Consider the following 144179-nt stretch of genomic DNA (forward strand, 5'->3'; position numbering starts at 1 on the left):
TGATGAAGTGGTCTGACTTGGAATGGTGTGAGTTGTTGCGATATATACATATCAGATGTTGTCATTAATACCTGCCATCGATAGAATTTTAAAATTTTACAAACCTTAAAAAATATACTTCTTAAATAGAGATTTTAAAAGCTGTCCTAAAATTTTGAAAATTTTTTTCAAGTATGAAATGGCAGAAGCATATTTGGGATTCGTTTTACATGTAGGAAATCTACTTTATGCACTTAATATTCCTTTGCAATCAGAATACTCTTTATTAAAAAAGATTCACAAAATACAGCTATGTTCATCTCTATAGTTAAAAATTGATAATAAATTTTATGGCGCTATTGCTAAAAATATAAAATGTTCAAACAATAATCTAATTAATACATTTTTAAATGAAGCAGATATTTTTATTAAGACAATTTTAGAATATTTACAATCAAAATTTGATTTTAATAACTCTATTTACAAATGTATAAATATTATGACCTTGGAAGAGAAACCATTAATTGATGGTTTTTATAATTTAATAAATATATTAAAAATACCATAAGACATTGATATCTTGTTTGAGGAGATTGTAATTCTCTCTATTTTTTATGATTCGCCAAAATACTTAAAGTTAGATGGTCTAAAAGCAGAGGAAAAATGGGTAGAATTTTTTCGTAATAACGATAAATCTCCATGATTGGAAAAAAATATGCGAGTATATCTTCTCCTTACCTCATTCTAATGCCTCATCCGAGCGCATTTTTGGCCTGATGAGGACCACCTGGGAAAAAGAGAGAAATGATTACTTTAACAACATTAGAGGCCGAGCTAATGGTTAAACAAATATATAATATATCATGCCAGAAATTTTATAAATATCTCAATAACAACGGTAAACATTTAGTTCTATTATATAAATATATAATATAATTAAGTTTTAGGAAGTTATAAAATTTATTGTCAATTATTAATTGTAAAGATGAACACATCTTCAGCATAATTTTGTGAATCTTTATTAAGATTCTTCTGATTGCAACTACACATTAACAGCATGTAGTAGATTTCCTACATGTGAAATCATTTCTAAATATACCTCTGCCATTCATTATTGAAAAAAAATTTCAAAATTTTATAATCTTTATTTAAGAAATATTTTTTAAAGGTTTATAAAATTTTAAAATTCTATCGATGGCGGGTATTAGGAACATATCGCAACCAACATTGTGCTGACTCAATTCTGTAAATACACTCTGTTTTTACCAAATTCAATGAGGCATTATCAGATCAGAAAGCTGACATGCAATTTATTGATAATCTCGAATCTGCTATATTTACCATTATATGGTTAGTGATTTCTTGATTTTTCACTATTTGAGGGGGAAAAATTTAATAGTTTTTATTAAAATTAATTTTGTTGAATTAGCAGAGGATCTAGGGAGATATTTTAGTATTTCCCTTATTAGATGCATCTGTTAGAATTGCATATGTATGCCCATCTTTCAAATCGTCAAGATTTGACCTCCTGCATTTAAGTCATAAAACATTGATGATAGCCTTGCTCATTTTTGTTTTACAAGTATAGTTTTCATTTATATTAGAGTCGTTAAATATTATGGGGAAAAGATTCTACTAATATTGTGATGATAAGTATCTCTGTGAATGTTGTACTACAAGATAAGTGATTACAATTGCCACAATTGTAGTTGCATCTGTATTATTTCTTATTTTTGGAGTACCTTATTATGTATTTAAACGTGATACGTGATAATTAAGCGCCTATCCCTATAATGTTATACACACACACGGTAGATTTATAATTGCGTTAGTTTTGCGGGACATTCGCATAAAATTTTTTAATTGTAAAATTAAAATCGTTTTTTTAATATAAAAATTTATCTTGTTTACATTCTTTTATATTTAAAAAAGATCGTTGGTTTTTTTTAATTAACATATTTTAATTAATCAAGATGTTATTTTATTTTGAAAAATAGTTACCGACTTTGTATTTATAAACTAATTATAAAAATAATAGGCGGATAACTAAATCAATTCAAAATCACGGGCAAAGGCCGAATATTTTTTTTTAGCAATTTTTATATTTCTACCGCAATTTTCATTTTTCTCCCGCATCCAAATTCCTCTCGCAATTTGGATATTTTGACCTGGCAATCCTGTATCTATACTTAAGTCCCTCTTAGATAATTGTTATTAAAATTTTTAATGGAAGATGGTTGATTATAAAATTAAAATCATTTTGGATATATATATTTTTTTTGGAGGCCGATCCGATATTCCCGATATTAAATTTATATCGGTCGATTACCTATCCGATATCATATCTAATTTTGTATTCTGTAAAGATAGCAATGGTTTTAATTTTTAATATACTTTTTATTAGTATAACATCTATAATTTAACTATACCATAACTTATGCCATTTAAATATATTATAATGATCAGTTATAGTTTATATTCAATTCAATTGCAATTCTAAAAGTATATAAAATATTTTTATTCTTAAATCACTTTTATATAATAAGTAATAACATTAATCTATCTACATAATAAGTAATAAACAATTATATTATGAAATTTGAAAAAAATATTTAAAATAATATTTAACATGAATATATGGAAGATTTTTTATAAATACCAATATTTCCGATTTATCAGAGGTCAGCTTGCGGCGATAGTAACTGCCAATATCACCAGCTTCACTAAAAACAGATTCTGTAGTGATTATCGCACACTTCAGAATGCGCAAAAAAATAACAATATGGCAGAATGTTTATTAATTAATTATTATTTTCAGGGTTGTGCATTTGACCGATCAAATACGTATTGTTAAATATGGTCAAATTCAAATATATGTTTTTTTAAGTCAATATTAACTTTATTTTAAATATAATATAAAATGAATCTATAATATTAATCTTTAAATTCATTGTCATTCAATAACTAACGTTTAGCTCTCTGTAGCAGAGTCTTGCTCTGACTCATATTCAATATTATCATTTTCTATAATATTTTTTAATCAATTTTTGATGTCGAGATCTTTCGATTTCTATTTTCAAAAGAATTTTAACCCAAATCGAGCTATTTCTTTAAAAGAACTAGGAATTGTTAGTCTCTTAATGGGCATGATGGCAAAGTTTAATCTATTAACTTGAGGTCGGAATTGATTATTTCTTATGGAAATTACTGTTTTCCACATAATTTGCTATTAAACATGCTGATTTTGCTTCTGAAATTAATTATATCACTTAAAATATTTTGGTCATCGCAACCTTGTAAAATGCCTAATTCTTGAATTATATCATATACTTCATTGAATTCTCTACTAGTGAGATGCTCCTCTTTATATTGGGGACCCAAAAAATAAGCAACATTGTGATAACATGTATTTATATCGTTTCCTGTTTTAAACAGATTTTTAATTTTTTTTTCTTTTGATTTTTTAGAGCATTTGACCGTATTTGACCAGGTCAAATACTCCTCCAGTCAATTGACTGAATTTAACCGGTCAATTGACCGACTTGCCAACCCTGATTATTATTAAAAATACACATAAAAATAGATTTCGATTTTATTTATAAAAATTAGTGCTGTAAACGTTACTACAAAAAAGAAACGCGTTATCGTTACATCTGAAAAAAGGAACGCATTACCATTACTGACTTTTCAAAAAAGTAAAGGGCTACTCGTTACTTAAAAAAATTAAATATATACAAAAATAATATTTACCGACAATATATAATAAAATAAAACTATACAAAAAGAATATATAAGATCGTTTTATAAAAAAAAATATTAATATATTTAATTATAATATAAATAAAATTATACAAAAATAATATATTATAAGATAATATCTTTATGTAACAATTTTTTATTTATTTTTAACAATTAATTTCAAAATTTTGATCAGACAAACAAGAGCGCTTAGTGCTCAACACAGTTAAATAATGGGATGTTATATATAGTATTTTAATAATTAATAAAATCTATAATGAAATTCTCTGTAAATTGGATAAATCCTGACTACCCCACTATTTCATATATATATTATTTAAACAAAGTTTTTTAAAATCCCTATAATTTATTCCTTAAATTTATTAACAATTATAGTCAAACCAATAGCAATACTAAAACAAGAAATAGAAGATTTAAAAAACTCAATATTTGAACCAATACCAATATTTTGTTAATCTTGGGTTTTTAATGTTGGTTCCTAGCCCAATGCTGTAGTATAATTTAGTTGCTTATATTTAGGGCTGTGCCGATCCACTTATTTTTCACCGATTCCATCCGATATTGCTTCAAAACAGATCCGATATTGATACCGATTTGATATTTATATTGATTTTTCACACCCCCCATTTGAACAAAATGTAATAAAGAAATCAATATTTTTTATGCAAAAAATCAAATTATGCATTTAATTTATTTTTTTTATTTCTACAATTAAGACTATAATTAAAAAAACATATATTTGATAATATATCCATTTTATGTTGATATGAATTATAAAATTGTATTTAATATATTAAATTATAATATTAGATTTTTTTTGATAAATACGAGAGCCTCTAGATTTTCTGGCAATAAGCTTCTACGATATGGAGTATCTATATCCCCTGCCATACTGAAGGTAAACTCAGATGATTTCGCAGATAACGCATTTTGCAAAATTATTTTTGTCTTTTGTTAAATATTTCCATAATTCAAATACCATATTTAAAAAAATTCTTTTATTTAAAGTAAAATTAATAAAATTGGCGTTATTATTTAAAAAGATTTAAAATAATTAAAACTTTAGGTGTTCCTTTCTATTTTAATATAAATTTTTTTTTAAATACTATAAATCTATTTTAAAAAAGAATAAAATTTAGAGGGTGTTGTACATTTGCATTGTTTTAAAAAAAATTATTTAGAAAATATTATAATAATGTAAAATAAATATACATAACATAAAATAACAAAAAAAAGAAAATTAAAGAAACCGGATCGGTTTTTTACAGGTATGGGCCCGATCCGATATTTTTGGAAAAGCTAAATATCGCAGCCGATTTGATCCGATATTTAATATGTGCACGCTCTATTTATATTTTAATTCCATGATTAAGCTTTTCAAAATATTATGAATTCTATTATTAAAATAAAATTCATCTTTTTACCTTGAAATGCTTTTTTTAGTTTGAACTGCTGGACATTGAGGTTGAAATATTTGTGTTGGGATATAATTTACATTTACAAAGTGTAGGCTTGGTACCTTTAATTTTCTTTTTTGGTTTAAAATATATTTCAAATTGGGACTAGAGAAGGGTTAAATCATCTTCATCTGAAGAAGTACTATGGATATAGTACTCTCAAAATAAATTATAAGAATAATAATATCTTTATTACCATTTACTTTGAATTTTGATTGAATATTAATTTCGACAGAAAATTTAACAACTAGAATTTAAAATAAAAATGAAAGAAGTTGTTGATATGAATTAAAACTCGGCTTAAATTATTTATATTAAGAATTAAAAAATAAATAAAAATAATTTTATAATACAATAAAATAAGTTTTTCTTTTTTAAAATATTTTTTAAGAAAAAACATAAAGTAACGAGTAACGTTTTGCGTTACCGTTACTAAAAAAAAGAACACGTTGCCGTTACTCGTTACCACTAGAAGAAAGAAGCAAATGACGTTCCTTACAGCACTAAAAAATAAATGATTTTAGATATAACTTTTTTTAAAAATTTTACAACATTTTATTTTTGTTAAAAGCTATTTTGTATCGGATCAAATTTTATAATATTGGCCGATAACTGATATTTTAAAATGGGTGAAATCGGCCCGATCCGATAAAAAATATCAGTACATCACTAATATATTTTATATACAATTATTTTAGCAAGTTCTTATTAGAGGAAATATTTAAGTTACAATTGATATATAACATTAGATAATTTTAAAAGGCACTTAATAAAATAATTATATTATGGATAATTTTATTAGTTACCTTTATTTCTTTATGATATAAGTAAAATTACTTTACAGTATTTATTTACAAAATTTAATCAATTTAAAATGCATTAAAGAAAATTGTTATGTATTTAATAATTTTCATATTTTTTATATATGATTAATGATTTTGTAAGAAATATATAAAAAAAATTTGAAAAGCAACAGAGATTTAAATGATATTTATATATATGATATTACAAACGCAAGAATTAATAAGTCATATTAGAAAAAAACTAATTTAAAAAATACATAAATATCACAAACAAGTAATGATAAATACTTATTAAAGATAATGAATAAAATAAAACTAGTATATATTTTATTAGAGATGCCATATAGCCATATACTCCGAATATAAGCTATATTTAAAACAACATAGAAAATAACCTGCAAATTCTAATAAATCAATTGATTTGATTTAATTTTTTTTTCTTATTTGCAAATTTTCAACTCCCATTAAATATACTACTCTCCCTTCCCTGTTTAAGCTATTATGGGGCAAAAACGAATATTAAAATCCCTGGTTGTTATAATTAATTCATTAATAAATATTTTATTAATTATTGCAAATAGTCATTCTTATGTGTATGCTATGTTCTTCACAAATAAATAATAAAAACTGTATTTTATAAACTATTCTAATTTAATTGGTAATGATAATTTAAAAGTATCTTGTATTTAAGATACTCTAATTTAGTAAAAGATACAAGTATCTTTTATCTTGTATCTTTTTGATATTTTGAAAAAGATACTAGTATCTGTATCTAAGATTCATTTTTTTATTCTTTTTCTGGAGTACCTTCCCAACTCTGCTTATAATACACTACATTAAGTAAATTTTATTCATTATTAAATTGTAAAATATTAGAAATTATCTAATCTTTCTTTTTATGAGCTTTTAAACATGTTTTAGGAAAGATTTTGTTAGAAACGGATAAATTTCGCTTGAAATATATTGTGCCATTTTTAAATTTAAGTCAGTAAAAAAACTCTCTAATATCGACGCTTAGAGATTATAATATACAAAAATATTTTGATCCTTTCGAGAGCCAATATTTTAAAAGATTGCTTGCCATTTACTAGATAAGGCTTAGGTATCAATATTGGTTTGTCTGAAACTAGGATTTTAACTTTACTTTATAAATAATGCCCTCTTTTGAATACATGTATTAGGATGGGTCTTCATTCTCTCATTCCTATTCCCCTTAATTTTATATAATTATCACAATTTTATCTTTTTTAATACCCACATTAATACGTAATCTATATTATAAACAAAAATATATCCAATTTAAAATAAATTAAATTGAAATTTAATATATAGAACTTTAGCAAAAACATCTGAATTGTATTTTATTGCACGGTTCTTCCTTTAAAATGGTAAAATTTTATTTTATATTTTATTATATATAATATAAGGTAAACGTTCCTAAAGCTCGTAGGACATACTGCAAAAAATGCAAATGCCATTCTGTTCAAAAAATAACACAATATAAAAAAGGAAAGGAATGTGTACATTCTCAAGGTAAAATAATTAAATTAACATTTTGCTTTATATTAATATTAGGGTAAAAAAATATTTTGAATTACAATTACACTTATTGTTAAAATATAAAATTTTGATATTACCTCTATATAATCAAATTATATTAATTTTTAAGGGCGTAGACGTTATGATCGTAAACAAAAAGGGTATGGTGGACAATCTAAACCTATTTTTAGAAAAAAAGTTAGTATATTTCTAAATTTTTGAATTGCATATGTTCTTAGGCTAAAACTACAAAAAAAATTGTGTTAAGGATGGAATGCACTAAATGTAAGCATAAACATCAACTTACCATTAAACGCTGCAAACATTTTGAAATAGGGGGAGATAAAAAGAAAAAGGTTATAATATTATGACTTAATATTTAATGAATTGATTTTATAGGGACAAATGATTCAATTTTAGAGTGAAAGAAGAGTATTTAAAATAATTGAAAATTAAATTTATTATATACAATTATTACCATATTTTATAATATGCTAAATAATATAATTGTAGACAATATTTGATTTAAATATATTTTTTTCACTATAGTAAATATTAACAAATTATTTTGAATTAATGAATGTTTTTTATAATGTATATAAATTATAGGGTATTAAACTTCAAAAAATTCTAAGCTTATTTATTAATTTATAAATATTTTATATGTCAGTTTCATTGGTGATATTAATATGATCCAAAGATAGACATAGTTACAGTAAAATAATATAGCCACCTACAAACTTTAAAAAAATGAAACTAGCTACAATACACAGCCCTCTAAGCCAATGTTACTAATGCCAATTCAGTTATGTTTGCTGACTCCCCCCCCCCCTATCCAGTTAATGATCCAATGAATTTATACCTATATTAGAGTGGGACTTGATAACTAATTATTGCAATCATCTATATATCTTTACCTTTGAAAATTAAGGTGGTTATGCTGGTCCACATTTTTTTACTAATCTAATTAGACCATGCATTGAACCTGCCAGTTCAGACTTTTGTGAACTGGTCCAAATTTTATTTTTGAATAGGGTGGTGAAGCTGAATTTTATTAAATACAATTCTTTTAATATAATTAACTCCCTCAAATATGTGTAATCTTTCTTTATGGAAAGTCCTTTTAAAAATCGTAGTGCACAATATAATAAATTAGTTGTTAGATATCTGAAGCTTAATATGTTATACATTTCAATGTTAAAGGAAGAAACTTATGCATTAAAAGCTGAGACCTGGCCAACAAACCTTCCCACGTATTTAAAAAATTTTTACCCATTGGTTTTGGAATTTTTTACTCACCTGTCCATTATTTAAAATTTTCAACCTGCCTGTCCACCCATGATTTTGAATTTTTTTTTACCCTACTCTCCATTTTTTATTTTTAGCTCACGCTTGCCCTTTTATAAATTTTTCAAACATTAAAAAAATGATTTGGATATAAATATTTTATAATTTGAGAAAATACAATGATCCCTTGTTTTTTCTGGCAATTTGTTATTTTTCAACAAATCTTTTGAGTCCGTTTTTATTACCAGAAATATATTTAAGCATGATTAGAATACCTATCTTACGAATTGTAAATAATTTTGCTGTTAGCCTTTAAGCTACTTATAATTTATATAAAAAATCTATGGAATGATTATAAATTATACCCCAATCCCACCCTAGCAGCTATTCTATTAAAGCATTCATAATTCAATAATATATTAATAATTTTAGCTTTTATACACTAATTTGTGCTTATGGATATTTAAAGAAGAAATTAAGGTTATAACCCAATTTTGCGAAATTTTACCAATACATCAGTAACAGAAGAGTCTAGGGAAATTTGAAGATTGCTAAAGATTTGTTTTTTTATATCTAAAAACCATATTTTTATTTGCGATAAAAAAGTATCTAAAAATGGATATTTTATAATATTCTTTAGTTGAGTCAACATTTATATTTCATCTCAATAATTGCTTAGGTGCTAGACAAGGTTTAATTAGTGTTATATCATAAGATATAGTTTTCGATTTAACGTCTAGATAAATATGAAAATATTCATCTACATAAATTCTTATTGTATTTACCTGCTCATATACATTTTCCACCAAATTAATAATCTGAACCAGATTTAAATTTGGTTTTTGTAAATTCCTACAAAGTAGTTAGCTTTAGGAAACTAATTTATTAATGCAATTATCAGCAAAGCTAAGCTCTTATTGATATCAAAATTGCCGGTGAGGGGGGTACAATTTTTATTACCATAAAATGATATCCCCCCCTCCCCTATTACGCGCGGATGGGTAGGTATTCTAAACATGATAGAATACATTTCCGGTAAGGTGAAACCCAATTTTTAAATTTAGAAAACCGCGTTCAAAAAATGATTCAAATTTGAAAAAATAACACATTGCCGGACTCGCTCACATTATATTTATATATTAAACCTTATTATGTTATTTTTTAAAGGATAATAAAAATGACAATTGTCATATATGTTATTTTTCAACTTTTGAATAATTGGCGCAAACTTACAAACATATATTGTAAAGATGTTAAATTATAAATTCAAATGAAGATGTTTTTTTTAGGAAAAATGACAGTTGTAATTGTCACAACGACAAGATTGTCATTGTGCATCAAAACCTAAATATAAAAATAGAAAACAAATATATATATATAAAAAGGAAATTAATAATAATTAGGAATCACGAAATCATAAAATCAACTTTAATTCTTTATTCAAAATTATAATAGTAAAAATCATAAAAAATAAAATAAAATATAATTAAAAGTAAATTTTAGTTAAAATAATAATCCCCTTTTTCGCATCATAATTTCTCCATTATATATCCTTTTTCTTTAATCAACATTTACATAGTCTCACTAGCGAAGAATAAAAAGTTCTACATCCCACTTGTTAAAACTGTTAAAGTATGAAAAAATCTACAAATCTTACGCGTTTTTTTCTCATTTACATAGACGGGGATATTTTAATAAAACATTATTTTTGTTTACGATTTGCATAATGCATTTTTTTGTAAAGTAAAACTGCAACAGTAATAATAGGTATTTTTAAACATATTTGAATTTTTTTTAACGCGAACGGTTACAAACATATATTGCAAAGATGTTAAATTATAAATTCATAGATATTCGTTGAGAAAATGACAGTTGTCATAATCGGTATCTTTAAACATGTAAATTTTTTTGACGCAAATTTCAAAGAAGATGCACCAGAGAATAGGAAACTTCATGATTCGCAAATACGTTCAATTTTTATCTATGACGTTTTTTTTAGAAAATGTTCTAGTAAAAAATATATTTGTTACTTTTGAACGTTAGAAGATTGGTAAAATAATTTATTGTTAACATGTTAGATGTAGAAAACTAGCAATTGCATTCATTATTTTTTAAGATAATTTGGTAAAAATATATTGAGAACTTTATTTTAAAATTTAATTGCAGATGAAAATTTGTTTTTTTGTATTTTTTTTTAACAAAAAGCATTTACATTTTTTTTTTGATTTCAGTGATAAATATAATTAATACGTAAAGGTTATTCTAAAAGCCAGTAATTTTAATAAATTATTCAATGCACGGCCTGGCGCGGCCCGGTTTTAAATTTTTTTAGGCCCGGCCCGGATTTAAAAATATAAGGCCCGGCCCGGATATTTTTTTTAAAAAAAAATTTCAGGCCTGGCTCGGAATTTTTTAAAATTATGTAGTGGAAAAATTCCGCTCACAGCTTGCACTTGAAGCAGGAATTGCCAATACCCGTTTTGCCAATTTCGCTAAAATTGGAAATTCACTTTGATGAGCCGCCCACCACTCTAACAAATTATCCACCTTAAATGTTTCATCTATTTTTTTATTTATGTAAAAGAAGTGATATTCCTTTGATTGTTTTCGTAATTTAGATATGAATTTTAAAATTCCTTTATTTTCAATTTTCAAATAATAAATAATATAAAGTATTAAAAAAAACAAAAAAAGAACGGAGATGGTGTGAAGCAGGGAAACAAAAATGAAAAAGGGACGTAAGTGTTGTCTAGGATAGCTCTTTGGCTAGAAGACTACCATTGAAACTGATATAATAGAATCGCTATGGATAATCGTTGACGAAGAAAAAAACCCTCTCGAGGTTCTTCTGAGAGTTTGCTGATTTGTGATCCTAAGTTTTTGAAAAATGCTAAGGCGAGTTTGCCGAAGGTGCCAAGAGTGGTTGATATGATTGGGATGAAGCAATGATCGTTCATTATTTCTGTGTATTTAGAAGTTTTAAGTTGTTCCTTCTGGTCAAGGATGTTGATGGCGTGGTTGAATGGGGCCAAGGGGTCAATACAGGAATAGTCCCAAACCAAAAGTTGGCTTCTCCTCCATGGGATTTGAGAGATCCCGTCAGGACGTTTACCGTCATAGACCCTGTGGTTCTAGAGTGGAAGGAATTTGGGCGGATTCAGTGCATGTTGGATGATTGTATTACATTGCTTGTGTCTGATGAATCGTCCATTGCAGGAGCGACAATGTAAACTATGTCTACCCTTCGAGTGAACTGGCGAGTTGCACCCTGAGCAGATGTGAGGGTGAGTGATGGAACAATTTAGACAAATGCCTATGGCGTGGGTAAATTCATTGTTGGATAGTTGAAGCTGAAGATTGGTAGATGGGATGGCCTCAAGAAACTCATGTCCCGTACCATTGAGCAGGGAAGAGAATAGGGTGCGGTCGGTAGATTGCATGCTAGATAAGAGAGTTTCAACGCAGCGAGCAACTACTGGTGCATCCCAGTCTTTCTGTCTATGGGTTGTGGGGGGATGAGAATCAGCATTGATCCTTGTTTTCCAAATATCCATAGCCACGATTAAGGAAAGGTCTTCTTTTGAATTATGGGCGGTGGTTATTGGCTTTGTCAAGAGACGATATGAAAATGGTTATTGCTAAGTCAAGTGGAGATCTGATGCCGAGACCACCAAATTTGGTTGGAAGAGTTGCTTGGGCCCAAGCGGTTTCGTTGAATCTGATATTTACTATTTTTTCGGTTAAGTCCTTTATTCCTTTTTCGTTAGTTTGGAGAGGAATAGGATATTTAAAAATTGGTGTTGACCGAAGTGCGTAAAGAATCCTTGGTATAAAAAAGAAATTTTTTAGCAAAAAAACTCGTGTCCTCCTACAGGCGATCCAAGATGTGTTAATTCAACGCTTGATGTGAATTTGAAATCGTGAGTGTTCGGAGCATTAGAATTTAAATGTGAGAATTCAGATTTGCTCTGGTTAAGCGAAAGTCCAATGGCTGTGCCCATTTCTTTAATTATGTTAATTTCACTACAGGGACCACTCAAGATTCTATCATCAATATACCAAGAGTGGAGCGATAGAATACATGATGAGTTTATTGATTTTATCATGTCATTGATTCCGAGACTAAAGAGAAGGGATCCGAGAGGGTCACCCTGTTGGATATACCCTCGACAGAAAGTATCTTTTCTTTGTTGAATTGTAAGATTGTTGGTGATTGGTAGCAAGAGAAAAGAAATTTGGTGTAAGCGGGGAAATGGAAGCAAGTTGAATGTAGGAACGTGTTGCGCGAAAGAGTGTTGTAGGCGTTAGAGAAGTCAATTTTTAATAGGGATTCGTTTTTTGGGTTATTTTTAAGGTGAATTCTTGTTAAGTGCACAGCAGCTTCACACCCACCAGGTATTCCTACACCAAGTTGGTAGGGGCTTAGAATGTGTGCGGCATCGTGTTTGATTCTAGATGCGATTAATTTAGCGACCAATCTACGGTAAGTTGAACCAATGGCGATGGGCCGAATGTCCTTGTTTGGTTTTTGGAGTGCGATGAGTCTGGCACCGAAGAGTAAGCGGGTAATAAAGCTGGGTACGTCTCCATTTAGGATTTTGTTGACTAAGTTTGTGATTTTAGTGAGAATTGAAACCTGTGTAAAGATCACAGGAGAGGTAATGTCCTGTAAAAAAATAATCCCATTTAGACCATGAGCCGAATCCCGATGAAAAGATAGGATTGCTTTCCTTACTTCTTCCTGTGTGAAGTCTGCTGCACAATGGGAGTAGGGTTGAGGCAATATTGGCACAAAAGTTGTTGTGGGATGCTTTGATCGAAGCTTAATTAAGGTTTCTAAATTGGATTCCGCCAGAGTGTCATTGGTTGAAATGAGTTTGAGGGCCCCTTTGATATTAAGACTGTCAATTTTCTTCGAAATCAATGAGGCTTTTTGTTGAAGTGGGGTTATTTTTTTTTTGTTTTTGGGATGTCTGGAGATTTGGGACTCATGAAGATGAGTGTTGATGTTTAAACAGGCATCTTTTATTTGTTGAGTTAGTTAGCCATCACCCAATATTATATTAATCATAACTATAATATAATATAATTTTATAACCATTAACTCATAATGTAAAAATTTTTATAAAAATTATTAAGGCCCGGCCCGGGTTTAACAATCTTAGGCCCGGGCCGGGTTTAGGGCCGGGCCTGCAGGTCTCTGGTATATATCCTATCCTACAAATTTATGTGTGCGTAAAATTTATACGACAATTCCGATGTTAAGAAACCTCAATATCACTAGATTTCTCAGCATATTAATATTTATAAAAGAAATATGAAACTTACGATCGCTAGGAGTAACAGAACCGAAGTGAAGGATCTCATTCTTGCGTGTATTATGATTAATGTAGGAAAAAAAATAATATTTAAGTGTAAATTTTAACAAAAAAGAAATTTTAATGAAAAAGTTAATTTTTTGAAGTTCCTTTATAGCTTATTTTTTTTTCTTTTTTTAACGCAAATTTAAAAATATGAATAATGTTATATATTTTTTAAATAAAATAATAGGTAAATTCCATTAAACTTTATCATGAATTTTTTTTTTCATCATGATTTTTGGATATTCGAATATCAAATCGTTTTTGAATTTCTTTTTTAAAGTTAATTTCATGCAATTTATTTTAATGCCTTCATTTTTGAATAATATATTAACACATTTTATTCTCCACTCTTTTATAATAGTTAAAATGTTTGTTGACTTTTAAGAATTTTTTTTTAAAGATAAGGAAGGACAAGGAGTTTCAAAATAGTATTAAAAAAAACTAATCTCTATAACCTATGCTGGCTTTTAATTGAAGTCGTAATAATATTTTTTTTTTAAAAAGTATAACTAAATACCAAAAAAGTTCTAAAATTATTAATAATTATTACAAATTTTAGTTTAAAATTTATTTCCTGATGGAAATAAAAAATTTATTGGAACTTTTTTAGATTTTTCTATAAATCTGATTTAAATCGATAGTCTCACCTTTACATTACAGCACCATTTTAAACTCATGTTTCTAAATCCTTTAAAAAAAGGATAAATGAAGCTATTATTTTGATTGATATCTAGTAGACATGATGTTTTTGGAAACAATTTGATAGTAAAATTTGATCCCGCAATTTATTATTTAAACAAATCCATATATTTCTCTTTACTTTTCTCAGGCCAACTTATATTTTATCAATGCACCCCTTTTTTTTATCTTTATTAAATGCCATTATAAGCTTCTTTTTTTTAAAAAATGGTGAAATATTTAAGGGGCGAGGGATGGGGGTCGAATGTCTCTTTGACCCCTCTCTAAATACGCCAATTGCCATATGTCCAGATAGCCGCAAAAATGCTATTCGCGCCTAAGACGAATTTAAAACCGAAATTTTTAAAATTTTAGATTTAATTTATCAAAATGTTCGTGAGGTAAATTTTATGTGTACATTTTAAATATAACTGTTTTTTCGTTGTGTCGCTCAAGGGCTAAAACAAACAAATTGAAGTTTTTTTTTTAACTATTATATTATTGATTTGATTATATTTTTCTTGAAGTTTAAAGAAAAATCATATACGCATGCATACGAAATTTATCATTTTAATTCTAATCATAATTAGTATAGGTAAGTTATTTATAATTTTATATAACTTATCTTAAAATGTTAGAAATGGGATATAAACTTTTGCAATTAGAGAAGAAGAAAGGTGAGGAGATAAGGGAAGAACAATGAACGAATGAATTAGTGAGGTGAAGGATATCATATTTTTCAGAATTCGATTAAAATTGATTTTATTTTATTTTTTTTAAAACAAATGGATATACTATAATCATAACCTAACCACCCTGTAATGTCAGATCCTGTCCGGATCCCAGAAAAAATTTTAAAATTTCCTGTCCTAACAGATTTTCGAGTATTTTTCCTCTTCAAAGACCCCCTTCCCATGAAATCAATTTTTTTTTTATTGGAACTTTTGAAAAAGCACGACATTTTAAGGTAAGCGGAATAATTATCTGAATGGAACATAAAAGATTTTGGTGTTATGAGACTGTGTTTAATATCCGTAAATATGATTTGCAAACTTTATAAAAAAAGAAATATACCCCTTTTTTTAAAAAAAATATAAAAATAAAAAACAACGTGTCCTAAATATAATTCTAGAAAATTTCAAAAATGTATCATTTCAATTAAAATTTTTAAAACTTATTGAATTTAAAAAAAAAAGAAGGATATTTTGGACATAGCCCGCGAATATAAAAATAACATTAGGAAGAACATGAATAATTTAAAAGTTTGTCTGTACAGCCAGATCCGAAATTATAATGTTAAAAAACAATAACCGATCCGACCGACTCGAATTTAGTCGGATTTGTCTGCGGGTTTCTCTTATTATTCTACCTATAGTTCAAATTTCCTAACTAACTAACACTTAAGATAATAATATGTAAAAACAAATTTCGGGATTAATGATAAATTTTACCGGGGCCAAATTTAGAAATTAGTGTTGCTTTCTGAGCACCAAGCAGCTTGATCAATTTTTTGAATGTATTTTTCTTTGAAAAAAATAAATAAAATAATTAACAGATGAACACTTAGCTCAAATTTCTAACGGTTCCCCTGAATCCGACTTCTGCTCCTTCGCCAAAAATGCCCGGTATTGTAGAGAAATCTTCGACAATTTTTTGCAGTTCCAAGCCGAGAAATACAATTTACCTTACTTTTTAAAAGATTATTGCAAGTTTATAATAAAATAAAACTAAAACTTAAATATAAAGTTAAATATGAGATTAATTAAATAAAAAAAATGATATATATATATATATCTATAATTAAGTCAAAAATGAACATAGTCGGTAAATAGACAAACTTATATTTTGGTTTAGAAGTTTAGCAAATTCCGGGAATAGATTTTTATAACTCCAAATCTTTTATAGTGCGTTTTTTAAAAAAAAAAAAAATTAAAACTTAATTTTATCGGGGACCGTATTACAGCATGTTTAATAAAAGTGGACCTAATCTGCCCTCTACCCACAATTTCGCCAGAAATTCCTGTGCATTTGTTTAATTTATATATTTAAAAAAAAAAATTAATACAAATTAAGAAAAGTAACTTCAGAAGTTTTTTTACGATAAAAATTCATTTCGCAAATCTAATTCATATAGTGTTATAAAATAATATGATATTTCTTTTTTAAAAAAAGGGCGTGGGCCAATTTAGGATATTGCGTTATGAAGGCCAATGAAATATGCGGACTTTCTGAAGGAGACTCTGAAAGCAGAATAAGGGCAACTTTTTTAAACACTGCGCCCTCCGAATTCGCCTTCTGCAGATTTTACATAGAAACCTTGAAGTATACCTCTTTAAAATTACATCGCCAAATGGAGCTGGGGGATCAAAAGATACATATTTCAAGAAACATATGCGTAGTGATGCAGAATCTTTCCATTTAAGCCCATTTTTTTAAAAACGGCTAACTTAATATTTTAGATCTAAGCCTCGAGAATTCCCCACTAGATGTCCAATTATTTGTGCTATCTATGAGCAAAATATTCAGGCTTGCGTAGTATTTTTCTGGATAAAATACTGAGTTAGCCGTTTTTAAAAATCGGCTCGAATGGAGCGATTTTTCATACTAGAGCATAAATAAAAATGTTTTTTTTAAGGAGCTGAATCGTAACTCTTATAGGTTCGGTACAGGTCCCGATTCTAATATAAATAACGTGTTATTCAGTTCGGTTTGTAAAAATAGTAATATCGGTTAGGTTTGAACTTAAAAAAGGGTTTGATCTCCTTTATTTTACATGTCAACTTATCAGAATTATGTAAAGAGAAGCATTCCCTAAAATGTATAAAATTAAATATTTTCAAAGTTATTTCTTGTCAAATGTCTCTAAAAGAAAAAGAATATATTCCATGGTTGAGAACACTTTGCACTAACTTAACTTGGGATGATACCGGCGAATATAAATATACAAAAATATCTTAAAAATAATATGATACCTCTTAATCAACAAAATTAATTTAATAATTTTTTTTTAAAAATAGTTAAGTTCAAACCATTCCACCTACCTTTAAATGTTCTGTTCGAATCACAAATGTTTTAATGATTGAGGATTAAATTTAGGATATTATAATAATTCCCCCTTTAAAGGGTTCGGTTCTGGTATCCCTTTGTCTAATTATAATTTACAAATTTATCTTTTTTTTTGCTTTCGAAATTTAAAAATAAATTATTTTGTGTTAGTTATGTTTGTGTCTCGTTTCATATTTCTTTTATTTTTATAGTTTAGATTTAGTATAAGTAGGGGAAATGTGCCATAAATGGCCTTGTGTGAAGACTAACCACCACCGTTTAACTTTTTTTCTATTGGACCAATTTCTCTCAAAATTGGCCAAAATGTGTATATTTATGATATGTATACTTTACCTAAGTTCATTGCACATTTTTTTGTTTGGTGAAAAAATTACTAATTTAGATTACTGATATTTTATATAAATATTATCCTTAGGCATTTAGCATTATTCACACAAAATATTAGACTTTAAAAACTTTATTTAATAGACATATAAAGGCGCTTAATAATAATAGAGAGATGAGTATTGACTGGCCATGTATTGATTGGCCGCAATTAGCACATTCACACATTCATATTAAAATGAAAAGCTCTTGCAAAACAACATTTGATGAAATAAAATGATGAACAAGCTTAAGAATGTTTAGTAAAATGATAATTAAGATATTAATTTATATTATTATCATTAAATAGATGTGGTAATAAATTGAGATTTTAATACTAATTAAATTAGTGCATAATTAATTTTTTATATAACTAAAATATGTAGAACCATTAACATAGGTCTTTTACAAGTATTTCATATTGTAATATTTCATATTTATAATAAAATTCCTAAATAATATATTATGATCAGTTAACACATAGTATATGGCCAGTCAATACATAGTATGTATTGACTGGCCAGAAAAACAACTTTCACATAATCTCATTTAGCTCATAAAGTATTATACATAGAGCTTTGATTCAAATTTTATTTTAAAGATGAATATTTAGGCTCCACATTGATAAAAAATTTGTTTGGTTAAACATAAATTTTAATACCTTTTTTTCAAAAAAGCAAAAACATTGCCATTCATGGCACATTTCCCCTACTCTCTACTAGAGTCTTGCATGGCCGGTCCGTCAGCCCGGCCCTATAAAATATAAATGTTATATTTCCTATAATTAAATCATCAATGAATAGCTCAATTTTTAGATAAAACAATTAGCTCAATACCCAAGCCTAGGGTTTTTTGCAAAGACGGCAGAAGGGGTTTGGACATTTATTAACAAAATCATTGCGTACTATTATTTTGGTTTAATTTAAAATTGGCCAAAATCGAGCCGATTAAACAACGCTACGAATCAAAGTTATAGTTATTCCTTGAATATCTAAATTTAACACAATATAATAACATTTAAAGAAGAGAATAGATTAAATATTTAGGGTCTGAGATTTTTCTTTCCTATGTGGAAAGACGGGTCACGTGCCTGGCGGAGATTTAATATAAAACAATTCCTATCCACGGAACAAAAAAAAATTGATTTTTGCTGCTCCATTATTTTTTACGATTCTTAATTCAATTTTTGTTTACTCTGCCTATCACCTATAATTCTTAGTTAAGGCCAACTTTTTTTGAAAAAAAAAATGTATTTGAGATATTAATAAAATAAAAATAAACTATTTTTAAATTTAGATCAAACTATTTTTAAAATAAACTTTAAAAATAAAATATTATATAATGAGTGATATGTAGTAACATAGATTTGGAATTCACTTCAAATAATGATAAGCGGAAATACATTTCAACATGTATAAAGTAATTACCCAAACTTAATATAACAATTTTGACATATTAGAACTACTTTTTAAATTTATATATTTTTTATATGATATTTTTCATGGTTAGTTTAGCGAAAGTTGTCTGAAAATTAAGGTACTCTACACGCAACTGAAATTACATTTTAGGTAGGAATCAAAATCTCCAAGGCTTGCATAATGGGTTCGTTGTTTTTTTCTAAAAAATCGAGCTATTGATAATTTAATTATCTATTTTAATTCTATATATTACAAAGAAACATTTCCCAACTCCTGATTTTTCTTATAAATTGAGATCAGAAGAAAAACTAAATGTAACATTTATATTCAGGGTCGGGTTGGCGAACCGGCCTTGCAAGACTCTAATAGAGAGTACAATATTTAACTAAACTATAAAATATAGAAATATAATTAACACCCAAAACATAATTTATTTTTAAATTTCCAATTTGTAAATTAAAATTAGACAAAGGGATACCTGCGGCGAACCCTTTAAACAGGTATTAATTATTATCATAAATCCTTAATCGTTAAAAAAATTTTGTGACCCGAACCCAACATTTAAAAGTGGTTAAAATGGTTTAAAACTAACTATTTAAAAAAATTTAAATATTATTTTTAAGATACCTTTGTATATTGATATTCGCCCTGGGTTTTGCTATCCAAGTGTTAAGTTTAAAAGTCGTCGATTAAATTAATTTAAATATCGAGAGATCAATATCCTATAGATTCCATATCTCAGGATCAAAATAATTATAGATATAATCATATTTTCTTCTTAAATAGTATTGGGGAATCAAATATTAGTGCAAAAATTTTCTGCCCTCTTGTCTGGAGGTTAATCATGCCGCATTCATATTTTCGATATAATAAACAGCATTAAAATATAAAAAAATGATAGATACTTTTTAATTGATTAGAGTTTTTTTTTTGTAACTTTTATAGTATAATAGAGAAAATTTAGTTATGCGAATTTTAATGAGAGTTTGATTCGTTTAAAAAAATAAATAAATGACTTATATTAGCTCGGAATTAAAAATAGAAACGCTCATCAGCAATTTTTTTTATTCCTTGATTGGTAGAGACACGTTGGGTGTGCCCTGATTCGACTTATTACTAATCAGCCGGTTATATGGCTTCGACTAAACCACCCTAAAAAAATAAGAGAATATTCAAGAAGAACAATGCCACCAAACACTTAAAAACCCAAAATAGGATTTCCTAGAAATAAGTTTACTGAATTTCACAGATATTTTTTTTAAAATCTAAGACCATTTTCTGAGTAGTTCCATTCTATAATTTGAGCGTTTCAGTTTTATATCCCCCCCCCCCCCCCCTCCCCTCCGAGCAAATGCTATTTTTTTATTCTGAGCATTTAAGTTTTTATTTATCTGATCAATTAAGAAATAAATTTGATCATTCAGCAATTTTTTTTCTGAACCTTAAAAATATTTATTCAGAACATTAAGAAATTATTTTGAGTATTCAGGCTGTGTCCTCTAAAGAGTTTTTGAACCAGGACACCCTATTTTGGTTTGTTTCAAAATATTTGGTGGCATTATTATGTTTCGTATTTTATTCTCGTTTTTTTGAAAAAAAAATCTTCTTTTGCTTTCTTGGCTATTTAGCCAATACTTAAAAGACGGCTATTAAGATAGTTTTAAGCCGACCGACACGACCTTAGTATTTTTTTCTGAGAATTATTATTATTATTTTTTTTTCTTTCTTTCTTTCTTTCTTTTTTCCTTTCTTTCTTTTTTCCTTTCTTTCTTTTTTACTTTTTTAAATATTTATTCAGAGCTTTTGTGGATACTTTTTTTCCTGAACATTTCGGTTTCAATTTTGACCGATTAGATAGGAGGCAAAAAAAATATTAGAATTTTATTTCAAATTTTTTTATAATATATTTAGTGTCGTTGACAAAAAGTGTTCCAAGCAAGCCATAAATTGTTACTTGGTGTTCCAAGATACTGGCTCGAATAAATGCAGGTTTCAATTTTTAAGAGCTAAGTTAGCGGCTGATTTACTTTTCGTAAGCTATAATGTAGTAAGATATAACCTGTCAATCATTAAAAAAATTCTTATGGCCCAATTAAAGTAAATTGCCGTTATAACAGATTATTCATTAAAAAATTTTATTCGTTTATTTATTATCACATGACCTGCCACATTTGACAGGTTATTAATAATAAAAAAATCATTTTATTAAAAAACCGATCTAAACCCTAACCCCATATCTCTCAAAACCTTTGATCCTACTCCTTACTTCAGATACTTTTTTAATTTTAAATATATTTTTTTATCCAATTAAAAAATTTCCTTCAGTTGAGCGTTCCTGAGTTGAGTGAGCGATTATCAAAAGATAAAATTAATATAATTATTCGTTAAAATTTCAATTGCCTTCCATCTTTTTCTAAATTATTATTTATTTAACACCCAATTATCGTAAAAGTAAATGGGGAAACTTTGTGGAATGCGTTGACACACTACCCGAACATTGTTCAATAATCAGAATCAAAAAGGCACCTCTATTAAAGCGACTCGTGAATTCGGCTAATTTAATGGTAAAAAGAAAAAAATCGATTTGTTCATCAGAGAGTGTTTTTTAAACGCTTATTTATTTGAAATTTTATTCTCACAATACCAGTCTTTAGATTTTAAATAAGAGTATTTTGGAAAGCTTAATTTAATTAATTTTTTTTTAAAAAAATAATCTAATTTATATAATTATCAAATTAAAGATCATTATCTCGACCTTGAAAACAATTTTAAAATCTTTATGCATTTGAGGTGACCGGGTATATAGAGCCATAGGTGTTGAATGTTTATATAAAATTTTTAATCTAGATCAATTTGTGTCAAAATTGAGCTAAATATGTATTCCAAAAATCGGAACCACGAATACGTTCTTATAGAAAAGTGCAGGGTCCTAGTCCCGATTTTGGGTTCAGGAATTTTAAACTCTATTTTGCGGAAATTTGTTAACAGAGGAACTTAATAGAAAATTTTCTAAAAGAGGTCGAACCCGCCCCCGGACGTCTTTCAACAAAATCTTTATTTTATTTTTGTGAAATACGTGCATATTATTTAAATTAATAATATTTTATTCAGATATAATCAAAAAAAAAAATTGAAACAAAACTCCATTTATAAAATGCGTATTTGAATATAATAGAATGGAAATAAATTGGCCAAAGGACGATTAACCGATTTGCCTAATTATGATCGTAAAGTCACTTGATCGTAAATTCGTCCACTTTTCTGATTGGTCCATTTAATAGTTGTAAATTAAGATTATATCTTAAATATTGTTATAAATGGACATAAAAATTCGTATTAATAATGATGTCGCCCATTTTGACCGAGATGGACGAAAATACGATCAAAGGAGACCCTTCCGATTAGCCATATCAATATATATTTAAAAAAATGAGAATTCACATAAAATTAAAATTTTTTTAGGCTTTGCTTAAAATCTAAAGATTATGTTCATTAATCAATTTTATATTACGCTTTTGGTTAATTATGAATAAAGGTTATAAAGTTTTAAAATTTTTTCATTCATACAATTTTTACATGCATGTTAAGAAAAAAAAATTAAGGTAAACAAGGAGGAAAGCGCATCAAAATGATATAGGAGTGTATCGTTCCTTGCTATAATTTGAGGTGTATATTACGTCAACCCTCTTAATGACATTAATACTAGCATAGAAGTGTCTATTCATTAAAGAGAGTAGATACTTTTATCCATTTCTTGATGACCGGAATGCAATATAGTTAAAATCTTAGCCCGCCGCGATTTCTGCGCATAGCCGCATCTACTATAGACGATTCCTTTCCTATTTTTTTTAATAATTATTATTGCCGTTTCTACAGGAGTTTATGCTCGTCAGGCACAATGTTAACTGCCTTAACTCCTTAAATTTATTTTAAGATCTCCCCAGGTGAGAGGACCACCAACAAATGAGATCGAGTATGAGTTGACGCCTCCTTCCAACATTGGCTATAGTAGATGCGAATGGCCTACATTATAATAAACGAGTCGTCAGTCTTTAGTATTAATGTCATTGTTTTGAGGGATGGCCATTCAACACCCGGTATCCAAAAATAAATTAACCTCCATATGATTTAAATCTAAAGATTAGTATTCATTTTTATTTATCAACAATGAAAACGAGCATAGTTATGTTTTAATAACTCTAATTTACACTAATTACAATTATATAATAGAAATATATTTACTACTATATTTTATTTACATTATTTAAAACATTTGATAGGCCAAAATATTCTGCAGACGGAAGAAGTGAAATGGGGAAAATTCTTTTAAATCTTCAATAATTCAATTCACAATTCCAGATGGTACTAGAAGGATGCTTTTAAAATCTAGATATTTTATCATAATATATATTTTTTAATAAAAAGAAATTTATACTTGAAAATATTAATAAAAAATTATATATTTTTAAAATAAACTTCCGATTAAAATGGAGAATGTGTTTAGACTTTTGATCTCTTAATATTCTAATGAAAGTTCACAGGATCAGTTCCATCGAACAAATCAAATTTTTAATGATAATCTTATGAGTAGAAATATCCATATATGGATTTGAATAAGTCCAAATTACAATCAGAATTTTTTTTAAAAAGAGAATATCAGCCATTTTATATATATATACCGGAAGTGACATTTAAAAACTGCATAAGTTATTTAAAGAATTTAGTAAAAAAAAATTTTGATATTGAGACAACTAAAAAAAGGTGTCTAGACTAGATATCGACACAATTCCCCAACACAACAAACATTAGATAAGGGTAGCTCGAAAACTTTAACAATTTTACTTTATTGGCAGAATTAGTTAGATTAATTTAAAATATTTCTTCTTTAAGTGTAAATTAGTTGATAAACTTAACAATACTCTCAATACTGTGACAAAGAAGGGCATTAGTTAAAGATGACACTCTAATTTCTTGACTTTTAAGATTCTATAAATAAACGATAAAATTTGTGAAAATGTTGAAATATTTTGTTAAAATGAAATAACATAACTCACATTTTAAAAGAACACATTAGACAATAATGTCACGTTTCTAATGATTAATATAGTGGCAAATAAAATGGCCAATAAAATTCTTGAAGTATTGTGTTATAATAGTTACGAGGAGCGTCTATAAACATAATATAGCGATTTACTAAACAACAACCAAATTTTATTTTAAATGCAATAACGAACACACATATTTAATATATTAACTAGTGTTGTTAAACGACTCGATGAACCGATTTTTAAAAACGGCTAACTCAATATTTTAGCCAGGAAAAGATCATGATGAAGATTTCGCTCAATGATGTCACAGTGGTTTGGACATCTATTAAGAAAGTCTCGAGGCTTAGGGAAATATTTTTCTGGCTAAAATTGAGTTGGCCGTTTTTAAAAATTGACTCAAATCAAGACGTTTAAACCATCGGCGTCAGAAGAAAATTGATTTTCAGAAGCTAAGGGCAAAAATATTTTGAGTAACAGGTTTAAAACTATGGTTGCCTATATTTAATATTAATCAGAGACCTGCAGAGGTAACATTTTTACGGCCTGGCCCGGATTTTATAATTTTTCGGATTTTTTTAAAAATCTAAAATATTCGATTAAAAAAAATTAGCCCAGCACTGTTATATTCAAAAAAGCTAAAATACAGACCGACCCGGGTATGGGTTTAGATTCGGCAAATAATAGCAGTTGATACTGGTCGATGTTCGGTTCGTAATAACTCTTATTAATGGATCTCAAATTAAATATTATTTTATGACGAAAAATAAATAGCAGTTTAAAATTTGGATTCGTATTCACCCCATGAATGATATCGCGTTTTAATTTTATTATAAAGAATTACAAGGGTAAGACTTTTAACTTTATTTTGATCAAATTCATTAGTCATTTTCCTGTAAACCTCAATTTTGTAAGCATTTATTTAAATCAATGCAATGAATTCGTAAGGGTTCGTGGTCGCTTAATCTAGCGATACATCAACACGATATTTTACCTCAAGATTGTATATAGGTTGATCACAAATTTCATAAATAGATTTCAAGTTTTCAGACGTCAAATTTACACTATTGCTGGTATATCATTTTCTCCCAAACTCATCAGCAAGCACTATTGCTGTGATTACAGAATACTAGAAGTAATTCCTCTTATCAATATAAAAATTCATATATTTTTTTCTATAAGCGAAACCACGTTATTTAAGTCGATACTATCGCTTTTATATAATCTTGTTTACAAGATTCCCCTCTGCCAGTACATAGTAACAAATAACAAGAGTATCCCAAAAAGAGGGAAACCTTATAATCTTTCGAAGAAACTTCCAATGCTACACTTTAAATCTTTTATTCTGAAAGAAAGATTACTAGAGCCTTATAATTAAAAATATTACTAAGCAGATATCGGATAACTTTTGCACTTTCTAATTTCCATTTCCATCGAGCTTTTTTTTTAACCTAACAGACTCACAATGTAAAATGATTGGAACAATTTTTTTTAATTTGCCATTTGTTGGGAAGCAGGAAATATAATTAATATATACCAGAGACCTGAAGAGGTACCATTTGCACGGCCCGGCCAGTTTTAAATTTTTTAGGCCCGGCCCGGATTTAAAAATTTAAGGCCCGGCCCGGATATTTTTAAAAAAAAAAATTCAGGCCCGGCTCGGAATTTTTTAATTATATTCGACCTGGTATATACAAAAATTCACCTATGACGTATTTTACCATATTTTTCAGCGAGTATTATCGCTTATTATTTAAAAAATACATGTAAAAAGCTAATATTTTGAGAATATTATATTGAATTTATAAAAATTATAAAACTGTTATTTATAAAAATGGATATTTTGAGCAAATACTATATTTTATATTGCATTTATAAAAATAAAACTAATATTCATAAAAATGGTAATAATATTTGTCATATACTATATTTTATATTACATTTAAAAAAAATAAAACTAATATTTAATTTATAAAAATGGAAAATATTTTGAGAATATAATATATTGTATTTAATTTATAAAATAAAAATAAATCGCTATTTAAAAAAATGCATGTATAATAAATAGTATTTTGAAAATATTCTAATTGCACAATATTAATATAATTTATTTTATAATAAAAATTTTTAACTATAATATTGTAAAAAAAAATAATGAAAAATGTTGGATTAAAAACTTTCATGAGTCAAGGTAAAATATAATAATTGCAATAAATATTTGACAGTTTGCAAAGTAAAAAACCAGCATGATTGACGAAAACCTATACTCAAGAAAGATATTAAAAATTCACAAATTATCATGAAGATAGAGAAGCATATCTACCTTTTCAGGTTGAAGATTACTTCTTCTTTCTTCGAGAATTCTCCCAGCAGTGGAAAAATTCCGCTCACAGCTTGCACTTAAAGCAGGAATTGCCAATTTTGCTAAAATTGGAAATTCGCTTCGATGAGCCGCCCACCACTCTAACAAATTATCCACCTTAAATGTTTTATCTATTATTTATGTAATTATAATATTCATCATCGGGTATTGACATATTACCAGAATTACCATCGCCCCATTTGTCATAAAACGATTCAGTTTGTTTAACAACAGTCGTAATTTGAATGGTCGATGGTATTTCATTTACTTCCTGAGCCTCTTGTAATTTAATATAATCTTTTATATAGTTTTCCGGTATTTTGCGATCTGTCCCTGACTACATACGTAATTGCTTGAATTTGGGACAGAGAAAAAGAGAAATAAAATGATACTTGTGTAAAACAAATTTTTCAATTAAAAAATGCTTTATATTAAGTAAAATCAATTTTATTTCTCCTTTTCGCTTTGAAAGGTATTACAAACTTTAAGAAGTGATATTCCTTTATTTGATTGTTTTGGTAAAATATATTCTAAAAATTTAGATATGAATTATAAAAAAATATATTAATAATACTTGAATATTGGGGCTTATTTAAGATATTCCTTTATTTGATTGTTTTGGTAAAATATGTTGTAAAAATTTAGATATGAATTATAAAAAATATATTAATACTTTGAATAAATTTGCAGGAAATTAATAATTAGATCGATCTGTGGGTTGTTAGGTAGTGTTAACCATCACCCAATATTATATTAATCATAACTATAATATAATATAATCTTATAACCATTAACTCATAATGTAAAAATTTTTATAAAAAATATTAAGGCCCGGCCCGGGTTTAACAATCTTAGGCCCGGCCCGGATATATTTAAAAAAAAATTTTTTAGGCCCAGCCCGGCCCGGATATGTTTAAAAAATTTTTTTTAGGCCCGGCCCGGGTATATTTAAAAAATTTAAAATACGGGCAGGGCCTGCAGGTCTCTGATATATACTATGCAAACCCAAAAAAATGAATTTGCAACACCCGATGAATGTGCCATGTCACCAAACAAGTTGGGGTTATGACAACCGCAAGACCAAAACATGTTCTGAACGCCTTTTATTAGTAACCTCACACAAGAAAAAATATTAAGTAATTATATAGTATTCCTACCATCTACCTCTCCCGGCTTCCGTTTTATTTGACTTGTCTTTGCGAATGTTTAACGGATTATAATATAATTTAGGTATTTATATGAACGTTTTTGAACCGAGAAATAAAGAATTAGGATGTTTTTCAAATCGAAGTGTTTATAAATTTATTACATTTAAATTTAAAGAAACAATCTTATAAAGAAAACCTCCCGCTATTAATTACCAACGAGAGTTTAGTGTAATATAATAATATAAAGGGTTGGAAATGAGGTTATTTAAAAAAAATATTTGTTTAAAAGAGACTCAGGGCGGTCATCTTGACTGCCATCCCCTATGCACGGCTCTGTTATAAAACAACCCTAGATGGACAGTCAGTGACATGACTGATATTAACCTTTACGAGTATCATTGTAACCTTCAATTCTTACTTTAAAATATTTGAGGAAGTTAATTTGAGAATAGAAAACTGTCCCGATCTCGTTTCGAACCAGCACGGTGTCACGTCTTGTTTAAGGTCCCTAATATTTGATCACACCTGCCACTCCAAAAAAAAATTCATTTTTGTAATAATAATTTACGATTATCGTATTTTTAATTTAAAAAAAAACACATAAAAACGATTAACATCCGACTTATAAAACTATCTAAAATAAGAATAATTTTTATTTTTTAAAATATTAAGATGAGTTTGGTCGATATCAAAAAAAAATGTGACATTAATAACACAAAGATTTATTATGAATACCTGGTTTACATTAATTATTATATTATATTTACCCATAATAAAATTTGACATAACATATTTTTTTAAATAAAAACATATATAAATAATTGGACTAAATGGGATCATACAAATTAATCAAGTTTAAAAAAATATAAAACATTCTTCATTTGCAGAATAACTTTTGAAGAACATAATTCACAGTGTAAGATGCAGCAATGTCCAGGAACAAGATTCTAAGAACCACGTACTTGAACTGAATTATATAAAAAAAAATATCAGGTTAAAATGTTAAGATGTATAATCAGGCTTAAGAATAAATTATTCGTTAATTTTATGGGGAAAAAAATATTCTCCGTGTTATTTGGCAGAAAAAAATTCGATATTATTTATTAGTAAATAGGAATTTCGTTTTTTTTGCAATTGAGAATATTATACATAAAAATCAAGAAATAATTTAAGCTAAGATTATACATAAAAGAAACCCTACATAACATGGCTAATTCAACTATGAAATTTATTTCCTAATATCTTTATCCAAGCAGGGTAAAGACACCAGGGAGCATAGTGGGATGGGGTCAAAATATTGATAAAAATCATATATTGTATATTAGAGATCTGCAAAACCGCGGGTTAAAACTTTACGGACAAACGCGCAAAATATTTTTAAGGGCTAGGCCAGCCTAGAATTTTGTAACTTACGGTATGGTCGTTCCATGCTCTCTTATAGAGTTTGTATAATGTAAATAGTAGAGATACCGCCTCCTTGGTGATTATAACTGCTTTAAACCCGACATTAAATAAACTATAAAAAATAATAATATTTTTACTTCAGATGGCAATTCCACAATTTCTAAATACGCTGTAAATGCCGGAAATATGTTTAAGGTTAAGCAAAGCGTGCATAAGAGGGGAATGATGAGTGAGTACAACAAGGCTTTATTTTCGTACATGCTTTCCATGAATGGCTTACCCTGATGAAGGCGAAAAATTTTTTATATGAAATAATGCAATGTCCAAAGCTGATTGATTCATTATGTAAGCAATAAACGATAACTTAATAGATTGGAAAAAAAATATATAAAATTAAACAGAGTAATTGCTAGTCGCGTTTGAGTTTGGACGTATTCATACTATTTAGATACAAAGCACGTTACTTTAGAAAATAGTAACCGAGAGAGTTAACGTTATATGGCTACTTATTAAAAAAAAAATTAGTGTAAAATTTTAATTTTACCCGATAATTAATGACGAACGTGGAGACCTGCAAAGTTAGAGAAATTATGTAGACCGTTGTATTAATGAGATTAGGTTTGAAATCAGCTTCCAAATCGACGAATATCGCTTCTCTGAGTGTTAATATAATAAAATTTAAATATTTTAATTTTTGATCAGTAGGAAAGAAAAGATGTACAGGAGAGACCGGGATTATATGGCTAGATGGTTTCCTCTTTTAAGATAAAATAATAATTTTTCTGGATAGCCTCATCTTCAGACAACAAAATAAATTATCGTTTATAGTGTGGGCACCATTCAGGAATAATTACTTACTAGGGAAGAAAAAAAAACACCAAAAAATTATATAAAAAACCAGGGACCCGAACCGTTATTTATAACGGTTCAGTTTGGTTAAGGTTCAGTATGTAAGAAATTATAATGGTTACGTTTTGGTTACGGTTCTTAAGAATTTTTTTTATAAAGGTTCGGTTCAGCTAATTATAAAGGTTCATTACGGTTAGAAATTTTTCTTTTATTGAAGCAGCACCATCTTCTAATTTATTTTTATTATAAGCATCTATGAATTATATATATAAAAAAAATATATAAGATTCAAAATAACTCATTTTTAAATATATTATTTGAACGTATAAGTAATATATTTTCTATTATAAATGGATTCCTTTTTGTTCGTCGTGACGATAACACAAATTTTAGCCCCGAAAAGGCCCTTTCTACAGAAACTTGCGTTGCGGGAACCGCCAGTACTTTAAGAGCAAGTATATAATTCTGGATATTCAAATTATTTTCATTTCTAAAATATAAAATTGAACCAGTTTAACCCTTTTTTTATAAAGGTTCTTTTTACCTACAAAAAATAATTATGTCGGTTCGGTTACGGTTATGGTTTACTCCGGGTCCCTGTAAAAAAATGGTGGGAAAATAAAACAATGCCACCAATATTGAGGGAACAATGAAATATTTTTTAAAATCTAGCCATTTTTTATATTAAAAAAAACACTATTAAAATTTTATTTTTTCTAAAACATGCAAAAATATTATAAAATATTTCGCCAAGAGTTGAGCGAAAATGTTCCACAAACCATGGAGTTTATTTTCAAAAATAAGAAATAAATTTTATAACTAAAATTTTTATCAATTTTTTTGTTTTATTTAAAAAAAATTAACGATATATTAGATAAATTAAAAAAACGGGGTTTTTCATCCATTACCATTTACAAATTACCTCGAGAAAGATATCAAAATCGGGGTGAAATGGTAATATATTAAATTTAAACCACAGAAATACAAAATTTTCATTCTAAATGATATAATTAATTATAGATTTTGATATGCAACCAAAACCTATTTTTTTTTAAAAAAAAAATTTCCAGGAACCGGTTCTAATAAAGTGCAAGTATTGATATATGCCGCGAGTCATAATTATGGCAATTTGCTAAAGAACGATAATTTTTTTTTATTAAAATAATATAAAACCCATGTTTAAAATATATTACTTACCCTAAATCAGGTGCTCGATTCAGATAGGCTATATACTATACCATGTAGAAATATCTAGTTTCGCTATTCAAAATAAAACGATTCTTTAATATCATATAAAGATAATAATTAGACGTTATCTAGAATTTTTAAAATAAACACATAGAAAACTAAAAAGATTCGATGCTATACATTCATCACTCTCATTTTAGAGGATTCATTTGTTGTTCGCATTTCTTGAAAATTTTTTAAACATTACTTTTAACAGACTTTGGAATAGGAAAATTGAACTGTGTAAAATTTAGGAACCGAAAGCCATTTTTTTTTAAATTCTGCGAAATCAAGTAGAATTAGATCAGATTTGAAACTATGTAATTAATATGAGTTATAAATATTTTTAAAATAAGTATTCATAATGATTGTACGCATATGATCATTCCTGACATAATTAGAATGCGGGAAATTGAAGACAATAAGCACGTTGCATCTAATCTTCGCGCTTTTTATTGAATAACTTTGCATAATTGTACACTACGCAAATCTTAATACGTTTTATTCTATTGTAATTCATTATATAGAGATGCCATAATAAATTTCTGACAATTTTGTTTTTACCATTTAAGTGAATTGAAATATAAAGGGTCGTTGGTAAACAGTAAAAAAAAACGACTTTAACTTAAGTCTAAATAGCACCCATCGTACTAGTGTAAGAATCCCGCTTTTAAAAATTTACATACTAGTATAACGATGAGGCTATCCAATGCTATAATATTAGTTCAATCCCTTAAAATAAAATTTCAACGAAAAAAAGCAAGATTGCCTGCCATATAACCCGGTCTCCCCCTATTTTCAACAATTTCAAAACCTTAGCGTTGTTTTAGGTAAGTTTATATTCATTTAATTAAAAAAAAATTAAATAAAAATTAAAACAAAATTATGACTTGTGCCTCTATCAGCATCGAGTATGATACTATTAAAAAAAATCCATAGAATCTTCTTCCGGTATGTGAGATTAATTTAAATTAAAATTAATATTTAGAACAGAAATCAGCATGCCCCAAGTTTGTTAAAAAAAATTTTTTTTAGGCCCAGCCCGTAATATTTGCTGTCCAGCCATAATAGTTATCCTAGTCCACGAATTTAAAGTTTAAAAATATCTTGCACAAATTGCCTGGCCCGACTCGAAAAAATATTTTTCTTAAGTTGCCCGACTCTTTAGCCGATATCCGATCTAGAAGTAGTCTAAAATTTAAAAAAAAACAGATACTGTCCTCTGCATAAAAGCATAGGAAATAATAATTTAAGTTTAAAATACGTTATAGGAAGAGAAGTGCCATTTTAACAAAAAACAGTATAAGCATTCTAACGATTAAGTTAAACCATTATTGGCCCGCACGGAAAGGAATGAATCAGAGAAAAAATCAGTAGATTTTTCGATTTCGTGTGGATCTGACAACAGATTTCTACTTTTGATATTTACCTCTTACCCCAAATATTTCTCTTGAATTTTACTATTTTTAAATTATATAACTTTGAAAATTGAACTAAAATTTTGCCAGCCGATTTTCGGATATGGTCCATCTACCATATTATAATTTAACAACGGGTTAAAAACGTATATAATAATTTTTCCCTAGATAAAAAGAACTACTATATAAATGGTATTGTTAAAATCATCTTAACTTTGGCCAACTCCAAAACGTATAGCCAGTTGTTAATTATTTTTGTCTCTATCTTCAAGTTGAGTCAAACTTAGAGATGCAACTCAGTTTTTTATACAAAAATTTGACTATGCTATATTGAGCGGACCAAAGCTAGAACACTACCAAAGATTTTTTAAAAAAAATTAAGGTTAACAGTAACACTTACACCAATAAGGGTGATTGCAAAAAATGCAAGTTTAAATTTTTTTTTTCTATTTCTAAATTTAAAAAAAAATAGACTTCAATTCTAAAAGCGGGGCAATACAATATAACGAAAGTGATAAAATAATCGATATCAACGAATGCTGGAACAGCTGATGCATAATGCCAGATCGGTAAAATTAAGTATTAAAGTATGATACTTGGGAGGCGAGAGTTTAACGGCCGAATCGAATAGGAATATCAAGCAATAGAAATGCACGAAGAATTGAGAGAATATGGTAGAGAGAGTGCAGATATTGAATATGTTAGGTAAAGGCTTTTCGATTGATAAACGCTTTAAGGGCTGATGATATTAATTTAAAATATTTTAGTTATTATTAAATATTTCAAATTTACAAACGAACGCTTTAATGAACGAAGTTGATATTTTTTGAAAAAAAAAATATTTTGACGAACGCATTCGTTTTAAGTTCGTTCAATTTTAGAAAATCTTTTTATCTTTATTCATTTATAAATAATTAATTTAATATTAATCCGGGTTCAGCTGTTTCCTTTATCACATTTGATTTTTTTTAACCAGCCACTATTTCTGTCCTATAGTATAAGTTTATTAATTTGAATATTATCATTTATGTTATAGATTAGGGTAAGCATGGATGTTGTGTTATGTTTCATCATCATCAATCTGATTCTGTAAATTCAGAATTAAAATGAATTAAAATTACCATAACCCAAATATATTAATAAATACTTTACATCCTAAATTAAATAAACTAATTCTATCCTTACCAAATTGTGTCCAAAAAGTATAATAAAAGTTTCAAAATTTTCAAGTTCAAATTTAAAAGAGATATTTGATTGTAATATTTATAATTTTATATAATATAACTATAAGTATCCTGTTAAAAATTTATTTCAGATTGTTGTATTTCATAGGCTTATAAAATTATTATGATTTTTTTTGAAATGTTTAAGCACTAATTAATTCTCGTTTTTATTTAATAATTTACATTTTTTTTTCCTGGACCATGTCAAATTTGAGACCATTTTACAAATTTCAAGGAACCAGAATCCATTTTAAAATTTCCAGTAAACAAATTCCAACTAGTTTATATATAAGTTACAGCTAATATACAAATTAGCTAATTAATTTTAAAAAAATTTGAGTATATTTTATCATTTTTTTTGAAAGAATTTGTTCATTTTACTCATCTTGGTGTTTGTTTGTTTCCTTCTTTTACTTTCTTTAAGAAAAGATCCCTTAAATCTTTCAAATTTGTTTTTAAAAACTTTACTTTATCTACATAAACAATTTATAATTGTAAGTAAGTTTCTTAAATTATTAAAAACAATAACTTTAGATCTGGATATGGAAAGAAAGCAAATGGCTAGTAGAAGACCCTGTATGGTGGCTTGAGTATCGCTAAATTTAACGCCCTGTAGGTATAGCACGCTCTGGGAATACGCTAAGATCAAAGAGTTAAGAGCTAAAATGGTGTACATTTGCAGGGTAGTAACTAATGTGCATCGTCCTTGCTTTATTATGTGACAAACTAATTTTTTTTAAAAAAATAATGAAATTATATAGCCATTTTGATCTAAAAAAATCCCGTTAACCCCCCCCCCCCTTTTATGAAGCTGCTGGATATGTCACTAAACTAAATCATCGTCATCGAGGGGTTTAAAATAGACCAATATACCCCTCACCATAAAGCCCCTAGGTTCAAGTAGTTTATTAATTTTCATTTTTATAAATGGGGTAATTTCTCTCGTTCCATAATGTATTATATATACCGCATTGGATGGAAGAATTTTTGGAGGTGAACGGTGCGGCGATGCTCGCGTCGCCGAGCTTAACGATATCCGGATCCATGCCTTCTTTCTCAATGTCTTGCAAAAGTTTTGCAAGTTTTTTCTTAAAAAATTAAATTAAATACCTCATTAAAAAAGGGATCTATGGCCACTTAGTTAGAGAGAATTAAATCTCTCACAAGACAAATATATTTTCATTAGTGAGAAATAGGTGCATTACTAGGAAGTAACGGCTTAAAATAGCTAATACAAAATGGCTAAAATAAGATCGTTATTTCTTTTAGTTTTTAAGAATTTTTTTAACACAAATATTTATATACTCTCTAAAGACAGCGCTACGGTCTAATTTATTCCAATTGAAGATGAAATTCAAACTTAACGATTATTTATAATTTCCTTGGTTTCCAACACTCACTTAACCCTTAATCAAACTTTTTGACTTTCTCCTTTTAGGAAGTATTATAAATCAAATTGGTTTACTTTAGCCTCCAATTTCTTGTTCAGAAGAGTATTAGCAGATGTGATAGAAGTATCGATGCTAGAATTATTGATTGGCGATGAACTGAATTTAGCATTTTTTATCCTTTTCTCGAGTAAATTTTTTTTCGACATGGTAGTGTTGCTATTACAATTTGGTGTAACTTTGGGATTTTTGTGAAGATTTTTATCAAGTTCGATCTCGTCTAATGAACCACCGTGAGATAATATGGAGACACCTGAGTTATATTTATGCGAAAATGTATTGTGATTTATTTATTCCTTTCTTTATTATTATTTTCATTCATTTCTTTCGCTTCCTTTATTTTAATTTTTTTTGTCATATAAAATTGTTTTTATTTTACATAAAAATATTACCCTCTTACCTATATGGGCGTGCTTAAGTGCTCCTACATCGTTGGTTCCATCTCCGCACATAAGAGTAACTTTGCCTGATCTGTTGTATGATGAGATCACTGCTTCCTATATATTATTATTACCCAATAAATTGTCGTAAATATGTAAAAATCTAAAACTGATAAAAGAGGAAAATTAAGTTATTTTTAAAGTGGAAAAATAAATCAGGCCAAAAACTTTCCTTCTCTTTATAATTCCGAATTAATATTTGCTAAAAAATATGTTTACCTTTTGGGTGGGCGTAAACCTGGAAAAAATCTTGGTCTTAAGCAAGATAAAATCCATCAGCTTATTACTCAGGTCTTTGTTTTTGTCAATCGAAGAAACATAAGAAAGGAGCCATTCAAAGGATTGTCCCGTTAGGCATAAATCTATTCTGTTATCCTTTATTTCATTGAGTGAATCATATTGCGCTCGGCGATTTGATTCAGAACTGGGGTGAATTTGGTGCAAGGATTGGAATGTTAATTTTCTAGGGCATAAACGAAGTATGTGGTTAGGATTGGAATTATGCAGTGGTTTCCATGTTAATAAATCATACCCTTTCATTAAAAAAAATTAAAATTAAATTTTTCACTAGAAATAATTGTAATATATTTCGCAAATTCTATTCTTTATGATAATTTTTTTTTAGGTGGATCTTAACGTCAACTACAAAAATTTTATATAATTTTTTTCGCTACCGTCCATTGCAGTATCGAAAGCGGGTATTTGTAACATGTAAATTTGTTTTGACGATACAATCCCTAATTCGTGACCAACATGGCAGGCCGTCAAATGGTTATCACCTGTTATCATTACGATCTATTTTTTTTTTACAAAATACTGTCCATTATTCTTCATTTTTGAATCAATTTTACTTTATGATTAGAATGTATCAATTCGTTAATGGCTTTTCCTGTGCTGGCTTTAAGAGGGCAAGACACAATCAAAAAACCCCTGAAAATCAATTCCTTTTCGAAGGTATCCTGGTTTAGTTCGAATTTAGTCGCGTTACTAGATTTTCCGGTATCGAAAAGCTCCGCAGGCAATATGCGGCTGCCCAAGGCAAGAACTCTTCCGCCTTTGTTAGCGAATTTTAGGTATGTTTGGTCGTAATCCTCAGGTGCGTTGATAAACTTGATTTTAATTTATTTTTTTTGGCCATTTAATTTTAATCGAATGGTTGGTTATAAAATGAGTAAGCACCTTTACTAACTGTAAAAAAAAATCTGAAATGCCAGTCACGCAAAAGTGAATCGATTTAAAGAAGACACTTAACTTTATTTAGTTCATACACGCATTCATATGTATAATATATTGATGATATATGAAAACAAATGGCTAAAAAGAAAATATTTTCTTTCATTACTATTTATCGGGCTGTTGAAAGCATAGCGGTACAATTTCCGGTTTTTAGTTTTAAATTGTAAAACCGGTTAGTTCAATACCGGTTATAACTCGGTCCCTTTCGATTTATAAATTCGTATCGGTTTATTTCCGATTTCCATCTGCCTAAAAAAATCATGGAATTTACCTTACTGATGACTACTATTCCGAATGAAAGAGCAAAATAACAACCAACCAAATAGAAACTATGAAAATTAAGAACTTTGAGAATTGGATTAATCGGCTCTTCCATTATGGTAAAAGAAAATCGTGATCGACTCAAAAACTTATTATTTTTTAACCAAGTTAAAAGCTTAAAATAAACGAATCGACCTATCCACGTACATTGATATCAGCCAAAAATTATTGCGCATGGAAAAAGAAAAAAATTAATAAAAAAACCAAATCATGACACCCAATGACATATAATAATAGCTAGACTGACTATTTCTTTAAAAGTGTACATCAAATAGTTGGGAACGCCATTTTGATTACCCATAACATATCATTATTAAAAAATTTAAACGAGGCCAATTTATTCCTATGTCTGATGCAAACTTTATTAAAGAATTGCCTGATCGTCGTGATAATAAGGAAGCAAGCTGATTTAATAGTAGATTTTAACATGAGAATAATTACTACATGGGTTACCAAAATGGCCGGCCCAGCTGACTTGCATTCAAAGACGCTTTCAAATGCATTATTATGAAAGCATCGACAGATAGGTATTATTATATGTCATTGGAAACCGTCACTCTAAGAAAATTATTCCCACCCCAATGACACGTATTATTCAATTTATAATCGTTGAAATTTGGGATAGACGTTTTTTTTAAAAAAAAATATTACAAAAATTAGATTAATAAAACTATGCTACCCATTTTTCTTAAATCTACAATGTTTATGTTGGAGGCAATGTTGTTATTTTTTTAACTTTAAAAATCAGGTTCTACAATAAATGTATTCCATTATGTTTGGAGTACCCACCCTATTTTCAAACGATTTTGTAACGAAACTATGAATTTTATATAATTTATATTAGTGTTTTCCCACCGATTTTCCATATAAATTATAAATTGAATCAAAGGTTATGGCAAAATTTGTCTACAATTCGTGAGATAGGTATTCCAAACATGCTACAATCCATTTCCGGTATAAACAGATTTTTAAATCTTAAAAAAAAGCTGTCAAAAATTGATTTAAAAGTTGGAATTGCTGAAAAAAACACATGTTGACGTACAGGGAGTAGTATAAAAAATTACTTAATGCATCTAGTTACGATACTTTCTCCCATTATATATAGATTTTTATATTAAAATATTTGGCAAACTACTTATTAAAATTATGATTAATAATAAAATGCCTTTAATTCAAATCCTTATTCTGTCGATATTATGTTTTTTTTAAAAAAAGGTATATATTATTCCATTCCCCCCCTCTTCATCAGAAATATAAGAATTTTTCGATATGAATTTGAAAAAAAACCATAGGTTTAAGCACTTCCGGAGCTCCTTTAATGACCACCTGGTAAATGAACTTGTTCACATTGAACATGTCCTTGTAACTGATAATGACCGACATTCGTTTCAGAGCACTAAGGAAGTGAAATCTGTGCAATATTTTGAGAGGTGACCATGTTAATTCATGAACGGTCTTGTTTACTCCAATCACTACATCGTCTAAAAAAAATGGGTGCAAATGTTTAAAATTTTTTCATCTTCTTTTTTTCTTCATTTCATTTCTTTAAAGAAAAGTTACATTTTAAACATGGTCTTTGGGGCAGCTGAATTTGTTATTTCATGTGCCGAAATGTGCATGTGGAACTTATTTTATCAGGGCTGTGTCGGTTAACAGATTTCATTCGATATTATTAAAAACCGATCCGATAATCGATACTTAAATTGATTTTATTTGCCATTCATTTTAAATTCAATGTCATAAAAAAAAAATTAATATTTTCTATTCAAAAAAAAGCTAGCTTCCACACTACTCAATTCTCAAAAAGTTAATTATCTCATTTAAAATATTGGCAATGTTTATGGCTTGAATGTTCGATTTAGATAATATTTAAAAATGGCCATTAACATATTTATGCAAGCCTCGAAATATTGATGTTAGATGTCTAAACCTTTCTGCCAACTGTGGGCAAATCCCAAGCTTGGATAATTTACTTATCGGATAAAACATTGAGTTATCCGTTTTTCAAAAAATATCGGCTATATCCAATCCGTATAACAACACCAGCTTAATGTGACTTGTTAGATATTTTAAAACCTTTTCTTGTTTACCAGATATAACAAAACAATTCCATTTTTTTTATTTATATTAAACATTACAAATAAATTCAAATTTCAGTTAATTTTTACGAATTTATTATTCATATGAAATTATATATAAAATAAAGATACATTAAAAAAATATAAAATATCAGATTAAATCGAATCGGCTTTTTTAAAAATATCGGCAAGGTCCGATTTATTTTAAAAATGCTAGATATCGGTCCCGATTAGATATTTAATATGGAGACGAGCCAAAAAAAACACCATGCAAATTTATAATAATTTTATAAATTTTTTTTTAACAAAATGGCGCGCTATATAAAATTTTTTAATAAAATGGGCGGTCAGTTTATGCTCTTATTGCAAACCTCTGTTACATGTTTTGAATTTAGCTAAGGTAATAAAAAAAAATAGGAATTTTAAAACTGTGAAATTTAATAATATGGTTTATTTGTTTTATTTTACTCGGAATACATCTTTGGATTAGAATTAAGTTTATATATAATTTAAATATGGCGTCTATTAATTTAAATTTATCATTTTAATATAAGAATTAGTGGCTTAACATTACTTTCCCCTATTTTACTTATTCTTAAGAATATTATAGACAGCATCTTACCTCGTAAAGTATAATTATTTTACATATTTAAAAACAATGAGATTAATTTTTAATCCAAGCCGGCGATTCATTCATAAAAAGTGCACATATATTGAAGTCAGCTGTAGTCAATGTCATTGGCTGTAGTAGAGACCATTGAAGGTTTCGTCTAAATATCTTTTCAATGGCGGATTTTAATATATGTAACTCTTTAATGAATGAATCGCAGTTCAGGTTAGTATTAAATGCAGGTAAAATTCTTTGAATTCTCCAAACTTTTAGTCAAATTCCACCCCAATTCCTGCAAAATTGCCTTTTCCAAAGGATCCCCTATGATATTGATATCCCAGGTCAATCCATGAGTGCGTGGTAATCTAGGTCCCGATTCTAGCTGATCATCTTGTTCCCCTCTAGGCAAATTAATTAAAGAATGACAAGTACCTAGAACCATCTTAGTTATTCTGCTGCATTCCTCAAGAGGAACAAGACTGTTATCGCCAAATTTTTGGGTCATTATGGCACCACCTTGAGTTCCATCATCTGATTCGTTTAAAAAATAGTTTTAAATAAATTTTCATTTCCTTTAATTAGATTATATTTTTAAGTGAAAAATACAAAAAATTAAAAAAAACACATTACTTTCTTTATCAGAAATATATTCTACAACGCCATCTATAACAAAATCATCGGTTGTCAAGGTTCCAGTCTTGTCAAAACAACAGACATCAAGTTTACCGGCAAAAGGAATTCTAAATGGCTCGGTACAAAATATGCCTATACATGATTAAAAATTTTATTTATTTATTTATTTCTTTCTTTTATTCTATCTATCTATCTATCTATCTATCTATCTATCTATCTATCTATCTATCTATCTATCTATCTATCTATCTATCTATCTATCTATCCATCTATCTATCTATTCTATCTATCTATATCTATCTATCTATATCTATCTATCTATCTATCTATCTATCTATCTATCTATCTATCTATCTATCTATCTATCTATCTATCTATCTATCTATCTATCTATCCATCTATCTATCTATTCTATCTATCTATATCTATCTATCTATATCTATCTATCTATCAATCAATCTATCTAGCATTCCTTTCATCGAGAAATGATGATTGTAATAGAGTTCTTAATTATATATTTTTTTAAAAATTGTATATATATAAGAACAATTAACTAAACTCAATTTTGACAAGGCCAGAAGGGAGGAGTTAATGGCTAAGGAAAGTTCGATAGGTAATTCAGGTGGTACAACCGAAGTAATTATCAAAACGCATTCCAAAAGAAGCTTGTATCTATTTCGAGCTGGGTCTAAGGTACCTGGAATATAATTTACTTTTTAATTGGCCTGAATTATTTTCTTCTAATTTTCGTCATATTTCCTTATCTTATTGATTCCAAGTTCTTATATTTGACTCGGTTCCAAGAAATCTCGTTCTAATCTATGCAAATATATCTTTCCTATTTACCTTGAATCCACACGTATATTGAAGCGGCTATAGCGAAAACGAGCAAAAGTCCAATGAAACAACAAGTCTCCCAATTTTCCGATCCCCCGACAAACCCGCCCCTAAGCTTGACCCCTCCTAAAATAGTACTCAATAGCTTACCTTGGCTAGTTGAGAATCCGGTTCTTAAAACGTGTACCAAGCAACCGTTATCGGGACCTGCAAGATTGAATAAAAAATAATAATAAAAGAATAAACAAAATAAAATGAAGAAAATAGGGGCAAGGGGGAGGAGGGTGTAAAGAAAGCCTTCCTTTATTTATTTATTTCTTTGTTAGGGTTAAAGTTAAATTAGCTTAATTAGAAAATTTAGAAAATATCGGTAGAGCACTTCAATTCTCAAGCGAAGATATAAAGCAAAAGACTAAAATAACACTAATAATCTTAAAATGCTACTTAACATGATATAATAGTATATTATCATAAGTACTTATATGTGAAAAAAAATAAACTTTTCCATCCACTTTTATTTTTATTGGGGGGCGTAAGGGTTTGTATCACGTGAGTCCCACCATACAGTACCCTCAGTTTGGAGTCCTCGCTGGATAGATCCAAAATCTGATCGCCATTCTCATTTTCTATAGATTCCTTTGCATGACATATTTTTTATTAAAATTTTAATTATATTTATGTTTTTAAAAAAAAACCAAATAAAAAGCTAGTCAATGAGTATATATCACGGACCGGGCCGGGCTTGAAGACATTTTTTAAAAAATATCCGGGCCGGGCCTGAAAATTAAAACGTCGAACCGAGGCGAAAAATTTTTTAAAAAAAATCCGGGTAGAGCTGTGCAAATGGTACCTCTGCAGGTATCTGGTTTATATCGCTTAAAGTTCAAGAGAAATCTTATCTATCACTACTTATAAGTGTTAGGCTGAATTTATATATATATATTATTTTTAAATATTTAGGGCTCAGCCTTGGTTTGAAATTTTACATATTTTTTAGCCCGGCAATATTTTTATGTATTCATGAAGTGAGCCAGCAGGATTCTGTTTTTTATATAAAAATTAATTTTTAAAAAATTTCGACTAAACAGCCTAAAAAGCAGGGGTTCGAGCCAAATCTGAAGTTAAAAACCCGGGTTTTTAAAAAAAATTTGCGGAATGAACCGAACCTTTTTTTAAATTTCTAAAAACCCTAACCAAACCCGAAAATTTTTTGATCTCGGGTTCAGTGAATTTCATATTTAAAATCATATGTTAAGATATTTGTACAATTGTAAATAGAAAAATTAATAATTTAAATGAGATTTTTTAATATTTTTAATTTATTAAAATATAAAAGGTATTGATATTATTCAAAGATAATTATAAGATTTGTGCAAATAGGCATCTTGCTAATTTATAGAGTGCGATTAAAACCATACCCACTCTCATTTCATCTGATGATAATAATTCAGATGAAGTTATTGTATAAGATGATTTAGAGAAATTGATACAACTTAAAGAAAGGGAGGAGCAAATACTTAAAAAAAAGGCCAACGATTGCAGAGAAATGTAACGATAATTAATAGATTTAGCGATTTTTGGATTAGGAGGAAAATATTTTGCATTTTTTGGAGTCTGGTACGCTGCAGCCCCCTGATTTATATATTTTATTCAAAACCTTATTAGCTGCTCCTGCAACCCATCCTTTTCACATTTGAAATTCAATCTTTCAACGTAAAGATTGAGGATAAGCGAATAACTCTTGAAAGATATCATGCTAGTTACGTCTAAATAAGCATTTCAAAATTTATACTTGACTATACTTTACATTTTAAAATATATTTATAAATAAAATAAATTATCTGGAAAGAAAATTGGTTATATGAGGGTCATTCCACGTTAAATCAATCATGATTCGGCCGACCCCTTTTAAAATTGTTAAAAATTTCTGGAATTATTTATATAGGTAAAAAAAAATGAGAAAGCCGTTTATTTAACTCGCTAGCACACCTAGTTCTCGAGATATAGGGGCTCAAAGGTGCAAAAAAGTTCCACTTTGGAATCTGTAAAATTTTCAAAATGCTTATATCTTCAAAACTATTTATGGTAAAAAAATATATTAATATATCAAATTGTAGGTAAAAATAATCTCTAAAGAGCTATCAAAAAACAATAAAAATTGGCGCCAATTTGAGCTGTTAACTTCCGGTTTATCTATTTTGCATTACCTGTGTTTTCAAGCAAAAAAGGGAGTTTGTTTTCGAAATTTATTTATTGCTTTTTATTTAGACACCTTTGCTAATTATATATACGATGTCAAAACCTTGGCGACGCTATCGACTCCAAAAATCAAAGAAAAAGATAGAGGGCGCTTTATGAAATTACGGATTATGGTTAAAATGTTGCAGCTAACTTATCAATAACCGGATATTTTCACTTTTTATACTAAAAAATTTTGAATTTCTATTAAATATACTAATTAAACTGAGGGGCAAAGTGGGAAAATGCCCATTAAACACTTAATAATGAAACAAATTTCCAATAATAAATATCTTTCATGTAATTTTTTTAATATTTATTTTTATTAATATATAGAAATATAGATATAATCATATTCATTCCATAATTTCACATATATTTGAAACAAAATTTAGTTAGTCTAATTTTAATATTTGAATGAATACCTTTGAATTTAAGATATAAGCTCTCGTAAATTAATTAAAATATCTTTTTTGGACTTGAATCTTTTCACCATTTTTTATTATAAAAACAAAATCCCTTTTCCCAGGCATCGATCTACTATATTCATCATTGCTATAAAGGTTTTGACAACAGCAAAGCGCCGGGTTTAGGATTCGGTGTTGAAAAAAAACCCTTTTTCTTTTATTAAACCTTTTGATTTTCGCCATATATGAAATATTAAAATTCTTTTACAATTTTTCTTACTGTCCAATTTGATGGTAATAATGTTAATAATCTATATATTTATTTGTAATCGACAGTTGTGATAAATTGTTAAGGTTTCTATAATTTCATCGAAGTTTTCATAATTTGATGAAGATAATGGTATAATTTTAGTCGTTAAATTTTTTTTTACTCTAGATATTTTTTTCTACGAATATTTCTTTTCACATAAGCGTTTTCTTTTAATGAGAGATTCCCCATTTGATTGTAGGGATATATTAATATTATGAATAGCCTCTTGATTAATTATATGAAGGGGAGAATCAATATCTACATTCATTTGAAGTATAAGGAATGTTTGCTAATTTTGCCGACATGAAGAGCATATTAACATACTAAATTTCTTTGGGTCATCCAGGGTAGAATCTTTTTTAGATTCTTGCGATAAAAAGCATGTCTCTGTAGATTAAATGGATTGTAACATTTTAATATTTGGTACGTCCATTGTGATATAGAATAAAATTAATTGATCTGCACCTAGAATATATGTTTTTGCACTCTCCAAATCCCTAAAATAATAAGCTGCAGACGGGTTGAATTATTTAAAATTAATCTGAACGGACAAGTTAAAAATATTACGCAGAAAGAGAGATCTTTTTAAACAGTTTATTTTGTAAAATAATATACTAGTAAAATATAATCTATATATAATATGTCTAATAAAATATTCGTTTTTACTGCAGCTGTTATACATTATCGAGTTAATAAGTCATTCGCTATAGTATCAAAGTAGAGATCTAAAAAATGTAAAACTTTTAAGGATGGTAGGGGGGAGAGCAGATATGGGAAATTTTATCATATTTTTTATAAACGTATCAATATTTTCATTTTCCTTAAGAATAATATTTTTCAACCATTAGCGCAATCTATTTTTTCTTCAATTTTTGCTAAAAATGCCGAGGAATCGATAGCGTCGCCAAGGTTTTGACATAGTATATATTATAAAAGGTGTCTAAATAAAAAGCAAAATATTTTTTCCGAAAACAAACTCTTTTTTGCTTAAAAATAGACGTAAAGCAATATAGGTAAACCGGAAGTTAAAGACTCATATTGGCGCCAATTTTTATTATTTTTTTAACCTACAATTTGGTATATTATATATTGTTTTATTATAAATAGTTTTTGAGATATAAGCATTTTAAAAATTTTACAGATTCCAAAGTGGCTATTTTTTGCACTTTTCTGCCCATATATCTCGAACCAGGTGTGCTAATAAACGGTTTTCTCATTTATTTACCTATCTATATAATTCCAGAAATTCTTAACAATTTTAAAAGGGGTCGGCCGGCCTTTTTTGATTGATTTGACATGGAATGGCCCATGAGTGATACTACCAGTGTTCATACTTTAAAAAAAAGGTGCGGTATATTTGCTGTATCTAAGTGAATGAAAGAGCTGAAGGAAAATTTATTTTTCCGCAAGCAAAAAAAATTAATATTAGACTATAAGCAGGATTAAAAACAATGAAGAAAGAAAGCAGTAAAAGATAAACATAAATAAATGGGGGAAAAAAAGAAAGAAAATATTAGAAGGCATATAATATGTAAGTAAATAAATGCATTAAATCTATGGCTGTGCCGATCCACATATTTTTCACTGATTCGATATTTATATTTACGTCCCAACTTTGAACCAAATGTAATTAAAAAATCCATATTTTCTATGCAAAAAATCGAATTATGCATTTAATTTAATTTTAATATTTTTAATTCTACAAAGACTATAATTTTTAAATTTTTTTTAAAAAAATTATATTATATAGATAAAAAAATATATATATATTTAATAATGTATCCATTTTATTTTGAATAATATATATGTTGTATTCCATATTAAATCAACCAAAAAAAGTCGATTCTCAACCCGACCCCCTTCAATTTTTTTAAAAATGTGTATGTTGGTAATATATACTCTAACTAATAAAAATGTAAAATTTTACTTTTCAAATCGGCTTACTTCATGAGATATGGCCATCTTTAGAAACGCGAAAATTCCAAAATACAGTATATTTAATTTTAAATATCTCAAAAAGTAATTAAGCTGAAGGCATGATTTAAATTTTATTAAATAGCTTTAAAATAGCCCTTTAATATGATATAAAAATTATTTTATTAAGTCTATTACCAAAAATCGGAAATAGAAAACCGGAAATAGCTATAAAATAAAAATTGCTCTTTTTTTTTCTTTCAAATTTTTTTTACAAATAGACATTATACTTCTTAATATTTGTACAAAATTTTAGATTGGGACCATTACTGGGCCAATAGTTATTACGCTTTAAATATAAATAGTATGGCTTAAATCCTAAATTATACCAAATATATAGTAATTTACGAAACAAATAAAAAGAAAATTCCTTTATGATCGGGCAGATTATATTTTTTTTATAAATGTTTCGGACTGTGAGCCCACTAGTAGACATTATGTCATATTTAACATATAAGTTTAGCGATTTATTTTAGAGAGAAAATAATTGTAAAAATATTTATAACTTTATTTAGCTAATTATTTATATTACATGAATATCAAATGGAAAATTAATATTGTTATAAACATATTAAATTAAATAATATCATACATTAAATTATCTAATGAATTAAAATAACGTTTGACTTTCATTTTTTCCATTAACTTTCATTGATATAAAATTATTCATACCTGGCATAAGTCTGCTGTTTTCGTCAGAATTATAAAATTCTATTACTTTATTTGCAATGTCATCCGGAATTATTCTACTTGGTGTTATGATATTTGGGTTTGACAAAACACCCTTTTCTTCAACTAATTGTTTAGCTGTCCGGGTCATAAAATTTGTGGTTGAAAATTCCTTTTCAATTTTATCAAGAGTCCAAGATTTTGGTAAAACTGTTAAAATTTGTATTTTTTCATTGCGAGAACTTGTAGCAAATTTTTCTTTCAGTTGATTTATGATTTCGGCTTCATCTTTTTTTGCTTGATCCTGTAGATTTATTTTAAAAACTTTTTTAATTTTTCCCTGAATTTTCAAAAATTTATTTACAGGATATTTTTTTTCATTTAACCTTTTCTTTTTAATAGGTGTCTCCCCTAAAAATGGCAAAGTTTTATTTAAAGTTGAAATTGAAGTATTAAAATCTGTATAAGAGTCGGGATTATTGCATGGTTGATCAGGTTCAGAATCGCTAAATGTTTCATTAATAGTTGAGGTAGAAGGTAAGTTAGAAATAGAAGGTAATGTGATCGGGATCGTAGAAGTAAAAGGTCAGATCAGATTTGTTGAATATTTTTTTTTTCCGGCAAGAGCTACAAATTTTTTGATTAATTGATAAGCTAGAATTCATTTCTATCATCCATTGTAAAACATTTCTAAGATCGTAACGTACTGAATGAGATTTTATTATAAAGGGATTACAGCACTTTACTGGAATAGAAATATCTTTTCTAGACATTTAAATTTTTTTGGTAAGGAATAAAAGATAGCTATTAATTTTATATAATTATTTTAAATTAAAAATAAATTGGATAATGAATATTGATAATTTAATTTTCTTAGAAAAATGGCTTTATAAAATTAATCAATATAAATGACGGCTGTTGCTGTTGGAATTGAATTTGATTTTTATGATAATTATTTTATTTGATAATTAATTATAAGTAGAAAATAATCTTTATGAAAATATATTTCTGACGATCACAGAGATAATTTTTTATCCGGCAAAGAAAATAATCTACATAATTCACTCATAGAATATCATATTAAAGGGCTATTCTAGAGTTATTTAATAAAGTTTAAATTATACCTTTATCTTGATTACTTTTTGAGATATTTAAAATGAAATATGGTGTATTTTGAACTTTTCGCGTTTCTAAAGATGGCCATATCTCATGAAGTAAGCTGAGTTGAGAATTAAAATTTTATATTATTGCTAGTTAGTGTATATACTACCATCATGCAAATTTTAAAAAAAATCGAAGAGGGTCGGGTTGAATCTTCAGTTGATTTGATATGGAATACAACATATATATATATGTTGATATGATTTATAAAATTGTAATATTTAATATATAAAATTATAATATGTTAGATTTTTTAAAATAAATATGAGAGCTTTTAGATTTTTTGGAAATAAGCTTCTAAGATGTGGACTATCTATATCCACTGCCGTATTGTAGATAGACTCAAATGGGACACTTGTTGCAAGAGGCGCCAAAAATTTACAAGCAAGTTTTGACAAAGTTGGATACTTTTCAGTATTAATTCACCAATAGTCAAGTGGTTCCAAAGGGGATATAATATCAATGTTATTAGAGTTATCTAAATAAACACAGATATAAAACTAGCATTATTAAATTAGTGGGTTTTTCATACAAACCCAACCTCTTGTTGGGTTTGAAAAATAATCAGATACCACCCAAACAAATGGAATGCTAGATAAAATATGAAATATTATATCTTCTGATTCTTTTAACCTTGATTTCTTTCAAGTATGACAGATCATCTACATAACTATCGATTTCAATCATTTTATTTGTACTAGTTTCTCTTTGATTTCCCATTTAAATAAATAAAATTTAGTTGGTGTTGTGCATTTCCATCGTTTTAAAAAATAAATAAAAATCTATTGAAATATTATAAAAATAATGTAAAATAAATATATAAATATATATAACATAAAATAACAAAAAAAGTAAAAATATCGGATCGGATAAATTTTTAACAGGTATCGACCCGATCCGATATTTTCTGAAAACACTAAATATCGGTGCCGATCCGATCCGATATTTAATATCGGCACAGCCATAATTATATTAGAAACCTACTTTAGGTTGGGGCACTGATTCACCCGTTAACATCGATTCATCCACTATGCAAGTTCCCTTGAGAAGCAGCACGTCACATGGGACAACCTTATTTCTCGCTATAAAATAAAACAAACAAATGATTAAAAAAAGGGGAAATTTATCGGGACTTTAGTGTTATAATGCGCTTTCCTACGTTAACTAATAAGTTATCAATTTTTTTAAAATAAAGAAAATAAAAGAAAGAATGAATGAAAGTAGTGTTGTTAAAGCCAGATTCGTTTTTCAAAATATCATTATGTAAGCCTAAAGATTTTGCTCATAGCTGGCAGAATTGCTAGGACATCTATCTGCCAAATGTCCACATAATGCCACATAATATTATTGTAGCTAAAATCTTAATCGGGCCGTTTCGGGCTTTTTAACATCACAAAATGAAAGTCAATTTATTTTAGTAATCTATAATGAAATGCGTATCTTTAAAAAGACCAACTTATAATCAAATAATTTTTTTATAAATTAGAATAGTTCAAAATTGATCTCGGAAGAATGGAGGTGGAGTGGGGGGGGGTTAATATATTTATTAGAAAGGAGAAAATTAAGGCTATAAAGAAATAGATGAAGAAATATTATAACAAATAAATAACGTAATGGAAAAAAATAAATAATTTTTTTTACTTATGGAGCATATGTCACCGGGTAAAAGATTTTCGGAGGACATTAAGCGCCACCTTTTATTTCGGTATACCTGTGGTAAAAAAAAACATAAAATTCTTTCACATAATCATAAAATAAAACCCTTTATATTTTAAGACAGAGCGTGGTACCGGAAACCGATCAAATCTAATACCGGCTTTTAAATCCGAGAAACCGGTCAAATCTAAAATCGGCACTGAATAATTCCAGGAACTGAATAATTACAACTGATTTATATTGGCACTGTTCAAAATTTGCATGATTGTTTAAATTTCTTTTCAACTGTCTTAATAGTTAGTTTCTAATAACCCTTGGAACAAGTAAAACTTAAAGCTGAGTACTACTAGATCATCTTTTTATTCAGAATTCGAAATATCGAAAGGGGGGATGATGGGTGGGTGTTTTCGGGTCGAAAATGAGCGATATATTAAGATAAAATAAATAAGGAGCCAAACCAACCAACAAAAATAATTTTTAAACGTTATGCGGACGAGTAAGTTTGCAGGTCCAGACTGCTATTCTGGATAGAATAGAGAACTATAATTAAGTCGAGATAGGACACGGCCTAAGAACTGAAAGGATAAGATATATTTTTTTTGAAGTTTTACAGGAACGGGAACCTTTTTTTTTTTTAAAAAAAATCTAAAATAATTTAGAAATTAAGAACAAATTCGAGGTTATTTTATTTTAAAGATCAAAAAAAAATTTGTGACATTATCACGATAGTCTTTTTTTATCCATGAAAATCACAAAAAATTTATCCCAAAATTTTTTGGATTTAAAATTTTAAGGTAAAATTGCTAGAAAAATTCTGTTTGAGGGGTGTACAGATCCCACTTTTTGGAGATCGATCCGATACAATATTGCCTATATAAAATTTATATCGGCCGATTACCGATCCGATATTTTCGATTTTTTGTTCTTACGTATTTATTTTTTTAAAAATTATACCATAACATATGCCATTTAAAAAAATTTCTCCTATTTTATCAAATTTTAATAAAATTATCATTTATTTATCAATGCAAATGTAAAAGTAAAGTATGTAAATAATGATTTATATAGTAAAAATCGTTGCAATCATTCTTGATAAATTGGGCAGCTGTCTCATTTGGGCAAAAATCTTAGGTCCCACCCCCAATAGGCAGAAATTTGACAGATTTTACTTTATAACACGTTTTTTTTAAAAATAAATATTTTCTTTAAAATATCAATAAACTTTTTTTTTAATTATGACGCCATTTTATTAGATCTAATCGGTAAATTTAATAATATTGGCCAATAATCGATATTATAAAAAGCACGAAAAACCGGCCGGATATCCGATAAAAAGTATTTGAAAAAAATCTTGTTTATAAAAATCTCAATTTTTTTTTTATCTCGAGGAGCGATTTAAACGCTTTAAATGAATTTGGAATATACCTACAAAAATAAGAATCGAATATCGGAATAATTCGTTAGGTATTATCTGTTTGCCAAGGAGGGTGATTTTTAAAAATTTAAACAGCTGATTTTAACCTAAAATGAATTTCAGCAAATAATAGAAAGTACCTATCCTGTAAATTTAAGAAAAATTTTGCACACTGATTTGAACTAATTCTTGATTTAAATTATTTTTTATACAGAAAAATATAAAAAAACGGCAAAATTGTCAGAAATTAACAGGGCACGTATTCTAAATATGGAGGAAATTCATTAAATCGTAGGGTAAATAGTTGAAAAAATCGATTCTGAATAACTAGAAAAGGTCTTAGTATTAATCTTTATTCCAGTTCCAGATTGGTAAAATGGGGGAGGGGGGATTCACAAAAAGGAGAATATTTAACACCAATTAGAGTAAAAACTAAATGCAGGAAATATTGTTCCTGTAAAAACGTTAAATGTAAAAAATATAAAAGCTAGAAAATATTTTAATTAGTATATAAGATTTCTGTACATTGATTATGAAACTTTTGTTTCCCATTTTGCGTATTTCGGACATATTTTTGAGTTGTTGTTTAACAAGTGTAGCTTCAAATACCACTAGCATGAGTAAAGTGAACAAACTTTATTTGTATTTTAAGTATATATAAATTCATAAATATTTTTAAAAAGTAGTATTTAAAAAAATATTTGGGACTTCCTTTCTTAAATTATAAATAAAAGCCACTATACTAGCCTTATTAAAACTTAATAGGGCTCATCTTTTTTATAATTCCCAATAGCAAAAGAGAAAAGTAATTTCTATCTAAAATGAGCATAAAAATAGTAATTCTACCAATTTTGTTTTAATTCAAATAAAAATAAGTAACAATTTAGAAATAGTTTGATGATAGTTGAAATATAAAATTATTAACCTATAATAAAATTGGTCATATAAAGACCACAAACAAACACATAATACTTGAAACACAAAGAAAGGGGATGTTGATCTATCTTTCATCAATTCCATAAAATCAGGAATTTCTATATTCATTCTAATTTGTAAATTTTAATTAAATAAATTTAAATTATTATGAACTTATTTAATCCATAAACATGTTCCATGATATTGATATAATTATTATCTATTAAACCCTTAAAATCATCTGTTAAACCCTTATAATTATGATAATAATTATATTGTTCATATATTGGATATTTAATTGGTTGAAAAATTTGCTTGTCATCATCAAATATATATTTGACTTTTTGATACTCTATCCACATACTAAAATTTATATTTAACTTAAAATTTTTTTAAAAGTTATCTTTTTATTGTAAAAACTTTTTTATGGTTTATTTTAACCATTTCACAAGCACCAGTATTTGAGATTGGCATAACTTTGGCATATTGTGCTTCATATGGATTTTTCACCTTAATAGTGTTTTAATTTCAATTATTAATAGCATAATACTTGAGTACATAATAAGGATGACCTGATGTCTACAGACCACATACAAAATAAGAATGTTAATAAATTGATAAGTAATATGATGACATATATTATAAGCCCCAACTCATAATTTTGTTTAATTCCAAATTTCATCCATATAAAGGCAAACAAAACATAAATACAAAGAAAAGGTCCTACATATCCATAATATAAAGGAGGCTTATATATGTATAATAATATATTTTTAATATTTTCATCATCCTTAGAAATTAATGATTTAGTCATCTCTAGGTATGGATTTACTAACACTACTATTTATTAATAAAGATTAAGGGCAAATAAGCTAAAATGGCCGTCAAAATGGCCCCTATAAATTTGAAGCTATAGAATTTATCATTACAAATATAGAATTAAAAGCGTGACCATTTTATTTTAAATACATGATTAGTGTTTTATTTTGAGGAGTAAGTGAAATTAGTTATATTTAATATTTCATATTAGGGCCAGCATAATCATTTACATTGAAGGAAATTATAATTTTACACCAAATGGTAGTGATAAGGTCGGGGGTAATTGTTAAACGGCTCGATTTGAACCAATTTTTAAAAACGGCTAACTCAATATTTTAGCCAGAAAAATATTGCTTAAGCCTTGAGACTTTGCTAATAAATATATAAATCTTTGTGCTATTTATGACCAAAATCTTTAATCTTGCATAAACCTTTTCTGGCTATAATATTGAGTTAGCCGTTTTAAAAATCGGCTCAAATCGAGCCGTTTAACAATACTAACCGGGAGATGATAGATAAGGCATAGCGAATTGATAAATTTTATAAGGATGTAACAAGCAATGACCGAGTTAAAATATAAAGTTAATAACGAATATATCGTGTATATATACATTTTTCTTGTATTTTATTTTCACAAATTTGTTGATTCTTGAATATGATTTCTATCATTATTATAAGATGGTATAATTAGTAATAAAAATATATATTTGATAAAACCTTAATAGTTACTTGATAAAATATTACCTAATTTCTTATAATATAAATTATTTAGATTAGATTAATTTTGCAAATTTCAATTAACAGGTAGTTGAATTTAAACTTAATTCATATATACATTTAATATTTTTAAAAATCTTTATAGCTTTTTATACTTATCATAAATTTTCTTAAATTACTTTATTAATCTATTTAAAAAAAGCCCTAATTATGCCTTAGAATTGACTAAATTTGGATTAGCACCTAGTTTTTTAAAAAATTATATCTATATTAATATTTTTTTTAAATATTCTACTAGTTATTAACTTATACCTCCCTGGTAGATGATACACTAATTTTTTCGTCCATATTTAAAATTTGCAAACTTTTATCTTAAAGTTTTATTTAAATTAGTATGAAGATAAACAATGACATTATGAAGTCATATGATTATGTATTCAATTTTTTTTTATACTTTGTGTGTGTCCTTTTATATCGAATAGTTTTTATAATTTATTACATAATTCCAAAATAATTTTTTTTTAATTTTTTATAAATATATGAGATTTTTTTATATATCATTGTACGTGAATAAATATATCGGGGCATCATAAAAGATTTTATTATATTTGTTACATTAATCTAAAAAAATAACTAACTAAAAAATTATTATAAAAAATAAGGTATATATATTACAAAAACAATTTAAACAAAAGCAAGGTTACAGGCTAAAATAATCGTAAGTTTCCATCAACATATCAAATAAGGTTATATTCAAATAATACCAATTAAAATTATATAAAATGCCAATACAAATTTAAATATAAAAAAAATCAATTTCCATTATTTAACAATATGAATTATAAATTAAACCTAAACTACATAGTCATCTCTTATAGAATTCTAAATAACTTATTATATCTTTTTTTTGGTTTAACTTATTTTCTAACTTTTATTTTTATAACCTTTAGGTTTTTATTTTATTTTATCTAACTTAACATTTAAAAATTACCATTCTAATTATATATAAAGATCGAAAGAAGTTTTTCATATATAAACATTATTATTTTTTTTTGTGGGAATAAAGAAAAATTTTATAATCTATTTTCATATATAAATAAATTTTGAAAGCTAGTTAACCAAGGAATAACATGGTGCCCCGGATAAACTCGGTGGTACAGATTCTCTTTCACATATTTTTATGGCAAGACTAAATTTATTAAAATAAAAAAATCCAAAAAAAATAAAATTAACTTTATATATAAAAGGTAAATAATATAGTCCACTATTTAAAATAAAATGGCCCTAACTTATCGTCTTATGGTGAAATATCTCGTCTTGTGGATTGAATATGAAAATGAAATTTAAAAAATTACCATACAGGCTACACATAAAAGATAAAAACCCAAATTTTTTTTTAAAAAAAAAACATTCATAAAATATGTGACTACTATATAATATATATATAAGAAAAAAAAATTTTCTTATCATGTTCATATTTATAATTTATTACGTCCCCTTGCATGTCCATGAATGTGATTTTCTTGAGCGTACTGTAAGTACTCATGAAATAGAGTACTACAAGGTTCCCATTAGCACAGAACTATTCTCATGTTTCAAATTATTGGACAATATGTTTTAAATGCTTGGAGAAGACCATTTTTTAATCATTGCGTGCAGTCTTATCAAATTATAAATATTATATAAAAAAAAGTTATGCATTTTATGTAACAACATTTATCATAAATAAAAATAAATGAACGATATAAAAAATTGGAAATTTGATTTTGACAACCCTAGGGAAAACTTTTATTTTAAAATTTCCTAAAGAAAGTATTGTATCTGATTTATATTTTAAGAAGGATCACACACTTTTTTTAAATATTACGTTATCAGATTCTGCTAAGGTTAAATGATTTCTTAATGACATATCGGATGTGTATATTCTAAACTCAAAACTTTATGGGCTGATTTAGAATTCAGGGATTACGACAATGTAATTAAAAAATTAAGATACTTGGTCCCATTCTCTAATAAAAATGCCAGTATCGTTAAATTCAATATGGCCAGGCAGAAAAAAGTAAGAATGATCGTATAATTGAATAAAAGTATCCAGTATAGTGTGCACAGAGAGTTTCAAACGCTGCTATGCAAGCGCAAATTATGCATTTCAAATGGCATCCTGAAAATTGATATAAAATTACCGTTTGGCCTTAGCAACCATAAAACGCAAATAGGGTTGCTTTTCCGTTACTTTTTTTATTCTTCGCTTTGTAATATTATATAAAATATAATATAAATAACTTAATTATATCTTAAAAATGAATATTTAGAATTTAGAGAAATAAAGGCAGACAATAATATAATTTTTAAAGATAGATCCTTTTTTTAGAACTTATTTAAAATTTTTAATCGACGATATTAATGGCAACCTCAACTTAAACAAGGGGATGCATTGCTTTTTTTTTTTATTAAAAAGTACGGCAAAATGTAAACGCTCAATTTGTGGGCAGTAGTACTGACTATAATGTCAGATAACTTAAGAAAGAAAATCTTATTTTAGACGAAATGTTATTGATGGGAAGAAAATTTTGATAGACGATGAGATTACTAAAAACTTAAATAATAGTTCTAACGTTGATAGACATCGACAAAGTTATTAAATATTTAAGTGATGATAAAAAAAGTAATAGAATTATTAATGATAAGTCATAAGAATTCAAATTATTGAAATTACAATTTTAACAATAATTATACGCCTCGATTTTTAATTAATCAGAGACCTTTCAAAACAATTTTCCTAGATATAATTTTAGAAATGAGAATAATTACAATAGATTTAATCGTTTACAAACCATAAAAAATTTAATGATAATAAATACATCTGTAATTTTACAATAAAACTCGAAATTTTATAGCAGAAATAATACGTATGATAACGAAAAATTAAGTATCAAAATCTTTACAACAATAATAATTGCAATAAAATTGTAGAAGACCAGGTTGATACTACTAAAGGCAACGTTAACAATTTGACTGAGAACATTTACAATCATCATTTAATGGTAATTTTTTGAAGTTGAATAATATCACACAATGAAAATTGATAAGATTTATAATTATATAAATTTTTGCCCAACCCAAAATTATTCATTCAATATAATTCTACGTATTATAATTTATTCTTCAATTCTTATTTCAACATTCCTAATTAATTTATGATGAAACCTACGAAAGGCAAAAACAATAAGCAAACGAAAAGGATATTTATAAAAATTGACATTTAATATAATTCTACGTATTATAATTTATTCTTCAATTCTTATTTCAACATTCCTAATTAATTTATGATGAAACCTACGAAAGGCAAAAACAATAAGCAAACGAAAAGGATATTTATAAAAATTGAGGGAGAAGATAGGTTAAAAAGGTTATAAAGTTAAATTAATCAAATGCATCAATTAGCATTGGCTTTATTTATTTAATACTGATTATTATTACGATCACAAAATTATTTATAAAAGATTAATACAATCATAAAATTGTCGCAGTTTATCCGTAATAAGGATATCCACCATAACCATATCCACCATAACCTCCATATCCACCATAACCTCCATATCCACCATATCCTCCATAAATACCCGGGAAACCATATCCACCATACCCTCCATATCCACCATAGTACTGAGCACTCACTTTATCGCTTTGAAAAACCGTGACAGCCAAAACCTATGATGAATGTAAAATTGAATATATAAAACTGTAGATATATATAAAGCTTACTACCACTAGGAATAAAAGTATTGAAGCGAAAGATTTCATTTATAGTATATGAGTGAGTTGTATAGGGAAAAATTTGCTAATTTTTAAAAAAAATAAATTATTAATGAAATTTTGCTTAAAAAAAGTTATATGAATTGGGGTAAATTTGGAAGCACTTTTATACCTTTTTTTTTATATATAAGAAAGTGTGTATTGCATAATTGGAAAAATAAAAGTCGATTAAATTAGAATAATAAACCTTTTTTTTCTATGTATGTGCGAAATATGAATAACACGAAAATAGAATATATTTTTTAAAACATTTTAAATTAGATCATTTTATATTATCTCTATGGCATTTTTATGTTTTTGATACATAGCAAAATTTTCTAAAAATATTTGTCATAATATATTAGCATATGAATCTCGCCTAAAATCTGGATAATATTTGCATCCTCATCCTTTAATATATTCCTTCTCACGCGAAAAATGTTTTCCAAAAAATAATAATTGATTCCAATATATTTCTAATCACTAGTGCCTTTTTCTTCTCCCCCCCCCCCCCTCCTCCAGTGTTTGAAAAAAAATATTATTTACTAATATACCATTTAAAAGAAATAACATAAAATTATACTAATTCTTTGAATGGTTCATATTTTCCGACGATATTTAATTATTCTACAATAATGCTATAAATCCCCTACTCCCATGTCGGAATTAGTAGGTTATCTTCTTTATATAAATGTAGGGAAAAGTTAACAGCTTTGATTAAAATTTAAAAAAAAATACAGGAAAAAATATAATGAAAAATTGGTTTTTTATAGTTTTTTTTTAAGATATCATTATTAAAAATGGGGAAAAATAATATTTTTTTTAATTTAAAATCGGAATCTTCTAATCACCTGTTAAATCTGTCATCACAATTCTCTTCAAAATAATAGAATTATTGGCCTACTCATCGGTTAAATTTAAATTCATACTTACTCGGAAATATACAGCTAATTATTTATAAGTATATAAGGGAGACGGGGAATATGACTAGTCCGGGGTTATAGTGAGCCTTAGCTTGGACTTTTTTTTTTAAAAAAAAGGTATTAAATAAGAATTATTATTATTATTTATTTTTTACCACGAATGTATAATAAATATTTTTATAATGCAGAAAAAGTAATTTTAAAATTTTACCTTTTTTATCCCTATACACACCAATTTTAAAATATGTAATACTTTTAGTTCCTGCAACAGCCGCCCCATGGATAGGCTCATCTTTCCCCATGACACACCATTTCCTGTGAACTCATCCTTCCCCGTGTGACTCACTCATTCCCAGAAAGAAATTTATAAGATAAATAAAAAATTGTGAAATGGAACTTACATATTTTTATTGAGTTGATAGGACTCCCTATAATTCCGGTATCCCCAACGATTATTTGTTAACCTAAATTTATGGTTCAGATTTATTTATAAGTTATAATTACTGATAACACGTAGGTACCACCCTGTAGGGGAAAAGGGGGTTCAAATTATTTCTCATAAAAAATTTATTAATTTTATTAATAGCTTATTTATGTAAAAAAAAGATAACTTTTGTAGGAGTTGGGGAGGAGGGTATGATCAATTATTCTCTCATTAACCTCCATACCAGTACATTTGTTAACTATTACGCTCCTTTGAAAATTTTATAACATATTAAGTATTTATTTGGATAATATTTTACCACTTTTTAATTGTATTAAGTAACCCATCATGATCACTAATGAGTCAATAAATATGGATAGTAACTTATTCCAAAGGATAAAAGAAATCGATATTTTATATTTACAGGGTGAGTTATAAAAATGGACTTAGTTGGAAGTAGGGGGTGTTCCCCAAATTTTGAAACTTATAATTATCGTAGTGGCCTCTTAAATAATTATTATAAAACACTTTCAATACATAATACAATCTGGTAGGAAAATTGCACGCTTGATCTTTGGGCCAGTTCACGTTTGTAAAATTATCTGTAAAACCGAATTATCATTGTTTAATTTCTTTAATCAGTTTAAGATAATGTCGCAAATCAAAAGAGCGATTTGTCGCAATTGGGTATTTCGTTGGAATTCCGAATCCTAAACGTAGAGATATAAGATTTCGAATTTCAACGCATCATATTACCCATCAATAAGTAATATTCTAGATAAAAAAAATACAAGACAATTATTTTAAGTTTAGAAGACCTTATGTAGTATCCAAAAAACGACTCATCAAATGCTCATATTTAAATGTAGTATTATGTCGAGCACGACTAGCCACAGAGATTCGTATCGAGAAAATCTTGGGACCCCCACAAAAAAACCAAAAAATCTTATGGTCCCCTTCCCACAATCAAGGCTCCTGTATATGCACACGCTGCGGGGATTGTGGAAGTGTATAAAACGCTTCTGCAACTACGCCATTGTTTACTGGAGGACTAAAAAAAATTATAATAAAAAAGAAGAAATTAATTTTTTTTATGCGTAAGAAAGCAGGCAATATTATAATTTATCAAAGATTTAGAGCTTTCTTTATTCATCCTACCTAAAAAAAAATATAATATTCTAATTTTTTCTTAATAAAAGAATATGAGGCAAGAAAAGGTTTAATGCGATCCAAATTATTGTAATAATTCAAATTTTTCCTTATTTTTTTCAGAAGATAATATAAATTTTTTATTTTTTTTTATTATGCTTTTTCCCCAAAAAACGAAAGAGAAACCATTGTATAAAAGAGCTCAAAACTCATTCCAAAAATTATATAGCCATTATTTTTATTGCTAATATAAAAAAATTAAATCAAAAAACTAATTTAATTTTCTTTTTAAAATTCTAGTCAATTTTTACAAATAAAACTCACAAAGCAAAGATGAAATCTTTCACTTCAATACTTTTACTCCTCGCGGTTGTAAGTTTCACATTTTTTTTTTGAAATACTCTAAAACATTCGACATTATATATACATATATATATCTAATTAGGTTTTGGCTGTCACTGTGTTTCAAAGCTCTAAAGTGAGCGCTCAGTATGGATATGGTGGTTATGGTTATCCAGGATATGGTGGTTATGGTTACCCAGGATATGGTGGTTATGGTGGGTACGGCTATGGCGGGTATGGCGGATATGGATATGGTGGATATCCTTACTACGGATAGAAGAACAATTGGAAAAATTATGATATTTTTATAATTGTCTATTTTTTAAAAATGTATACCAAATAGCTAATGTTTCAACATTTGTTATTATAACCGCTAAATAAATATTGAGGGCGAAGTAGTAATAGCTCAATTTTACCAGTATATAATCATGATTCAATCAAATAAATAACCCCCCTCTGGCGAATGCAATGCAGCAAAAGCTTTATCGCGAATGCATTATCTTAACGAATGAGTTTGATAAAAATTACAATTTTATATTTATCGGCCTGACAGTTTTTGTTTTTTTGATTCAAAATGTATAGAAACGATTCTAAGCAATAAAATAGATTTTTCTAGGATTAAGGTATTTATTAATTGTTTAAATATGCGACAGGATAGGCTGAGACCTAAAATTTAACATAATGGATAGGCTAAAATAAATAAAGATTTTGTTTGTGGCTGATATCAATTAAATTTGAGAGGCGCTAAGAAAAATCTTATTTAAAACATTGAGCCAAATAGATAATTAATACTCGGAAATCATTTATATAAAACGTGCTTAAATCAGTGAGGGATTTAGTATTGACTTGATAAGCATATTTTGATAATAAATTTGTATAAAATCAAAAAGACAAGGCCAAAGCTTATCAGAACAGGATATGATACAATCAGTATATTAGGTAAAATCGAATTGATGTGATTAAAGACAATAAAATTATGCCATGAGAAGAAAAATTGGAATGAAGTTAATTCATAAATTCTGCAGGAAAAAGTAAAAAATTTGTCTAGAGCTTTAAAGAAACCACAATACTGGTTTTACAACCTTTTGAATCTTATAAACTTGAAAGAAAAATTGGTAAACAAATTGGCGTTTATTGTTAGGTGCCATACAAGAGAAAAAAAGGGATAGATTAATTACATTAATTATAATTATTATTTTAATAATTCTATGGATCTCAAAGTGTGCTTTGTTTTGCATTATAATTTATAATTACGAAAAAAATTTGAAAAAAAGAGGAGCTTCAGGCTGTAGATGAACATAATGGAAACACGTCTAGTCCATTTTAAAATAAATAAGGGGTTTTAAGTTATTTTTTGGCAAATATTAATATTTCAAATTTTCTAAAAAACGACTTATTCTAATTCTTAAAAAATATTGAATACTAAATTCCATATGTTTTTACTAAAATATAAAATTTCATAAGTATCAAGTGCTTTAGAGTTATAAAAACTCAAAAACGCTACATCAAATAAATAAAGAAACTGTAATTAGGCTAGTTCTCTGGTGTTTTGAAAAAGGTTTGAACTTGCTAAATGAGTTACAATAAATTAGAAAGTCTAAATAATTTCCTTAAAGAAATAGAGATCCGGTGGTAAAATATTATCGGCCAAGAACTTCCAAAAGGTAACAAATTTGTGGTTTCCGATATATTTTAAAATATTAGAAAGTATGTGGATAAGTAGCAAAGAATTTTAATATTTCCATTAATTATATCAATCATTTGCCAAATATAAATCACTATTGTATTTACCATAATACATTCGCTGTAATGCATTCGCGATATTAATTTTGCGTTAATGCATTCGCGCTAATACATTCTGTGATACATTCGCGGTATCACTCTATTACATTCGCTACGATGCATTCGCGATAATGTTTTCGCGATAATGCATTCGCGGTATTACATTCGCTGCAATGCATTCGCGATAATGCATTTAGCAGGAAAAGTTTCGTGGGATTAACGTGATACGCTCTCACGAACGACTTATGATAGTATATGCATAAAGATTTCGAATTTCAACGCATTATATACCCACCAATAAGTATATAACTAGATAAAAAAAAATAATTCATTTATTTTTTATTTTAACTTTAGAAGACTCTTTGATTAGCATCCAATTTATAAGGTAATAGAGAACTAATTACACATTGTCATTTTTGACGGTAATTAGGCAGAGGCATTTAAACGACTCATTCCAAAAGCTCAAAGTAGTAATATATCAAGCACCATATTTATCTAACCACCCAGATTCGTATCGAGAAAATCTTGGGACCCCCACAAAAAAAAACCAAAAAATCTTATGGTCCCCTTCCCACAATCAAGGCTCCTGTATATGCAAAGACACGATGCGGGGGCTGTGGAAGTGTATATACTTCTGCAACTACGCCATTGTTTCCTGGAGGATTAAAAAAAAATTATGTTAAAAAAGAATTAAAATTTTTTTTATGCGTAAGAAAGCAGTCAATATTATAATTTATCAAAGATTTTGAGCTTTTTCTTTATTTTTCCTTACCTCAAAAAAATATAATATTCTAATTTTTTCTTAATAAAAGAATATGAGGCAAGAAAAGGGTTAATGCGAGCCAAATTATTGTCATAATTCAAATTTTTCCATGTATTTTTCGGAAGATAATATTTTTTTTATTTTTTTTCTTTTATGCATATTTTTCTTCCAAAAAAATAGGGGAAAAAAATTGTATAAAAGAGCTCAGAATTTATTCCTAAAATTTATATAACCATTTTTTTTTGTTATTAAAAAAAATTAAATCAAAAAACCTTTTTTTGCTTTTTAAATTCTAGTCAATTTTTACAAACAAAACTCACTAAGCAAAGATGAAATCTTTCACTTCAATAATTTTACTCCTCGCGGTTGTAAGTTTCACATTTCCTTTTTTTTGCAATAGTAATTAAAAAATATTATAAATTATTATGATATTTTATTTAATTAGGTTTTGGCTATCACTGTGTTTCAAAGCTCTAAAGTGAGTGCTCAATATTATGGTGGATATGGTGGTATATGGTGGCATATGGTGGTTATGGTGGTTATGGTTACCCAGGATATGGTTTATGGCGGCTATGGCGGCGGATATGGATATGGCGGATATCCTTATTACGGATGATAGAATAATTGGGAAAATTATGATTAAAAATTTTTATATTCTCTCTTTTTTTTTAAATGTATACCAAATAAAAAGAATTTTGAAAACTTGTTTCCTGTTTTATTTCAATTTTTCCTGTTTTATTTCAATATCTGATTATGGAATTTAGCCACCGCGAAATTAATATTGAGGGCTAAAGCCAATAGGAATTCGTGAGCCATATAACTTATATTTCCGGCACCCAATATCTAAAAATTTTAATGGCTTGTAAGGTTCATTATTCCTAATAAAAGTTTTATAAATATTTTTTAACCCGCCCGCCACCTACCCGCTCAATGAAATATTTCCCCAATTGCGATCTACAATTTAATTTAGTACAGGCATAATTATAGGAAAGAAAAAATAAATGGATAAAGAGTGTAAGGAAATATAAGCTGAAGAATCTTCCAACATATTATGGTATTTGAAGCTAGGTGAAGTCAGAAAAAGACAGCAACCTAAAGTGGCATTGTGATAGTCAGATGTTTTTTTTAGCAAAAAAAAAGAGGGATTTTGTCATGCCACCTTAAATGAGCGAGATAAGTTGAAAGGTAAAAATACATAAAAATAAAACCGATTAAAGGTTAAAGAAACAAAATTTGGATCAAATAAATAACCCCACCCTCTTACTGATCAATTTGGGGAAAGTACAAGAGGAGGCCTATTTTTTTTATGTGTGAATAAGAATTTTAGAATAGGTTAATATTTATACAATAATACCATAGTAAAATCTAAAAAAAAAATATTTAGGAATAATGATTGGAATTAGATAATTTTACACAATTTATGAAATAATTTGCTAATTTTTAAATAATTACAAAATTCACTGTAAATGTATACGAAAGGGAAATAGAAATTTATATCCCCATTGATAAATATGAAGTAATATAAATTTGTTGCCACTAATTTCTCAATTTTATATATATATATAGAGAAAGAGATAGATAGATTGAGGAAAAAGAAATAGGGTTAAGAATTGCTTAAAATGAAATTTATCTTGAATGGGGGGAAAAAAATTAGCATGTTCTATTTTTTAAAAATAAATAATGATTTACATTATAATTTGCAAACATTCAAATTTTTCTTTTTCTTTTCCTTTTCCTTTTCCATTATTCATATTTTTATATTAAAAAATTTTTTCTTTTAAAACAAAAAGTATAAAAGGGTTTTAAAGCCCAATCTTAAAATATTATTTCTGTTTTCTTTTTTACTCAAAAAAAATTTAATAAATTCTAACGTAATCTCTTCCACTAAGTTCTTATTAACCAACTCAACTCAGACTAGCGATAAGAATGAAATCTTTCACTTCAATACTCCTACTCCTTGTGGTTGTAAGTTTCACTTTTATTTTTAAAAAAAAAGACTTTTATAAATTATTAGCATATTCCATTTTTTATTATTACAAAATAAATCAATTAAAAATGGATAAATTTTACGTTATTTAATAGGTTTTGGCGGCCGCAATGTTACAAAACGCCAAAGTGAGTGCTCAGTTTGATTATGGATCTCCAGGCTATGGGGGTTATGGTGACCCGGGATATGGTTTCTATGGTGGCTATCCTGGATTTGGGGGTTATGGTCCTGGATATCCTTTCTAAGCCAATGATTGAATATTGAAGATTTGTTTATTCTTATATATATATAATTATAAGAAATGTGATTAATTTAATCCATTACATTATCATACTTTTTAAATAAAAGAGGTCGATTCATGCATTCTATTTACTATTTAAATTTAGAGTTATAATCCCCTTTCTCCCGAACGAATTATGGTAGATGTCAATGGAGGTACTAGAGGAGGCTTATTGTTTAAAATTGAGAATTTCGATCATATTTTCTAAGTATAGAATTCGATTCGTAAATAATATTTTCAGATTATGTTAATATTTATGCAATAATAACCATAGTAAAATATATTTTAAAAAAAAATTAGGAATAATGATTGGAATTAGATAATTTTGCACAATTTTATGAAATAATTTTACTAATTTTTAAATATCACAATTCCCTTTAAATGTTATACCGCCCATTGATAACGAGAGAAATAGGGTTAAGAATTTCTTAAAATGAAACGAAATTTCTCATCTTGAATATAGGAATTAGCATTTTCAATTTTTTTTTTAAATAATAATGATTTAAATTATAATTGTAAAAATTCAAAATTTTCCTTTTCATCCCATTATGGCTTAGTTTTCGAATATTTTCTTTTTTTTTTAAAAAAAAAATTAAACTATAAAAGCATTTACTTTCTGTTTTTTTCGTAAAAAAAAATTAATCTATAGCGTAATTTTTATTGCTTAGTTCTTATTAACCAACTCAACTCACACTCGCGATAAGAATGAAATGTTTCACTTCAATACTCCTACTCCTTGTTACCCGCCTCGAGTTTTATATTTTTAGGCCCGGTCCGTTTGTTTTAAAAAAAATCTTCGGCCAACTCCCGAATTTTTTTTAAAAATATATTACATTTATTTTTAAAATTTTTATAGGTAATAATGGAGATTTAAAATGTTCGATTTTTAAATAGCCCGGCCCGGGTATATTTAAAATAATTAAAATACGCGCCTACAGATCTCTTAAATTAACGTATAATAAATAATTTATGATTTAATTTATATTATAAATCATGTAAAAATATAAAAATAAAATTAGAATTAAGTTAAAATATTTTGATAATATTTAGTCAGGCAAAAGCTGACTTATTATTTTCGTCATACATTTAAAAATCATTATTATATTTTTGCCTAAAAAGTACCTTAAAATTTTTTTAATATTAATTTTTTTCTTCTATTTTTAGTTTATTCACTTTTTTTCGAGTTGTAAGCTTCTTCAATATCTCCTCCCATTTTATGTTGTTCGAATTCATTTTTACCTTGCATTCATAGTTAGCGCCAATTAGCGGCCAAATATACGAAAACATGCATATTTTGTATAATTCGCCGCGAATTCGAGCTATCGTAACGAATAACGAACACGAATAGTAAATTACTTTTTGTTTGAGTGCGAATTTTTTTCTAATTCGCTTATTCAACAAATTAATTAATTGAGACGTTTTATTTTGAACAGATATTATTCCAATAATTTGATCGAATATTTGGATTATTTTTCATAAATATTATGAATATGTTTTTAAAATTAAATTTAATCATTTGTCATTTATATCGATATCTTTAACATTTTTATATGATTGTGATACATCAACTGCCCGTTTACTTTTTATTATTTTTAGTTGAAAGGAATTTGTGGTCAAAATGTCTAATTTTCTTTAGGGTTGTGCCAATATTAAATATAAAATAGGAACCGATATTTAGCGTTTTCAAAAATATCAGATCGGGTCGATACCCGTTAAAACCCGATGCGATCCTATATTTTAACTTCTTTTTTTTGTAATTTTATGTTATACATTTATATAATTTATTTTACCTGATTATTTATAATATTTCAATCTTTATTTCAGGGATCCAATTCGAAATGAATATCGGTTCGGTTCAGGTTCGGGTAAAAATAACTGTTCAAGATTCAGGTTTGGTTAGTAAAAAAATAAAAATATTGGTTCGGTTCGAACCTCTAAAAACCGGTTTGAACACTTTTGTATTCAAACCTACATTCGAATTATGTATAGGTTAGAATATTTTTTTTATTTCATCATTTAAAAAACACATACATAAAACCTTCATTTTTATTAATTGCACATTATAAAATAATATTTAATTTTATTAATATAAAAATAAATATCAACGATTAATTTTAATATGAACAATATTTTACTTTATTTAACTAAAATTTTTTTATTAAGCTACACAATTAATATATTTTCAAAATTCGTCACTCATTACAAATTACAAGGAGATATAAATTTAATTGTTGAAATACATCTTTCAACACTAACTTGGGTAGCCGGCGATGCCAAATGATATTATGATGTGTCATTTTTAATACTATTTGTAAATAATTTATATATTGGATTTAATTTTTCTCTAGGCATTATAATTTATAAGCTTAAAATATTTAGTTGTAAAATGGCAATATACTAAAATTTATAAAAATTTTGTCTGACACTTATCAATCAAATGTGATTGTTGATAATCTTTAAAACAATTAGAATATAATTAAAATTTTTGCAATATACTAGTAATAACTTACACATTATTTTATAAGCATAAAATCATGAGGCTCGAACCGGTTCAGTGACATTTTAGCGGTTCGGTTTAGGTTCGGCTAGAATTTTACCGGTTTAGGTTCGATAAAATATACCGGTTTTTAGCGGTTTAATGGTTTTGGCGCCTCCTGTAATAGGTGTCACATCTAATCTTGTATTTATTTTTGAAAAATTTAAAATATTATAATTTTATATAATAAATATTACAATTTTTAAATTCATACCAACATATATAAAATAAAAAGGATTGGATACGTTATTATATGTATATTTTTTTAAAATTATAACCTTAATTGTAGAAATAAAATTAAATGCATAATTCGATATTTTGCATAGTTAAATATACTTGGTTCAAAGGGGGATGATAAAAAAATCAATATAAATATCGGATCGGTTTTAAACCAATATCAGATCGGATAGGTGAAAATATGTGGATTGGCACAGTGATAAATTTTTTTTTATAAATATGATAAATTATTGGCCATAATTGGCCTGGTATTTAAAAAATTGAATTAATACGCATTTTAGCTTTCTTAATAATTTAATTGCATGTTTTTTGTCACCAGATTATTATAATAATTTTATGTTTAAAAATTAGATATACGGTTAAAAAAAACTTATTGGCACAGTTATAATTCTTTTTATTAATATGATAAATTATTGGCCACAATTGGCTTATCATTTATAAATTGAATTAATAAGCATTTTAATTTCGTTATTAATTTAATTGCATGTGTCACCAGATTATTATAATAATTTTATGTTTAAAAATTAGATATACGGTTAAAAAAAACTTAAATTCTTTTTATTAATATGATAAATTATTGGCCATAATTGGCTTATCATTTATAAATTGAATAAATAAGCATTTTAATTTCGTTATTAATTTAATTGACCAGATTATTATAATAATTTTATGTTTAAAAATTAGATGTAAGGTTAAAAAAAAATTGATTGGCACAGTCAAAAATTATTTTTTATATATATGATAAATTTTTGGCCATAAGACTGGCATTTATAAATTGAATTAATACGCATTTTAATTTTTTTAATAATTTAATTGCATGTTTTTTTGTCACCAGATTATTGTTTTAATATCCAATACAAATACCAAATTTTTTTATTATAGCTAATATGAGATGTAAACAGTTTGATTCGTTCAAATTTTATTATAAGATAATAGACCCGGCTGTCTAACTATCCGGGTTTGGTCAGATCGGATTCTTATCTGTAAGTATCAAGTGCTTATATTATATTATTACATTATTCCCCTCCCCCCAACCCCCTTCCTATACAACAAAATATATAAATATACTTTATTTTAAGCTACTTTTTAAAAATGGCATCTTCGATAGGAAAAAATTATTTTTTAACTGAGTTTTATTATTAGATTCTTTCAAAAAATCGAATACTTCCAACCCCCTCCCCCCCCCCCCTCCTTCCCCCTATCCCATATTCTAAAAATGATCATAAAATAAATTTCTAAAAAAAAATTCCCCAAGTCTAAGCTTACGTCCAAAGGGACATCGTTGAAAGTTAATATAATAATTTAAAAAAGAAAACGTACAAAGTTAAACAACCTTCATTCATATGGTATATAAAAGTTCATGGGATTGTGTGTTTTTTCAAATTTTGTTAAAATGACATTATGACATTTAAGACTATCCCCCCCCCCCCAACACCCCTTTTAAAAATTTTGTTTAACACTATTTATCTGTTTTATTAATATTAGGTGGCCTCATAATTTTTTCCTTATGAACAAAAAAAAAATTTGTTATATCCGAGTAACACCGGTGGCTCAGTTGCTATAGACGTTGATTGACAAATCACTTTACAAATCTCGATCTGGGTTCGATTCTAGCAAGGACAATATATTTTTTTCTTCTGAAGCCAACTGGGTGGTTCTGATACGGGCAAATTATGTATAGAATGTGGGAAGTGACTAAAATAAAAATGGGTCATATTTAGAAAGTCGACGGCCCTATCTTTTTCGAGGACCGCAGTCCTGGCCGGTCTTTTAGTAATTTTTAAGTTTGCCTTACTATTCAATTCATAAAAATTTTTTGTGTATATTTTATTTTATATATTCTATTCTAGAGGAGTTACCTTATTTGTTTTTATGATTCTCTTTCCTTTTTTTAGTTCGTTTTTATTTTGCAATTGCTGTACTATGAAAACTATAAGTGTGTCAAAAAAAAGCGATTTTACTTTTAAAATGAATATTTGTAATATTTATTATGGGAAAACGTATATATTTAAAAAAAACAAAAAAATTAAAAGACCAATCATTCAGCCTTTTCATTTAGGACCACGGGTTGGGCCGGTCTTTTATTTGACCACCATGGCCTGATCCGCTTGTATCGGGCCATATATATTTGGACCGAAAACAGGACCGTGACCTTCACTAATCTTATTGCTATTTAAAAAAAATTTAATCTTTGCTTAGCAAATTGTACATCACTACATATCTTTTACACATTTATTTATAATTACGTATTGAAAAAAATAAAATAGATATACTTTTATATTTAATATTTTCGCAATCAAAATGTTTTTCGTAAAATAAAAAAATCTGAACTAAACACCTACAACTGGAAGTGATCCGATACATTTACCCTTTGCACAGGCAAATAGGAATATATTATTCCCGTAAAATTGACTTCCTCTGCGCTCTTTTCATCTCTATCAGTGGCATCTCCTTCTATCTCGACTTTTCGGACCAAAAGTAAATATTCATGATTCTTTTTTGTTGTTATTATTAAAATTAATATAAAAAACTAATATACATAGTTGGCATAAAAAAACTTTTTATTAGCTAATTATATTTACCAACATATATATTTTGTATATAAAGCAACCATTTTCATTCAAAACTATTTTGGACAATTAATTTTTCAAAATTTAAAAAAGAAATATACCATTATTTTACTCTGTTTTTCTCGGGAACTAGGAAGGTAAAAAAGAAATTATGTATTATTTATAGCGGAGGCCAGTAGATGTTTTAATTTCAAATCGGACGCGGGTTATTTATATTTTTATCATTTTCAAACTCGACCCGGGTCTTTGCTGACCCGAATTTTTTTAAATTATTCTATTTTACTCTTACCCGCGGGTCCATGGTTTATACCCTTTTTCTTTTACCTAAATATTATTATACACTTATAGCTTTTATACATTTTAGAAGGCAGTAGGGGAGAAATGCCATAAATGGCCATGTTTGAAGACTGGCCACCACCCTTTAACTTTTTTTCTATTGGACCGATTTCTCTCAAAATTAGTCAAAATGTGTATATTTATGATATTTACCTTACCTAAGTTCATTTATTGAATAGAGCAATCCAATATAAAAATATTTTATAAAAACTGTTTTTGGTACCTCTTTCTGGAAAAATCACGTTACACATTTTTTTGTTTGGTGAAAAAATTACTAATTTAGATTACTGATATTTTATATAAATATTATCCTTAGGCATTTAGCATTATTCACACAAAAAATAAGACTTTAAAAGTTTTATTTAATAGACATATAGAGGCGCTTATTAATAATAATAGACAGGTGAGTATTGTCTGGCCAGGCATTGACTGGCCTAAATCATACATTCATATTGAAATTTTTGCAAACTAACAAAAGCATCCAAAACAAATAAAAATTTATTAATATTAGACAATCATTGTTCACATTGCTCACTAAGATCAATAGATTTTTGCAGAGACAATGGAATAATTCTGCTCACCCTACCACCACACTGCTCCCACAAGTTACAACCACTAGATAAATCAGTCTTTGGACCATTTAAATTTTTTTATAATAACAGCATTGACAATTGGATGAGAAACCATGTAGGCAAATCATTTACCATATATGAAATACCATCAATTATTAAAATGGAGCTTCCTAAAGCTACAACCCCCAAAAATATTCAGAATGGATCTTTAGCCTGTGGGATATATCCCTTCAACCCTGATATATTCTCTGAAGAATAGTTATTTAATATCTAATGATGATGATATGTCAGAATTATCCAATATTCCTCTGCCAGTGGGAAAATTAGCTTATTGTGATCCTGAAAATGATACAATAAATTCCACTCTTAGCCCTATGCCTACCACTTCTGATAATGAGTTATGCTTAACATCATGTCATCAGCCCAATAATAATTTGAATTCACAATCTATTCTACCACATCCAATTTTATATAGCAATAATATTATCAAAAAAGACAAGAGGAGAAAGAAATCAGAAATTTTAACCTCATCACCTTATAAAAAACATAAATTAACAAATATTAAAAAAAAACAATTAAAAAAAATCTAAAGAAAACTAATGATGAGTGGCTTTGCATAATATGCAAGAAGGCATATTCAAAGAGCAAGAAAGGTGAAGAGTGGATTAAATGCCTGCAATGTGAAGAATGGGCCCATACTCAATGTATTAATAACAATGATTTATTTGTTTGTTATGTATGTAAATAAAGATACTATAATTGTTTCATTTATAAATTAATAAAATGGCTTTCATTATTGTTGTGTTAAACATCTTGAATGATTAAATTATTAAAAATCACTTTAACATGTAGATAGTTAAGATAATAATTTATAAAATTATAGATAGTGATTAATTTTATATTGAAATAAGAATGTTTAACAAAAAGATAATTAAGATATTAATTTATAAAATATTATCATTAAATAGATGATGATAAATTTAGATGTTAATACTTATAATTAAATTTTTATTTCCTAAAAATTAAGAAATATTAACATGAAGTATTTCTAATTGTAATATTTCATATTTATAATAAAATTCTAAATAATATATTGTCTAACTAAGTTTATTAAACATAAATTTATAAATTGATGAATGATTAAATTATTAAAATAGTCTATAACATGTAGATAATTAAGATAATAATTTATAAAGTCATTAAATAGAGAGTGGTTAATTTTATATTGAAATTAAACTGTTTAACAAAAAGATAATTAAGTTATTAATTTATAAAGTATCATTAAATGGATGATGAAAAATTTAGATGCTTATACTTATTAAATTAGTGTATAATTAAATTTTTATATACCTAAAATGAAAAAATATATAAGATAGGTCTTTTGCAAGTATTTCATATTGTAATATTTCATATTTATAATAAAATTCTTAATTAATATATTATGGCCAGTTAACACATAGTATATGGCCAGTCAATACATAGTATATATTGACTGGCCAGAAAATAACTTTCACATAACCTCATCTAGCTCATAAACAATTATAGATAGAGCTTTAATTCAAATTTTATTTTAAAGATTAATAATTTGGCTACACATTGATATCAAATTTGTTTGGTTAAACCCTATTCTTAATACCTTTTTTTCAAAAAAGCAAAAACATGGCCATTCATGGCACTTCTCCCCTATTTTGGTTAAACTTTAATTTTCAAAAGTAGCGCTCTACAGCTACCTCTTCGCTATTTCTTTAAGAGTAGCTCGTTACTTTTCAAAAAAGGAGCGTTAAAGCAACTTAACTAAAAATAGCCTTCTTTACTTTTGCGCTACTTTTTATTTAAAAAAAAATTAAGTGAAAGATTATTTATTAAAAACATAAATATTTAGAAAAAATAAGAACTTTAAAATATTATACATCTATTTTGATTATTTTAATCTCAGAATTTTTATTGTACTTCACAATTTTTTTCTTAAAATCGAAGACCATTTTCTGAGTTATTCATTTTTTTTTAATCTAAACGTTTCAGTTTTATACCTGAACAATTTAGTATTTTTTTCTAGACAAATAAGTCTTTTATCTAGGTATTAAGAAATTTCTGAACATTCAGTATTTTTCTGATCGTTCAGGCAGCCCTGGATGATCCCCCCCATCAAAAACCTATGTCTACCCCCTTATAATTCTTACCACTTTCGGCGGCGATCTTTTCCCATTTTTAATTATACCTAGAGTTGTTAACGCTCCTTTTTAAAAGTAGCTAGCTCCCGCTCCCGCTCCCGCTCCCGCTCCCGCTCCCGCTCCGCTCCCGCTCCCTCTCCCGCTCCTACCTTCTTAAAAGGAGCTAGCTCTCGCTCCCGCTACTACACTTTTAAAAGGAGCTAGCTCTCGCTCCAAGTGGAGTGCCACTCCATAACCGCTCCTTTGATTTTCATTTTTTTTAGAAAGTATACGAAACAAAATCATATTTTTTTATCAAAAAGCTTTATTTATTATATTAAATGATCTATCAAAATATTTATAATCTTTTATTAGCTTTTAAAAGTAATAAATTATGTAAATTAGAATCTAACAAACATCCACGCCTCTCCTATCTCTTTTGCAATACTAAATAGGGGGCTCCACAGGAGCTATAGAGGAAAGCTGGGTATTGTATTTTATAAAGATATTTTTTAATTCAGGAAATTTATCAAAAATAGTAATTTTGATAACATTATTTAAAAAATTGTCCAATATATTATCTTTCTGTTGATCAATTTCATGGAATTCAAAAAAATCTTACAAATCATTTTGTATTTAAAAAAAAGATTTTTTACTTTTAGATACTTTTTTAGATTGAAGCTGCTCACTTTTGAAAATTAAATAGTTTTATTTAAACACAAAAGGCATTTTGTCCTTAAATTTGTTTAATCATTTGGATCAACATCTTTTTAGAAGTTTAAAATATTTTTTGTATGATGGAAATGGAAATTCGATTTCTTCATCTAAGATATCTAAATCCATAATATCTAAAACTATTTTTTATTATATATCTATGAAATGAATATTAATATGACTTACTAGATTTCCCAAAAAATCAATATAAAAACAAAAAACTTGATGTTTAATATTTAAAATGATTAGATGAAAAACCAATATAAAACTCGGCTAAACATTTAATAATGAATAAATTTAAATAAAATTTCATTTTTATTTAATTTTAATTAACAAATATTATTAATATTTAAAAAATAATTTAATTTATACATTAAATTTAAAAGAGAGGTGGAGCGGCGCTCCTCCACTCCAGCCCTAAAAGGAGCTAGCTCCCACTCCCGCTCCCCCAATTCCAGGAGCGCCACTCCTTAACAACTCTGATTATACACTTTTAATTATATTGGTACTTTCATAAATTTTAAAAAGAATAACTTAAAATATTTTAGTTCTATACCAACTATCAAAATGTTGTGAATATAAAAGAGTTTAGATCACAAATTCAATTAAAAAGTCCTTCATTTACAATTAATGCATTGTTATATAATATTGTTTGGCCTGAATATGAGTTTGCTGAGAATGTCTAAACCTTTTAAATAACATTTAAAGGGATGGCAGTATTTGGAAAATAATGTCTATGGTTTGCAATTAGTGTCTTAGGTCGGCTTAATTTGAATACTTAATTGCTTTTTAGTATTGATTCGAGTCCACCCTATTTTGGGTTATTTTAAGTATTGACTTTGTTATTTTTTTTCTTATTATTTTTTGATTGCTTTCTTTCGTTTTTTTTTTAAAAAACCTTTTCTTTTGCTTTTTTTTGGCTATTTAGACGGCTAGGACACGGCCTAAGGTATTATTCTGCATGTTTAAGGATTGTTTTTTTTTTCTGAGAATTTCAAGTTTTAATATATTTAATTTACATCTTTGAGATGGCGCAATTCTGATTGCATAAAGATATTATTTTCTAATCTCTACACCTATATACAATCCGGTCATTCAACATAAACACCCTTAATTTTCAATGTGAATATAGGGAAAATTAACAATTACTATATATAATTTTGTGATTAATTTAATCCACTATCATAATTTGCAAATAAAAGATATCGATTCATGCATTCTATTTCCTATTTAATTTGTATTTATAACAAAGCATAATATTTAAAATCATACGCTCTGGAAAATTATTATACAATTTTGAAGAAAAAAAAAATTCACGATTTACGATGTAATCAACAACCCCTTTATAAGCGTAACTAAAAAGAACGTGATTCGCACTTCATTTCCAAAGTTTTAAATATAATTCAAGATCTTAACCTCCTCTTGGGAAATTAATATTTTAAATTTTTTACCCTAGGGGTACCCATTCTCCATAACATCATGACTGTTAAATAAAAAACAATTCATTTAAACTTAATCAATTGAAATAATTGCCCCAAATTTGAAGTAAGTGGATTTAGTTTCAATATCAATAAATGATTAGAAGAAGGTTACTTACATACACGAGGAATGTATATTAGAACTAAATATTTCAATTTTTATTATCCATATTAATAAAATAATAATTTCTATAACAAAACCTTTTATACTGTTCAATTTATAAGGGTATATCCTGGCCTGTATTATGAAGTATAAGTTAGAAGATGCCAAACAAAAAAATTAAAATGAAATAAACAAAAATTAAAACAAAATAACGAAAGGTGAAAAAAATAACAATGCCGTTAAAAATTTAAAACAAACCAAAATAATAATCTTAGTTCGAAAGCTGTTAATCTTAAGTTGAATAAAAAAAATAAGTCGAACCAAGACAGAGTCTGAAACGCTTTAATTTGTCAATTTTTCTTTTAGCCCTATTCTTGATAAAAGGACAAATGACGACGATGCAATGGCGAAATTCTGATTGCATATAGATATTATTTTCCAATCGCTTAGGGTTACACCCATATATAATCCGGTCCAGGGCCGTAGCCATGAATTTTCAACTATGGGGCCACTATTTTTTTTTAAATAAAACAAATAATTAAGCATTCATATAAATTTTTTGCTATTTTTATTAAAAATTTATTAATGCAATATGAATACAAAGTAATACTCTAATATAATACGACGATTTTTATTTTTAAATTTTAAAATAAATGAATTAAAGAATAAAATTTTGTGTTATTTTTTTTTTCATAAGCCATCAATACTAAATTTTGCTTACGTTGATCTTTCATCGACTCTCTAGTGCTCTATAGAATTCTTTTTATTGTATAGAAAGAGGCCACACAAGAAGCCGTTTGTACCCTAATGATGATGGATGCTGAGTAGCATTTATATAAATCTTTAAATGCACCATGATATTTTTTTTATACATAATATTTAGGATATTTTTAAAATTATGTGTTTCTTTAACTTCTACTGCTAATAATCCTTTAACTATTTTCATTTCATGATGTAAGGTTTCCATATTTAAGTTTAATAATGATTCCTATCGGCTCATTTTATCCGTTATAAAATAATAGGGGGCAATGTATTAACATGATAGAAGATTATAGTCATCTTGTTTAAATACATCTAAAAAACGATCAACAAAAGTAATCAATAATTTCATAATAATTCCTTTTTAAAGAACTCAGTCTTTTTCACAATCAAATTGTAATTTGACTAAAAAATCTTGAAAATTTATAGGCGTTTTACGTACCCTTGATGATTTGTGGGGAGTGAGATTAAATTTTTCTAAAAGATTTTCAGCCTTAATTCTCATCAAATCAAAAGAATTATCGCTTCTTTTATATTTTAATTTATTGTTAGTAGAATTAATACAATTTTTAGCGTCCACTAGATTAGTACCTACTTACTGTAGATAATTATTAAGTGGATCGATCTAATGTTATTATATCTCATAAATTATAATGGCTAATATAACGTAATTTATATTAATGCTGTGAGATAAAAGACCAGAGGCTTTGACTGAATCATGAGTGAAAACCTCTGAATAAAGAGTTCTATTTGAAAAAGTAAGATAATATTTCACCAATAGCCTCAAAATTAACATAAATGATGCGATATGTATCTAAATGACCAGTCTAACTCTGGCCTAAAAGTCTCTTAATATGACCTGTATATTTACAGGATACTTTAAAATGTCTAAAAAATTATACAATACATTTGATAAATTAAAAAAATTAGAAATGATAACAATATTTTACCAATTTTGTACACAAGTTGTAGCATATTAAAGGAACTTGTTTATAAATTTTTTTTTAAGGATTTGCACTACACCACTTCGATCAGACATGACATTTGCACAATCATATACATGGCTTATATATGCGTTGAATTAATATTTAACTAGTCAAGTTGCTTTAAAATGCAATCAATAATGGTTTTCAGTAGAAAGACACTGTATAAAATAATAATTCCTATTAAATTTTCTTGAATTTCTCCAGAAAAAAATATAGAGAATAATTATGCTCAGGGTTTTCTCAATCTGATGCATTTTTTGCCTCATCAGCCTTAAGACAAAAAAAAGATATTTCAAGAACCATATCTTCCATAATAGATTAGATAATACTTCCTTTTAAGTCTGGGATGATGTATATTGGGCATTTTTGGGTATAATTTTATTTAACCCAAGATCTTTTTGAATGGTGTATAAAACATTGCTATAAATAGTCCAGAAGAATTAAATATGTTTTTATCTTTTGCAGCATCCGTAATTTTTGTTGAACTAATCCCACGAAAAGGTAGCTCCTGTATGCTAAGAAATAGTATCAAATCAAATATTGATTTAAGATAAATGATTATATCATTACTTTTATTTTAAAAAACTTCAATTGCACAGTTATAAAAAATAAAACAGAAATATTATTGGATAAAAATAGAACAGGATAGAAAGAAATTTACAAACTAGACATGTTTTAAAATTATAAAAATAATATATTAAAAAAAATTTTAATTTAGGGAGGGTGGGATGGAAAAATTTTTGGGATTTTTTAGGGTCAGTACCAAAAAAATTTTATTTGGGTGGGGGGTGGGCTGACCCTTGTGCCCCCTCCGCACGTGCTACAGCCCTGCCAGTCATTCAACATAAACACGCTCAAATTTTAATGTGAATATAGGGAAAATTAATTGTACATTTCTAAACAATATTTTTATGCATTGTCTCTCTGACACAGCTGTTTATTATGGAGATAAAGCCTCAAGTTTCTTATTGGTTCTTAAGAAAAATAACGTTTCCATCCATTCACAAAAGATTTTAATCTTTGAATTTTTTTTTTAAAATAACTACCTTTCTAGTCCCATAGCATATATCTATGTGGGACTAATTCATGATTTAAATCATTTTGGGAAAAAATTATTTTATATTTCATAATAAAAATTACCATAACCTTTTAAATGATTATTTTTCAAAAAATTTTTGAATGATATTTTTATTTTAGTTATTATCATGGAATTTTATCACATGTAATATTCAAATCGATATTCTTTATATTCTAATTTTTTAAAAATAAAATTAAAAAAATATTTCTATAAAAAGGTTTCTCTTTTTCTTAAAAAATCGCATTTAGCTTTTTTTATTATTAGGAAATTTATAACTTTTTAAAAAAAAATCTAGTCAATTATTTTCTAAACTCACACACTAAATAAGAATGAAATCTTTCATATCAATATTTTTACTCCTCGCGGTTGTAAGTGCATTTAAACATTTTTTTTAAAATTAGATTATCAAAATTCATTATTTATAACAAAATTCGATAGATAATTTTACTAAATATATTAAAAAATAAATAAAAAAAAGGTCTTGACTGTCATGGTGTTCCAAAGCGCTAAGGTGGATGCTCAATATGCGTATGGTGGATATGGAGGGTATGGTGGATACGGAGGGTATGGAGGTTTCCCTTATGGAGGATATGGTGGATATGGAGGCTATGGCGGATATGGTGGATATGGAGGATATGGTGGATATCCTATATTACGGATAAATATCAATGCTCTTTTGAGATGATTCTTGCTCATATTTTTTAAAGATATAAATGGATATCAATAGTTAATATCAAATAAAGCGAAAAGTTGTATGTTATATAAAATTGTGTGGTATTATTGAAATTGATAAATTCTACAATATTGTGGAGGGAACATTTTAATTTATTTAATTACATATTTTAAATATAAATCGGCGAATCTTTATAAAACATGGTTTGGGATCAAATAATTTAGGTGTCATATAAATTATAGTATATTTTTCACTAAATTTTTGCTAAAGTGAATGCTCAATTGCCGGGATATGGTTTATATGGTGGCTATACTGGATGTGGGGTTTATGGTCCTGGATATCCTTACTGAACCAATAATATTGAATGTATTGTGATTAATTTATTTTACATTTATCATACTTTTTAAATAAAAGAGGTTATTGGTATATTATGATAAATAAGCCATTTATAACAAATCAAATTCCAAATGTAGAAATTTAATTTCAAGATCTTAACCTCCTCTTAGAAAATATTTTAAATTTTTTTTCCCACTCCTCCAGGAAATTATTTTAATCAATATTCAATTCATTTAAATCAAATTATCAATTGAAATTTTTAACTGACCCAACTTTGATAAGCATATAATGGGAATTTAGTTTCGTCTCTTCTCTTCTCTTCTTCTTCTCTTCTCTTCTCTTCTCTTCTTCTTCTTCTTCTCTCTTCTTTTATCATCCAGATAAAAGTTTCACTAATACGAAACATATTATACTGCTCCTTATTACGAAACAGCCTAAAAAGTGATAAAATGAAAAAAACGAAATAAACAACAAAAAGGAGAAATAAAATACGAAAAATAACAATATGCCACCAACCACGTATAACAAACTAAAATAGGGTGTCCTAAATCAAAGCTGTTAATCCTAGACCAAATAAAAAGTAAGCCAAGAGTACCCATTCACCATAACTTCATGACTGTTAAATAAAAAACAATTCATTTAAACTTATTATATTGAAATAATTGCCCAAAATTTGAAGTAAGTGGATTTAGTTTGAATATCAATAAATGATTAGACGAACCCTGGTTACTTACATACACGAGGAATGTATATTAGAACTAAATATTTCAATTTTTTTATCCATATTAATAAAATACTAATTTAACTATATAAAAACTTTATTCGGTAAAAAAATTAAAACATACACTATTGAATTAAAAATATATATTAAAAACAAAAAAATCCATATAAAAACATATAATTAAAAGAAGGGAAATTAAGAAAAAAAAAATTAAAAAATTATTTAAAAAAAAAGAGGGATATCTAATTAGGTGTGGTCCACGGGGCTTAATGACCCATAAATGGATATACAGTTTGAACGGCAGATTTCGATTGAAATCCTTTGGCGGAGGTAGAAACCTTCTTTCGGATCACCTGTAATTAATCGTAACCATAGTTTTGAATAATTTTAAGGCTTAGGGTCCGAATGATCCACAGTGTCTGAGACTACCGGAGCGAATAAAATATTATTAAGGTGGCAATATTTATTTGTTTTTGTATTCTCCGCTTTTGATATGGAGTTGGCAGAAAAAGATCTGGCAAAACGATCAACGCAGGTATAGTCCCAAGCGAACCTTTTATACTGTTCAATTTATAAGGGTATATCCTGACCTGTATTATGAAGTGTAAGTAAGAAAATGACAAACAAAAAATTAAAATGAAATAAACAAAAATTAAAACAAAAAAACGAAAGGTGAAAAAAATAACAATGCCGCTAAAAACTTAAAACAAAAAAACACAATTTTAGTTCGAAAGCTGTTAATCTTAAGTTGAATAAAAAAAAACAAGTCGAACCCAGACATAGTCTGAAGCGCTTTAATTTGTCAATTTTTCTTTTAGCCCTATTCTTGATAAAAGGACAAATGACGAAGGTCCGATGCAATGGCGAAATTCTGATTGCATATAGATATTATTTTCCAATCGCTTAGGGTTACACCCATATATAATCCGGTCCAGGGCCGTAGCCATGAATTTTCAACTAGGGGGCCACTATTTTTTTTTAAATAAAACAAATAATTAAGCATTCATATAAATTTTTTGCTATTTTTATTAAAAATTTATTAATACAATATGAATACAAAGTAATACTCTAATATAATACGACGATTTTTATTTTTAAATTTTAAAATAAATGAATTAAAGAATAAAATTTGTGTTATTTTTTTTTTCATAAGCCATCAATACTAAATTTTGCTTACGTTGATCTTTCATCGACTCTCTAGTGCTCTATAGAATTCTTTTTATTGTATAGAAAGAGGCCACACAAGAAGCCGTTTGTACCCTAATGATGATGGATGCTGAGTAGCATTTATATAAATCTTTAAATGCACCATGATATTTTTTTTATACATAATATTTAGGATATTTTTAAAATTATGTGTTTCTTTAACTTCTACTGCTAATAATCCTTTAACTATTTTCATTTCATGATGTAAGGTTTCCATATTTAAGTTTAATAATGATTCCTATCGGCTCATTTTATCCGTTATAAAATAATAGGGGGCAATGTATTAACATGATAGAAGATTATAGTCATCTTGTTTAAATACATCTAAAAAACGATCAACAAAAGTAATCAATAATTTCATAATAATTCCTTTTTAAAGAACTCAGTCTTTTTCACAATCAAATTGTAATTTGACTAAAAAATCTTGAAAATTTATAGGCGTTTTACGTACCCTTGATGATTTGTGGGGAGTGAGATTAAATTTTTCTAAAAGATTTTCAGCCTTAATTCTCATCAAATCAAAAGAATTATCGCTTCTTTTATATTTTTAATTTATTGATAGTAGAATTAATACAATTTTTAGCGTCCACTAGATTAGTACCTACTTACTGTAGATAATTATTAAGTGGATCGATCTAATGTTATTATATCTCATAAATTATAATGGCTAATATAACGTAATTTATATTAACGCTATGAGATAAATGACCAGAGGCTTTGACTGAATCATGAGTGAAAACCTCTGAATAAAGAGTTCTATTTGAAAAGTAAGATAATATTTTACCAATAGCCTCAAAATTAACATAAATGATGCGATATGTATCTAAATGACCAGTCTAACTCTGGCCTAAAAGTCTCTTAATATGACCTGTATATTTACAGGATACTTTAAAATGTCTAAAAAATTATACAATACATTTGATAAATTAAAAAAATTAGAAATGATAACAATATTTTACCAATTTTGTACACAAGTTGTAGCATATTAAAGGAACTTGTTTATAAATTTTTTTTTAAGGATTTGCACTACACCACTTCGATCAGACATGACATTTGCACAATCATATACATGGCTTATATATGCGTTGAATTAATATTTAACTAGTCAAGTTGCTTTAAAATGCAATCAATAATGGTTTTCAGTAGAAAGACACTGTATAAAATAATAATTCCTATTAAATTTTCTTGAATTTCTCCAGAAAAAAATATAGATAATAATTATGCTCAGGGTTTTCTCAATGATGCATTTTTTGCCTCATCAGCCTTAAGACAATAAAAAGATATTTCAAGAACCATATCTTCCATAATAGATTAAATATTACTTCCTTTTAAGTCTGGGATGATGTATATTGGGCATTTTTGGGTTTAATTTTATTTAACCCAAGATCTTTTTGAATGGTGTATAAAACATTGCTATAAATAGTCCAGAAGAATTAAATATGTTTTTATCTTTTGCAGCATCCGTAATTTTTGTTGAACTAATCTCACGAAAAGGTAGCTCCTGTATGCTAAGAAATAGTATCAAATCAAATATTGATTTAAGATAAATGATTATATCATTACTTTTATTTTAAAAAACTTCAATTGCACAGTTATAAAAAATAAAACAGAAATATTATTGGATAAAAATAGAACAGGATAGAAAGAAATTTACAAGCTAGACATGTTTTAAAATTATAAAAATAATATATTTAAAAAAATTTTAATTTAGGGAGGGGGGATGGAAAAATTTTTGGGATTTTTAGGGTCAGTACCCAAAAAATTTTATTTGGGTGGGGGTGGGCTGACCCTTGTGCCCCCCCCTCCGCACGTGCTACAGCCCTGCCAGTCATTCAACATAAACACGCTCAAATTTTAATGTGAATATAGGGAAAATTAATTGTACATTTCTAAACATTATTTTTATGCATTGTCTCTCTGACACAGCTGTTTATTATGGAGATAAAGCCTCAAATTTCTTATTAGTTCTTAAGAAAAATAACCTTTCCATCCATTCACAAAAGATTTTAATCTTTTAATTTTTTTTAAAATAACTACGTTTCTAGTCCCATAGCATATATCTATATGTGACTAATTCATGATTTTTTGGAAAAAAATTATTTTATATTTCATAATAAAAATTACCATAACCTTTTGATTATTTAAAATTTTTGAATGATATTTTTATTTTAGTTATTATCATGGAATTTTGTCACATGTAATATTCAAATCGATATTCTTTTTATTCTAATTCTTTAAAAATAAAATTAAAAAAATATTTCTATAAAAAGGTTTCTCTTTTTCTTAAAAATCGCATTTAACTTTTTTTATTATTAGGAATTTTATAACTTTTTTAAAAAAAAAATCTAGTCAATTATTTTCTAAACTCACACACGAAATAAGAATGAAATCTTTCATATCAATACTTTTACTCCTCGCGGTTGTAAGTGCATTTAAACAATTTTTAAAAATTAGATTATCAAAATTTATTATATTTATCTATTGAATACAAACAAAATTCTATAGATAATTTTACTAAATATATTATAAAATAAATTAAAAAAAAGGTCCTGACTGTCATGGTGTTCCAAAGCGCTAAGGTGGATGCTCAATATGGGTATGGTGGATATGGAGGGTATGGTGGATACGGAGGGTATGGAGGTTTCCCTTATGGTGGATATGGTGGATATGGTGGATATGGAGGATATGGTGGATATGGTGGATATGGTGGATATGGAGGATATGGAGGATATGAGGATATCCTTATTACGGATAAATATCAATGCTATTTTGATGATTTTTGCTCATATTTTTTAAAGATATAAATGGATATCAATAGTTTAAATATCAAATAAAGCGAAAAGTTGTATGTTATATAAAATTGTGTGGTATTATTGAAATTGATAAATTCTACAATATTGCTGGACGGGTGTTTTATTTTGTATCTGCATCATTAGTTACAGTGAGTTTTTTTAGAAGAAAAATTGATATGCAACCATTTTAATTTATTTAGTTACATATTTTAAATAGAAATCGGCGAATCTTTAATAAAATAAAATTATGTAAAACATGGTTTGGGATAATTTCAGTGAAATAATTTAGGTGTCATATAAATTATAGGATATTATATTTTCACTAATTTTTGCTAAAGTGAATGCTCAATTGTTGAGGCTTTCCAGGCTCTGAGAGTTATGGTGACCCGGGATGTGGTTTATATGGTGGCTATACTGGATTTGGGATTTATGGTCCTGGATATCCTTACTGAACCAATAATATTGAATGTATGTTTTATACAATATTGTGATCAATTTATTTATAATACTTTTTAAATAAAGAGAGTTAATTCTCACGCAATTCTACTTACTTATAATTTGAAAGTTTTAAAAATTTCTCAATTGTATATTATGATAAATAAGCCATTTATAGCAAATCAAATTCCAAAAGTAGAAATATAATTTCAAGATCTTAACCTCCTCTTGGAAAATCAATATTTTAAATTTTTTTCCCACTCCCTTCTCCAGGAAACGATTTTAATTCAATCATTTAAATCGAATTATCAATGGAAATTATTAACTGGCCCAACTTTGAAATAAGCATATAATGGGAATTTAGTTTCGAGATCAATAAATGATTAGACACCTGGTTACTTACGCACACGAGGAAGGATATATTAGAACGTAAATTTCATTTTTTTATCATCCATCTTGATAAAAGTTTCACTAAAACGAAACAATGCTGCTCAATTTATAAGGGTGCATCCTGGTCTAACTTATCACGAAACGGCCTATTAAACAGCCCTAAAAAGTGAGAAAATGAAAAAAAAACAAAAAAAATGAAAAAACGAAATAAACAAAACAAAAAGGAGAAAAAATACGAAAATACAGTGCCACCAACCACTTATAACAAACTAAAATAGGGTGTTCTAGATCAAAAGCTGTTAATCCTAGACCAAATAAAAAGCAAGCCAAACCAGGACACTGTCTAAGCACTTTTCCAGCACCTTCACTCCCCCCCCCCCTGGTAGAAGTCACTGGTGTCACGTGATTTATAGTGTCCAGGAGACGATTTTTCTTTTAAATTTAATCAAAGTATATTTTTTAAAATTATTAAAATATAATAAAAAATGATTAAATAAAATATATATTTTTTTTATTATTTATTGATTTATCATGACAACAAATATAATTTTTATTTATTGGAATGTATAATTATATAATAATTTTTTTAAATTAGCAAGAATAAAAATATCCTCAAGGCATTCATTTTCTTAATAATATTTTTTAAAAAGAAATTATTAATTGGTATAATGTTTAGCAACGCTTGCGGCTATTTACTTTAGGTAGTGGAATTCAGTCGATAAGAAATTTAGAAATTAATTTCAGCAATATTTTATAAGAAATATTAGATGGAGGAATTAACAAAATCTGGAAGACAAATAAAATTTTTTAAGAAAAATCATTTTCTTAAGAACTAAACTAGATTAAAAGTATGAATCAATATTTTTTTTTAGCAAGAATAATAAAAATATTTTTTATGTAGCAATATTTTTATAGGCGAAATTTATGGAATAATAAAAATAAAATTACCTTAAGGGTTAAAATAATATTTTTAGATACTTTTACTAAGAAATTAAACTAAATGTTGTGATGTGAACAATATTATTTTTTTAAGAAGGAAATATTAAAAATTTTAAAAATATTAAAAAATTTTTTTTTTATAGGACTACGATAAATTTCCAGGAAAAAAATATTCTTAAGGCAATTAATATTTTTAACGGGACAGAGAAAAATTCCACTATATTCCTATAAATTATTTCAATAAATATTTCAATAAATATTTCTCAGAATTTAAAATTTGTTATATATATATAAGGCTGCAGAAGTTATTAATATCATAAAAATAGGACGATCAATTTTTAAACGATTAATCTAGTTGGTTAACAATATTTTAAATTTTTACTCAAAATTTTATAATTTTTGGTCAAAATTTTAAATTTATTGCTCAAAATTTTAAATTTATTGCTCAAAATTTTATTATTTTTGCTCAATAATTGTAATCATTTGAAGATATTTTTTACCCCCTCCCCCTACCATTTATTATAAACCAAAGAAACAAAAAGGCTCCTTATATAAATTAACCAAATATTTCTTTAAGCTTTTAAATAGAGACTTGATATGCCTAGCCAAAATTTTCAATTAATTTTATCGATATTAATATCAGCATTCGTGTCACTTGCTTCAATCATTCCAGAAGCATCAACTCAGGAGGATAGTAAGTCTTTCCCTTGAATTGAATAAATATTTTTAAAAAAACACACATTTCTATTTTATGATTATAGGGAGAGCTAGATACTTCAGTAGAACAGATGATTAACATAGTTTTTTTTTAAAATATACATAGAACTGCACAAAATTCTACATCTGCAGGGTCTGGGTGCTGAATATTAAAAGATTAAAATTTTTCTAAAAATAACAGGATTACTAAGGATTTCTTTCTTTCTTTCTTTCTTTCTTTCTTTCTTTCTTTCTTTCTTTCTTTCTTTCTTTCTTTCTTTCTTTCTTTCTTTCTTTCTTTCTTTCTTTCTTTCTTTCTTTCTTTCTTTCTTTCTTTCTTTCTTTCTTTCTTTCTTTCTTTCTTTCTTTCTTTCTTTCTTTCTTTCTTTCTTTCTTTCTTTCTTTCTTTCTTTCTTTCTTTCTTTCTTTCTTTCTTTCTTTCTTTCTTTCTTTCTTTCTTTCTTTCTTTCTTTCTTTCTTTCTTTCTTTCTTTCTTTCTTTCTTTCTTTCCCCCCCCCCCCCCCCCCCCCCCCCCCCCCTTTCTTTCTTTCTTTTTAAGACTAGGTTATATCATAATTTTAAATAAAAATCATATTGATGTTTTAACAAAATAAAAAAAAGAAAAGAAAAATAAATTTTATGGTTTTAAAACGTTCGCCCATTCAATGTATCTCTATTTTCTTTTGAGTTACTTTTACTTTTTATTATTCCATTATCCCGATAATTTTGCGAGTATTTTTAGTATTTTGAGCATTTGGCGCATAATGGCGATAAATTTAGTAACTTTCTACGAGTCGCATAGTCAAAACATAATTAAAAAACACTTTAAAATAAATTAAAATAAAAGTTTAAAATATCGATAAATCATAAAATAAAAATATATTACATTAAAAATTTATAAATTTTATGTAACAAGCAGAGTTGTTAACGCTCCTTTTTAAAAGTAGCTAGCTCCCGCTCCCGCTCCTACCTTCTTAAAAGGAGCTAGCCTCCCGCTACTACACTTTTAAAAGGAGCTAGCCCCCGCTCCAAGTAATGGAGTGCCGCTCCATAACCGCTCCTTTCATTTTTTTTTAGAAAGAATACGAAACAAAATCATATTTTTTTATCAAAAAGCATAATTTATTATATTAAAAGATCTATCAAAATATTTATAACCTTTTATTAACTTTTAAAAGTAATAAATTTTGTAAATTAGAATCTAACAACCATCCACGCCTCTCCCCTCTCTTTTGCAAAACTAAATAGGGAGCTCCACAGGAGCTATAGAGGAAAGCTGGGTATTGTATTTTATAAAGATATTTTTTTAATTCAGGAAATTTATCAAAAATAGTAATCTTGGGTATCCCAATTATTTAAAAAATGTTTGCCCAATATATTATCTTCCTGATGATCAATTTCATGGAATCCAAAAAAATCTTACAAATCATTTTGTATTTAAAAAAAAGAATTTTTACTTTTAGATGCTTTTTTAGATTGACATTGAAGCTGCTCACTTTTGAAAATTAAATAGTTTTATTTAAACAACAAAAGTCATTTTGCCCTTAAATTTGTTTGATCATTTGGATCAACATCTTTTAGAAGTTTAAAATATTTTTTGTATGATGGAAACGGAAATTCGATTTCTTCATCTATGATATCTAAATCCATAATATCGAAAACTATTTTTTATTATATATCTATGAAATGAATATTAATATGACTTATTTTCCAAAAAAATTTTCAATATGGAAAAACTTGATGTTTAATATTCAAAATGATTAGATGAAAAGACCAATATAAAACTCGGCTAAACATTTAATAATGAATAAATTTAAATAAAATAAAAATTGAATTTTAATTAACAAATATTATTAATATTTAAAAAATAATTTAATTTATACATTAAATTTAAAGGAGCGGTGAAGAGGCGCTCCTCCACTCCAGCTCTAAAAGGAGCTAGCTCCCGCTCCTCATGTTGTCTCACAAGCAGGTGCCTTCTCCGATCTCGAATGTCCCTGGCGCTCCACCTGGAGCGCGCGCTCCTCTGGAAACAGGTAGCACTTAACAGCTTTGGTAATAGGTAATATTTGAGGTGTAACCTAAAATATTTTTAGAGCTGAAATTTCGGGTTAGGGTTAAAATAAAATATTATTGGACAAAATGAAGATTTTTTCAATTAAGTTAAGGAAGGGAGGGGGTGGCGGCGTAGTTTTTTATATAATTTTTCTCTAGATTTTTACAAGTTTTACAATCGTTTATTGCGGGACAGACCCCATTCTGAATTTCTGTCCTCATCACTTCTAACAAATATATTTGATTAATATTTACTTTAATTCCATCCTTATTTATTACAATTTTTTTTCTTCTTTCATTAGTCATTTTTGTTCCTCTTTTAAGAGATATCGAGATCAGAGATCTTCATGGCCTAAATTCTTTGGTCAGATTTGGTCAAGGCCCGTAGTAAAAGTTTTTTTAGACCAGCACCTGACCCAAATATTTAAAATTACAAAGCCAGGTCCGAGCCCATGATAAGTATATAAAAAAGAATTCACAATCCCGATCCAAGCCCATACCCAAAAATTTAATTGATATTGTATTTGATGAATAAAAATAAAATAATATTTTAGTTGTTATTTAGGCTGGTTTTACGATATGGAAATGTATTATTATTAACAGATATATAATTAGCCACTGTTTCACAAAAGCTAAATTTAAATGAAATTTTTTTTTTGACACGTGGTCCAGCTTTCCCCATGAACTCTGATCAAAATATTAATAAATTCTTTTAAAGTATTATAGACTTATTATAAGTCATATTAAATTTCAAAACAAAAAAATATATCGCTTTGGCAAATTAGACACATATAAAATTTGAAAATAAATAAATAAGCTAGTGTATATATATATAAATATATACTTACAAATAGTGTTGTTAAATGGCTCAACATTTTTGAAAAGAACGGCTAACCCAATATTTCAGCCAAAAATATATTACGAAAGCCTGAAGATTGTGCTCACAGATGGTACAGGCTAGGTTTGGAACATCTATTCTATTTTTTTTTCTAAAAATCTTAGAGAAAAGGCTTTTGCCTACAGAAATACGAATCAAATCGAATATTTGTATTATTCGTATTTTCAAATCGAATATGTGCATTATTGGTATTTTCGGATCAAGTATTTGCATTATTCGTATTTATGAATCGAATATTTGCACTGTCTTTTTCGGATTGAATATTTGCATTATACGTATTTTCGGATCGAATAATACCTTATTCGTATTTGTACAGATAATTAGAAGATAATTCGATTCGAAAATTAAATTCTATTTAAAAAAAATTTTTTTTGTAATTGAAAAGAAAGATGGATTATTAAAAATTTTGAAAAAAAATTGATTTATATTTGTGTAAAAAAAAAAGTAAAAGAAAATAAAACGTCAGGTAAAGGAACATGTTAAAATATTAAAGATTAATTTATAATATTTTACGAATAATACTTAATAAATAGGAAATAATTCGCTAGTACTGATTACAAAATTCCTAGCAAATTTTAGTAAACTAAGATTGGGTATCATAATTGGGGGTTCCTAAATGGCGGGTTTTTGGCCCACGGCCCAAGCCCGCAAATTCTGGGCGCGGACGGGCTATCCAAAATATTTTAAACATTGGGTGGCTGGCAGGAGGGCTGAGTCTTCGATGGGCAGGTCGATTTTAGTATTTTAATGGCGAACTGAGTCATAACAGACTTCTGCTAATTGAAATATCATCTTTTTATTTCAAAATATTACACATTTTTTTTAAACTTTAATTAAAAAAATATACAATTAAATTAAATAAATTATGAATAAAAACCAGCCATTAAAATAATTTTTAAACAGTGGGAGAGCGGGCGGGCTAGATAAATTTTTTAGCTAAATAGGCGGAGCGGCATTTAAAAAATAAAGCTATGGTAATGACGGGAGGTTTAAAAAATAAAGCTATGGTAATGACGGGCAGTTTAAAAAATAAATCTTAAATCAACCGAGTGGGCGGGCTCGTTGGTTTGACTCGCCCACTGCTTACCTCTAATCATGATATGATAATTAGATTTAAACAGGACAAGTGATAATGTTACTAGCTATATATGTATTTTTAAAATTTTAAAAAGATCTGAAGAGTTTTGACATGAGTCAATTAACCTCCTGGATGAATCAAAGTGTGGATCCGTGCACAGATTTTTACGAATTCGCCTGCGGAGGTTACATCCAGAAAACTTCAATTCCAAGCGGTCATAATAAATGGAATCCATTTAATGCAATTTCAGAATCGATACTTTTAACTATAAAAGATATATTAGGTAATTAATCATCATCAGAGGGAACACCAATGGGTGGGGGTAGAGAAATAGTAATGTCAAAATTATCATGTGTTAGAATTAGTAATTAATTTCAGTTACTTGGTGACATTTTTTTAAAGTATAAGTTGTAATTTTGAAAGAAATTAGTTTTAAGAAGTGGCAGTTACATTTTTGAAAAGTTACAAGTTACATTTATAAAACTTATTTATAAATAGTGTTTGAGTTATATTTTCCCCAAAAAGCAGTTCAGCATAGGAGTTACTTGTTAATATTTAATTTAAACACCACAGCAAAAGTATAACCTTTAATAAAATATTCACTAGTTACATTAACACTAGTAGATATGTTACAGGATAAATGTATATTTTAATAAACTGGTGTATTATAATTTACGAAAGAAAATATATCTATACAATCATATAAATAAATAAAGAAAATCCTCATACAAAATACGAAGGAAGGGCCGAGAGACTGGCCAAAACATATTATGATTCTTGTATGGATAAGAGAAATATTAGAGAAAAATTGGGAGGAAAGCCGTTAACCGATCTATTAGACCTATATGGAGGTTGGGATGTGTTGAACGCGGATAACAAGCCTTCCCCTTTCATAGATGAATCTTCCAACTTAAAGAAAAGTTTTTTTTTTGAATTTGTAGTTTTTTCCTTTTTCTCAATGATACATTTATATAGAAAAAACAGTGAGAATAAAAGTTGTTGGAAGTTCAGGATTAGTTATTTTTATTTCAAGATTCTACTCCAAAAAAACATAATTTGCTTATCTTTCAAACATTTTCATTTTTATTTAATCCAAAATGTACTCATCGAACAAAATTAAACATGGCAAAACTATTGCCTAAATTTTATATTTTATATAATTGATTAAATTAAATTTAAAAAAAAAATTGAATATCTAGAAATAATATTGGAATATATTTTCCTTTCTTGATTTTACAACTTTGTTACCAATGTTTTACTTTTCTAAAATTATTTAAAAAAAAGATCCAGGTTTTTTTAGGTGGGAACCCTATTAGAGCCTAAGAAATATTTTTTAACAAAACATAGGTGGGGCAGATTGATCTTAGAGGAAACCGGGGTAAAGCGGTTAAAGTGGAAATGCAATTTTAGCTCTAATTATTTCTTATTTTTTAAAACTCTTGGAAATAAAGGCGAAGTTCAGTGGGTATTTATATTTTTTGTATAATTTTTTAGTTCATTTAAATATAAAATATCTTGCTTTAATATATATTTTGCCAAAACCAGCGTATTTTTTAAAAAAAACTCTTTAATGTAAATATTTTAAATGTGCTAATTTTGGAAAAATATCTTTATATGCAACTATGCCAATATTGTTATACTTTTCTCGAAGTAAGGTTGGATCAGTGTTAGGGTGAACCACTCTACCCCGGAGCTTAAGCGGAGAAAACACTCTTTACATAATTAAGATAGGTATATAATTTTTTTTTGTGAAAGGTAGGAATTGAATTCCAATTTCTGATTTGTTTTGTATTTACTTCTGTTTTTTATCTATATGAAGGGGTGGAAATGCGAAATACTGATCATTTTACCCCGGTCTTTTATTACAGTTATATATTGTTCATAATTACGTTTACCTTTGAAAAACTTTTTACCAAACACAACCAAAATTATTAAAATTAGCTTAAAATTTTTCTAAAAAATATTGGTAGGGGTCAAAGGATTTTAAAAAAAATCTAAAAATAATTAGAACACGATTTTTAACAGACATTTCCGATCAAATATAGTTGAATATAAATTTATATAAATATCAGGACAATATATATCTTCCTACCCACTTTATCAATTATTCATATTATTTTCTTAAATTTTTCCTTTCTATTTCTATTCAACTGAATGATTTGACTAAAATTGAATTTATTTATTCCCCCCCCCCCCCCCCCCCTCCCTATTCTCCTTCCGCATAGTCAGATACCCAAATGGCTTTCTCGGCAATTTCGGATTTATATTCTTTGACTTACATTCGTGTATAGACCCCAAAAACTCTTCCAAATACATACTCTGTATCTATCCAGGGGAACTCACCCTCCAATATGATGATGATTACTATGGCAATAGCACTATGAACCTTAAACGTTACGATGCTAATTTAAATTACATGATGAACATTGGAAATTTGCTGGTATCGAGTACTGTGGTGCCTAAATACTCTAAGCCAAAGGATATTAATCGAACTCGTCACACTTTGGGCAAACCACATAGTCAGACCAAGATAAATAATCAACTTAAAATCATAATGTCGGACGTGCTAGAATTTGAAGGGCTCTTATCTAGCGTTAAAAATAAATATATAATATTTATTTATTAATTTTTACTGAATATTCGCGCTAAATGATTAGGAATTGCGTAGCTTGAATTCGCGGTTGGCGCCAATTCTCGGTGAAGGAATAAAAAAATAGAGAATATTTTACGAATTTCGCCATGAATTCGCGCCAAAACTTATGAATTCATGGTTACATAAAAGTTGACGCATATTTATTCAATCCGAGTTGTTATAAAATCATGGCCAGGCTTCTAATTTTGAAATATTTTTGGCATAATTTAGTCCCACAAGTCTCAATTTATAATTCGTTATAATGCAAATGACACCACAAAATTGGTCATATATAATTTCCCATTTGAAAAAGATGTAATTCATTTCGAAATGTGTCTATTGATTTTGTGTAAGATATAATTAGAAATTTTGAGTAAAATGTTGAGATAGAGGGAGTCGGTTTAGCGTGATAAAATTAAAAAAAGGTGTGAAGTTTATTTAAGTCAAAATATATCATTTTTTAAATGAAAATTTATTTATAGCGAATAACATAATTTAGAATTACATAAAATTATTTTATATATATTATAAATATATTTATTAATATATACAGATTACTCCATCTACGCTAGTTTTGGAAACTATTGACGAGTCCAATTACATCCTAATGTCCTTAAAAGAGTTGGATAAAAATTATGATTTCGTAAGTTAGGAATCTAGAAGATTATTTAATATTTGTTATAATATGTTTTAAAATATATGGGGAAAAAAACACACTCATTATGTTATGTAATAAAGATATTTAAAAATATAAAATACACAATTTTCAAAATTATTATACTTATAGTGACTCAAAAAAAGATATAACTCCAAATCGCTTTACATCCTTTTTTTTAAAAAATGAAATCTACTATTTTATTAACTTAATTAAATACACTAAAAAGTATACTTTGAAATATTATTTGAATATAATTATAGAATAAATTACATATAAAATGATTAAAGAAATATTGTACATTGTTTTGATCAATTCTTTCTATTACAAATCCCTATTCCACTGTTTTGCAGGCTTATTTTAAAAATAATCCTATCAAATTCGAATATATTTTTACAATATTAAGTTTCATATATTCATTATATAAAATACGAATAACTCTTTTTTAAAATCATAAAGATTTTCCAAAAAGTTACTTCTTTTTTTTAATGAGTTACCCAAAATATATAATATATTTGAGTTCCCAAAGGAGAACCATATAATATTGTTGTTTAATTTTTTTTTTCATCCAATTTTAAAATATGAGACCTTAAGGTTGAAAAAAAAGAGAAATACTAAGTGATCAGAAAAGAAAAGATAAATTTATAGTGGAAATTTAAATTCAAAATTTCTTTTTTTTCGCAAGATGAATTGGACGAGACATATAAATCAAATTTTCGAAGATTATAACATATCCATGCCAGCCGATCAAGTATTTTGGGTCAGATCCGTCTCTTACATGGAGAAGATGAATAGAATTATCAACCGTAGCTTAAATGAATTGACGATATCTAGGTATTACAAATGAAATAAAATGTATATCTAAATGTATATCTTATTTTTTATCTCTTACTCATTCACTTTAATATCTTTTCAGAGTTTTGCACGATTATATAATGTGGCACACTGTAAAACCCCTCACATCCTATTTGTCCAAAAAGTTCAGGGATGCTCGTGACCCAGTTCGAAAGGCGGATAATATAAAAAATTATGAAAACATGCCAGCTTGGAAGAGATGTTTAAAGAAATTTCCCACTTTTATGGAATTCCCACTAAGTTCCCTCTACCTGAAATCTAATTTTAATTCCTCAGATAAAATAAAGGCAATAGCGATAAATAAACATATACATATTATTTCATAAGTTTTTATATTTTATTCTTCTTTATTTCTTTATTTCTTTCTTTATTTCTTTCTTTCTTTCTTTCTTTCTTTCTTTCTTTCTTTCTTTCTTTCTTTCTTTCTTTCTTTCTTTCTTTCTTTCTTTCTTTCTTTCTTTCTTTCTTTCTTTCTTTCTTTCTTTCTTTCTTTCTTTCTTTCTTCTTCTTCTTCTTCTCTCTTCATCTACTTCATCATCATCATCATCATCATCATCATCATCATCATCATCATCATCATCATCATCATCATCATCATCATCATCATCTTCTTCTTCTTCTTCTTCTCTCTTCTCTCTTCTTCTTCTTCTTCTTCTTCTTCTTCCCCCCCCCCCCCCCCCCCCTCTCTCTTTTCATAAAATTATTTTATTAATTTTTTTGTTGTTGGACATTTAATATTTATCCTTTCAAGGTGAAAGGAATGATTGATTCGATGAAAGTGGCTTATAAAGAAACTTTTCAGAATCTTGATTGGATGGATGAAACTACGAAGAGTAGATCTATGGAAAAAGTTTTTTTTTATAAATATTCCCCTGAATAAATTTTTTTATTAGATTAAGTAATTCTGATAGTGTTGTTAAACGGATCTATTTGAATCGATTTTTAAAGGCTAAACTCATCTTTATTTTAGCCCCAAAATATATTGCTTGAAATCCTGGAGTTATCGCTAATAGATGTCTAATATCTTTTTGTATATACCATCTATGACTAAAATCTTTAGGTTTGCATAATATTTTTCTGGATAAAATATTGAGTTTGCCGTTTTCTAAGAATCGTTTTAAATTCTGGCAAATTTAGCAACACTTACTTCGAATGTACGATGAAGGAAAGACGTTTTAAATTTTTTTTTTTATATATAAATCAGAATAGAGCTCAGTCATAAGAATAATGCAAATATTATGGGTCTGGACCTGAGTTTAGATAAATTTCAGCCAATTATATAATAAACTTCTTTGTTTTAAATTTTTTAATTTATTTTAAAAATTAATCGATAAAATTATGAAGAAAATAAAATTTAATATATATATATTAATATTTCTTTTAAAAAGTTGATTATTAAAATTGTGCGATTTTCTTAATCCAGATTAATAGACATGAATTCATAATTTAAGCAAATTTAAGTCGTATCCCTTCATATAAAAACAGATATATCCCACATAACTTGTTCAAAATTATTTAACTGAGCCGGGGCAAAAAAAATTATTTTTAAATTAGATGGCTCAAGCCAGACCCGACCCCAAAACTTATGATATGCACATTAATCTTGAATTATTGTTGCAATTTATAAAAATACTCTCTTTAGGTAGATGCGATGGAAGCTAAAATTGGTTATCCGGAATACATTAAAAAACCTAATGAACTGGACAAGAATTACGAAGAAGTAAAACAAAATAAATATATATATTATAGCATTATGGAAAATATAATTAACAAAACACTTTGAAAACATTTGATTTAAGCTTTGTGAGATTAAACTTATTTAAGATTATAATATACTGCTATTTCAATTGTAATATGGAAGATAGGGGATTCTCGCAAACAATTTTAGCGGAATTCAATTGTAGTTGCTTAATTAATGATCAATTTAAACACAAATCTCCTTCTCTTCTCTTCTCTTCTCTTCTCTTCTCTTCTCTTCTCTTCTCTTCTCTTCTCTTCTCTTCTCTTCTCTTCTCTTCTCTTCTCTTCTCTTCTCTTCTCTTCTCTTCTCTTCTCTTCTCTTCTCTTCTCTTCTTCTCTTCTCTCTCTCTCTCTCCTTCTCTTCTCTTCTCTTCCTCTTCTCTTCTCTTCTCTTCTCTTCCTCTTCCTCTTCTCTTCTCTTCTCTTCTCTTCTCTTCGCGGCTCGTCTCTTCTCTTCTCTTCTCTTCTCTTCTCTTCTCTTCTCTTCTTTGGGTCGTTACACCTGTTGCAGTCTTTAAATACTCTCAGTGCCTTCTTATCTTAAATTAATATCAAAATGATATACAGTGAGTGATTTGAAAAGATACAAAATGATATATTACATTCTTTTTTTTCTGTTTAAAAGCTATATATGCAGGATGACACTTATTTTAAAAATCACATCAGTCAAGGAAGTATGAGTGGCTTACGAGAAATCAAAAAACTTTTCGCGCCAGTTGATAAGAAACAGTTTTATTATAAAAAAAATTAAAACTATTTTATTTTAGGAAGAGAAAAGTATTTTTCTTAAACGTCTTTTTTTTTACTAATTAATAAGTTTTCCTTCATATTGTATAGATTTTCTTAGGACCCTTTCGACAGGTTTTTCGGGGTCATACAGATCTTACCAAAAGAAATTTTTAGAGCAAATAAAGCTAAATTTTAAATAAAATTTTGTAGAGATCTACCAAATAAAATAACGATAATTCTATTTAAAAATCATTTTCTAACTTAATTTTGTTTATGATGTAATTCTCACTCTAAACAATTTGAATAACTTTTAATCTTTCTTTTCAATCGTAGTCGACTTTAAATATAGTTGTTTAAAAAAATATATTGATCATGGAAAGAAAGAAAGAAAGAAAGAAAGAAAGAAAGAAAGAAAGAAAGAAAGAAAGGAAATACAAATTTATTATAAATATTTTAATATAATAAATTACAATATTTATATATATATGATATAAACAGATGGATAGAGTCACCTCACACCTCTAACGCTTTTTACTCTTCTGCCACAAATGAAATAAGTAATATTTATTTTAAAAAAATTACATAGTAAATTCTGCTATAAAATTACAAAAAATAACGCTTATTTTCTGCCTGACCTCAATCAGATATTTTTGAAAATTTTGTGTATATAAATTAGTTTCTTATAATAACTTAGAAAAATTTTGGATCTCAAAATCGGTCAGGAGGTGGGATATGAGAATTTCATATGTGCAACACTTGATCAAATTATAGTATTTTTAAAATATGTCTCTGGAAAGTGTTGGAGCGAGAATATATCATTCAAATATTATGTTGTTAATTTAATATAGCTCTTTAAGACCCAAAAATGAAAACAAACCTGAAGTTAAAAACCCGGAAGTAATTTTAAGAAAAGATTTAAAAACATTTTCTCTAATATTTATTTAAAATAGATCAAGGCACGTATATATATATTTAGCATATTTGGAATTTTTTCTACAGGTTTTAAAGTTTTGATTATGTATAAAGTGAATTAAGGTTCAATTTTTATACCTCTCTTGTCTTAAATAACTTAAATAATTATTAAAGCTTAAGCATTCAAATTTGTTCAGGATTATTCAATATTCTATAATACATTTTTGTGAAAAAATATTTACTAAATTTGATTACAAAAATTTTCTATATATTTAGCAAAATCATATATAATTGTAACTTAGTTAAAGATATCGGGTCAGGCTAAAACTCTTGTTAATTTGTTATGGGATACATCATATCTTATTAAAGAAATTAAATATATTTTCTTTTTCTTTTATTATCAATATGATTTGTTCGTTCTTTGATTAAATAATTTTTTTTAAACAAATAAATCTTTCACACAAGTTTTTCCTGCTGGAATTTTGCGAAAACCGTTCTACGATAAAACTTATCCAGAGTATGAATCATTAATTTATTTTATTATAAATATCATAGCGCATGCGTAAACAGTTGGCAGCAAAATAGCGGGTATTGACCGGAACGAGAATCACGTCATATTATTTTTTTAAAAAAAGTAGTATCTGCTGCTCAGACATCGTACTTGTTACAGAAATTGTTTTATAAACTTTGACCTAGGGTTAGAATCTAAAAAGAATTGATTTTTTTTAAAATTAATCTGGAAGATAGTGGGCACAGTGGTATAATACTTTGCATATTTGAAATCGACCTCAAGATTCCATTAATATATGATATCAAAATAAAAACAGGTCCGATCACTTTTCTGATAAAAACAGTAGTAAGGCATATATCATTACCCACTTTAGTTTGCAGGCTAATATGTAATAATTATTAATTCATCATTTTTATATATATGTTAGCGGCAATGTGTTTTTTCCGGCAATGTGTTATTTTTTTAACTTTAAAGCAATTTTTAAGTGCGTTTTTTTAAATTTAAAAATCTGATTTTACCGGAAATAAATTCCAGCATGTTTGGAATACCTACCCTAAGAAATTCAGATAATTTTATCATGAGCTTTTGAACCTAATATAATTTATAATATTTCTTCCATAGATTTTTCATATAAACTATAATTAACTCAAAATTTAAAGGTAAAATTCTCTACAATTCATAAGATAGGTATTCCAAACATGGTGGAATTCATTTCCGGTAAAATCGATTTTTAAATTTAAAAAAACGCGCTAAAATATTGTTTTAAAGTTAAAAAAATAACACATTGCCGGAAAAAACATATTGCCGCTAACATATATATTTTTTTTTCTTTCTAATTTTAAATTATTCTACAGTTTATACACATGATTTCTATTTAAGAGAAATATTTTTACCTTACAATCTTTAGGTAAGCTCTAAGAGAATGCACTATCGTAATAGTAATAGTAATGGAATGGAGGATAGATGATGCCCTTATTTCACTTAGCTGTATTTCTTTCTTTCTTTTTTAACTCTTTTAATCCTTTCTACTACTTTAGTATCCAACTGATTGCACGATTTACCTGCTATATTGCTTATACTTTATATGTATATATGTATAATCGGGTTATTTACTAATGTATTAATAATTGTGAATTTTTATTTATGTTCATTTAGCTCTTATCAATTTGGAGCTATAGGTAGCGTTATAACCCACGAAATAGGGCACGGCTTTGATGATGAAGGTAAATATTTGTGTTTATTCTATATTTTTTTTATTAAATGATTTCCTAAGGAAAGATTGGAATGGAAATTGTGGAATATGGATAAGATGGCTTTTATTATTGACACATGCTAGATATAAATGCTCTTATTTCATTTTTATAGGCAGGAAATATGATAAAAATGGTAATTGGCATTTTTGGTGGACAAATAAATCGATAGAAGCCTTCGTAAATAAAACAGTTTGTTTCCTAGACCAATATTCCAATTATTCTATCAATGGCCATAAGGTATATCATTATCTATTATGAAGGGAAATTTTTTTATTAGATAGCATATATGACTAATATGTTTGGTAGTTTGTCAACTAGTATAATCTAGAAAATTAAAAATATTTGTAACTATTTATAACTGGCTATTCCTTTAATTTCTTTTGAAAAGATTATATCATTTTTTTTAAAAATATTGCTCTCATTTTATGATTACAATATTTATCCAAGTTGGACGGCAAACAAACATTAGCAGAAAATATGGCGGATAATGGAGGAGTTGCTATATCTTTGAAAGTAATATAATTATCAAAAATTGAATTATTGTTAAGCAAGAGAGGAAGGAAGGAAGGAAGATAGATAGAAAGAAAGAAAGATAGAAATAAAGATAGATAGAGAGATAGAAAGAAAGATAGAAAGAAAGATAGAAAGAAAGATAGAAAGATAGATAGAATAGAAAGAAAGATAGAAAGAAAGAAAGATAGAAAGAAAGAAAGAAAGAAAGAAAGATAGAAAGAAAGATAGAAAGAAAGAAAGATAGAAAGAAAGAAAGATAGAAAGAAAGAAAGATAGAAAGAAAGAAAGATAGAAAGAAAGAAAGAAAGAAAGAAAGAAAGAAAGAAAGAAAGAAAGAAAGAAAGAAAGAAAGAAAGAAAGAAAGAAAGAAAGAAAGAAAGAAAGAAAGAAAGAAAGAAAGAAAGAAAGAAAGAAAGAAAGAAAGAAAGAAAGAAAGAAAGAAAGAAAGAAAGAAAGAAAGAAAGAAAGAAAGATAGAAAGAAAGATAGAAAGAAAGAAGAAAGATTGAAGAAAGATAGAAAGAAAGAAAGAAAGATAGAAAGTTGAGAATAATTATTAAAAACCTATAATTTAATATAAAATATAAATTTTTTATTGTGCAATTCAAAATAAAATAGGCATTGAAGAGTTATCAGGCCAGGAAAAGGAGGGATGAATACGCTTTCAAATTCGATACAATCGAAGATCGACTATTTTTCCTTGCTTATGCTCAAGTTTAGTTATATGAATGTGTTATTAAAAAATAAATATATATATTTTTTAAAAATAATATATAAGAGTTGTTGTTCTAAGGATACGCCCGAAGCTCTATATGAAACAATTAAATCTGATTCTCACAGCCCTGATAAATACAGGTTTGTTTATTAACATATTATATTAAATTTATTATTCAAAATCCACTTTTACCCTTGCTAGAGCAAACATATAGCAGCCATTTGGATTCACTTTCTTTCTTTCTTATTTCGACATATAAATTCAATAAACTTTATGATTCACACTAAAAATTTATTATTAAAACAGAGTAAACGGAGTTCTATCCAACCTTAAACAGTTTTCAGAGGCATATAGCTGTTCCACTAAATCGGTCATGAATCCTCCTTATAAGTGTACCATCTGGTAATTAAAATCGAGTCTTGGAAAATAAAAATGGAAGAATATTTGAACAAAAAAGAGTCATTTAATATTATACAAACTATTTAAAGCAAATTAATTCTCACATTCACATATCATTATTTAATATTAACTTGACTATGATAACGGTCACTATCCGCTCCGGATTGGAGGTTTTTAAAAACCGATACTCGATGTATAAATAATGATTTTTTTTATATATTTATATGATTACATATATTATGACTTTCTCATTGGATTAATAAAATGACTTTCATTATTGGGGTGTTGTGTAATTTATAATGTCTAGGTTTATTAAACATCATAAATTTTAAATTGATGAATGATTTAAATTATCGAGATAAGCATTTTAAAGTGTAGATAATTTAAGATTATTATTTATAAAATCGTTAAATAATTAACTTTCACAACTTTCGAAGCTTTAATGAAAATAAATAAAATAAGCTTTTCTAAATATACAAAAATAAAAACATGACCAAACATAAATCTAAATTTTTTTATAAATTTGAAAAAATAAACATGTAATTTTCTCTGAAATAATTTATCAACTCAGTCGCAATGTACTTCATTATCTCGCCATTCAACACTGGCAGTAAAACTGCAAGATAGTAATGCATGGGTCCCCAGGAAATTTTCTAAGGGGGTTGCAGAAAAATTCATAGGTTAAAAATTAGAAATAAAATTTAAAAAATATTTTAGGTTTTTTAAGGCAAGCCATTATTTTTAATACAGTTATACTATATAGTGTTAGCGATATAAGTTAATTAATGAATATAAAATCCTAATTCATTTATTGGGTATACATAGTTTCAATTATATACTGTAGAAAATAGTATATTCTCAGAAATCTAACACTCTTGATTAAAGGACAAATGACGAAGGTAAGATGTGATGGCGCAATTTTGATTGCATAAAGAAAATTATTATCTAGCTTAGTACTACACCTATTTATAATTCGGTCATTCAACATAAACACCCTCATTTTTTAATGTAAATATAGGGAAAATTAATAATTGTACAATTTTAAACAATATTTTTTTGCATTGTCTCTGTCACAGCTGGTTATTATGACGATAATGCCCTAAGTTTCTTATATAGGTTCTTAAGAAAAAAAAACTACCCATTCACAGAAAGATTTTAGATAACTACCTGTCTAGTCCCATTGCATATAACTATATGGGACTATTCATGATTAAAATCATTTTTGAAAAATAATTTTTATATTTCATAATAAAAATTACCATGGTCACTAACCTTTTAAAAGATTATTTTTAAAAAAATTTTCATACTTTTATGATATTCTTATTTTAGTTGTTATCATGGAATTTTATCACGTGTAATATTCAAATTCCCGTTGTTCGCTTTATTCCTATTTTACGAAAATAAAATTAATTTTAAAAATAAAAAAATATTTCTATAAAAAGGTTTCTCTTTTTCTTAAATATCGCATTTAACTTTTATTGTTATTAGGAATTTTATATCTTATTTTAAAAAAAAAAATTTTCCAAACTCACACTCGAAATAAGAATGAAATCTTTCATATCAATACTTTTAATCCTCGCGGTTGTAAGTGCATTTATTTATAAATAAAATACAAACGAAAGTTCTTGAAAAATTAGAAATATATTATATAATAAATTAAAACAGGTCTTGGCTGTTATGGTGTTCCAAAGCGCTAAGGTAGATGCTCAATATGGGTATGGTGGATATGGAGGATATGGTGGATATGGAGGGTATGGCGGTTTCCCATATGGTGGTCTGTATGGAGGTTATGGAGGATATGGTGGTTATGGAGGATATGGTGGATATGGTGGATATCCTTATTACGGATAAATAGCAATGTTATGCTATTTAATTTAAAATTTTTTCTCACATTTTTTTAAAGATATATTGATATCGTTTAAATATCAAATAAAGCGAAAAGTTGTAGGCCATTGAAATTGTGTGATATTATTAAAATTGATAGTATTCTATTATAATGCGGAAGGTATTATTTTTTATCTGCATCATTAGTTGGAATTTTAATAATTATATGTCAAAAAATTGATGTATAGGAAAAATTTATTTATAGGTCATTACACATTTTAAATAGAAATCAGCGAATCATTAATAAAATATATTATGTAAAAACATGGTTTGGGATCATTTCAGTGAAATAATTTTGGTGACAATAAATTTTAGGAATATTTTCACCAATTTTTTAATAAATTTTATCTTTTCTGAAAATTTCTTTTGGTTTTAAGTTAAAACTTTACCTTTTGCTATGGTGACCCGGGATATGATATATATGGTGGCTATCCGGCCCTGGATATCTTTACTAAACCAATAATTGAATTAAATATAACAATATTGTAATAGATCTTAACCTCCTCTTGTAAAATCAATATTTTAAATTTTTTCCCAGGTCCCTTCTCCAGAAAATTTATGACTGTTAGATAAAAAGTTTGGAAACTATTTTATTTAAATCAATTTAATTCATTACTTAAAAATTAAATAATCAACTAAAGTTAATAACTGACCAAACTTTGAAATAAGTATAATATGGGAATTTAGTTTCGATATCAATAAATGATTTGACAAACCCTTACTTGTCACATAATATATTAGGACTTAAATTTCCATTTTTTTATCATCCATATTCGATAAAAAAGTTTTACTGGTGTCCTAGATCAAAGGCTGTCAATCCTAAGCTAAATAAAAAGTAAGTCAAACCAGGACACAGTCTAAACACTTTAATTTGTCAATTCTTCTTTTTGCTAAAGGAAAAAATGACGAAAATAAGATGAGATAGCGCAATTCTGATTGCATAAAGATATTATTTACTAATCGCTTAGGACTACATCTATATAATCCGGTCATTCACCATTAACACTCTCAATTTTTAATGTGAATATGGGGAAAATTAATAATTACACAATTCTAAACAATTTTTTTTTTGCATTGTCTCTGACACAGCTGGTTATCATGGCGATAATGCCCTAAGTTTCTTTTATTGGTTTCTTAAGAAAAAAAACGTTTCCTCTCATTCACAGAAAGATTTTAGCCTTTAAAAAAAAAATTTTTTTTTAAATAACTACCTGTCTAGTACCATTGCATATATCTATATAGGACTTATTCATGATTTAAATTATTTTGAGAAAAATTATTTTAATGATTATTTTATATTTCCTAATAAAAATTACCATCGTCACTAACCTTTTAAATGATCATTTTTTTAAAAAAATTTTGTTATTTTTATGATATTTTTATTTTAGTTGTTATAGTGGAATTTTATCATGTGTAATATTCAAATTCCCGTTATTCGCTTTATTCTTATTTTTCGAAAATAAAATTAATTTTAAAAATAAAAAAATTTCTATAAAAAGGTTTCTCTTTTTCTTAAAAATCGCATTTAACTTTTTTTGTCATTAGAAATTTTATAAATTTTTTAAAAAAAAAATCTAGTCAATTATTTTCTAAATTCACACAAGAAATAGGAATGAAATCTTTCATATCAATATTTTTACTCCTCGCTGTTGTAAGTGAATTAATGATAAAATAATAAGATTATTTATCTATTGAATACAATAAAAAATTGGATTTAAGTTTACTAAAAATATAAAATAAATAAATAGGTCTTGGCAGTCATGGTGTTCCAAAGCGCTAAGGTAAATGCCCAATATGGATATGGTTATGGAGGATATGGAGGGTATGGCGGTTTCCCATATGGTGGTGGGTATGGAGGTTATGGTGGATATGGAGGATATGGAGGATATCCTGGATATGGTGGATATGGTGGGTATCCTTATTACGGATAAATAGCAATGCTATTATGGGATGACGCCATTTAAATTGATTTTTAAATAAATGGATATCATTAAATAACAAATAAAGTGAAAAGGTATGACATAGAAATTGTGTAGTATTATTAAAATAATTTGTAGAATTTTATAATATTGCGGAAGGTATTTATCTATTAGCATCGTTAATCATCTGGTCTGTTTAGACCGTTATTTTAATAATTATCTAACCTGCAAGAATATGAAAAATTTATTGACCACCAGCATTAGCGGAAATAAAGCTACTTTCAGAAAGAGTATTAAATAATCATTTAAAGGCTATTACAATTCTTAAATAAAAATTAGTAAAATGAAATTCCTAAATTTTTTCTTAAAACATGGCATGGGATCATTTCAGCAAAATAATTTAGGTGATAATAAATTTTATTATTTTATTTTTTAATTACTAATTTTTTTTTGGTTGCCAGTTAAAACTTTAAAACAATATTAAATTTAAAAAAATTTTTTTGTTTGTTATACGTAAATGTGTATATATGAGATTTGCCATTTATTAATTGTAAGCTGCAGTGCCTATAACACTTAGATAAATTGTCTCATCAATTATTATATTATTACCCATTAATGTCATTTAATCGACGTATATATAGATATTTAAATGCATTTAATGCATATCGCCAATCCAATCTTTTTATTTTAAGTAGTCAAATAGTACAAAAAAAAAATTAAGATTCATAAATTTGCAGAATTTATTAAATAGTTCTAAATTATAAAAGTTATTGCTAGATTTTAAAAACCTTTTTAATAATTTTTCTTCATTTGAAAATGTGTTATATAGATTATAGATAATCGATTTTTGACTCGTCCAGTTTCTAAAATTTTTTTTTACTCTACTTAGAGATGAAAATCACCGTTCTGCACTTACTATTATTTAAGCCAAAGTTTGAATTTTCATAATTTTAAAAACTCTTTAAAACATTTCATTGCTTATATTAAAAAATCGCGCCGAAACACTATCTTTAATTTAGTATCCAGCCTGTCTTTCTTTCTTTCTTTCTTTCTTTCTTTAAGCCGAAAATTGAAGATAAGTTTCATTTGGATTTGTGTAATAATTTTTGGGGAAAATTTTCAATAAATATTTAGAATTAGCTAGCATATAACAATTCAAAGAATTTAATTTTTTAATTTATAGAACTGAAAATCAATAACATTGATTTATTATCTCTAATTTTAATTATTAAAATTTTATAAAATACTTACATTAATCAATCCGGATCAATTACTTCTCTGTTACGTTTAAATTTTTCCAAAAAACACCAAATTTTTTTTGTTTGATTTAACTGAATTTCTGAATCGTTAATACTTTTCACATGATAAAATTTATAGTTTATTGTAATTAAATAGTTATTTATATTCTTAGAAATTTGTTGAATATATAACAATATTGGAATATTTGTATTATATAATATATTAAAATAGCCACGAGATGATGTAAGAACAACAAATTATTGAACTAAATGGTATTTTTATTTTAACAACACTATTACAATTACAATTATTAGACATTTAAAATTAATTATGAAAACTTTAATTGGAGATCAATAAACTTTAAATTATGATAAATCATAAGACAGCAAAACCCTTATCAAATGGAAAAACTATTCATTCTATTATTATTCAAATCATACTAAAAATAATAATCTTTTTTAAAACGTTGTCTCAGAATTGTTATTATGTACCCAGCCAAATTTAGATGTCAATGTATAAAACAATAACTGCCAATTACAATGATATTCTTTTTAAATACGACCCTTATCAAATGGAAATACTGTTATAGGTTAATACATACTGAAATAATAATCTTTAACTATATGCCATGTGCCCAGGTATTAATAAACCTCGCTACCTTATTGATTTAAATCTTAACATTACACCAAGCACATCTTTACCACTTTTTTCAATTCCAATGATTTACATTTCATGCTAAACAAGTTTATAATATTTCGACCAGGGAAATAATACATAAAAAATTTAGCCTACTCCATATTTAAATTATCCCAAATAATATCCAACATTGGATCTAATATTTCACAGATCTCTAAAGCAGTTTATAAAATGATTATCCCTGCCTACACCATACTAAATTTATATATTTGCCTTTGATACCTTTCCTTATACAATATATATCCGGCATAAGTTATCATTCTAAATTTTAAATTTATGTCAAATTTTATCTCCCATTTTGATGACCCAAAAATTTTTCTATTTTATGATAACAGGATAGGCTTAAAAATCTAAATGCTTGATATATGTCGCTTATGCAATAAATCTACAAAGATAACCAAAGCTAGGAAATTTCAAATTTATGGTCCCCCATCCTCCAGGAGGTTCAGGATTACCAAGTATAACACTTACTGATCCTCCTCCATTTATTAAATTTAGCAAGCTCTCCATCACCTATTGTTGCTACTGACTCGCCTCTTAGTCAACAAACTCCTAACTTAATCATGGGCCAATGATTTTTTTATCCTACCCAACTATCCGACCATATCCCGTATACCACAGGGTTCTCGTAATTCTTTTGCAGAGTCCATCAAATTAACTCAAATTGGAAAAACCTACTAAGCTTTACCAATTTCACCCTTAAAATTCCTGTTAATAAAAATATTTTATTATCCAAACACATTAAAGATTAATCTCCCTTTTCAATCCTGATTCTATACCCCATACTTACCAATCCAATTCACTCCCCATGGCTCATAAGGCCAAAATTGTTTCAAATAAAATAAATAGCCTCAACATAAACTCAGCTCTTCGCGCCATGACTTTCATAGACTCTCTAGTTCACAACAACGACTACACTCATGCTTTGTTTCTAAAACACCGTATTTATGATTCAGAATTTGTTTACTCAAGCCAAAATAATCATTTAGCTTCTAATATCTTTCTTAGTTCATAAATTTATTTATTTTTTCTTACCCCCTTTTTTTTATAGAATACTTTTATTAGAAGATAACTAAAAGAAAATAATATAATTTAAAAAAAAATATAATATTGTTCCAATTAATGATCTGCATCGGGCCTAATTCTTTAAGCCCGGCCCAGCCCGAAATTTTTTTTAAAAAAGTTTTGCCGGCCCGAACCCAAATTTTTTTAAAAGTTTTACCGGCCCGGCCCAAACCCGAATTTTATTTTAAAAAAATTTACCGACCCGGACCGGCCCGAATATTTTTAAATATAAAAATTAATTTTTATAATTACTCAAAATAAAAGACATATGTTATATGTCGTTTAGTTTCAAAATCAAATATTTATATTTTTAAATAAAAATTTCAATATAAAATTGATAAATTTAGATATATTTTAAAAAATTTCCAAGGTCCGACCTGACCCAGCCCATTAAAAGGCCCGGCGCGAACCCCATTATTTAAAATGAAGCAGGCCCGAGCCCGCCCCGAAGCCCGTTTGGGCCGGGCCGAACTCGGGCCAGGTAAGGGCTGGGCCTAACTTTGCAGATCACTAGTTACAATTTCTTCTTTTTCAGGGTTTTTCTAATCCAAAAAAAATAATGTTATAAAAAATAAAATTCACAAAAATTATAATATTGATAAAAAAATAATATTGATTAAAAAAAATAATATTGGCAAAAAAAAATACAAATAAATTTACAACAAGCATGTTTATCACGCGCCCCCCATAAAACAAATGAAAACACAAAACTCAATTAACTCGAGAGAACCTCATTATTATGTTCTCTTACATATGTTCTCTTTTTTTTCAAAAAAAATATATTGTTGCGCGAAAAATATATCGCAGACAAATATTATTAAATATATTACTCAAAAAATATTAATTCATTCAATAAAATTCCTCTCACGGTCCTCGGAATAATTCTTCTAAGACCGATAGATACACTATTGGCCACTCTTCTTGTAATTCTCATTCATTATTCGAGAGTTGCGCTGGTTCTTATGATGGTCTTACCACCGCCGTTGGCCGCTCCGTTTATAATGCCACGGGTCGCTCCGCTTCCATTGCTCCACCAGTTGCTCGTAAACCATCTGCTCCCGTTATGGCCGGCAACCCAGTCCGGACGGGCCAGGCCTCTAATATCCTATACTCGTTATCCCTTTTGTCTCCTGATCTTAAAAAAATTCTTCTACCATAATTCCTTCTCGCATTAGCATGGCGGGGCCCGCGGGGGCATCGAGCCTGCAAATGACTTCGGGCTCCACAGAAAAAACATAACCTCACGTTCCTTACGGTGCATATACCCGAATGACTGGGTTCGGATAATTCGGACCAATAAACCACTTCGTTGATCATTTCCATGGGCGCCATTCGTCTACTTCGCGGGGGTCTAGGAATAGGTCGCGATGATAAAAAAGGTTTCCCTCCGTATCGACCCTGCTCTGGAAAATACCGAACGGTGATATAGTTCATATTAAATTGTCAAACAAATTGGTATGAGAGAAAGTTAATAAATCATGGAAATGAATAAAAATTGGTACAAGATCGTATCTTGTTGGAGAAAGAATAGAGGGGTGATGATAGTCGGAGAAACAGATAAATATGTTTTTGAAGAGTGTTATTGGAAAGAATAAAAGAAGAAGGAGTATCCAAATTTTTATAATTTTAGAATTCGCTCATAAAAGAAATTATCAATTTATTTCCATAAATTTTAGTTTTAAAGAGAATTCTTTTTTTGTATTTATAAAAATTGTAAAAAAAAGGGACGAAAGTACTTATCAATATTTTTTTTATTATACCATTTTTTTTTAGAATGACGGGTATTCATGATGTATATACTGGGAAAATATCACCGTTCGTGATTTTCCAGGGCAGGGTCGATACGGAGGGAAACCTTTTGTATCCAGGATCGCGACCTATTCCTAGACCCCCGCGAAGTAGACGAATGGCGCCCATGGAAATGATCAACGAAGTGGTTCATGGGTCCGAATTACCCGAACCCAGTCATTCGGGTATACGCACCGTAAGGAACGTGAGGTTATGTTTTTTTCTGTGGAGCCCGAAGTCATTTGCAGGCTCGATGCCCCCGCGGGCCCCGCCATGCTAATGCGAGAAGGAATTATGGTAGAAGAAATTTTTTAAGATCAGGAGACGAAAGGGATAACGGGTATAGGATATTAGAGGCCTGGCCCGTCCGGACTGAGTTGCCGGCCATAACGGGAGCAGATGGTTTACGAGCAACTGGTGGAGCAATGGAAGCGGAGCGACCCGTGGCATTATAAACGGAGCGGCCAACGGCGGTGGTAAGACCATCATAAGAACCAGCGCAACTCTCGAATAATGAATGAGAATTACAAGAAGAGTGGCCAATAGTGTATCTATCGGTCTTAGAAGAATTATTCCGAGGACCGTGAGAGGAATTTTATTGAATGAATTAATATTTTTTTGAGTAATATATTTAATAATATTTGTCTGCGATATATTTTTCGCGCAACAATATATTTTTTTTGAAAAAAAAGAGAACATATGTAAGAGAACATAATAATGAGGTTCTCTCGAGTTAATTGAGTTTTGTGTTTTCATTTATTTTATGGAGGGCGTGTGATAAACATGCTTGTTGTAATTTATTTGTATTTTTTTTTTACCAATATTATTTTTTTTAATCAATATTATTTTTTTTTATCAATATTATAATTTTTGTCATTATTTTTTTTTTAACATTATTTTTTTGGGGTTATAAAAACGCTGAAAAAGAAGAAATTGGAACATTATTATATATTTTTTTAAAATTATATTATTTTCTTTTAGTTATATTCTAATAAAAATATTCTATAAAAAAAAGGGGGTAAGAAAAAATAAATAAATTTAAGAACTAGGAAAATATCAACATTGACGATACACTAAAGCAGTTAGATCTTTAAAAAAGAATCTTTTGGTGGCATTCGTGCCATCCAAGACATTTTAAAACCCAACATTGTATGTAAAGCTCTTTTATAGAATCTTAGGGGGTTATTAATTATAATTCTCAATGAGCCCATCACCTATTATTCCTAATTCTCTTTGGCGCTTGCCTAATAGCCCTCAAAAAATGGCAGAGGTATTGGCCCAATCGCTGTGGTCTTTCTTCCGAAGAACCGTCTTCAAGATCATTGCTTCCGAGTCAAGTCTCTTTCCTGTTTCCTGTCACCGCTACAATTAGGGTTCGGTGTTCCCGGAGTCACTTAACACAATAAAACGGCAACAATTTCTTCACATGTTCTACAATACTGTTACATCCTCAACAGTTATTCAGTCTTAATATTCCAAAATATAATAACAACATAATCAAATCTCAAGAGGGAATTCAACAGGGAGACCCTTTAGGCCCATCTCGTTTTTGCATCGCGATCCACAGGATATTCCAGGAAATTCAATCTAAATCTTTTGGTATCTAGATAATGGCATTGTCTCGGGCAACCTTATTATAGAGAATCTCTCACATCATACTCATCATAGAGAATCTCTCACATATTACAGGACTATCACTCAATCTCCTCAAATGTGAGATTTGCTTTCTAAATCCTAATCCATTCCTTCAGACATGACATACCACGTCATCAACATAGATGAGATCACACATCCTGGATCATATATATGAGGGGAAAAGGCCATCGAAACTTTAAACAAATCTTTTAGCAATTTATCCAAATAAAACACATTATTTAATTACCTCCCCACCTATCAATCTTTTTATTAATTAAAAATTACCTCAATATGCCTAAAATCCTCTACGCCCTGAGATCCTCTCCGATCTTTAAATGCAGAAACTTGCTCGTTTCTCATGAAACCCAGATCAAGGTCCTTCTTGAAAATATATTAAACTGTTAATTTTCCAATTCATCCTAGCTTCAGGCCACCCTACCTTACAAGTCCGGTGGCATTGGTGTCAATCCCCGATACAACTATATCCCTCTCAGCCTTCATCTCTTCTAGTGTTGTTAATTTACTTGGTCGTAAAATATACGACCCAATTTTGTGCTAATACTTGATATGAACTCGAACCCTGAGCACAAACCCGGGGATCAGACCCGGAGTCTGTGCTTGGGGTTCGTGCTCAGAACTAGTTTAGTCGATATTTTAGACCCAAATCTCGGGTCTGAGCACTATACAACCAACCAATTAACAACACTAATCTCTTCTCGCCTTGTTTCTTAATCTATTATAGATAATGGATCCATTCCTTCAGATTCAGACTTTTCTCAGGCCTTCACCGTCTTGGACAGCAATTGTCCATATACCCTTTGTCGTCCTGTCTCCAGCATTCAAAAAGAAGATGTTCCTCTGATCGCCCGTTCCATTGAATACCTAATTTCAAAATCCTTTGACGACAATCCCAATAATTTAGTATATGCAAACTCGGGTTATTAATGTTGGAAGCAATCCCCAGTTCCAATCATGGCCTCCTCTTGACTGGTGAACAGCTACACATTTCAATAACCCTCCGTTTTGGCTGTAATGCTGTAGTTCCCTCCATTTGTATAGACTTTGGGAAAACTTACAATCACTTGCACGGAAAGTTCTCTCATGGACGATAACCGCGTCATAAATCTATCAACAGCATTCTTCTAGCGGCCCTCAAAAGAGTTAATACTCCATTCACTCTCGAACCAGTGAGCCTTTCAAATGGAAATGCCATACGGATGGTAATTCCTCATTCCCTTTACTAATAATCTTGCTCTCGCTTGGGACTAAACCTGTGTCGATTTTGTTAAGTCCAACTTCTCTTTTTCTGCCATTGAAAAGGCTGAAATCTTTAAAAAAACAAATATGCTGGCCTTACCAACACCTTGTTCATAACAATTGTTTCCATTACCCTAGGCGTGTTTAAAAGTGATGCCCTCAATTTCATTAATATCAGTGAAAAAAATGAGACAGATCTCAGTGGACCCCAATAAAGGATTACCTTCTTCAGCAGATATCCCTGGAAATCTCAATTTTTTAAGTTTTCACTCTTCTATAAAGTGATATGTACCATTTTTCTCAGTTCTTTTTTAAACTTATATATTTTTTTAGATTCATTTATTAATATATATTTTTTTAATTATCTAGTGTATATATCCAATTTTAAAATAAATAAAAATATTTGACCTAAAAAAAATTATGAAATTTTTTATTTAAATAAAGTATATCATCCAAAAAAAGGATTAAAATAAAATAAAATTTATATATTTTTTTTTCTCTTTTATTTATTACAAAAATAAGAATTTTTTTTACTTGGTTATCATTTATTACACCCAAAATATATAGTATAGTATAATATTTTTTAAAAAAAGTTTTTAGAAAAAATAAGAAATTTTCAATATTCTTCTCCGCTTGTAAATTATATGTAGTAAAATAATATTTATCTTTTAGCGTAGCAAAAATAATATTAAATTTTTTTAATATATCTTAAAATTTATATAAACTTTCTTTATAATTATTAAAATTAGAAAGGAAGCAATGCTTCCCTTGCTTCACTGGACTCTTGTCACTGATATGAACACATTATTGAAGTAAACTGTTATGATTTTTTACACATTTTTAATATATTTCATTCATTCATTCATTACCACGCCAGAAATTGCACGAAGTGCAATTTCATCACCCACCAGGAGTTGAAGCGTGCATCATGTATTTTCACTAGTATATAGATCCCATACATGATGTCTACCCGTTTTATTATAGTGGACGGTACCACTATGTAGCCCGTTAGCAAAGTGAAGAAGGAAGAAGTACAATAATGGTGATGTATTAGTTCCGTTTCCGGCAGAATAGTGTTAAGGAAAAAATAAAAAATAATGTCATATAAAGAAAAATGTACCTGCGTCCTTAAGTGGTATTTAGTGAGCCAACAAAAAAATAACCCTTATATCTTGTTAAGTATTGAGAGTTTATGTTAAGTTTGCATGTAGAGTCTCTTCCTTGTTTGTTGTTCGGTGTGCCAAGATATTGTATGTCCCATAGATCTTATATGTTCTGTGCCAATGGTATTTGGGTTCGTCCGATTTATTGCGTTATTATTATAGCCAGTTTATCTTCCCATTGCCTGTTATACAGCTAATATTTTCGTAATTGTTATCGTTATCGTCGCCGATATCGTGTGTCCAGAAAGGAAGGTTGTGGGTTATTAGAGGAAGTTAGGTTATGTTGTTGTTGTTCAGGTTATTATCATTATCAAATACACTTGTTCCATTTATTGCAAGAACGTAAAGGTGAAAAACGGTTGCGATGTTAATTTAGGCCATATTTTAGCATGTATTGTAAATGTTCCTTTAGGTGTTTCTTGTTTTTGCTAAGTGCCATGAAATCTGCAAACGAGAGGTTAATCAGGTCCATATCTTTCAAACATTTCGCCAACCAATAGTATTTAGGGTTTTTCCTCCTACCGTCAGGGCACCATTTCAAGGACGAGAATATCATATTTTCCTGCGAGTGTCTTAAGCTATGGCCTAGTAATTCTAGTCTCCTCAAGGGTATGAGACGATTGATTGGTAGGATGTCGCATCTATTCCAGAGCGTTGTATTTGATGTGTTGTATGGGTAATACGTTTTGGTGATTCTTCTAAGGCATTTGTTTATAAAAGTTTGAATTGTGCTGATGTTACTTTTTGAGTCTTGCCAAGTCTCCAGGCCGTAGGTAAAAATGGGTACAATTAGGGATTTGAAGAGTCTTATTTTTAAATTAGTTGATATTTGGTTGGATGACCATAACTTCGACAGTTGATGATAGCGGAGTCTCGCATTCTTCGTTCTCGAATTCGTGTCTAAAAAGGTGAGGCCTAATGACGTTATCCTGGTTCCTAGGTATTTAAAATCAGACACTAATTCTATCGTATTACCCTCAAAGTTAAAGGGGTTTAAGTGACTCGCGTCAGTATTTGAGGTGATTAGTTTGGTTTTTGTGTAGTTTACTCTTAGACCATATCCATCACAGTTGTTGACAAATAATGATAAAATATTTCTTAATTTGTATTCTGAGTTGGCTAGAATACATACGTCGTCAGCATAACATAGAAAGTTTAAAGAGTTGTGCATATCATTGAGGTGTTGTTGCTCACTGTAATATGTGTTGAGTGCATATTCCTGTTTAAAAGATTTATTTAGGATATCATTCATTATTACATTAAAAATAATCGGTGAAAGGATGCATCCTTGTTTGAGGCCTCTATTTGCTTTAAAAGGTTGCGACTTCATATTTAAATGCTGAGGAACTACTCTATGATTGTCGTAAATTATCTTAATTAGCGCTATCAGATGTTTATCTATTCCAATGTTTTCCAGCAAGGGCCATATCTTATTCTGAATTATGGAGTCAAAGGCTTGACTTAAATCAATCATCAGGGCAAAAATGGGGGATTTATGCATTCTGGCCTTTTCCAGAATGACCGTAAGTGCCATGGTCAACTCCGTAGTATTTCTGCCCTTCCTGTATGATGTAATAGCATTAGAAAGGAATCTGTTAATGATTGGTTTAATCCTGACTGATATGATGTATGTGAACATTTTTAGTGTGACTGGAATTAGTGCAATACCTCTGTAATCTTTAAGGCAGTTTGGGGACTTATTTTTAGGGAAGTTTAGTATGATTGATGTCATCCATTCATCAGGAAACTTGCCCGTATTCCAAATCTCCCTAAAGAGGGGAAGTAGTAAGCTGGCACTTAGGTCTACCTCTATCTTCCAGAGTTCTGCAAAAATTCCATCCGTTCCAGCTGCTTTATGCATTTTTAGACATTTGATGGCACCGACTATATCAGACTTGTTCAAATTCTGATTGGGTGATTGGAAGGGGTAGTCACATCTAGGTCTAGGCCATCTCGTTTTGTAGAGGTTCATGTAGTGGTCTATCCATAAGTCTAATTGTTCCTTAGGGTCAGTTATAATCTTGTTGTTTAATTGTAGTCTTGGTAAAGGATTGGTTTTAAAGGTGGTTAGTAGTTTTAGAGATTGGAAGGCCTTATAAATATTATTATTATCAAAATTGAATTGGATAGAATTCGATAAGTTAGCAATGAACAGTCTTTTGTCAGCTCTTATGCGGTGGGTAATGAACCTCCTGTGATGTCTTGCGAATTGATGGTGGGATATATTTGTTGTAAGATTCTTAATTATTTGTATTGTTGAAGGGGTGAGCCACTCTCTGCGCTTGGTGCGTGGTCTTAAGCATGATGTTATACTACCTAATACATTCTGCTTAATGTCCTTCCAGGTCAGGTTTGGGTTTATCATGCCATTTGCTGAGTTTCTCCATGATGTTAATTTAGAGACGAACTCTTCTTTCACCTCTAAGTCATTTAGTTGTGCCAAGTCTTTTCTAGCAATGTATTTTACAGTGGTGAGACTGCTCTGTCTAGTGTGGTTTGGGAAGATACTGTTGTTAATTTTGAGTTCACAGCCCAGTGGATAATGATCAGTAAAAAGTGTAAGGTTAAGTTTACTGATTACCCTGATGTCTTTCACCCATTTGAAAATCTTAGTGGAAATTATAAAGAAATCTATCTGTGAGGTAGTGCCAAAGGAAGGGCTCTTGTAAGTCATGATGTGATGAGTTGGGTGATTGAAGAAAGTATTACCAATTTTCAAGTTGAAAAACTCGCAGATTTCTATTAACCTTTTACCGTTGGGGTTCGTGCTTTGTATTAATGTGGCGTTTCCAAGGCAGGAAGAGTTCTTAGATTTACCTACCGAAGCATTGAAGTCACCTGCTAGAATGATGCCATCCCGATGCGGTAGTTCCTTTAAGACATTCTCCAATTCCATATAGAAAACGCTATCATTGTGAGGCGCATATATATTAAGCAAATGGACTTTTTTGTATCCTAAGTTTAGGGTGAGGCAGCATATTCGGCTGGATATTGGGTTGAAGCTTACGAGTCTTACTAGTTTATTATGTATCATAAACGCCACCCCAGCCCATACGTGTTCTGCATTTGAGCTGCAATATAAGGTGTAATCTAATAGGTTCCTTACCTCAGTTACTTTAAGGTGCGTCTCCTGTAAAAAGAGGATATCGTAATGTTGGTCTTTCATAATTTGTCTTAGTATAGTTAGCTTCTCATTTAGGGATCTTATATTTAAAGAGATCATCTTAATATTGTGGTCCTTCATTGAAAACTTTATTAAAAATTTAATTATGATTACCGTGCCGATTCTGTAAGGGAGTGAAGGGATAAAAGTAAAAAAAGTAATATATATATCTATTCATTTCAATTATGTCATTCTGATGTAAGTATAGTTTATAAAGTTCCATTACTTATTTGTGTGCTACCTAGTGTTGTTAATTGGTTGGTTGTATAAAAAAACCAAAACCGGGGTTTGGGTCTAAACAAGAAAAAAACGACCAACCAGCCCTGAGCACAGACCCGGGGTTCAGACCTCATTAAGATAAATTAACCTTAATAATTATTAAACTTTATTAATTAATAAAGATAAAAAGTATAAATTGATATTATAAATTATACTATATTTTGACTTTAGAATAGGCACATCCCCCCCTCCCCCTTAAATGATACGAATATCCAAGTATTCTAATTATCTCAATTAAATTTAGGAGCTAATGTAACCTATAAAGCCCAAACCCAATTTTTTGAAAAAAAATATGGGTTTAGCACATCCTTACTATTATATAATATGCAACACTATCTACACTCTCATTGGAAACAGTTATAATTTTATTATTTTTTTTTAAAAAAATTTCGGAAGAAAAAGAAGCCTTTCAATAAATTTTTAAATATATTATTTACAATTCAATAAGTAAAAAATTATTTCACTTTTCTATGATAATATTAAACTCTTATGTCAATCAAAACCATATTCTTTGTATTATAATTATATAAAATATAATAACCATATTTTTAGAAATGTGTTCAAAAGATAATTGACGATATTGTAAAAGGGGAGGGCAATGCAATCCGTTTACCTATATATCTTAAGAAAAATTAAATCTTTTATAAAATAAATTTGGGTGAAAGTGACAAAAAGAAAAAATTATGGAGAGAAAATAAATAAGCGAAAATAATAACCTTTAATCCGGAGTGTTTACTGGGATCCGAGATTTAATATAAAAAGACCAAAATGTTGGAAGATGAGGTCACCTACAAAACTTAAAGAGAAAAAAAGAGAAAAAAGAAAAAAGAGAAAAAAATAAAAAGTGAAAAAGGTAAAGATTGTTTAATACAGAAAAACAAATAAAATTTAAAACTGTATAGAGAAAAATTACCTCCATATCTCTGTGCACATTTGGAAAACGAGTTGACATGGACATTATAATAGAAAGGATTTAAAAAATTGAGGGGAAATAAAATACAGCTAAGCGTATAAAAAATAAAGTAAACCTTTACAAAATTTTTATTTAATAGAAGACTATGGAAAGGAAATGATTACAATAATAATGGGGGAAACATTCAGGGTGGGATAACCTAATAACTTCACAATAACCATAATTAAAAATTATATTAAGCTCTAAATATATAAATACAAAATATTAATAACAATTTGTATAAGACATTGCCAAGAAGCAAGCAAGAGAAAAATTTAAATGTTAAGAAAGAGAGACGATGGCGCCCAATATTTGGAAAACTTTTATTTTAAGAGAAACAAAGGAATTAATATAACAAAGGCGCCTAGAAAGTTAAAAAATATGAAATATTGAAAATAAAATTTTATTTATTTGTTTTATTTTTAGCCAAGACAACTTGAGAAGTCGTTTGAAATTAAAGAAAAACATAAATACAATTTATAAATAGACAGAAAAAGTAAAATAGAAACATATTTGGGAGGGAGTCATAAAGTATTAGCAAGTGAAAGAAAGGGAAGCAAAAATTAATAAAATATATACGATATTCCAAGTCCAAATAATGTATATATAGTCTAATATATGTGATATAAAATAATATATACATAATACAATGTTAGCGTTGTGTTCGATTTATCCTATATAGGTGGAATTTAGGATAGTGATATTATAAGGAGAAATATCCGACCATCTACATTAAATAAGATATGAAAGTCTTACCAGTGAAGTTAAATGAGATATTTGATAGCAAGAGACTAAAATAAAAAGGTCAAATCAGCTAGCAAAAGTCGAGTATAAAAAGAAGGTAGAGACCAAACTAACCAAAAGTTTTACCTAAATAGGACATATGATAACGAAGAGTCCCACTTTACAAATTATTCTGAAGAATTTTAAGTCCCGACACTTTACAATTTGTTCTGAAGAAATTTTAAGTCCCGTAAAAAAATTTCATAATAAATTAATTGAAATTTACAAGAAAACGTAGTATTAAATACATTTTACCAAGAGGAAACGGGATTACACTAAGGACTTTGTTTGAAAAGGTAGAAATAAATACATTTTACCAAGAGGAAAAGGGATTACACTAAGGACTTTGTTTGGGAAATAGTAAGATGCCAAATATCCTTAATAATAATTGTTAAACTTTATTAATTAATAAAAGATAAAAAGTGTATTATAATTATATAAATATAATAACCATATTTTAAATAATGTGTTCAAAAGATAATTGACGATATTGTAAAAGGGGAGGGCAATGCCATCCGATTAGGTTATTATCTTATGTTATAATGTATTTAGAAACATAAGCATTAGAGTGAATAATGATTTATTCGTTATGTAATATTTAATAGTATCAGGGGTTAATTTTTATTAGAATGCAATATATATCCCACCAATTATCAACTTATAAGAAGAACGATTTCGGGGCATAGCTAGTTTTCAAGGTTCATGAAGTAAAACTTAATCGTTTATTTCTAAAATTCATTTCCTTAAATTATTTTTTTTCTCTTTTGCCTAACTTAGAGCATATATCCAAGACAGGGTGAGATACTAACTAATATATGCAACTGGAATTTAAGAGTTTTATCCTTATTAAAAAAGTTTGGGATGGAGTTATATCCAGGTATGGGATTTGGCACGAAACCCTCCTCTATGGTTTCCTAACCCGGTGGAAATCCGTTTGTGGTTCTAACTATGCTGTTATCTATTATAGTTGAGTGTCATACTACATAACGTATAAGTTACCAGATTAAAGTGAGGTTAATTATGACATTTATTTAGTCTTTTACCTATATCTTACAGAGAATCCGCCTTGTAAGAATAGCAATCACACACGATGATAAATAGAATATATATAAGAACTGTTTCAAAAACTATTTCAAAAAGATACAATTAATATATATATATAAATGGTATCTAAATTAAATGATTATAGTAATTAAATGATTATAGTAAATGATAATAGATTAAATGAGTATTTGAGTAAGCTTCGTATAGTAGTTAGGATAGGATAAAAGGTTTTTTTTTTCCTAATTTCCTTCCTTATCCCTCCTTATATCCTCTTATTCGGAAAATAATAACCCATTATTTTTATTTTTATTATTTTTCCTTTATTATTACTTCATAATGTGTTTGGAATTATACCTAGTTATAGGGCTACGCATCAATAGTTAGATTATGAAACCTAGTAAAAAACGGAAGCAAGATTACATATTGTGAAGTAAAAGAAATAAATATATGTTTCTCATATATATAAAAAACAAGGGAGAAACATAATGAGACAAGAAGGGAAAAATAATAAATCTTCTAACGAGAAGAAAGAAATATAATAAGGTAGGAGAAAACATATAAATTACATGAACAAAAGAACTTCGGCGTCTAAAAAGTTTTATATTTTTATTAAACAAAAAGTTTTCTAAAAAAATAATATAAGAAATAAAACTTCATTTATTATTATTTTATTTTTTTAAATTTGATAATAGCGTTATAGGAATTGACATTTTGTCTTTGATGCTATTAATATTTAAGGAGGATAAGAAAAGGGACCCGTTAGCATAGTTTTAAGGGGGAGATTAAGATTCATGATGTAAGGTTTGGTAAAAAAAAGAAAAAAAAAGAAAAGATTTTTCTGAACTTATATTTTGCTATTCCGTACAATATTTGAGCTAAATAGTTACGTGAAGGACTAAATTTCATAATAAATTGATTGAAATTTACAAGAAAACGTAGAATTAAATACATTTTACCAAGAGGAAAAGGGATTACACTAAGGACTTTGTTTGAAAAAGTAGAATTAATTACATTTTACCAAGCGGAAAAGGGATTAAACTAAGGACTTTGTTTGAGAAATAGTAAGATGCCAAATATAATTATGGGCGTAGGTAAGAAGTCAAGGACTACATTAAAACTAGTAAGATGTCGAAGGTTGCGACATAAGAAAACTGATGTCAAGGCCTAAGTCGATGTCAAGGACTACATAGAAGCGTGTAATATGGCGATCAACTAGTAATATGTCCATTCTCATAAATTTGATAGCTTTTTACAAGTTATATCTTAAATTCGAATACAAATTATTTGATATTCAATGGCATAGAATACTTTATTCTAAAAAAAATGCATTTATAAATTGGCATAAGATACTTTATTCTAAGGATTGCATTTATAAATTACTATTACGAAAATTTAAAACCATAAGGGCTGCTAAAATTTGATGGCATAGATTACTTTATTCTATAAATTATATTTATAAATTCCGTTAACAAAAATTAAAAAGCTATTAGGGGTTTCGGAAAGAATCATCATTATACCTATTGTACTAGTAATAATAAATTAAAAATATAAGAAAAAAAAATATTATTTATTTATTTATTTTCATTTAAACATAATCAAAGCAAAAATCCGGCTGCTTAAAAAAGATTTTGAAAAATAAAAATTTGGGAGGCGCCAGAAGAATTTAAGAGAAGTAATACAAATAGTAGAGAAAAATATATTAAGTAATAAGACATAATCTGAATTCGGAAAAATCTATAGTAATAAGACATAATCTGAATTCGGAAAATCTATATAATAACCAAAATTAAGATTATAATTATCCCAACCTAAAATACCTACCATCCAGCATCGGCACCGAAAATAACCTAAAGATAGAAATTTAATAAGAAAATATATGAAGAGGTAGATGAAAGCAAAATTTAGAAAGAGATTATAATAATATTGAGAAAAGGTTTGTTTCTATTTGAGTTAATATATTAATAGAAGAGCAAAGTAAATATTAACAAAATTAAGATTTACTTAATTACAAGTAACAAAATTAAGATTTATCTATTTACAAATCTTTAAGGGTAAAGACAAATTTATATTAGGATTTTCATAATATCATATATACATGCTATTAAAGTTTTCCAATCATATTATAGTTAACCAATTATATATTTATATATATGTGTAGATATAATCTAATCAATATGTAATATGTATAAATGTCAGTATAAAGTAATGTAGGAATGGAAGACAGATATGTTCAAAAAAATATAAGGTACCTTGATGTTTGAGCTCAATTTTATATATGATCATATAGGCATGAAGTTTTTATAAAGTATAATATAATATAGATATTATATTAAGGTACCAAAAATATAATCTAAGCTATGTGTTATGTGAAGTATGTATAAATGGAATTATAAATTGATACATAGAGAATGACTAATATATTCAAACAGGTACAGACCAATCTATATATAATATATAATCGGATAAAATTGGATAAACATAAAGTTAATTTATAAGGTAGGAATAACCAGAATTACTTTATGATATTATATAATTCTAACTAACATCTTCATGATATTATATAATTCTAACTAACATAATGCTATCGTTCATACACATAAAAAAATGTTTTATCTTTACTATAGGGGTAGGAATAGCAATTATTTTATATTATATTATTCTGACAAGCATACTGCTAGTATTCCAACATAGACTATTATATCTAAACTTTAGAGAAGTACAATATATTAACTTTAATGTGTTTATTTTTTGCAACAATAAATAATGTTCCAATTGTATGCTCGAGACGTTAAAAGTTAGAAACATTTATAGTTGAAAATTTACAAATGTATACTAAAATTCTAAGCAAGATATAGAAGTCCAATTTAATTAATATGTTCGTTAAACTAAAAGTTCTGTGAAGCTAGAAAATTTTGAAGTAATAGAAATTATGTTTAATAAGTACTTAATATGTATAGAGTAATAAATTTGCTAGATTAAAATAAACTTAACTTATGTGTGTGAAACTAATCAAGAAATAAGTAAATAAACATAAATATGAAAAATGAATAAAGTATATTAAAGAAATAAGTAATTATAAGAAATAAGTGAATACTAACCTGAGACATCAAGAAAAAAGTTTGATAACCTGGCTCTTGTTCCATCATATTCAAAAGAGTTGGACATTGTCTCCTGTTAATATCCCCTTTCATAATACTTGGTATTTAATATCAATCCATCAATCTATTTTCCAGACACATCCATTTGTAAAGATCATATCATTCCCATATATCTGACATCAAATTTTTCATTTTTAAATTTTTCGCAAAAATCCATATTTATAAATTAAATGACTCCAGCTCCAAATTTTTCATATTTTTACCATGCTTCAGAAAATCAATTTTTAAATATCAATTTTTTTAAAATTTTTCATAAAAATTTCAAAATCAGCTCCTTAAGTTTTATCATTTAAAAAATGAAAAAACCATATGATCTTTTAATATATTTACTTATGAGTAATGGCAATATAAAATTCAATTGATTAACCATTCATTCATATCACATGTTTTCAAATAAACCGAATTCACATAGAGATTTACGATAATAATTCTGATTTATTTAAAATATATATGTTGAGCCGTCTAGAATTTCTACATATGCTTATAAATAAACCAATTTCTTATAGAGGTTTAAGATAATAATTCTGATTTATTTCATATATTTATGTTTAGCTGCCTTATTTAGTTTGAAAAGCAACACAAATTCACCAAAAACTAGAATTTCGTATACGATATTAAATTTAATCTTTTAGAAATTATATTTAACAGATATTTATTAAATCATAGGCATTTATCTCAAAATATTGAACCACATAATATACAATTACATGATGACAATATATCAAGTTTTAATATATTAATTTTTTTTATTTATGATTAGAATAAATAATCACACATTAAATAACTGGTTTGGCATTTATTAAAATATTAAACAGAAGAGTATGATATAAGTTTAAAAATATTATTGCCTAGTAGCTGAATTTTTCATAATTTTGCATTTTTTTAAAAAAATTGATAAAAATATATTATAAATTGGGTTAATAATATCATGATGCATAAATTATAAAGTAAATACTACAGCTTACCTATTGTTTAGTGATCATCAATGCATTTCTTAATGATAACAGATGTGCCATATAATGATTAATCAATACAATTAAAAAGAATAAAATATTATTAGATCTATGCCAATTAATTTTATTTTTTCCCCTTTTAAAAAGTTAAACTATTTAAAAGGGGCCTGATAGATTTACATTCTGGAACAGTGTTTCATCATTAGGATCCATTATATTAACTATAGCCCCCTCCTTTTATTAAGTATTTAAAAATTAGATTGCAAGCCAATGAACAAATCCAAAAAGACACTAACAAATATATAAATATATACCTGTACTGGCCCAATATATATTTTTTAAAGCCTAAAGTTTTTTATTTTATGCCCAAGCCTGGCTAGAAATATAAAAGTAAAATTGCATTATTCTATCCTATTATTTAGAATTTTTTTATATACTATCAACTCTTCTGGAGCAATTAAAAATATATATGCCTGGCCATGCACAATTCTATAATATTTTATTAGGTTTGAGCATAACTTGTAGGGCTCTACCTAATATTTGTGAAATCTTTTTATAATTAGCAATCCTTATGTCTATTTTCAGATGATTCAATAATTAAAGATGTATCCAATAAAATCATAGCTTGTAACAAATTAACCCATTCAATTTATCCTATATTCGCAATCATATATCTTTACGGGGAACAATACAAAATAACCAATTATGATATTATCAGATGCCATGGGTTTTTACCTGCACAAATGGGTGAAGTTATAAAATTAGATAAAGTAAATTTGATTAAAGTGACATTATAATATCACCCAAACTAGGTTTTAGTCATGGGTGGGAAAGATTTTAGTTTATTTGGCAGGCCTTTCTTGCCTAGTGATATGATAAACATAACAGCAACAGTTATTGAAAGAGGCTTAACACACATGTATACAGATTTTAGACACTGGAAAAAACCATTTTCTAAAAGTAGAATGAGAAGTAAAATAAAATTTAACTAGTGAACATACATTATGCTTTATATCTATTATATAATTGAAATTATATATTAAGGCAAATTAAAGAGTTGTAAAAAATTTATCTACAAATAAAATAGAATGGATTAGAATAATATAAGCTGAAAATATCAAATTTAGCCAAGATAATATTACACAGGCTCTGAGATTTTGTTAATAGATGTCAGATGTCCCAACCTTTCTGCCATCCAGAGCAAAATCTTCAAGTTTGCGTAATATTTTTTAGTTAAATAATAGACTAGCCATTTTTAAAAACCATCTAACAACACTATTAATGAATGGCCATAATAATATTGTTAATGATTTTAATTACTACCTCTTTTATCAATTTTTAAAAAATTTTGATATAAATTTAAAGCATTCAGTTTTATAGAGATGTTTATTTAAAATTAAAAAATGAAATTTCTTTTGTAAGTGGTATAAATTATAAAATATAAATAAGTTTTGGGAAGAAAAATCAGGATTTGATATTTCATATAATATGCTATTTATCAAAATGATATCTTTTTTATCAGGGGTGCACTGTTACCACTTTTTTTAGCCCATACCAATACCATAGATTAAATTAAAAGTAAAATAGGGAAAAATCTTTATTATTATCAGTTTACAAATAGATAATAAATATTTTTTAAAATTAATAATTTAATAGACTAAATATGAAAATTTATTTTGTTTTTTTTTGGTTTTGTACACTGGCATTGGTTAAAATGTATAAATTTTAGGTCTGCAATGGGCGGGGTTTTAACTTCACCCATTAGGCGCGTTTAGGTAGGTTGGTTAATTTTAAAAATTGGTGGACAGGTGGACGAGTTAATTTATTTTAGAATAATGAGTAGGCGGGAGAATTTAAAATATTTGATATGCTAGATGAACAGTATGAGCTTATATTTATTAAATATTAAAATATCAAATAATTTTAAAATATTGGACGAATTAAACAATTTTTTTTAGATGAGTGAATAGGTGGGCAGATAAATTATTTTTGAACCATTGGATGGGCGATAGGGTTAAAATAAATTTTAAAAAGCTGGCGGGCTTTCAGGCTCCGCTAATTGCAGACCTAGCTTGAGTATCAATGAATTAAAGTTTTTAACTGAAATGTGTCACACTTAGTGATGCCAAACTGATTCCAATCTATTTTGGACAAGTTACAACTTTTGCATTCTTTATTTAATTGTACACAAAAAAAACAAGTAACGAGGTACAACCGAACGGTTCTAAGAATTAACAATCTATCATTGAATTATACTCCTGAACAGATGGCCGCACAAGAAAATTATCTTAATGAATGAAATGTTTTTTTTTATTCATGAAAGTTTGTATAATAAAATTATGTGATAAATTTATTTTAAAGTTGAAAATAGACATGTAAAAAAATATATCTATATCTAGGGGTGCCTCAGAACTTTTAAGTTACTGGATTTCCACGAATACTCAAAATTTAAAATTAAAACAATATTTTTTTATCAAATGGATCGCTTTAAGATATATATATTTTGAAAAATTTGAGAGGGAGGGGTGCGAGGGTTCGATCTATTAAATATTCCCATTTTAGAGAGACGACATTGTTATTTTATAGCCATATGCATCATTTTTAGAGATTTAGTATATAACGTTTTGGTCTTGAACAATATTTTTCCTGTCAACAAATCTATTCATTTCAAGGTTTATTTTTCTCTTTATAATTAAATTTAAATGGTTTCGCTTTAGAGTAGGCACTTCAATATAGGGGAAATTGAATATTATATTTTGCATTGTCTGAGCGATAAAGCACATCAATGCCATTTGACCCATGTATAATCTAATTTTTTTTTAAGATTTAAGAACATATAGCTATTCTTTCTAAATATAAGAAAAAAATTGTAATAAATAATGTGAGAATATGGCTACCGAAGGCGGTAATTTTTTAGAGAGTAGGTATGGGTCTTTGAAAGGGAAGAGTTTGCCTCAAATGATTATTCTCTCATGTCGCTGACTACCGAACACTGTGAATGTTCGAGAACTAAGATATATATATTAATGATATAAGTTATGTATAAAGTTGATTATATAAGGAGTGATATTATTTGTACCCGAATATTATGATTATATGTATGTATGGAATGAAGAAGAATGATTATATTAATAAAAATATTTATATTTAATAATTTTATTTAACACCAAATATCTGATCCCTTACCATAACTCTCACTAACCCAATATTTCAATTTAAAAATCGTGAATATACCTCAGGAATAATAAGTATGCCCCATTTTTAAAAATAATTCCACTCATAACTCCTTAATCTTTTTTAACCCCTCTCCCCGTTTCTCTAGACCTTAGAAAACAAGGTAATTAGAAAGATGGCGCGAATCGGGAGAGAGCTTTGATAGGAATAATGCAAAATAGTCGAGACTTATAGCCAAATAGATGGAGAGATAAATATCCTTCCCCAGTGTCTTCCTAGGAGAAAAAATGATTGAAAACAACATGTCTAGATTTAATCCACAACCCCCCTCCCCCATTTTGTTTACTCACTATTGTAGGAGCACACCTTATGAAAGATATCTAGAAGAAAATAGATTCTATGACTCCCCTCTCTGGTGCCATAATTTTTATTGCGCTTATAATTTTTTTTATTTATTGATTAGAAAAACTGATTAATGAAATAATAGGTACTAATTATGCCTTACGTATTGTTGATTGCTTCTATAATTTTCCTTCTAACATGATGTCAATCTTGTCAATTTATTTTTATTTTCCGAATAATATTTTTCTTTAAACTATATCTACTAAACGGGTTGAAGCACTAAAAAGTATGAAATACCTATTAATTATTGACATAAATATATCTTTATGTCTTTATACCTAAGGCTTGATATCATTTTGTATTTGGTTCGTGATTCAGCTAATATTATTTGTGGCTGGCGTGATCAAAGAATTAATAAGGCACTAAATATTCATGCAAGCCAGATAGTTATAACTTGCTTCTATTTTAACCTTTAGCATGATACTAATTTTGACAATTTTAATTTTTTTTTAACCAATAATCCTTTTTTTAAAATACCAAACAGAATAAAACAATAAAATGTTCTAATAAAGCCATAATTAATGGGTTGTATAAGCCAGATTTTTCAAAAATTTTCATCTTGTCAAATGAAAATTTATTTATATCACAATTCAAGAGATAAAATGAAATTGTTGGGAAAGATTATTCAGTTCTTATATGAACATATTCCTTATTTTACTAATTTCTATAATCATATGCAATTTAATTTGGAGATGGTTATCGCGGATAGGTGCTTTATCAGGATGTTATAAGTAATATTAAATGAACGAAATTATAAAATAACATGTAAAGCCATGAATTATTTGCACGATTAAATTTAAATTTGTAGAAATTATATATTTCCAAACACAACTCATCCGATTTTTTTTTATTTCCCACCACGAAAATGAGGAATAATAATTTCACAATCCACGGGTTGGTAGGTTGAGTTTTGCAGACCTTATAATCTTCGTAACCTAATATACTATGAGACCTAAAAAGCCCGTTCCGGGCAGGGCTGATTTAAGGCCTGGAAAAATATTTAACAGGTCGGGCAAGTAGTAAAAATTTTTTTGCCAGGTCGGTCTTTATATTATCAAAATGTAACCATCGAAGACGAGGAAACAAATAAAATAATTTGATAAATTTTAATTTATCGTGCGTGAATATTAAAAAAGTTTAAAATATATCATCATATTTTTATCGAAAAGAACATTTTAAGAAATTCTAAAAAAATTTCGATATTAATATAAAAACTTAACAAAGATAAACAAAGTTATGGCTCGATTCATCCAATTTTAAATTAAGATTTTAGCTAAATAAATATCAATAGCAGGTCTCTAGATTTTGTTAATAGATGTTCAAACCTTTATGCCATGGCCGTCACTAGGCTTTACAATCTCAGGGGGTTCAAAAAGCATTTTTTTCGGAGTGCACGAGCCCGTGTTTCCCCTCCCCTCGCCCCAATGACGTTTCTTTCTGTCATCTATCAGAAAACTCCAATCGGCTTGTTTTATATTTTAACAACACACCACGTTCCAATATGAATATAAAATCTTTGTTTATGTTTACCCCCTTTTTGTTATTTATTTAAAATATTATTAAATAATAATAAATAAAATATTTAAAAAATAATTATTTTAAAAAAAATTCCAAACGATTAAATGAGTTAGCGGTTTTATTTATAAAAAAAAATATAACATATTGTACAATTATAATTATACAATTGCTAAAATAAAATGAATTCAAATATAGAGGAAAATAAAGTAATTATTTTTTGATATATTTAAAATTTTAAATTTATAAATTACAAAAATTAACTTTTCATGTCCCGTTTTAATAATATAAATCTTTAATACTTTATTATGTCCTTTCTTCAATCTCTTAAACGGTTCAATTTTTAAAAATGGTTAACAATATTTTAGCCAAAAATACTATGCAAGCCCCGGAGATTTTGCTCATAGGTGACAGAGTTGACATCTATTAATGAAATCTCAAGGCTCATATTATTTTGGCGAAAATCTCAATTTAATTGGTTGAATTGAGCAGTAAGAATATTACGCTATTACCAAAGGACAAGGAAGGAAGAATTAGTACAATTCTTTTTTATAGCTTATCAAGACTTTGAAAATACGTTGGAATTTGGAACAGAGCGCTTTAACAGGTTACATTATGATTATTAAAATAAAGGGTCAGGGTTTAATTGTCCTTATTTCTAAACTGTTGTCGGCTAAGCACTCTTTATAACTCACTCTAATCAGCCTCAAAAAAAGACTAGTTAGATTTACTGGAATGGTAGCTTTTAGTTGTACCGAAAAAATGTACAACCTCGAATTCATAGCAGGGCCATTTAGCCGCGATAAATACAAAATACAGTAAATTCATATCGTATTTTTAGGTACATATCGCGCCATTGAAACCAAAAGCTAATTGTAGCGATTTTTAAAAATATAAGTTATCTTGTTTTATCGCATTATATTGATACCTTGAATACAGGCTTTGTAATTTTAACCCTTCACCACAAATGTGGAAAAAACTCCCTTAACTACAAAGGTGGGGTCTATTTTACCCCAAATTTTGATTAGCGAAATCTCAGAACATATTAAAAATTGAGATCAATTGAGTATATATTTAAAAAATATTGGAGATAATAAATACAAAATCTTAGATTAATATTTACTACCAAAAAAAGTTAGACAAATTTTCCTAAAGTTACTGAAATAAAATTTTCTTTTTGAGTACTTCCTTTAATTATGGTATTATCACTAAATAAAATTCAAAAAATGCAAATTTTATAAAAAAATATATCAAAAAAAATATTAATCATCAAATATCATGTAAAATTTTGAGATAACATTCGCGGCAAATTGTATGAATATGATCTTTACAAATAAATTTTGAACAAATTTAAGCAAATTAATGTTGTTTTTTTTATCTTTCACCCTTGGACACTCATAACTAAACTTCCCTTTTTATTGGAATATGTTTTTCATCAATTATGTTGAGAACGTCCCCTATGTTGTTACGTAATAGTCTACATATACAAGGGTTCTCGTATCTACTGGTCATAAATGGAGTTATCAGTTCCATAGCTAATAATTTTATAAATTTAGACCTTTTTATAGTCAACAAATTATTGGCTTTATAAACTATTAGGGCATTTATTATTGAAATATTTATCATAGTATAAAAAATGGTAAGTGGCCATCTATTTGATCTCCTAGATATGGAATATATTGAGCAAAGTTGATCCACTACATCAACTCCTGCTTTGGTTAAATTATAAAAAGTTATAATTTCTGGTTTTAACAATTCACCAGTTGTTACATCAATTTTATTACCTTTTTGGTATATATGAAACAATAGTAGTATTTTCTTTGAATCCAAATAAACTTGAATATTTCTCTTTTTTTATTAAAAAATAATGCAAGTAACTGCTTTTTATTTTTTTTAATAGTCCTTACAATTGTTAGGGAATGTGAAGATAATAAATAATTAGCTAATTCATAGCTAGTAAACCAATTGTCCATTGTAATATTTCTATTACTTTTTGAAATTGGTTGAATTAGTCTTTCAACTACATCAAATGGCTTGTTTGACAATTTATATGGCCCTTCTGGCTGATTGCCAGTATATAATTCTGTTTTTAATAAAGTTCTAGAACTAGAGCATATATTTTCAGACCATATTTTGATGGTTTATTTGGCATATATTGCCTAAATGAACATTTTCCTTTGAATGCAGGAAGTATTTCATCAATAATAACATATTGTCCAACAGAATAAGAATTATTGCAATTATCAATAAAAAGATCAAAAATTTCTCTAATATGTGTGGCTTTATCAAGTGCATTCCTTGTATTTCTTGTATTCATATCATCAAATCTAAGCACTTTCAATAGAAATTGGAATCTATTTATATTCATAGTATATCAAAATATATCAACACCAAATCCATACTTATTCCATAAATCTCTTATATTTTGATGACTGGATTTATAAACTCCGGCTATCATTAGCAAACCAACTAAGGCATTCAATTTATTTTCATCCATTTTGGCATGATAAACAGAGTCATCTTGGACTCAATCTTTTGATTTGTTTATTTTAAAACTAAATCTGTAATATTAGGTGAAATGAATAATTTGAGGCTTTCTAATGGTGATTTTGCATTTTTTGCATGAGATTTAACCCCTGGCAAACATGATATTATATTATGGGATCTTGTGCTTTTTTGTGCAGGGCATTCCATATTCCATTTAGTTTTTCCATCTTTACCTTCATATTTTTATATAATTTATTAAAGACTACCATATTTTACTGTAACAATATTTATAGCTATCTTCACACATATCACTATCTATATTGTCCTCCTGTCTCTGAGTTGTGATTGCTGTTAAAATAATCATCATCTGACTCAAAATCTACTTCACATATATAAATTTTATAAATATCATATATTAAATAGAAAATACTTCCAGAACTTGATGATATTAAATTTTCCATATGCTAATTTTATAGTATTTTGCTCCACAAGAAAAAAAAATAGTATAAAATTTTAAAATTTTGAGTAACAATATAACAATGAAAAATTTACAAATAAAATTTTTTTTTTCAATTTTATATATTAGTTTTTAATATACAATAATATTTATCAATAAAAAAAAATTGTGAAAAAAAAAATTACTTAAGTACAAAGGTGGGACCTATACTACCCCAAGCTCAACAAATTGCAAATATTTTAAAAAATATCAAATCAATTATCTTGAAATTTGGTAGATATATTCTTTATAATAAAATATTAAACTACTATAAAAACTAGGTCAAAATATCTTCAGGTTTTTTAATTACCAAGATTATAAAAGCCGTGGGGTATTATTTACCCCACCTTTGTAGTGAAGGGTTAAAATAAAATTTAAAATTACTCGATTGAAAAGATATTCAATGACTTTTTTCGAAGATATCAAACCTATGAATCAAGATAAAATAATTTTAAATTTTAATATTTTTTGAGAAAATAGATAAAACAGCCTGTATATAGTCTGTAAGAGCAAGTATGCTTACTTATATAATAAAAAATATTTAACTGATCTTTGATAGTTGTCAAAACGTTTGATGATAGTGCCATTATATTTGAAGATGTAATTATATTCAATCAATAGTCCTGTATTAATTAAACTTGGTATTGAGGATTGTAATTTATAATAACTTATTTTCTATGTTTTTATATAAAATTAATACTATATAGCTTTTTTAGTGACAATTCCTATGTATATATTTTATAATGAGTTTAGACTATATTAATAAATTTATTTTTATTAAAATATGTAACAATTTAACAAAAAAAAATATATAATCAAAATAAGGTAAAATTTAATAATTAAAATATATTTTAATAATATATAAAAATCTTTATAATAAAGGTTTGTGGTGTCAGCAAATTACCATTTAAAATGTAAAAACAATTTTTAAAAATATATATAAAATACAGGATTAGGTAACATTTTATTTATAGAAAATATAATATACACACAGGAAGGTAAATTCCACGTTCTTTCAAAATTCTTTGCTATTCTCTCAAAGCCAGTAAGAGTAGGTGGTGGCATATGAATCAATAAAGTTTGCTATATAGCTAAACATGTGGTCGTAATAATTTTTTGGATTGTTGAAATCACTATTTATACAAATAGGTTAAGCTAGGATAGTTATAGTAAGTGGCTAAATATCTAGATAAAAAATTTATTTAATTATACTCTTCCCTAAAACAAACCATGCGTTTTTCTTCTATGGTTAATAGGATATTTAATAAAATTTGGCTGTTGTGTAAACTGATTTTATGAGTATGTAATAAAAGTTCATTACAAATAAATAAATACTTTTATCATTCTCATATAATTGTAAAATTTAGCCTTATTTTTTAAGAGTTTAGGAAAGATGATGTAAAATTCACCCTCCTTTTATTAACATTTAGATTTTTTAATATTCTCTTCATCATTTTGTATAAAAATAATAATTTGATGGAAGCCATTATGATGATTAAAATCGCGTACAATAATTACCATATGATAAATTTGCAATATGAATGAAAATCGCTGCGACCGATCAGCTGATACGTCGCTGCGATTTCGCTCGAAAAGATCGCGATTGCGCTCACTAATTCAAGGTAATAATAACAAATAACATTTATTTAATGTACACACTTAAAACAACCAAAAATAGGGTTCCCTAGTTCAAAATCTATTTATCCTGAAACAGAAATAAGTTTTAAAAATGAGAGAAACCCGGGGTTTGGTTTATAGTTGGGTAATTACTATATTTTTAGACGGATATAATATTAGCTAAACCAAGCTTTTAGCCCAAAAATATCACTTTGACCTCTAAGTTTTTCTTAAAAAGATAGCATTGAATCAAGAAAAAACAGATTTTCCCAGCCCAATATATCTAAAAATTAAAATAGGTTCCTAAATTTATATATATAATTTTTTCCTAAATTCTCTACCCCGCTATTGGCTAATAAATACTCTTTATGGAGATCGATATCGCGCTCTTGTATTTTTGTGTTTTCACCCTAAATTTAGTCTTTTTCTTCCAACTGACTGCCAAGGTAAAATTGATTTACAGGTGTTGGCTTGGGGGTCACGATAGCGTTAACTTAGTTCTCCATTTATCCGATAATTGAGTTGATTTTTTAAATTTACATTTTAGAAGAAATATGTTCAGTGAGTTGTTGAGAATTATATTTAAAAAAAAGAATGCAAGAAAGTTTATTTTTCATAATCATTTAATAAAAATGATTAAATCATAATATTTTGAGTCTTTTGCTACATTCGACATATTTTATAAACTCTACTAGACACTACCCATCTCATCATTCCCGAAATGGGTCCCTTAAATAGGTGTACTAATTATACAGTAAATAATTTTTTAATATGATAATTGATTTATTTAAAAACTATTTTGCTAAATATCTTACTTTACATAATCATTTAGTGTTGATATTAACAGCTACATATGAGCCAATTTCTTATAATGGATATATTTTTTAAGATTTTAGCCAGAATATATACAATAGTTGTGCCTAAGCCTCGTAATTTTGTCTCAACTAATTGACTCATTTCACGCCATCTAAAAAAATTTAAATTTGCGTAATATTTTTATGAATAAAATATTGAGTTGGCGGTTTCTAAAAATCATCTCAAATCGAATTATGGTATTGGAAAAAACAGTAGAAATATGGAAGCGCATCTTGATTTTACCACCTTCTGTAAACAGGTTCGAATTACCATTTAATTTCTATTCTTGCAAATTTAATGAGATCTATGTTCTCGATTTTTCAAGTAACATCTAGAAAATAGTCCGAACTTTTTAAGGATTAGATTGATATGACACACCTCACCTAGAATCATTTTCACGGGTCGCATCCAGGTAACCTTCAGAATTTTATCCTTACTCATGAATATCTTAAAAGTCTATTCTAAAAATAAAAGTATAATTTTTCTTAGGACAACAATAACACAAAATATTTTATAAATTTTAAAAAAGTTGGAATTAAAATAATATTTATAAAAAAAACAATTTATCAGCAATATCATTTATTTATTCATTTAATCAATTATAACGAAACTTAAAACATTGACTTTTCACTAATAATATTATTGCTAAAAAAAACTAAAAGCTAATGATAAGGACGAGATTATTTACTCACAAGACTCAAAAAGGACCAAAAAAATTGTATTTGATAAAAAGCCAATGAGTTTACAATATGAAATCATTAAAAAATGCCATGCTAAAATATTGTATTAAAATCGAGGTTTAGCTATTGGGAGGGGGCGGGGGGGAGGGTAGCTACTTATTTAAAATCTCTACCTCCCCCCACCCCCATTTTTATATAGAAAAATTTGTATTTTTAAAGTTTTAAAATATATATATTTATACTCGAGATCAGTCTTGGTTGATATTTTTTGAAAAATTTTTCGGGCCCGGCCTATATTTTTTTTAAAAAATAATCTTTTACAATTTGCCTGACCCGTTATAATTATATAGGAGGAATAAATTTACTTAAATTCTAAGTTTTTAAAATTTTTTTCTATATTTTGGGATGGTTTTGCACAAGTTTTCCGACCCGGCCTTTAGGGCAGTGCCATGACAAGTCACAAAAATTTGATTCACAAACTATTAAAACTATCGAAAAAAAAGAAATGAGCTTTTTTTAAATATAAGAATAAAGATATGTCCAAAATATATTTCAAAAAATTTTATAAGATTTAACATTACGATATTAAAATTTTGAAAGTTTTGAAACTTTTTCAAATTATTTTTAAAAAAGTATTTTGGACATTGCATTTTAGCATAATTGAATGATAACATTTAATTTTATATAATATAAATCAATTGTATAGTTTGTCACAACCGGAGAAGATATTATGGTTAGAATCATTTAGAAAAATGGTAAAAGGTTAGTTTAGCCATATATGATATGATAACAATTTTTTATAATTTCTTTTTGTTAGAGAACAGTGGAAAATTTACTCTAAATTATGACGCTTTTAACGGATCGGGTATATTTACGTTTCAATTATACATTATCAAATGTCAAATAACTGAGAATGTTATGTTTTTTTAGTTATGGCTAGATCTGGGCGCCCCATTGAACTTTTGTTTGACATTTCTATGACACTGATTTAAAAATTATCGGCAATCGGCATGCCGGTACCAATATTTATATCAGCTGCAGAGCATTGTGACTATTTTTTAAAATATATTTTGTTGTAAAGTTATAATTAATATTAATAATGATAAATTCCATTAATTTTTAATAACTATATAATTATAAACTAATAATTATAACTTCATTACATTATATAATATAAAAATTCAAAATTTATAAATACTATTTTATTAATCCAATAATTTTTTTAGCAATTTTTTAAAAAGGGAACCTGATTTTTTAATAAATATTTCTGCAAAATTTAAATTTATTATCAATAAGAATGTATGATCTTAAAAAAAGATGTAATTTTTAACAGTGTGAATTCAGGTGGCTAAAGGTCTCTGATTCCATCTATTTCGACAGTGAGAATTGCTATCCCCTCATTCCATTGTGATTCTGCTCATTGTCCTGGTGGAATTCATCCTATATCTCTTCAGGACATTACCTATCTATGCAAAACTACCTCAATAATAACCAAGCTAACAAAGTTCTGAAATAAATTTAAAACTGGGAGGTACCAAGCTTTGCTTTACCCATTGCTCTTTGTAGCAGGAACATTGATTACAAAAACCCAATGAGGATATCAGGCCCATAGCTATCGTCTTAACCCTCCGGGGCTTAGTTTGCATAATGATTTAAGGTTAAAATATTATGTATTTCACATTTTGAATCCGTTCCAAATAGGCGTGGGCACAGCCGGAAGTTCGTAAGGCTGCCGAAAAAATTCAATGAGATAATGACTAAGATTGATCTCACGAATATTTTTAATATTCTGTCTCGGAAATCTTTAAATTCCTGGAGCACACTTTTCCCCAGATATAGCGATCGATTCATATAAAATTCATCTGTAGAAGGGATACAATTGGATCATATAATCATGCCAATCAATGTCTCATTTCCCTTAACCTTATTATATTTCATTCAACTAAACCTGATTCGAACCTAATACACACTTTTAAACTCTTTAATCAGGACGAACTAGCATACTATGAATCTCTAGTTAGAGGCAACAATCAACTCTTGACGACTCTTTGAAAGTGGGGGGAAAATATATTACTCTTACTTCTCTCTCATTAAATCGTTTTTCCTTTTGAAAAGTTTTAATATATCGCGAATTCTGTAATCTCTCAGTAGCATCTACACATGACAGGATTTTCACTGGATGCAAACCGCCAAAAACCTATGCCTACCCCCCTCCCTAAAAAATCTCGCCGTCTTCGGCTGTGATATTTCCACATTAATTACACATTTTTAATTATAATGGTACTCCCTTCATAAATTTTAAAAAGAATAACAAATTGAAATTATTTTAGCTCTACTACCAACTATCAAAATATTGTGAATATAAAAGAGTTATATTTAGAACACGAATTCAATTTAAAAACCCTCTCATTAATAATGAATACATTATTATTGTACATTGTTTGGCATGAATATAAGTTTGCTGAGAATGTCTAGGCATTATAAATTATATTAAAAAGGATAGCAGAAAGTTTTATTTGGAATATAATGTCTGATTGTATGAAATATATAGATTTGAACGAGGATTAGCAATATCATTGAATTATTTTAGGTCTATAAGAAAAATATTTTGCCCGTTTTCATTTAAAAATTTAATAGATAACCCCCCACCCCCAAAAAAAACATCTCCACCATCCCTAAAGGCACATACCCCTATCCCCCTCAAAAAATTGGATGCAAACTGTTCTAACCCCCCCCCCCCTCATATAGAGGCTGACTTTTAGGACTATCCCCTTTTAAAATATCCTACTCCATTAAACTTATACAAAATGGGAATCAAGGCACTTTGTTACTTATTAAAAATGAACAAACACTTGCCATATGCATCCATCTTAAATGTTCATTTAAACAACTGCATATATGCTCTAGTAGTTCTCCCGTGCGACTTGATTAGAAGGTAGTCTGCAGGGCCATTCTACAGAAGGCGCAATCAATATAGCACCATTCGTGCCTTAAACCCAAATTTGGAAATATCATAAGATCATATTTTTATACAAATCATCTTCACTACTCTAGCCACATATAGTGGCTTCGTATTAACCTTCCCTGAACCTCACACATCCGTAGATTTACCCAATGAAATCTGCGAAGGTTTCTATCTCAAACAAAAATAGCCACACAGGCAATTGCATCAGCTTCATCGGAATTCTTCCTATGGTCCAAATCGAAATATATATATATTATTTAAAAATCTTTCTTTCTTTTTTGAGTATGATCACACTAATGTTTGAGACATGGATTACTTAATCTTGTCACAATAAATTAAATAAAGAAAGTAAAAGAGTATTCATAATATTACTTGAAAAAAGATTGTTTGGATTTAAGACTTCAGATTTAGAAAATGTATTTTTGATTCAGAAAACAAAAAAACCGCAGAAACAATAGACACTACTTCATATTAGATCTGGAAGACATATGTCGAAGAATGTTTTATTTTAAAACAATCTGATAATGATGCATACACATGTAACCGAATGTAATGTTTTAAAATTAAATGTAATTAGTGGAAAATCTCTGAAATTCCTGAAATCTATTAAAGATACTGTGGTTTTTTAAAATCTTTTCATGTACTATAAAATAAGTTATATGTCGTAGCGAAATGGTAAATTGGATCATAGATTTCTCAATAATTGATCATCTCATTTTTATAAGTTAATAACCCCAATGTTGGACCCTAGATTTCAAAAGATAAATATTAGTAGAATGCGAGAGAGAGATGTCTATGAAGAGAATTATATGCCATAATTGGCGGATAAACATTCATCCAATACGCGGGAGAGAATCGATAATCTTTCTCAAAGATTTTAGAACAAAATGTTTGAGACGTTTGTAAAAAGTGAAAGAACTTGATATACTTTCAGTTTTAGCCAGAAAAATATTATATGCCTAGCTAAACTAACCCCCACCCCCAGCCAGTGAACTTATTTTTTTCAGTAGCTTGGCCTACCTTAAATTCAAATCTTGACTTGACTATAATTCAAATTTAAACCAAATATTTTATACATTTTAAATGATAGTTTTAATCGAAAAATTACGCCGTTTTCGATTGCTGATCGTTTTAAAGCAAAGCGTCACCATCGCTAATTTTATTGGTGCACAGTTCTAGTTATGGCGGAAGAAAACAAAAGAAGAAATTTTTGATATAATTTCAATTACCAACAAAAATATGCCTTTTCATTTGATTGATTTTTAAAGAAAAAATTAAATTTAAAGTTTAAACTAGTGTTGTTAAACGGCCCGATTAGAATTTTAGCAAGGGTTTCAAACGTCATCTATGAACAAAATCTTCTGGCTTACATAATATTATTTTGGAAAAATCGACTCAATTGGGCCGTATAACCCTAGTTTAAACCTTATTTTAATAAATTATAACGCGAGTTTCAGGTTTTTGAACAATTTTTTTTTGAAACATTAATTTATAAGAACTAATTAGGATCATACAATTTTCCGGAGCGCATTCCTAAAATCATTTTATTAATTCTCATAATATATATCCGTTTTATTACATCTGGGTATTAATCTAGCATGACACTCTCTAAAAGACTAACATTTTTGCATATTAATATGAATATGTATAACAAAATTATCCATTGAAATCGTAAACTTTTATCATCATATTATATTATAAAAGAAGAAAATTATTCAAAATAATATTTAAAAAAATGATTAAAAAAAAGTCTAAAAGATAGAGCATTGAGCAAAGATAAACATGGAAAATAATGAAATTCTTTTTTTTAAAAAAAAAAAGAATAATAAAAATTGAGAAGAATTTTTTTTAAAAAAAAATGAAAAAATTTGATAAAATAGAAAAAGAAGATAGCAAAAATTTAGAAAAAGTATGCTATAATCGTTTCTATGATGATACTTTGTTTGAAATGATATGACATATATTTTTTAAAAACTTTATGATACTTTGCAAGGTAAAATGCTAAATAATCGAAAAGGTTAAATATTATATTTACACATATTTTGATAAACATTATTTGTTAATAAATATATAAGGGTATATTAGATTGCCTCCAAATTTGTCCTCTTTTCCACATTGCATGAGGATTCAGGGGTTTGCATCGTTGATTCCACTCCCTGGTGAAATAGTGAAGACCAAAAATTTTGTCAAAAAATCTTTCTATATACCTGAAAACGTTACTTTGCTCATGTTTCGAGCTACTCTGGCTTATCAAATAAAAGGTGAACGAACTTACCAAAAGCGGAATTTGATAGACGAAAAATTTATTTATGATACGAATATAGCATTCCTTGGATCTGATGTTTATTCCCGTTTCCAGAAAGTGAATGAGAGGATAAAACTTGGATTGGTACAGAGCAATGATGATGGATGTGGTCACAATACATGACGATGTATTTAATGATTTGAAAAGTATGGTAGAATCAGAACCATATATGCAAACTGTCACGATTTGATTTTGAAAATCTTTTACGATATTTTTTTTTTCTTAAACAAAAATATTTAATTTATTAATCAAGAATAAAACTGTATTATTATTATATATAAATTAAACAAGGAATAGGAAAATAAAATCTCTGTCTAAAGATTTAATAAGTGCCACTTACATCTAAGTCCAAATCTTTTTTTTTGGTTAAAATTATAAAATAGTCACCAATGTTTTTTGGAAAGATGAATTTATAAAATATATATTTGATCTCACCACATGTTTTAATACAAACTGACCCTGATTCATAATTTAAAATAAGCAAGATACATTTGCACAGAAGATTACAAAACAAAAAAACAATCACTTAGGTTACTAATTAATTATTTTCTCTGATAAATATAATCGGGTAATGGTTAAAATACAGGTCATCTATGGAATTTTACGTTAGACTAAATATAACCGAATTATACAAAAATTTAAATCCCATCACTTCTTGGTAAATCCTTACAAGCGACTTTGAGTTTGATATTGCAGAAAGAATACACCTTAAGTTGATATTAAGGATAAAGTCTGGCGGGCACACCTGAAATCTAAAAATAATATATGGCACTTTTTACCTTTTTAAAAATATTAAAGGATGATAATAGTATTGTCCGCTGAGAATTATCAAATTTCTTGTCTGAGAATAATTTTTTATTAAAATAAAATGAAGTAAATTAATGATCATATATTGCCTCAAAATCGGCCTTATATATTCTACAATAAAATAAAATAATACAGCTCATCCTGAATCTTACAAATTATGCAATTCAAAGTCAAATGCTTACGCCGTTGTTACACGGCCAAATTATTACGTATTAAAAAAAACACTAATAAATTGCAACAAAATAAAAAACAACAACTCCAATTATAATAAATAGAATTTAAAAAATTTGTTTTAAAAAATTTTGTATTAAAAATACACTATATATTATAATTATATGATAAAGTAATATTATATGAATTCGTAAAATTTTAATATATATTACATTTATTTGGCCATGTCTAACCAACGGTCCATTTTTCTTTTCTGTAATCATAGGTATTCTAAATCGTAAAATATATTGAATTGCAGGAAATTAAAAATTTGGTTTCCTTCCAAAACAAAATAAAAAAAAGTTATTTGATGAAATTGGCAGAAAACATTGATATTATATCCTGCTCACAGTTAATAAAATTTTATCGAATTGATTATAGATTTAACAGATTTATTTCTAAAAAAAGGATTTCAGATAAATAGAAACACAGTATATATAACTAATGTCGTAGCGAGCAGGATATAGAATCCGTGGGATTTGAAATCTCCCAATATAAAATAATTTACTGAGGGCGATTTTAAAAATTAAATTAGACGAGATGGTATTTCAACATGATGATAATGATTTAAAATTTATATCTCACATAATAAGTCTACAACATGCTTTACAGCCAATGCCTAGTTAATATGGAATTGCATCCGCGTTAATTGTAATAAATACGCCATAATGTTTTTATGCTAATTATATTTGCAATAATGCACTTACTCGCAGTAATTTCATTTACAATTACCTTAATGACTTTGTGTATTTGTACTAATCAAATTTTTGTATTCAATGGTAAAATGAGAGCTCTTACCTGGATAATCATGGAATAGATCAAATGGAGAATTTAAGTAGGAAGGGAAAAGAAGAAGAAAGAATTCATTATATTTATTATTATTAGTTGTGTTTTGCATCTCATATGATTGAAGTTAATTTTCGAGGGGGGGGGGGGTAGGGCTTGCTATATTATGATTTTTATTTACTTTTCTTATATTTTTCTATAGTTAGTGTAATAATCTGAAAATAATACGTACATAGAAACAAAAAAATAACTAAACTAGGGGTGGATCACCCTAACCATAGAGCAATTTAATAAAAAAAATCAAATTCTATTATAATTTTATATCAACCATACTATATATGGTCACCTGTTTAATCTTAACTTTCTTTCTTTCTACCAACGGAGATTATAAAGTAGGGAATTTTATACATTATATTTTACGATTATTCAGCTCTTATATGCTAAGATAATATAAAAATCTATAGACTAAAAATACTTAAAAATAAATTATACAGTAAATTATTTTGAATATTTGTCAGTCAAAAAGGGAAAGGAC

At 27.6% G+C, this 144179-nt stretch overlaps 4 protein-coding genes across 5 annotated transcripts; 3 read left to right on the forward strand and 1 right to left on the reverse strand.

The window, feature by feature from the left end:
* Positions 1 to 7338: 7338 nt before the first annotated feature.
* Positions 7339 to 8122, forward strand: LOC135926204 (large ribosomal subunit protein eL42-like). Its single transcript, XM_065461970.1, has 5 exons — positions 7339 to 7386; positions 7426 to 7531; positions 7668 to 7735; positions 7777 to 7893; positions 7937 to 8122. Exons 1-5 carry the CDS (start codon positions 7384 to 7386, stop codon positions 7955 to 7957), a joined length of 315 nt encoding a protein of 104 aa, XP_065318042.1. The 5' UTR covers positions 7339 to 7383; the 3' UTR covers positions 7958 to 8122.
* A 20895-nt stretch (positions 8123 to 29017) lies between these two features.
* LOC135927484 (endoplasmic reticulum transmembrane helix translocase-like) lies at positions 29018 to 53562 on the reverse strand. Of its 2 annotated transcripts, none has more exons than XM_065463488.1 (24): positions 53286 to 53562; positions 53156 to 53245; positions 52910 to 53115; positions 52746 to 52865; positions 52346 to 52454; positions 50392 to 50461; positions 49735 to 49832; positions 42492 to 42627; positions 42001 to 42198; positions 41714 to 41851; positions 41152 to 41286; positions 40789 to 41052; positions 39121 to 39314; positions 37128 to 37385; positions 36951 to 37071; positions 36496 to 36809; positions 36237 to 36333; positions 35854 to 36089; positions 35356 to 35476; positions 34918 to 35114; positions 33762 to 33904; positions 30216 to 30327; positions 29809 to 29952; positions 29018 to 29234 (listed from the first exon to the last, which is right to left on the reverse strand). In XM_065463488.1, the coding sequence occupies exons 1-24, from the start codon at positions 53547 to 53549 to the stop codon at positions 29145 to 29147; spliced, it is 3855 nt and encodes a 1284-aa protein (XP_065319560.1). In that variant the 5' UTR covers positions 53550 to 53562; the 3' UTR covers positions 29018 to 29144. The 2 variants fall into 2 exon arrangements, with proteins under 2 accessions (XP_065319560.1, XP_065319561.1); XM_065463489.1 differs by having other exon boundaries at positions 29020 to 29234; positions 53294 to 53367.
* Positions 53563 to 81458: 27896 nt separating this feature from the next.
* LOC135926682 (endothelin-converting enzyme homolog) lies at positions 81459 to 102073 on the forward strand (the record flags this gene model as incomplete). The annotated part of the gene is made up of 19 exons (XM_065462613.1): positions 81459 to 81500; positions 84718 to 84877; positions 89320 to 89478; positions 91549 to 91737; positions 92171 to 92374; positions 93746 to 94047; positions 94640 to 94729; positions 95427 to 95575; positions 95658 to 95883; positions 96348 to 96446; positions 97239 to 97316; positions 97962 to 98065; positions 98564 to 98622; positions 99443 to 99494; positions 100644 to 100711; positions 100854 to 100978; positions 101189 to 101254; positions 101872 to 101967; positions 102032 to 102073. Coding segments are annotated over exons 1-19 (2310 nt in total), but the record flags the coding sequence as incomplete, so codon positions are not given.
* Positions 102074 to 124786: 22713 nt separating this feature from the next.
* Positions 124787 to 127691, forward strand: LOC135927160 (large ribosomal subunit protein bL21m-like). Its single transcript, XM_065463105.1, has 6 exons — positions 124787 to 124900; positions 124945 to 124996; positions 125041 to 125117; positions 125931 to 126115; positions 126158 to 126317; positions 127547 to 127691. Exons 1-6 carry the CDS (start codon positions 124843 to 124845, stop codon positions 127642 to 127644), a joined length of 630 nt encoding a protein of 209 aa, XP_065319177.1. The 5' UTR covers positions 124787 to 124842; the 3' UTR covers positions 127645 to 127691.
* The last annotated feature ends 16488 nt before the right edge of the window (positions 127692 to 144179 follow it).

This window comes from Gordionus sp. m RMFG-2023, chromosome 3, assembly GCF_954871325.1.
Source record: "Gordionus sp. m RMFG-2023 chromosome 3, tfGorSpeb1-WG-v2, whole genome shotgun sequence".
NCBI lineage: Eukaryota > Metazoa > Nematomorpha > Gordioida > Chordodea > Parachordodidae > Gordionus > Gordionus sp. m RMFG-2023.

Coding starts and splice junctions, on each gene's coding strand:
- LOC135926204 (XM_065461970.1), top strand. Junction 7,736..7,776: donor AACCTATTTTTAGAAAAAAA/GTTAGTATATTT, acceptor ATATGTTCTTAG/GCTAAAACTACAAAAAAAAT. Junction 7,894..7,936: donor GGGGAGATAAAAAGAAAAAG/GTTATAATATTA, acceptor TTGATTTTATAG/GGACAAATGATTCAATTTTA.
- LOC135927484 (XM_065463488.1), bottom strand. CDS start 53,549: ATGACTAAATCATTAATTTCTAAGGATGATGAAAATATTAAAAATATA. Junction 53,116..53,155: donor TTAAAATAAACCATAAAAAA/GTTTTTACAATA, acceptor AAAAATTTTAAG/TTAAATATAAATTTTAGTAT. Junction 36,334..36,495: donor GGTTTACGCCCACCCAAAAG/GTAAACATATTT, acceptor AATAATATATAG/GAAGCAGTGATCTCATCATA.
- LOC135927160 (XM_065463105.1), top strand. CDS start 124,843: ATGTTGAGCCGTCTAGAATTTCTACATATGCTTATAAATAAACCAATT. Junction 124,997..125,040: donor TCACCAAAAACTAGAATTTC/GTATACGATATT, acceptor TATATTTAACAG/ATATTTATTAAATCATAGGC. Junction 125,118..125,930: donor ACATGATGACAATATATCAA/GTTTTAATATAT, acceptor GTCTATTTTCAG/ATGATTCAATAATTAAAGAT.